Source organism: Capricornis sumatraensis, chromosome 3, assembly GCF_032405125.1.
Source record: "Capricornis sumatraensis isolate serow.1 chromosome 3, serow.2, whole genome shotgun sequence".
NCBI lineage: Eukaryota > Metazoa > Chordata > Mammalia > Artiodactyla > Bovidae > Capricornis > Capricornis sumatraensis.
Window position 1 is genome coordinate 42,164,893 of NC_091071.1, and position 136,829 is coordinate 42,301,721.

The following is a 136,829-nucleotide window of genomic DNA, read 5'->3' on the forward strand; positions in this document are numbered from 1 at the left end:
CTCCTTCTTTAGCCCATTGATTACTTTCCCATCCATCTGATGTGCCTGAAAAGATTTGAAAACAGTCTCAGGAGACTGTCCACCACAGTCACCTCCTGGGACCACAGGGTGGGGTGGGTGGAGTGCTTTTTTTACTTTTTAAAAGCAGCTGGTTTGTGAGATAGAATTCACATATGATACATTCCAACCATTCAAAGTGTGCAGTTTAGTGGGTTTTAGTATGTTCAGAGAGTCATGCAGCTACAATTTAGAACATTTTCATCACCCCAAAGGAACCCCCATCCCCTCAGCTCCCACCGGTGGTGTCTAAAGATTCCGATTTCACCATCTGCTCACTATATTTTTCAAGTATAGCCATCCTAGTGGGTGTGATACGGCGTCTCTTTGTAGTTTTGATTTGTTGCTGTTCAGTTGCCCAGTTGTGTCGGACTCTGGGACCCCACGGGCAGCAGCATGGCAGGCCTCCCTGTCCCTCACCAGTTTTGATTTGCATTTCTCTAACTAGTGATGTTTGAGCATCTTTTCACGTTTCCAGGTTCCTTGTCTATATTCTTCAGAAAACTATCTATTCACGTCTTTTGCCCGCTTTTTAGGGGGTCACTTGTGTTTTTCCTGTTGAGTTGTGTTTTTAAAAAATATATTCTGGATACAATTCCCTCATCAAATATATGACTTGCAAACATTTTCCCCCACTCCGTGGGTACTTTAGTAACTTTTACAACAAAGAAAGGCACATTTAGAGCCATCCCTCGAGCCAGAAGGCTAAGCCAGCCAGCTTCCTATTTGCACTACCACCGGCTCCCCTGGCCAGAAGCGTGCCGCTGCAGGCATGCGCGTAAGCCGAGCGCCCAGAGCCGGCGTTGAGCCTGCGCACACGGCAGGGGCGCCTGCGCAGAGGTCGCCGATCTCCGTACAGGGTGCTTCCGCAAGTTTGCCTCATACTGTCGCGAAGTCTCGCGAGCTTGTCGCGAAGTGTCGCGAGCCTCTCGCGAGTGTAGGGTGCGGGACGGGTCCGTGGGCTCGGTGGGTCTGGCTCCGCTCGATCCCCCCCGCCTCCAGCTGGTCCTCCCCAGGGCGCTGGGTCCCGGGTCCTCAGCTCCCCCCCGGGCCGCTCCTCCTCAGAGCCCCATCCGCCCCTCGCCCCCGACCCGTCCGCCTCACAGCTGCCTCCGCCCGGTCCACGGCCCGTCCTCTGGGCGCTGGGTCCCCGGTCTCGGCCCCTCCCCCGCCCGACATCCTCGGGGGCCCCCACCCAGGCCCCGGGCTGACCCCTCCCCGGGCTCCCGGCAGGATGGGGGACAACACCAGCCCCATCAGCGTGATTCTGGTGAGCTCGGGGAGCCGGGGCAATAAGCTGCTCTTCAGGTACCCTTTCCAGAGGAGCCAGGAGCATTCGGCGTCCCAGACGAGTAAGTGGGCGCCGGGCGCCGCCTCCCTCGCTGTGAGCGGGGAAGCGGGTTACCGTGTTGTGTCGGTACTGGCGGTGCCTTCTCATCACAGAGTGCTGGGGAAGTATAGAAAAGTAAAAACGAGCAAAAAGAATCCCTCATAGTTTAAACATGTCAAATCACTGTTGCTAACGTTTCATCGGTTTCTCTAGCCTTTTACCTGGGATAAAGGCACAATGTGAATGTATTCAGCTGGGATGGAGTTACGAAATGCAGGGACATCGGAGTTTTCTTTGGCCACTTCCCATCAGTTCTGCTGCTCCTCCCCCGTTAACCACTTACCATTTTGAAAAGCGTTCCTTTTGAACATAGACACCAAATATATATCCACAGAAAAATACTTTGGGTTTCTTCCCCCTCCCACACATGGGATGGCTGTTTTTTTCCATTGAACCGTCTGTCTTGAAGCCTTTTCCTGCCTAGCAGACAGATAATCTCCGTCTTGGTGCAGCGCACAGCTGCCTGATAGGAAGATACTCTTTCCCTGCGGATGGACATTTAGGTTACTTGCTGTTTTTCACTATTGTGGATGTTCAATTTATAATTAATCTAATTTAAAAAAATTATTTTTAAATTTGTTAACATGGAAAAAGTGTTAAAGGCCCAGAGGGGTTTAGATTATGAAAAGATTGTTCTTTCCTTTCATTGACCCCCAGCCACCCACATCCCTTGTAGGGTCGGATGCTGTTACCATTTTCCTGTGCATCTTTCTAGAATCTTACGTGTAAATGCAAGCATATATGTACATTATTTTCTAAGCACAAGTGAGTGCACTGTTCACACTCTTCTGCCCTGTGTTCATTTTCACTCTACACCTTTGACATAGATTCAAAACTATGGTCAGAATCATAGGAAGAACTTACTATGGTTTATTCATCCAGTCCTCTGTTGATGGACATTTAAGTTGTTTCCAGTCTTTTGCTGGCAGTGTGAATGTCTTTTATGTATGTTTTTTTATTCTGCAGAATATATGATCAATTCCTAGAAATGAAATGTTTGGATCCAAGGGTTAATAGTGAGTTTCTTATATTAAAATTTATGTATTTGGAGGAAAATTGCTTTACATGGTTGTGTTGAGCCATGTATTTTTAATAGATCAGATTTTTCTATGTTTGTTCATGAGATAGGTGAAAACTTTCATCTGATAGTAGTTTTAATGGGCTTTTGCCTTCTGACTGAGAGTGAGCATGTTTTCCTGTTTTTATAGTCATTTGGATTTCCTTTTTAGTTAAGAACTTACTCATAACCTTTGCTTAATTTCCTTTTGGATTGCTTATTTTTGTTGTTGTTGTTGGTTTGAAGAAGCTTTTAATATGTTTAGGAAAAAATAGGCCTTTGTGACAAAGCTGTACGTACTTAGCCAGTTTGCCATTTGAGTTTTGATTTTTATGGAGTCAAGTGTTCAGTCTTTTTTGTGGTTTCTGTGTTTTGTTCTGCATAGAAAGGCCTTCTGTTCTCCAAGATTATTAACAAAAGGAGTGTCTGTGTTTTCCTGTGGGACATTTATTGTCTTTTTAAAAGATATTCTGTATAATTGCTTTATAATGTTGTGTTAGTTTCTTCAGTAAAACAAAGTGGATCAGCTTTATGTGTAAATAATATCCCCTCTTTCTTGGACCTCCACCTCTCTACCAGCCCTCTCCCCCATCTAGGTCATCACAGAGCACTGAGCTGAGCTCCTTATGCTGTATAGCAGCTCCCACTAGCTAGCTATCAGTATATATTTGTCAATCCTACTCTCCCAATTTGAGAAAAGGCAGAGGAACCAGAGATAAAATTGCCAACATCTGCTTGATCATCGAAAAAGCAAGAGTTCCAGAAAAACATCTATTTCTGCTTTATTGACCATGCCAAAGCCTTTGAGTGTGTGGATCACAATAAACTGTGGAAAATTCTGAGAGAGATGGGCATACCAGACCACCTGACCTGCCTCTTGAGAAACCTGTATGCAGGTCAGGAAGCAACAGTTAGAACTGGACATGGAACAACAGACTGGCTCCAAATAAGAAAAGGAGTATGTCAAGGCTGTATATTGTCACCCTGCTTATTTAACTTATATGCAAAGTACATCATGAGAAACGCTGGACTGGAGGAAGCACAAGCTGGAATTAAGATTGCCGGGAGAAATATCAATCACCTCAGATATGCAGATGATATCACCCTTATGGCAGAAAGTGAAGAAGAACTAAAGAGCCTCTTGATGAAAGTGAAAGAGGAGAGTGAAAAAGTTGACTTAAAGCTCAACATTCAGAAAACGAAGATCATGGCATCCAGTCCCATCACTTCATGGCAAATAGATGGGGAAACAGTGGAAACAGTGGCTGACTTTATTTTTCTGGGCTCCAAAATGACTGCAGATGGTGACTGCAGCCATAAAATTAAAAGACACTTACTCCTTGGAAGGAAAGTTATGACCAACCTAGATAGCATATTCAAAAGCAGAGACATTACTTTGCCAACAAAGGTCCGTCTAATCAAGGCTATGGTTTTTCCAGTGGTCGTGTATGGATATGTGAGTTGGACTATAAAGAAAGCTGAGCGCCGAAGAATTGATACTTTTGAACTGTGGTGTTAGAGAAGACTCTTGAGAGTGCCTTGGACTGCAAGGAAATCCAAGCAGTCCATTCTAAAGGAGATCAGTCCTGGGTGTTCATTGGAAGGACTGATGTTGAAGCTGAAACTCTAATACCTTGGCCACCTGATGTGAAGAGGTGACTCATTTGAAAAGACCCTGATGCTGGGAAAGATTGAGGGCAGGAGGAGAAGGGGACGACAGAGGATGAGATGGTTGGATGCTATCACCGACTCAATGGACATGGGTTTGAGTGGACTCTGGGAGTTGGTGATGGACAGGGAGGCCTGGCGTGCTGTGGTTCATGGGTTTGCAAAGAGTCAGACATGACTGAGCAACTGAACTGAACTCTCCCAATTTGTCTCACCCTCCCCTTTCTCCACTATGACCACATGTCTGTTCTCTACATCTGTGTCTCTATTCCTGCCCTGCAGATAGGTTCATCTGTACCATTTTTCTTGTTTCCACATTATGTGTTAATATATGATATTTGTTTTTGTGTTTTGGGTTTTTGTCTTAATATATTTGTTTTCTGTGTCCATGAATTTGTTTCTGTTTTGTAAATAAATTTACTTATATTATTTCTTAGATTCTACATATAAGTGATAATCATATAATATTTTTCTCTCTCTGACTTACTTTACTTAGTGTGATAATCTCTAGGTCCATTCATGTTGCTGCAAAATGGCATTCCATTGTAGGACTTCCTGGTGGCTCAGTGGTAAAGAATCTTCCTGCTAATGTCGGAGACATGGGTTTGATTCCTGGTCCAGGAAGATCCCCTGGAAAAGAAAATGGCAACCCACTCCAGTATTCTTGCCTGGAGAACCCCGTGGATCCTGGTATGCTGTGGTCCATGGGGTCACAAAGAGTCAGACTTGACTTAGTGACTGAACAACAACAAAATTCCCATGTATATATGTACCATACTCTCTCTATCCGTTCATCAGTTGATGGGCACTTAGGTTGCTTCCGTTTCCTGGCTATTGTAAATAATGCTGCTGTGAACACTGCAGTGCATTTATCTTTTTGAATTAGAGGTTTTGTCTTTTCTGGGTATATGCCCAGGAGTGGGATTGCTGAATCAAATGGCAACTCTGTATTTAACTTTTTAAGGAACCTCCATGCTGTTCTCCATAGTGACCACACCAGTTTATATTCCTACCAACAATGTAGGAAGATTCTCTTTTCTCTGCACCCTCTCTAACAGTTATTCTTTGTAGACTTTTGGATGATGGTCATTCTGACTGGTATAGTTGTAGTTTTGATTTGGATTTCTCTAATAATTAGAGAAATGGGCTTCCGTGATGGCTCAGTTGGTAAAGAATCTGCCTGTAATGTAGGAGACCCAGGTTCGATCCCCGGGCTGGGAAGATCCCCTGGAGAAGGAAATGGCAATCCATTCCACTAATCTTACCTGGGAAATCCCAGGAACAGAGGAGCCTGGCGGGCTACCGTCCGTGGGTTTGCAAGAGTCGGACACAACTTAGTGACTGAACCACCAGTCTAATAATTAGAGATGTTGAACATCTTTTCATGTGCCTGTTGGTCATCTGTATGTCTTCTTTGGAGAAATGTGTGTTTAGGTCTTCTGCCCATTTTTGATTGTGTTACTGCTTTTTTTTGATATTGAGTTGTATGAGCTGTTTGTATACTTTGGAAACAGAGCCTTGTTGGTCACATCATTTGTATCACTAAATATTTTCTCCCAGTTTGTAGGTTGTCTTTTCATTTTGTCTGTGGTTTCCTTTGCTATGCAAAAGCTTAAGAGTTTGATTAGGTTCCATTTATTTTTACTTTTATTTCTTTGGGGAGCTCGACCTAAGAAGATATTGCTACAGTTTATGTCAGAAGGCTTTCCCTATCTTCTGGGAGTCTTATGGTGTTGTGTCTTATATTTAATTCCTTCAGCCGTTCTGGGTTTACTTTCATGTATGGTGTGAGGAAGTGTTCTAATTCATTTACACGTGGCTGTCCCGCTTTCGCAAGGTCACTTGCTGAGGAGCCCGCCTGCATCGTATGTTCGTGCCTTATTTGTTGAGCCTCAGTTGGCCGTAGGTGTGTGGGTTTGTCTCTGGGCTCTGCTCTGCTCCAGGGGTCCAGGCGGCTGTTTCTCTGCCAGTACCACACTGTTCTGATTACTGTAGCTTTCTGGTGCTTTCTGAAGTCTGGGAGGATTCTTCTTCCAGCTCTGTTCTTTCTTCTCAGGATTGGTTGGCAACTCTGAGTCTCGTGATTCCATATAAATTTTAGGATTGTTCTAGTTCTATGAAAAATGTCATGGGTAATTTGATAGGGACTGCATTAATCTGTATAGATTGCTTTGGGTAGTATGGCCATTTTAACAGTATTAATTCTTCTAATCCTAGAGCAGAAACCATCAATTTTAATGGTTCCACAACCTTCCCATATGTGGATGGGTCCTGTTTTCTTAGCTTTTCTCCCCTTTTGCCTTCACTCAGGTAAGCCTCGTAGCAGATACGCTGTCAACAGCGCCGGAGAGCATGCTGAAGACCAGGATGGGGACCCCAGGTATGGGCTCTGCAGCCGCTCTGTGGGCATTGGCCCCCTGTCAACCCAGACATTTTCTCCCCTCAAGAGCCCCGTTCCTCTTCTCCACTTGGTGGGTGTTTCAGGCAGACTGACATGGGATTGTGGTGCCTGTCTCTGGCTTTCTTTGTGATTCGGTTCCATGATCCTGCTTTGGGCTGTGTGGTTGGTGGGACAGGCTGGAGACTAGATGGGGCCATGTCCCTGCAGGATGTTTATCTCCCGTGAGAGGAGCACGGAGGAGGGGACCCTGGTGGTGTCTTTGGACCCTCGTCCTCAAGCTCGTGTCCAGAGGTTGAATGTGGGTGCTTGGATGCAGCGCAGCATCCGGGTGGTACGGCAGGCTGAGAGCCAGTGCTGCTGTGACTTGGGGTTAGGGCCCAGAGGAAAGCAGGTCCCGTTCCTTCTGGGCGTGCTCCCTCCTTCTCTCTGGGAAGTGCTCTCAGGGTGACAATCTTGAGAAATGGCCACTTCTGCCTTCTTACATTCATTTTAAAGCTTAAGAAATAGTGGTACAGCCCCAGATGAAGGAAACAAGATTGTGACCTGCCAGTCCTGCATGAGATTATGTCCGTGGGAAGGCATCTGCGGGCCCCAGCCCGCGCCCTGGCCATGTGAGGCGTTCGCACCATCTCCCTCGGTTCTCTGACGTGGCACCTGCCTTCACCTCGTGTGCTTTCTCTTCTTTTCTATGAGCATGTCGGGGCCTCTGGCATGACCGCCGACTGGCTCTGAAGGGGGTGGGTTTTGGAAGCAGGAGGAGGAGGCAGGGATGTGGGGGCTGCTGGGCATCGTGTGGGTCATTCTGCTTGACATCGAGGCCTGTGGATGTCTTGTCCTTTAAAGTGGCGCCTGGGAACAGACTCTTGTCTGTGAGGCGCATAGAAAGGCATATTGCACTGCACACCCACTGAGTGCATTTTGGCCCTGTCCTGTGTCACAGGTGGTCCCGAGCAGGGCTGGCCACCTGCCTGCCTTCCTCCAGGCTCTGCAGATGCGAGGCTCAGGCCACTGAAGACTCAGAAAGAGCTCTTGGAACAGTCTGGGAGAAGGGCCGGCAAGACCTATTGGCTGCAGCAACTTTTCAGAGGCTTAGAGTAAAATGACTGTGAGGATGTTTCCTGGGGAATGCATTCTGCATTTAGCATGATGAAGACAGGAGACCAGGGGACAGGAGTAAGACACTGTGGGTCAGTCAGGGTGCCAGACAGGCTTGCTCCCTAGGGAGAGCTGGTCTCTGCAGATGCTCATTGAACGTAAGAATGCCTTTGTTGGTGAATTTAGCACACTGTTAGCAGTAGCAGCAGCAGCACCTGCTGACCGCGCTCTGCGCCCCCACACCATCAGAGGTGCAAGTTAATGCCCCAGGGCCCGGCTGTATTTTGTCTTACGACCTGCCAAGCTCCTGCTCTGCCCCTGGCACCCAGGGGACCCCCACTCAGCTCAGATGTCTCTCCAGAGCAATGCAGTGATGTGCCTCACACTCACTCCCTGTTCTCCTTGGTTGTCATTCTCAGAGGGGTCTTTTCTTCTGGAGCTAGCAGTGTGTTCCTGCTTGTTGGTTTGCCAGATTGAAGCTGTGTTAACGGGCCTGATGGTCCCCTCTGAGTGTGGTGGTGGCTGGCCCCACAGGAGTGCGGGTGCAGAGCTGTGCTACCCAGGGTTGTCCTGACTGGCTAGCCATTTAAGTTGAGATGGACTAAAATCAAATAAAAGTAGAAACTGAGTTCCTCAGTTACATTGGCCACATTTCAGGTTCTCAGTGGCCACCTGTGATGACAAGTGGGGAGAGAAGAAGATGGATGTTGTCTGTTTTCTCTTAAGGCCTGAAGGTCAAGTTTATAAAAGATTCTGTCTTCCTGTTAGGGAGGTCAGCTGTGCAGCGGCCACAGGGTCTCAGGAATTGAGGCTGAGATACTTGGTGGCGTTGTGCGGTTCCCCTAGCCTTTCGCCTGTGGGGCCTTGTCTGAGCTCCTTGACATGTTTGGGCAGAAAGACTGAGCCCCGCGCAGGCATTCAGTGCAGGCATGCGCTGCTGCGCTCTGATCGGGCCCTCGGCCTTGTTCTTGCTCCTGGGAACTGACCCTCCTTGCCCAGCCTGAGTTCACTCATGAGGATTTGAGCGTTCCTGGGAGGACTGTGTGGTAAGTCTTCCATGTCGGGAGAGTCTGTTCTTCTGATCTTTCTTGGGTGGCAGGTGGTGTAGTCTTGACCTCAGTGGTTAGTGTAAGTGGTGGTACTTCTCCCAGACCTTAGCGCTGTGTTAATCGTGATCTTGTAGCTCTTGGTGAGTTTCAGAACCAGTGTGGTCTTGATGGCCCTGGTCCCATCGCAGTGAGCGAGTCCTTCAGCCGGCGGGTGACTGGCCTCAAGGTGGCCAAGGCTTCCCCACCCTCCTCTGTCTCAGTTCCCGCTGCCTTCTCCTTGCTTATTCTGGACTCCTGGTTTCCCTCGGTGCTGGGGGCGGACTGCCGGGTGCACAGACTCACTGCCTCACGAGTGCCCAGGCTTCCTGCAGCCCCTGCCCTTTCTGCGCCTGAACTTGTCTAGTGCTCTGAACCTGAGCACCCAGACAGGGTTGGCTGGCACCAGGGACCTCTGGGACTGAATGCTCTCAAATGCCCCCTCCTCCCAGCAGACGCTGTGCCCCTGGGAGGGTGATCGGCAAGTAGGGTTTCTTGTCTCCCCCACCTGCCCCTCCCAAGAGAGACCCTTGGTCATCACCCCTCCATCTCTCAGAGGGGTCTGTGAGGTCTTTGGCAAGGGCTGAGTGTCCCCTGTGGCACTTGGGCTTGGATGCTGCCCTGTGCCCCTCACACACTAAAATGTCCCTGTGGGCTTTATATGACACTTCTCTAAGAGGCAGGAGTGCAGGGGGCCCTCCTGCCCCTGACAGGGCACCCCCCGGGTTTGGAGGTACGCAGTGCACCTGGGCGCCCCAAGAATCAGGAGGGCAGAGTTGGACGCCCTTCCAAGCTGTCCCGCTATCTGTTTTTGGACTGGCCGGAGAATGTGCCCTGTTCCCAGGTGTCTCAGAGTGGACAGTCTTGGTTTGACTTCCAGCTGCACTGGTTCACCTTTCTAAATGTGTTTTCTTTTTTAATCTCTAAGTTATTGTAGAAATGTTAGTTTTTATAACAGTTATTTTAGTGTATTAAAATATATCATTATTTAGCACGCCTTTCATCATCAAAACAAGGGAAAAGGATTTTTGTAAATTTTGGAAACATCAAACAAATATTGAGAGAATTCCCTGATCGTCCAGTGGTAAGGACTTGGTGCTTTCATCGCTGGGGCCCAGGTTCAATCCTTGGTTGGGGAATTAAGATCCTGCAGGCCGCATGTCGTGGCCTGAAAAAAACCCCAAACAAATATTGACACTTTTTGTTTCAATTTGCTATTTATGACTGTTACCACCTGACCCCACATCTCATGACATAGCTGTCTTTGTGCATGTTACCTGGGCAGATGCTGTATAAAGCCTGCTGCTGCCACTGCTAAGTCGCTTCAGTCGTGTCTGACCCTGTGCGACCCCATAGACGGCAGCCCACCAGGCTCCCCCGTCACTGGGATTCTCCAGCAAGAACACTGGAGTGGGGTGCCATTTCCTTCTCCAAAGCATAAAAGTGAAAGTGAAGTCGCTTAGTCATGTCCGACTCTTAGGGACCCCATGGACTGCAGCCTACCAGGCTCCTCCGCCCATGGGATTTTCCAGGCAAAAGTACTGGAGTGGGGTGCCATTGCCTTCTCCTGTATAAAGCCATTCAGGTATTTTTCTCATTATAAACCTGTAGTGTTAAGCTCTGGTGAGTGGATTTCTGTGTGGGCCAGACTTGCCCACACAAGCAGAGCAGCCAGACAGCAGAGGGGTCTCCCCAAGTGCCTGCTGGGGGTTGGGGGTGGCTTTTACTTGAAGCAGCACCTGACTGTGGTTGGTCCCCTCTGCAGACCTTTGCTGTCTGGGCCCAGGTGGGGAGAGTGCTTTTCAGGCGGCCTTGGGGTCTGGAGGTTTATAGATATGAGACCACCGCTGCTTGCCTCTGAGTCTCAGGGCCCGTCCCATGGCCTGGTGGACTCAGGTTCCTGGACGGGAGGCTGAGGCCAGGGCTCAGGCCTGTCTGTGGCTCTTCGTGGCAGAGCAGAGGTTTTGGAGGAGATTTTTCATATCACAGTAAAAAGTGAAGTCTCTGGGCGGTGGGTGGTGTTCTCCTATCTGTCCTCGTGGTGCCCTGAGTCATGGGGTGGCAGAGTGGCGGTGGGTTTGCTGAGATAGGGCAGGAGGCGCTGGCGCTGGGCCAGCTGCTGGGGCAGCAGTGTCAGGGAGGCTTCACTGCACCGTGTCCTCTCTGGTCTCCAGGCCCCGGCACGGCTTTCCGGGCAGAGCGAGCCATCGAGAGGTTTTGAAGAAAGGCCCAGAGTCTCCTGTGTCTGGTTGACTCACCAGAGGGCCATGTTCCCGGGAACGAGGCCCCACAGTGGGAGCCGAGGCCAGGCTGCAGGCCCCGTATTTCCAGAACATCTCTGATGGTGTCCGTGTGGGAAGGGCCGACCGCAGCCCTGACTGCTAGAGGCATGGCGGCCCTCGCTGACAGACCCTCTGTATCTGGTTCGTTTGGGGACCCCAGGCGACTGAGCATGGCTAGAGGGCCACCTCAGTCCTGGAGGAAGACTGGACGCCAGTGTGACCCCGCCCTGGGCCTCAGCAGTTTCCGAGGGACTCCCATGGCTGCTGGTCTCGTTTATGCTCATCTGGTGTTGGGCGTGCACGGGCTACCGCGGGGCCCCTTCCTGGACCCTTGAGTCCCGTGGTGTCTGGTTGCTTTGTAGCCGAGTGGAAGCAGCAGAGCGCACAGTGTGCGGCCCTCCTTCCTCCGGGGGCGAGGGTTCTCGGGGCAGGTGCCCCCTAGAGCGGGGCCCCTGGGAGAGCCCCGGGGTGCTGCTGCCAGCCCCACTGCTCGGGAAGCCTGTGTCCTCAGTGGCCCCTGTGGAGCCCTCTCTGCACAGCCTATCCTCCCACCTGGATGCTGGAGAGGCTTTTCCCTGGTGGGGGGATGAGCACAGGACTTGCTGCCCTCTGGCTCCATGTTCGACATGGGGCGTCTGTGTCTGTAGAGTGGAGGCCCCAGGCCGGGGCTTGGAGACAAGGCTGCCCTGCACTCTCCTCCGTGTGGTGACGCCCCCACCCCAATGCCCCGGGCAGGAGGGAAGGGGCTGTGCTGCCGGGCCCACAGCCAGCTCACCAGCCCTTTTTCCTCCGTGGCCTCCACCTCTCTGTCCCTCCATCCTCGCAGTCAGTGGATCTGCGCATTCTGTGTGTCTGAAATGTTTTCCTGAATAAAAGCTGGGGGGTGACATGTTCAGGGTGCGGGAGGCCCGGGAGCTGCCCTGGGATGAGAGCGGTTCACAGGCTCCAGTATGTGCATCCCCTTGGGCCTCAGTCAGCACCAAGGGGCCGGCGTCTGGGGGCTTGGGGGGTGCCCCGCACCCCTGGGCCCGTTAAGGGAGCCCCCGCCCCCGGCCTCCGAGCCTTAACAAGGTTCCTCAGGGCCTTGCCAGTGCCTGCAGCCTTCCTGAGGGCAGACGCCTCTCTCCTCCTGCCTGGGCGGGGGCCAGGGTGGCAGCACATGCCCTGCGGGACCGCTCGGGCCTTCACCTTGTAGCTCTGCCCTGACCCTGGGGGTTGCTTTCGAAGCGCAGCTGTTGGGTGGAAGCTTCCCGTCCCGGTCGGCGGCGCCGCCCCCACCCAGGGCAGTGGGCCTGCTGCTGTGGCTCTCAGTTAACTCTTCTCACTCCACTGTCTTTTTAAATTTTAAGGTTTTCAGATGTCATTCTGGCAACAATTTTGGCAACCAAGTCTGAAATGTGTGGCCAGAAGTTTGAACTGAAGATCGACAACGTGCGGTTTGTTGGGCACCCGACGCTGCTGCAGCACACGCTGGGCCAGGTACAGGCTCCCGGGCAGGCGTGGGCCCCTGGCTCTGTGGCCTTTGGGGCTGTGGAGGGCACAGCCGTCAGGTGCTTGCCCACCTGCACCTCCTCGTAGGCCCTGAGTCCCTGCCCGGAGCTTTTGCTGTTTGCATCTGGAGTCTCTCTGGACCGTGGCCTTCCCCTTTGTGTACACCATGTCTGTTTTGGGGGATGCCAAGAGAGGGAGGTCAGCAGTGTGTCAGACCCTTGAGCTCTATATAAAGCAGTGCAAGCATTTCTTCTTGCTCATTCAGTGGCGTCCTAGCCAATAGTATTATCAGTTCAGCTCTCACTGTCGTGCTGAGCCCGCTCTGTGTGTACTCTGTGGAGACTGGATGCACTGTTACCCAAGGGGATCTGCACACTGGAGCTGCCAGTCAGTCCTCTGCATGGAGGCAGGCGTGACACCAGTGTCCCTGGGATTCTGAAGCGTTTTGATGTGATGCACACATGATCCAGAAATCCTGTGAGGGCCTGGGGTGTAGTCCTCAGGTGTTCTCGTCTGGAGGAGAGCTTCCGAGACAGCAGGAGCTGCCAGGGCAGGGGACACGGTGGGGACAGAGTCTCTGGGGAACCCGCCCTGCCCACACTGGCTCCACCCCACTGGTGGCCTGTGGGTGGGGTGGGAGCCTTTGGCAGCCCCTCGCCACCCTGCCCGCAGAACTGGAGGGACAGGGCTGGAGACTGGCCTGATGGGTGGCCCGGGGATCCCTTTGCCCCTGCTGGCGACGCTTGTTGGCAGCTGGTGCTTAGGCCCTGGGCAGGCTGGTGCCCCAGTGGCCCATGCCGCCTCCTCCGGGCAGCCAGCTCACTCGAGGTGACGGGACAGTCTTGTCTGTTTGGGTCACAGCAATTTTCTGCTCCTTTCTCCACCGTGACCGTCTGTCCGTGCAGCGTGCATTTGCCTGTGCAGACTCTGGGTGCCTCTCAGAGGCCTTGGGCTTGGTTCTCCTCTGGTTCCAAGTACTCTGGAGCATCATCCTGCCTGCGGTGGAATTGCTTCAAGTGCTTGTCCTGGCAGGTGGTGGCTCTCACTCATAGAACTGTGCCCCTTTCACAGGTCTCCAAAACTGACCCGTCCCCGAAGAGGGAGGCTCCCACCATGATTCTTTTCAATGTGGTGTTTGCACTGAGGGTGAGTCTAAATGACTGAAGAGCAGATCAGGGAGGAGGGGGCGTTGGGGGAAGGATGGGGGTCACGGGGGAGGGGTGGGGGGAGAAGGAGGTGCTGAGGAGGAGGGGTTGGGAGAGGGGCTCAGGGAGGGGTTGGAGGGGCAGTGACTCATTTCCGGTTACTGCGTCCTTCACTCAGCTCAGCCCACTCTGGGCACAGCACTGGCCCCTCCTGGGAGCTAGAAGAGCCTAACTTCATCCTTCCTCTCTTTTTAAAGTAAAGTGTGCATAAAGCATATCGTCGTAACCATTCTACAGGACATTTTGGTGGCATCTGGCAACAGTGTTGTGTAACCATCACTGCCTCCCTATTTTCATTGTCCCAGAAGGACAGCAGTTATTCCCAATGCGCTCTCCTCTCCCAGCCCTGGGAACTACCAGTCTGCTTTCTCTTTCTGTGGGTTTACCTGTTCTGTATGCTTCATGTGAAAGGGATCTTACAGTCTGTGAGCTTTGATGTCTAACTTCTGTCGCTTAATGTAATGGTTTTGAGATTCATCCAGTTTTTCATAATCTTTTTTTTTAAATTAAAGTGTGGTTGATAACATAACTTTCAGGTGTACAGCAAAGTGATTGCCATATCTGTGTATTTTTCAGGTTTTTTCCATTACAGATTATTATAAGATATGGAATATAGGTCCCTGTGCTCTACAGTAGGCCCTTGAGGGTTTTTAAAATAATCTTTTAATTGAATCATGCATGTTGTAATGTGTATCCCTTTCTATGGCTCAATCATATGCCACTGAATGGAGATCATACTTTATCTACTGGTGAACTTTTGGGTTGTTTCCACCATTTGGCTGTAAGAAAAATGCCGTTAAGGACATTTATGTACAAGTTTTGTGTGAACACATGTTTTCATTTCCCTTGGGCGCATACTAGAAATGGACTTGCTGGGTCATGTGGTGACTCAGTGTTTAACCTTTTGAGAAGCTGCCAGACTGTCTTCCACAGCAGCTGCACCATTTTACACCCCCACCAGCCATGTAGGAGAGTTCCAATTTCTCTACATTCTCAGCAACATTTGTTACGTTGGGTTGTTTTATAATTAAGCCTAATTACTTCTTAAGGCAGTTCCTAGCACTGTGTGAAGTTTTGTTTTCACTAGTTAGAGGAAATTTCTTCTTGGTAAAGCTGTCAAAGGGCTTTCCAGGTGGCTTAGTGGTAAAGAACCGCCTACCAGTGCAAGAGATGCAGGTTCGATCCCTGGTTCAGAAAGATCCCCTAGAGGAGGAAGTGGCAACCTACTCCGGTATTCTTGCCGGGAGAATCCTATAGGCAGAGGAGCCTGGTGGGCTACGGTCCATGGGGTCACAAAGAGTCGGACACAACTGAGCACGGCACGAAGCTGTCAGAATACAAGGGATCTCAATAAGCATGAGAAGCACGCGTGGGTAAGGACTGGCTGGTGTTGCGAAGGAACTTTGAAATCTAGGAGACGTGTGCTCAGTTAAATATGGCACTCCTCCACCAGCGGATTTCACTGGAGAGTCCAGTCGTTCTCTCTGGTTGCACACGTGAGCTGCAGGTGGCTTTCGTACAGAAGTGTCAGAGAGAGAATGATTGTGCCTTGGTGACAAGGAGCAGGCAGTGTGCTCTGTTCCCTGCGTGGTGGCGGGAGTGATTCCAGCAGGAGTGGGCCTGCCACCTCAGCTGCCTTCTGAGTCTCACAAGGCTTTTTTGATCTCACTGAAGAGTTTAGAATCAAAATAATGCTGGAGAAAAGCGTTCTTCATTCTGAAGGGAGCTGTCTTCTCAAAACTGCCCCCTTGCTGATCAGTGGAGAGCTGCCAGTTAGACACAGTGGTCTCTGCTGGTGACTGTGGGGCTGGAGGTGGCCAGAGGGGAAGCGTTGCTTTCTGCTTCGTGCACTTGGGTGGCGTGTGCGCGTTCAGTGTCTTTTTATTGTTTATGTCATTATGTACTGCAGACATCCACAGAAAGAACTCAGTACTGTTGAAGACAGGCCGAAACCATGACCAGTGCTGTCCACCCGTCAACTCTGATAGCCCCTGAGGGGCGGGGGTGTGAGGAGCCGCCGCAGCCCCGCCCTGGATGTTGCAGGCAGGCCCTCATCTCTGGGAGCAGCGGCGTGTGATAGCCGAGTGTGTGACTCCCCTGGGCGCGGCAGTCAGGCAAGAAGGCAGACTTTAAAGTGTATGCGGATTTTTATAATAAGCAAGCTGGAGATAATCCTGCTGTCCAGTGGCCGGAGAACAATTAGACAGGGTGGTAGTTTATACACTAGTGTGTTTTGTGGCCACCGCAGGTGAGAACGGGGGTGAGGCCAGACGCTGGAGTGAGCAGGTGGGTCCCTCCCAGGTTAAAGCCGCAGGAAACGGCAGCGTAGGACTTCAGAGCACAGAGGGAGTGATGTGAGCAATGGGAGGGATTGAATGCAAGGTAGAGAGTGGACGGGTTCATTTCCTCTTTTCTGTAGTCATATGAAAACGTACACTCTTTTTGCTTTGAAGTTTTCAGCACGCCCTGGGCTCGAGACAGTAGACTGATGACCCTTGTGCCCCTGTCTCAGGTCCCACGGCTGCTGCCTCTGCCCCTGGCTCCTCTGCCCGACCCCGTTGCCTGGCTGAGGATGACAGGTCTCAGAGCGCCTGTCTGCTCACCCCTACATACTTCAGGAACCGTCTCTGAGAGGGGACAGCTGTTGTACACCATACCTGACAGAACTAAATTAGGCAGGTAGCAGCTAGTGTCTGGTTCATGGAAACGTGTCCCAGACATCACAGCATTTTTTTCCCGTTGGCCTGTCTAAACTGGAGTGAAAACCAGAAACCAGCCCACAGAAGCGTGGGGGGTTGTGTGCCCAGGCCTCTAACGCGTCCCTCCTCTCCATCTAGAACTCTCTCCTCCTTTAGACCCTTCTCTGTGCAGACAGTCCCTTTGTCTCCTGCAAACTGGACGTCTGCTCTGAGGGCCTGACTGGTGGGAGTTTCACGGGAGACAGCCTCACTGGCGATGCCTTGCGCGTCATGCTGCTTCACAGCATGTCTGCAGGGGCGGCATGTTCCTCAGAGCTCCAGCGGGGCTGGCGCATCCTCGGTGGTCACCTTGGTGTACCCCACACAGCCTGGGCTCTCCAGGCACCTGGAGCCGCACCAAGCCTTGCAGCCAGTCGGGACACCTAGGCACACTCGTCCACGTGGGCCTCGCCCAGGAGTGTAAGTAAGCGGCCCTGGGCACCCGATTTGCGGCACCGTCCTGTCCCAGCCAGTAGACGTGTGCTGGGGGGTCAGGGAGTGACCATGTGCCCAGGTCACTCTCCTCCCTCTGCTTTGCTGGGAGGAGGATTTTTACACAGATTTTTCTAAAATCTAAGGCAGAACATTTTGATTTGAGGCACTTGTGTACACACTTAACCCAGACCCTCTATCCCGTGACCTTCCGGGGACCCTTGAGGGGCCCTCCTGGATGTGGGGAGGGCTGCGGTCTGCAGGGGGGCCCAGTGTGGGTCTAGCCCTCAGCCCCTCGCTGCACAGGTGTGCTTCCAGGGGTGAGTTCTGCTTGTGAGTGTGGACCTGCTAGGAGCTAGAGTGTCTCCAGCTCCAGGTGATGAAGGTGTTTACTTTGTCTAGGTCAAGGTTTGGCCCAGGAGCCTGGCTGTGGACCTGTGCCGAGGGCCGTGCCTGCAGATAAACAGGAGGGGAGGCCAAGCGGTGGCTCTAATCTGGCTCTAATCGGGGCCGCCACTCTCCCCTCCTCCCACCTCCACCCGGGATGACTCAGCCTCCCTGTCGGCTCCTGGGGTGCTGAGTCATGTGGGCGGTTATCAGCTCTGGGGGCATCTTCACAGACCTTACAGCTGCCTGCCCCACCCTTGGCCTGGGCGGGTGTGCAGGCCTGGCCTGGCTGTGGCCCCCGATAGGTGCCAGGGTTCGCAGAGGGGCATGCGGGGCCTGCTGGGCTGTCAGCCAGCTCTCGGGAAGAGCGCTTCCTCTGAGGACGGGTTTGTCACTGAGTAGTGGCCCATGCTTGTGTCTCACGCTGTGTCCCTGTTGTTGCCTGTGTGCTTGTGCGACTGAGCTCTCACCAGCTGCTCCCTGGAGACTGTAGACACCGCCGGGGCTCTGCTCCGTAGGCTTACTCTGAGCACTTGACCCGTGGGCTGATGGGAGAGGGAGGAGCCCTTGTTCTTCCTCAGACGGAAGCCTGTGACCTTGGGTCCCCCCGCACGTGGTGGCGGGGTCTGGGCCTTCCATTGTGTCACTGGCTGTTCCTACCAGGCCCGGAGTGCATTCCTGAACATGCCCCGCGTCCCTGGACGTGCTGGCTTGGGCCCCTGAGTACGGGATCCTCTCTCACTTGTTAGAAGTGCCTGCGTGCCTGTCCCTCCCCACTGGGGACCCCACAGGGCCGTCTGTGCCTCCGTGTGGGCAGCAGCTCCATGCCCACCAGGGAACGTGAGCAGATCGGCATTGCTGGGAGAGGCCCTCGAGGGGACCCAGGACGGGACACCCAGAGAGGGCTCTTCGCGGTCTGAGCGATGCTGCGTGTCCTCCCGGGGTGCCCTGCAGGCCCACGCAGACCCGTCGGTGATCAGCTGTCTGCACACCCTCTCCCGCCGCATTGCCACCGTGCTGCAGCACGAGGAGCGCCGCTGCCAATACCTCACGCGGGAGGCCAAGCTGATCCTGGCGCTGCAGGACGAGGTGTCTGCCACGGCCGACGGTGAGCGCGCCAGCGGCTTCTCCCGGATACGGAGGCGGGTGGGCTCTGTGCTGGACTGAGCATGCCCTGGGCACGCAACAAGACCCTCAGAGCTCCCAGTGAGACCCCGGGTCCCAAACTGATACTCTGGGAATGGCTCCCCAGCCCAAAATGTTCCCCTCCCCCAGACCCCACATGATGGCTCATCCTGCAGGTCAAGTACCACCCTGGTCCTGCTGGGCAGTCTCCCTGGGGTGGGGGGCATGCGGAAGGGCAGCGTCAAGCTGGAAGGAGGCCTCTTCTTTGCTTTCAGCAGAAGTGAAGGGGAGCCCAGTTGAGCGGCCAGCTGACCAGTTATTAAAAGTAGTATCTGCTGATAGGCCTGCTCGAGGCCCTGGTGCACTGTCAGCATTTCAGAGCTGAGAGACGCCCCCTCTGTCACAGGCCTTGCACCTCTGTCTTCTCAGGCCAGCACCTCCACAGCAGAAGAGAAACCCAGGGCTACATTTGCCAGTGAGCTTGGGCTAATTTTAGCTATAAGTAAAAGTACATGTGAATGTGCCACTTGGAAAAATTGGTTTTTGATGTTTGACAGTTGACAAAATGTGTAATACATTTATTTTCCCCAGTTATGTACTATTAATAATAACAATCCAGAAGTTTTATCTTTTAAAAATATTCTTAAGAGTTTGTGACTTTTTCACCAGAATTTTTAGAGTTCAATGTGAGTGCATCTATTTTTTGTTAGATGTTACGTGAAGCTTGTGCCTGCAGAGTCAGGTGAGGTCAGGGGAAATCCAGAAGACGGTGGCGCGGACCAGCAGGCAACGTCCTGATGTTTGGTGTACAGTCACTTAAAGTTCTTCTTAGCCTAAACTCGCCATCTGGCCTGTGTGAGCTCTGTGCTGTGCAGGCTCTGAGTCCCCTGTGTTACAACTCTTGCAGCAAATGACGGGCCTCAGTCCCCATTCCACCACATCCTGCCCAAGTGCAAGCTGGCCAGGGACCTCAAGGATGCTTATGACAGGTAAGACGAGCGGCCTTCTGTTCAGGGCCTCCACAAGGCGGGTGCCACTTCCCTGCTCTGCCTGAGATGGGAGGGAGGGTGGGAAGGCGCCTGGCCGGGACGGCACCCCAGACTTTGCTCTGACTAGAAAATGGACCTGAAGAAAGCTGTGTGTGGGGCCTAGAACGCAGGCTGACGCTGACTGAGCACAGCACCTACCGCGTTGCAGGCCCGCCTTCTTCAGGCGAGGTCACTGTGGCCACCGCACCCAAGATGGCTCAGGGTCTAGGGCTGGCCCTGTTCCCCCCACTAGCTCTAGTCTTGGGGGTTTGGGACACTGAGTGTGTGGGCAGCAGGCAGTGGAAACATGGCGGAACCCCAGCTCAGCACCAGCTCTTAGTGTGGACACGCAAGGCACTCCTCTCCTTTCTAAAGTGTGTCCACGGGGCTTTGACCACTGCTCCCTGGCCCTGGGTCTGCAGGACCCCAGTCCGGGTGAGTGCCGCTGGCTGGCAGCTTCTCCTGTTCTGCACCTGGCCAGTGGGCTCACCAGAGGCCTCTCGGGGCTGAGGGGACTGGTGTGTTGCTGGTCGGAGGGCATGAGGGGCACTGCCCCCTCACCTCCCCTTGCCGCCAGCTTCCCTGCCCCACGTCCTCCCTGCCCCGGCCTCCTCCATCCGGGAGACCGTGCTCCCTGCTGGAGGTGGGCTTGACCTGACAGCTGTGGCCAGAGCCCCCTCGGCGATGGTGGTTTGTCCACATCCTTTCCTTTTTCCATGTAAGTTTTCTTTTTCCCCATGAATTCTCAGTCTCTTTTTTTTTTTTGGCTGCACAGTGGGGCTTGTGATAGCTTAATTCCCCAACCAGGGATTGAATCCTGGCCTCCTGCAGTGGAAGAATGGAGTCCTAACCACTGGGCTGCCAGAGATTTCCCCTCTCCTTTTTAATATTAATGTTTTTTCTGATTTCATCAATATTATGTATTTATTATACATATAAGAAAGTATAAAGAAAATAAAACCATCTGTAATCCCATGCCCAGTAATAATCACTGTGATGTTTTGGTAATTGTCCTTTTGTTACTCAGTTTAAGCCTTTGAAGAGGTCCCCTGTCGGTCAGGTCTGAAAGTCAGAGCACTGGGCTTCTTTCCCCTTAGACCTCGCCAGGTCCCGTCCCGTCCCGGTGGCAGGATGTGTCAGGTGGCTGCATGCTGTGTGCCCCTCGGAGGGCACGAAGCACAGGAGGGTGAGCCCGCAGCATACTGTGTGTGCGGTTGCCCTGTACCTCCATGTGCAACTTAGATGTCTGCCTGTTGGTAAATAAGGACTGACTTCTCTGCTGCCCAGCTGCCTGCCGCCTCCCTGGGGCTTCATGGGCTCCGGCTTTTGCTGCTGAAGGACATCCTGCTTAGCCACACGTGTTTTTTTGTGGGTGCCCGTGCATCCCTGAGAGAAATTTCTAAGTGGAACTGCTGGCTGAGTAGTCAGGTATGTGTGTCACGGAGGTGCCACCCTCTGTGGCTGCGTCTGCCCACCTGTCAGCAGCACCTGACTTTGCCACAGAATCTCCTGAGCTTTCGGGTTCTGCCGACCACGGTGGGTGGTGGATGGTGTCTCAGGTCAGCCGATATGAACGCAGGTGTGCACGTCTTCACCTGGGCCCACCCCTGTTCCCTTCTCTCTGAACGCTCTGCTCTGGCCCCGTTTCCTCCTGGGGGGCGCAGGTGCCTTTAGGTGGGAGGGAGAGCTGTCCTCAGGGATGCACAGCATGGCTGCTGTTACTGTGTCTTTATTTCAGTGACCTCTGGGTGTCAGAGGACATCAGAGCAGCGTCCCTTGAAACTGCATGCTAGATCCAGGCCAGTGTGCGCTTACAGTAAAAAGCAGTCCAGAGCCAGACAGTATGTTTCTGAGCAGACAATGAGCTGTGAATTCTTAGGCTTGAGATGTGTTGAGATGCTGACCCTCGAGAGTTGACTGCTGCCTTTGTGGTCTGCTGGAGCGGCCGAGCCTGGAGCTGGGGCAGCCCAGAGCCCTCTAGTGGCAGCAGTTCCAAGGACAGGAGTCAGCACTCAGCAAGAGCAGCTCCCGGGTCCCCCATTCAGCCCTTTGCCTCCTTCCTGAACCCAGATGACCCCCTCCTTGTTTCCAGGCCCCACTCTTGTGCCCTGGGTCCCTCCCAGTGCTTCTCCTGTAGGAATCCCAGGCCATCCGTGTCCTCCCCTGTCCCCGCCTGCTGACAGCAGCAGCTCCGAACCAGCGGGAAGGCTGTGAGGGTCTGGCCTGACCCACCCTGCTCCTGCAGGGCGGGCTGCACCGAGGGGCAGGAAGGCAGGTGGTAGGGAGCACACAGCCCTTTCTCGGTGGAGGCTCGCCGGCAGGCCCTGGGAAGGGCTTTCTCAGAGCAGAAGCAAGAGGCCTGAAGCTGAGGTCTGGTTGAGGTTCGAGGCTGGGCCGGGACCTTGCACAGGGGCGTTCTGGACTGAGTGCTTTGACTGCAGTCCCGTGTGCAGTGTGGCTTGGAGGCCCTGTGCGCTGGGACCTCTGCGTCTGTGAGCTGCTGCTGCCGCGTGACTCCGTGGAGCCCACCGCTGCTTGCCCAGCACCTGTGTCTCCCCTTGTAGCTTGGTTACTTCAGCAACAGTATCCCCCGAGGTTGGGGATGTCGCCTGGCCATCTGTGTTCAGCATGTGGATCCCATGCTGGGGCTTGAAGAAGTGTTTGCCCAGCAGTTCCTGGCCTGTGGTGGTTCTGGGGACTCTGCCTTGCTCATGGCTGCCTGTCCAGAGCAGGGCCGGGCCCACAGACTCGCCCGCGAATATCCTGGGAGTTTCAGTCCTTTCCACAAAGTGCACCTGTGTTGGAAATTGCAGTGCTGGCTGTTAGGAGCCCACCTAGTCCTCTTGGATCATTGCAGTGTTGTGTGTTGTGTTTGGGACCAGAGGGTGCAGGGCTGGCTTCAGAGGTCTCTCTGGTCTGGGGCAGGGAGAAGGGTGACTGGTGTGAGCCCACAGGAGGACGTTAGGTTAGGGACTGAAATTTGGATGCTGAGATGTGAGGTGGGGGATGAGCTTGCATCCTGTGCCGTCTGGGATGTGAAAGATAAGAGCTTGTTGAAAGGCCAGTGTGATCGCCTTGGGCCTCGGGCTCTGGGGGCGCATCTATCTCGTGTCGCAGGCGGGGCGGGGTCTCAGAGCTGCAGTCCAGTGTGTGGTGTGGCCTTATCCGTGTGAGGGGCCGGATAAGCCTCACACGGGCACACTGTTTTCCTCAGTGTCCCCACCAAACCGTTAGCTGCGCTGAGGGTACAAGTGTGCGCTGCTCGGGACCCTCTTCGGGCCCAGCCTCTACTCTGCTGGCGCTTAGTTGCTCAGTCCTGCCCAGCTCTTCGCAACCCGATCAATTGGGACCCCATGGTGCTGCACAGGCCTTGACAGCTTGTCTGCCTGGTACCAGATTTGGCACCTCTGCTGATCCCCATGAGGCCCCAGGCTACACCTAGCGCTGCCTACTCCTCTGCGTCCCTTTTCTTACCACTTTCTCCAGCTTCTTGTGTTCACATAGTTTGCTTACAGTTCCGTGTGTCTTTCCTGGCACGGCTGAGTGGGAGCCCCCAAATGGAGGCTGTAGACTGTGCACCAAGAGCCTGAACCAGCGCCTGGGGCCTCCTCCTGGGCCTGGTGGCTCAGCAGCTTGCACATGGCATCGCTGGGCTCCTGGAGGAGCCCCCTTGGCTACATTTGAAAAGAGGAATCTCGGTGTTTACTATGACTCTGGCGTTCCAGCAGCTGCCTTGTGCCATGCCCTGGAGGGGAGTTCAGAAACAGGAAGACCTTGGCTCTGAGTCCACTGCCTTTCTGAGCAGGGGTGAAGTGAGCTACATATACGCCACAGCTTGTGGCCCCCTGCAGCTGGGGGCCTGAGAGCCTCTCTCATCTCTCAAGGGGGACGGCTGGAGACAGGGAAGCCCGGGGAGAGGGCCCGGCCCTCCAGGTGCCCTGGTGGCAGCACAGGAGAGGGAGTGACGCTGGGGCCGCAGGAGTCCTGGGGGCAGCTGAGGTCACTTCCCGTGGTTCCTCTACCTGGTGCCCATTCCCTGCTGGAGACAGTAAGGACTGATTTTTACATTTGAAACTGCTGCCTGTGGATTCCGCACAGCTCTTTGGACAGGGCTGTGGGGAGGGACTTGTAAGAACAGCCTGTGGATGCGGGGCGGGGGCCGCGGGCCGCCTCTAGCACCGAGATCCCTGAGTCTGTGCCCGAGAGCCCTGAGGCCTGAGTGCCAGCAGTGCGGGCTGGAGCGTGGCGGGAAGGGGGCCGCGCAGGGGGCACAGGCCCCACACCCTTCTCTGCACTAGCAGTCTCTCCTTCTGTGCCTGGCACCCGGGCCGGGTCAGGGCCTCAGCTTCGTTCCTGAGAGACGGCGGCCCAGAGGGTCTCATCTTCAGGCCTCCTCCTCCCTCCAGGCGGGAAGGGCTCTCAGTGTCCCTGCCTGTTGCTGGCCGTGCGGTGAGCACTGCACCGTGTGGATTCTGGTCAGGAAACAGCACTGACCGCGGGAGGGCCTGCTGCTGTCCACTGCACAGGACAGATGGTGGCTCAGAGCCACCCGCGGGCCCAGGGCCAGGCCTGGGGCTCACCCCACTGAGAAGGTGGGCCTCGAGCTGGGATCTGTAGGCAGGGAGGAGCCCTGGCGCTCCTGAGGGAGAGCGTGTGGCCAGGGCAAGCCCACGGGCGTGGAGAGTGGCAGGTGGCCTGTCTTGCCAGGGCAAGCCCACGGGCTTGGAGAGCGGCAGGTGGCCTGTCTCACTGGACTCTCTGGCGGGAGGACACAGGGTTGGCAAGAGTGGGCAGGTCCCACAGGGCTCTGGCACTTTGGGGTCTTGGCTGGGACTGTTGAGGTGGGACCCCTGGGGGTCTGCGTAGGGAGGGCGGATTGGGGAGGCCAGAGTGGAGCAGGTGTGCACTTTGTCCCGGCATGGAGCAGGCAGGATTGACAGGCGGTCTGAAGTGGGATGGGAGACACAGAGTCAGAGTCGCTGTGTTTGGCCTGAACAAGGTTGGGGAGATGAGGGGTGCCAAAAGCCCGAGCTGGGGCTGGCGTGGCTGCTGGCTGTGGAGCGCCTGCAGGGCAGCGCCATCGGCAGCAGCCTTGGGATGTCCGGGGGTCAGGCATCGCCACCCTTCCCTCCCGCTCCCCCTTCCTCTCCTGCTGCTCCCCCTTCCTCTCCCACTCATCCCTCCCTTTTGGTGATGGGCTTTGCCCTGCCCGCTGCCCATCGTGCAGAGGAAGCCCTGGGACGCCCGGGTGCATTGAACCTCCAGGGCGGAGATCGGAGAGGCTTCCCTGATCCCTTGCCTCTGGTTGGACTGCAGATTCCAAAACTGGCCAGAAAGGCAACTTTTGTGTGTGTTCTAATACATAATTTTCTTCTCTTAACCCTACTGAGATACGGGGTAGGATGGGAAGCCTTGTCTGGGAAGCCTCCCTGCAGTGTGCTTGTGGGCCAGGGAGAGGCGCCCTCAGGTGGGTGTGCAAGGTGTGGTTGAGTGTGCGAGGCTGAGGGCCCTTCTGTCTGCAGCTTGTGCACGTCTGGGGTGGTGCGGCTCCACGTCAACAGCTGGCTGGAGGTGAGCTTCTGCCTGCCCCACAAGATCCACTACGTGGCCAGCAGCCTCATCCCGCCAGAGGCCATCGAGCGCAGCCTGAAGGCCATCCGGTGAGTGCCAGCCCCACGCCCGCCGGCCCTTCTCTCCTGTGTCTGCCTGAGGTGTACCAAGCACTTGGGTCCTCTTCCTGCCACAGAAACTGGCAGGTAGGGCTCTGCTCTTTGTAAACACGTTTTTGTGTCCAGTTTTGTTCAGGAGTGACCACCACCCCCAGCTGACCCCCAGAGCCTCTTGGCACTGCCTAGCTGAGCAGGGCTTTGCGCTGCAGCCCCAGCCTGGGGCCTCGGTGGGGCTGCAGGCCGCGCCTCATGGCCAGCAGGGGGCCTGGCCCTCAGAGGGCTGTGTCTTCATGGTGTCACTTCCGGGGTCTCTGCTTGAACCAGAACTTGTGGGCTCTGTCCATTTCAGACTTCCTCCTGCAAGGAGAGCACAGAGCCCAGTCTCCTGCCTTCCCCTTCCCCACCGAGTTATCTGTCTCCTTAAATGTCTTTTAACCGGAAAAAGAGATCTGGGCACGGGACAGCAGATGTTCGATGACAGGAAGCAGAGCACCGTCTTCCGCCCTCAGCCTGGCCCCCGCGCTGTCCATGCCTGTCCTCCTGGGCTTCCTTCCAGCATGTGTCTGGGTGGCGCTGTTCATAGTCTGAGGTGGGGGTTTCGCTTTTCCTGTGTGTTGTATGCTGTGCTTATTTGCTCAGTTGTGCTCTCTGCGACCCCACGGACTGTCACCCGCCAGGCTCCCCTGTCCATGGGATCCTGCAGGCAAGAATCCTGGAGTGGGTAGCCATGCCCTTCTCCAGGGGATCTTCCCAGCCCAGGGATCGAACCCAGGTCTCCCGCGTTGCAGGTGGATTCTCTACCATCTGAGCCACCAGGGAAGCCCTGTTTGGGCCTGTTTCCTTGGGAAGGGTTGACTCATTTGTCGGCCAGCCAGTGTTTGTGGGCAGTCCTGGAGGTGGGATGGAGCCGGGTCATCAGGGCTCCCACAGTTCTTTCTGCTGCAGCAGTGATCCTTGCAGGCTTTTAAAAGCCTCAGGGCACAACCCTGTCTTCCAGTTCCTCCCGTGGCCTCTTCTCTCCAGGTGCCCACCCCGAGAGCCCGAAACTGCTTGTCCTGCTGACCGTGTCTCTGCCCCGCAGCCCGTACCATGCCCTGCTGCTGCTCAGCGATGAGAAGTCCCTGCTGGGCGAGCTCCCGCTTGACTGCTCCCCGGCCCTGGTGCGCGTGATCAAGACCACGTCCGCCGTGAAGAACCTGCAGCAGCTGGCCCAGGACGCAGACCTGGCCTTGCTGCAGGTACCTCTGGGGGCCTGGGGAGATACCCTCAGTGGGCAGGATGGGCAGTGTGGGGTGGGGCTGGACGTGTCATAGGAGGCACCTCAAGCTGCCTCCCTAGGGCCGTAGCCCAGCCGAGGGCTGCTGCACAGTGATGGATCTGGAGGCAGACCGGCCCGAGTTCTTCCTGAGTGTCTGTGTCGTGGCGGGGCCGTTGGGCTGTGGCAGAGAGGAGTGAGGCCTTCATGGTGCTGGGTGAGCGGACTTAGCCCCTGTGGAAGCCGTGTAGAGCCGGCCACACCCCGTGGCACGCCGGCCTGTGTTCTGTACGAGGTGCCATCTCCCTGCCGAGTCACATGCTTGGGGGCTGCCCTTTCTGATCAGATGGCGGCCCCTCCTCTTTGGCCGTAGATCTGGCGGAACAGTGGGCAGGGCTGAAGGTGCGGGAAAGCACAGGAAAAGGTTGGAGGCTGGGTCAGGGGGCCCTCAAGCGACAGCCTGAGGGGGACCCTGGGTCTGGAGCGGGGCAGCACGTGGCCACCAGGGGGCAGCGGAGCCCAGGCCAGGGGCCTCAGCTCCTCTGGAGGCCGGGATGGAACTCTCTCAGGGCTGCATGAGGCACCTCCAGAGGGCCCACGATCTTTGCTTCTCAGCATATTCTATGTTGTTCAGTCACTGAGTCATGACCAACTCTTTGTAACCCCGTGGATGGCAACACGCCTCTGTCCTCCACTGTCTCCTGGAGTTTGCTCAAATTTGTGGCCATCAAGTCAATGATGCCATCCAACCATCTCATTCTCTGTCGTCCCCTTCTCCTTTTGCCTTCAGTTTTTCCCAGCATCAGCGTCTTTTCCAATGAGTTGGCTTTTTGCATCAGTCCTTCCAATGAACATTCAGGGTTGGCTTCCTTTAGGATTGACTGGTTTGATCTCCTTGCTGTCCAAGGGACTCTCAAGAGTCTTCTCCAGCACCGCAGTTTGAAAGCATCAATTCATTGGTGCTCAGCTTTTATGGCCCAATTCTCACATCTGCATGTGACTGCTAGAAAAACCGTAACTTTGACTATATGGACCTTTGTTGGCAAAGTGATGCCTCTGTCTTTTAATACGCTGTCTGGGTTTGTCATAGTTTTCCTTTCAAGGAACAAACATCTTTTAATTTATGGCTGCAGTCATCGTCCAGAGTGATTTTCCAGCCTGGGAAAATAAAATCTGTACTTTCCCACATTTTCCCCATCTGTTTGCTATGAAGTGATAGGACTGGATGCCATGATCTTACTTTTTTTAATGTTGAGTTTTAAGCCAGCTTTTTCCACTTTGCTCTTTCACCCTCATCAAGAGGCTCTTTAGTTCCCCTTGGCTTTCTGCCATTAGGGTGGTATTATCTGCGTATCTCAGGTTATTGATTTTTCTCCCATAATCTTGATTCCAGCTTGTCCTTCATCCAGCCTGGCATTTTGCATGATGTACTCTAGACATAAATAAATAAGCAGGGTGACAATATACAGCCTTGACCTACTCTGTTCCCAGTTTTGAACCAGTTCCTTGTTCCATGTCTGACTCATAACTGTTGCTTCTTGACCTACAAACAGGTTTCTCAGGAGACAGATAAGGCGGTCTGGTATTCCCGTCTCTTAAGAATTTTCCATGGAGATGGGCTTGTGAGCACAGTAGGGGAGCTTGTTCACCAGGCCCTACTCTCAGGCCATTTTCCCCCAAAGCAGCCCTTTGGGGTTCTGTTGCCTAGATTCCTTCCCCATCTTTGCTCCATGACCTTTGTCCACCCCACGTGCGAGTGTTTATTGGCCTGTGCCTGGTGTCTCACGTGGGGTCCTGGACTGCTTTGCTAACACCCAGGAGACACAAGCCTCGCAGGCGCTGGCCGTCGTGTGCGCACCGGTGTGGCGTCCTGACCGGTGCTGCTGAGAGCAGATGCCTGTGTGTGTGCGGCTCTGAGGGGCCCTCTCTGCCCGTGCGGCTGCCCGACAGGGGCTGGTGTGGACATGCCTCCCCCTGGCTGCAGTTGCCCTGCACAGAGCTCTGATGATATCGCCTCTGTCTCTGCCTGGCCGTGGCCTTGCCATGGGGCCCCTTGCCGTCTGCTTCCTCGCCCCTCTACACTGAACCCGGTGCGGATCGGGGTTGGCCACTGGTGTGGTCACCCAGGGCCTGGTCCTGCGGGTGGCCCATGCCAGCCGCTGGCACTGCTGCTTCCTTCGGCAGGCAGCCCAGCGGAGGCCCTGCGGGGGAGGCTGGTGAGCCCAGCCGGAGCCCCTGCGCAGACATCAGGGAATGTTGGCTTCAGCTGTGAGTGTCATCAGGCGGTTCGAAGGTTTTTGTTTAATGAAACTAATAGATTCTTTCTTATAAAAGTTCAAATATCACACAAAGTATAGACACGGAGTAAGTGCCCACAGTCCCATATCGCAGCAGTAACCACAGTAGATTCCTCCAACTCTTTTATATAAATGTTAATACATAATCTTTGAATAACAAAATTGGGATTATACTTACATTACTTGCAATGAATGAACAAGGCCCTCGTAGACCTCTGTGTCCTAATGTGAGTGGGACCCTTATGTGGCACTTTGCAGATGGAATTAACACTCTTGATGCAGGGCGATAATCCTGGATGATCTGGGTGGGCCCTCATGAGAGGGAGGCAGGTGAAGAGGCTTTGACTACAGAAGAGGAGGCGGGAGGTGACCTGCAGAAGAGGTGACTGCGGAGGCCAAGGTGGGAGGCGTGGTTTCACCTCACCTCATGCCAGGAACAGCAGCTTGTATCTTGGAGACAAAGATCAGTGTCCCTCCCAACAGCCTGACTCTAGCCCAGTGCTCCCAATTTCAGCCTGGAGCGGGCGCTCTGGCTTGCAGGGAGAGGGGATGTGGACCTGCTGGGTGAGGTTCGTGGCAGAGACAGAGGGAAGTGAGCCTGTTTCCTTTACAGCCGTTGTCACTGGGACTTGGGGTGAGAGGGAGGGTCAGCAGTGGGACTGAAGCGTCCTTGTGTTTGAGTTGGGGCCATTGGAGGCCCTGTTTGCTGAGACGAGGTGGGGGTGTTCCGGTGCTGTGCCCGCAGGCACTTGGCTGTGGTGGTCGGGGTGAGCACTGCCCGGTGCCGTGGTCTCACCCTGGCCCTCCCTCCCGGCGCTGTGATCTGTCTGTGGGCCATCCTGATGTCTTGCGAGCCCAGGGCAGCAGGACAGAGGGAGGTTCTCCAGGGACGAGCGAGGGGTGGGGGTGTGTGCAGCGACCCCTCATCCACTGTCCTGGTGCTCGATGCCGGTGGGCTAGGGGCCGGCCTCTGCCAGGATGAGCAGCCAAGACCCTTGGGCAGCTGAGTCAACCTCGTCCTGGTTGCCCCAGGCGTCCGTGCCGGGGCCAGCCAGGACAGCTCAGGGACCGATGGCGGAAGGGTCAGCCTCCCAGCACTGTCCCTGCCCCCTGCCTGCAGGTTTTCCAGCTTGCGGCCCACCTGGTGTACTGGGGCAAGGCCATCATCATCTACCCGCTGTGTGAAAACAACGTCTACATGCTGTCTCCCAACGCCAGCGTGTGTCTGTGAGTCCCTCTGGCTGACAGGGCCCCAGGTGGTGCTCCCAGCTCTGCCAGGCCCGTGTCCCAGTTCTGGCCTGGTCCCACCCCTCCAGCGCCACCCAGGCCTGTGCTGCTCTGCACTTGCAGCCTCTGGGAAAGGCCTGTGCCTGCCCACACCTGCCAGCCAGTGGGCCCTGCACAAGGCGCCTGCTGGGTCAGAAGCCTTGATCCTGACGCGGAGGCTCATGGGCTGCTGCGTGGGGAAGGCCTCTGGGCTCTGTCCTTACTGCACCCTCCCGGCCCCCTCACTGTGCTGTGTCCCCTCCTGCCCAGCGCAGCCTGGAGGCGAGGACACAGATGCCTGACTGAGGGGAGACCTCTCAAGCTCAGGGACCCTCACCCCCATCCCCAGGTACTCCCCGCTCGCCGAGCAGTTCTCACGCCAGTTTCCATCTCACGACCTGCCGTCTGTCCTTGCCAAGTTCTCCTTGCCTGTCTCCTTGTCAGAATTCAGGAACCCCCTGGCCCCCCCTGTGCAGGAGGTGAGTCTTGGGAGCTGGGGGAGCCCAAGGGACCAGCCACCTGGCTTCGGTGCCCAGTTGGTCCCAGGCCCCCCGTGTTGCTGTGCCCAAAGCCTGGGTTGGGGGCAGTGCTTGCTGTGTAGGTGACACCTGCCCTGGCAGAGGCTGGCTACCTGGCTAGGCTGCCTGCCGATACCTGGGCAATGCCAGTACCTCCGCACACGGAGCCCTGTCTGCCCGTGGCAGGCAGTTCTCAGGGTTAGGGCAGAGCTAAGAGGTCAACTGGCAGATCGACAGAGCCACCTGGTGCCCCTTCTGGACCTGGGGGTCCTAGAATTGGGAACACAGAAGGTTTTGTGTTACTGAGCCTGGGCCCTGCCCTCCCAATCCCTCTCCTGCCTGCCAGGGTCCCGGTGGCCAAGGGGTCTGTGGGTATAAGTCTGAGCTCACAGACCCCTATACTTTTCACGTCTGGGGACTGCACAGGATGGGCCTGGGTCTGGGTCAGGGTCAGGGTGGCGAGGAGCTGGCAGGAGTGTGGGCGTCGTGTGGTGGCCACCAGGGAGGGGCGAGGCATGGGAACGAGCCGGTGAGTTGTGTGTTTACAGAAGGACTGAGTGCGACCTGGGTCCCAGAGCCAGGCCTCGCCCCGCCCCCACTCCAGCCTGAGCCGGGGCCCCGGGGGAGAGCCAGGTGGGATGGACATCGGAGATGGGCTGGTGTTCTCAAGGTTTGTCTTCAAAGTGAAGTGTTTGCAGTAACAAGTGCTGGGGCTGGTAGGCAAAGCCAGTCCTTAAAAGCAGCCCTTTCCTCCTCAAGTGGTGAACACAGAGAAGGGACCGTGTCAGTCACCATCTGGCCCTCCCAGGGGTGGGGTGTGGTCTGCTGCAACCCCAGGCTGGAGGTTGGTCTGTTGGTCCCTTCACTTAGATGCCAAGTGTGGCTGTTCTAAATGCCGTTGTTCGCGGCACCTTTGGTTTCCTGGAACAGTGCCAGGTTGTGCCAGCTGAATAGAAGACACGCTGTGTGTGCACCCTCCCCCTCCCCAGTGCAGACTTCCCAGTGGCCCGGACGGCTGGTGGAGTTTCTTGGCCTGAGGGGAGCTGGTTCTGATTCTGCTGGGTCCCGGGTGAGGCTGCCTGCCTCCCGAACTCCTGCTTTAGGGCCCAAATGTGTGCAGGTGCTGACGAGGTCTCCTGAAGTATTTTACAGTCCTCTTCCATTTTCCTTGCTGTGACTGGGTCACACATGCTCACGGTACACCCGTGTGTCCATGCCTGCCTGCCCCTCCCAGCAGGGAACCCCAGTGACAGGAAGGTGGCATGTGGGTCTGGGGACGTGGACGCCCCCACACAGGGGGTCCCTGTCCCCGGCAGGCTTTCTGGTCGACCCAGGGAAGGACTTGCTGCTCTCAGGGGTCCCCACAGAGCCCACAGGCTGGAAGAGGCAGCACAGCAGGGCCGCCATGTCACAGGTCCTGTCAGCTCTGGGCAGAAAGGTGTGTGGGCAGCTGGGCACGTGGCGGAGGGCCGCTGTGGCCCCGCCGGGTGCCCCCTCTGACCTCCGGTGCCCCCCGCCTGCAGACGCAGCTCATCCAGATGGTGGTGTGGATGCTGCAGCGCCGGCTCCTGGTGCAGCTGCACACCTACGTCTGCCTGATGGCCTCGCCCAGCGAGGACGAGCCCCGCGCCCGTGAGGATGACGCGCCCCTGGCCACCAGGGTGGGCGGCCGCAGCCTCAGCACGCCCAATGCCCTCAGCTTTGGCTCCCCAAGTAGGGCTTCCTGCCCCTGGGCATCTGTCTGGTGGGGGGGTGAGCACCTGGGTGCCCTTGGGAGAGGCAGGTGGCTGGGAGGTCCGACTTGGGCACCTGCGAGTGAGCAGGGCACCGTCACAGGGCCGCACTCGAGCCCCTGCTCACACTCGCCCCACTGGGCAGCTCTGTCTGGGGGACGGGAGGTCCTCCCCTGCTTCCCTGAGGACGGGGCTCTGCCTTGCTGAGTCGGAGCAGCCTGGCCCAGCCTGGGGTTGGAGCAGACCACACCACATCCCTGGAGGACCATTGAAACCGCAGCCCCAGGGCCTCTGTGGAGATGGTGACTGGTCCCTTCTCTGCAGAGCCATTTGGCCACAGTGTCCCCCTAAGGCAGCAGCCCTGAGCCCAGGTCCCCAGCTTGGGGACCCCAACCTGCCCAGCGCCCCGTTAGTGCGAGGGGCTGGATGACCTTGGGGTTTGGGGCAGCTCCCCAAGGGCGTGGTGGTGAGCTCCCAGGTGGGAGTGGGTGACCGCGGGGCTGGGGCCGCTGCTCCCTGACTGCTGCCGGTTCTCAGCCAGCAGCGACGACATGACCCTCACCAGCCCCAGCATGGACAACTCCAGCGCTGAGCTGCTCCCCAGCGGGGACTCGCCGCTGAACAGGAGGATGACGGAGAGCCTGCTGGCCAGCCTGTCTGAGCACGAGCGGGCCGCCATCCTCAGTGTGCCTGCGGCCCAGAACCCCGAGGACCTCCGCATGTTTGCCAGGTGCGGCGGGGCCCCATGTGGAGAGAGATGGGCAGCGGACCTCAGCACAGACCTCAGGACTGGCGCCTGCGTGTGGGGCGTCTCCTGGACCTCCTTCCGGTGCTGCTCGTCACGTCGTTCTCGTAGGGCTGGGCAGGGATCCGGGGTGGGGCCTGAGGTCTGTACATCATGGGTGACAGACTTGTCACCCCCAGCCCAGATCTGGGGGCACTGGGCACATGGTGTTCCGGGAGCATCAGGTCATCAGGGGCCAAGCCTCCAGGCCAGACCCCCCCGAGCTGCAGTGGCACGGAGGGCAGAAGCTACGGCTGCCCGGCTGCCCCCTCCTCCACTGAGGGGCTGTGGTGGGAGCGGGCCCGGCGGGCTGTCTGAGCCCCCCACCATAGCTGTCCTCGTGTCCTCCTGCCCCCACCCCCGCAGGCTCCTGCACTACTTCCGCGGCCGCCACCACCTGGAGGAGATCATGTACAACGAGAACACGCGGCGCTCCCAGCTGCTGGCACTCGTGGACAAGTTCCGCAGCGTCCTGGTGGTGACCACCCACGAGGACCCGGTCATCGCTGTCTTCCAAGCCCTGCTCACATGAGCTGGGCGGGGGCACTGCCTCTCACCCCTGGCTCCCTCCCACTGCGGGGCCTCGCTCTCCTCATCTTCATCTTCAGGACAGCCTCAGGGGCCCTGGGCTGCGAAGGTGAGGCTTGAGGTAGGGGTGCAACCAGCACGTGGGCCTCTTGAGGGCTGCATGCCCCCCACACGATTCTGCCTGTGTCCTTCGCTGCCTTGTCTGGCCCAGCACTGCCTGCCTGCGGGCACCTCCCCAGCACGCCCACCACCACCCTCCCGTGTTGGCCTCTGGAGGCTGTGGCCAAGCAGTCCCCTCTGTGGCCACCTGAGGCACCAGGACCTGGCTCAGGATGTCCTGTGGGGAGTTGCTCTGCTTCTCCTGGGGTGTGTCTGCCGTGGTGCCCCCCACCCCGGGGTGGCCTCAGGCCTGAGAGAAAGTGGGCACGGTGGCCCTGGGTCCTTCCGGAGCAGAGCTGGCTACCAGGGGGGCTCTGGCCAAGGTGCACAGGACACTCTTCTAGAAACACAGCATTTATTTCGTTTGTAAACAATTAAAAGTCCTTGTGGGAGCAGGCCCTGGCTCCAGCCTGTGTGTCCCGCTCTGCCGCCCTGTCCACCACGCTGACCCAGGGGCTGCCCTGTACGTAGAAGCGCAGGGGCTTCTGAGCCCACTCACCAGCCTGGCCTATGCCCACACGGGCTGCTGCCACCACGGCTGGCTCACTGGGCTCGGGGGGCCCCTGCTCCAGCCACACAGACTCGTCCCTGGCCAGGTCGCGCTGGTCGAAGCTCCTGTTGATGGCCAGGGCCTGGCACAGCTTGGAGGGGCCGTTGCAGAGCTCACGGTCTTTGAGGGCTCGTCCCGCAGTGCCTTTGCGGAGGGCGTGGCGAAGCTGTCGCATGGCCTCCAGGCCCCCCAGGGGCTCCAGCGCTCGGAGCAGGACACACGCCCCGTCCCCTGTGGGAGATGGAGCTTCCAGGCTGTGGTTCTCCTATCCAAGGCCCGACCAGAGCGGCTGGGGACACTCCTCACTCTGCCCAGACCCTCTGCCTGCCACCCGTCCTGCTCACCTGTGCCTCCTACGGGCACCTCTGGCCGCATACCCACCAGCTGGGGAGGCATGGAGCTCCCTGGCTTCCTCTGGTTTGCGTGACTGGCGCTAACTCTAAGGTCGGTAGGCAATGGAAGCCCCAGAGACGGGCCCCCATGGGCATCTGCCCGTGGGAGCGGCCCCCAGTGCACCCAGGGTGCAGGTGAGCCCCACCCCGTGACCCAGTGGGGAGAGGTGCCAACATGGTCCCCCACCTCGGGGCCTGCCCTCCGCCCCCCCAGTCCGGGCCACTGAGGGATGACCGACACCCAGGGCCTGGGATTCCGCAGAGAAGACACACTTGTCCAGAGCCCTTGATCCCCAGCTGAGCACAGGGGTTGCTCTGGGCCCGGGATCTGCCCCGCCCGCTGGGATCTGAGGGGCTCAGCCCGACGCGTGGCCAGCCCAGTCCCTCCTGGCCCTTAGCCACACAGGGCTTCCCAACAGCACCCAGGAGCTGGCCTCCTGCACAGCCCGCAAGCCTGAACCAGCCACTTTTCAAAGCACTTTGGGATGGCCTGAGGGCGCCCAAGCCTGGGCTCTAGTCCCTCCATGATTCCTGGGCACTCCCTCACGAGCTGCACAGCTCCCTCTGGTTCCACCACGCGCGCTGGGTGCCGCCTGCACACAGGTCAGGGGAGCAGCTCACCCCTCCTCCAAGGACGTGTGTGAGTGCAGCCCCAGCTCTTCCCACCGGGCCTCCTCATCCTCCCCCTACCCCCTGCCCGCAGCAGCTGCTCAGCCTCCGCCAGGCCTCCACCCCGCAGGCACAGACCAGCCCCGCTGCCCCTCCCTCCCTCCTGGATGACGCTTGGCCCCGGCTGTCTGCACCCTGCAGTTTTCTGCTCCCCTGACCTGGACGTTCCTGGGCATCCTGGTCACATGACCAGAAAGAAACACACCACCTCCCTCATCTGCTTGGTCGAACTTTCCCCGAAAACGCCTTCCCTTCCTCACCAACCACAGCCCCTTGTCCAAGTACCGTCTCCCCTCACTAGGGGTTGGTTCTAATGCCAAAGAAAAGCTTGGCCACTGGAAGGTTCTCTGGGAGATGACATGCCCCTGGGACGGTCACTGTCACTCAACTTCACATAACGGCTTTCTGCAGGGCAGGGTGCAGGGCCAGTCAGGGCTCCCCGCATCCTCCAGCCTGGGGCCAGCACTCAGCGTCTGCATCTGTCCACTCTGGGCGATCACAACTTGCACATCACTGGAATTCTCCAGTGTGACCGACACCCCTGACGTCCCCAAGTCTTCATCTTGGGACAGAGGCTCAGCAGATGGACGCTGGGACTGGCTGGCCAGACTGGGCTGGGGAGACCCACTGCCGGGCGCTTCCTTCTGAGCACAGATGCCCCAGAAAACAGAGGTGCCTACCCACGAAGGACCTGGTGGGCCCCCCAACGAGGGGGAGCTCTAGATCAGCCTCTCTCCATTTGGCTCCGCTGACCCTGGGGCCATGATTCTGTGGAGTCGGGCATCCTATGTGTCATGAACGGTGCACACCCTCCCTGACCTCTATGCACAGGAAGCCAGGAGCACCCCAGGGCTCTGATGGCCGAGAGCATCCAGGCAGTGCCTTGTGTTCTCCATGGTGGCAGGGTCAGCCCTGCTGAGACCTCGTGACTGCCCACTGGCGAGGCTCCTGCCTGAGCCCAGCGCACCCCAAATGGATCGCACCGTTTTCCCACAGTCGGCCCCTCTGAGTCCTCCCGGGCCAGCAGTGGCACCAGTGGCCACCTGCGGGCTCCTGCACCCGCCTGCTCTGGGTTCAGGTCGATCTCTGTTCCACGGGCCCCCAGCGCCTCTCTGCAGCCAGGGTGACGCGGCAGCCTCGCTCCCAAGGCGCCCCTGGCTCAGACACCTGCCCCCCGGTCCTCCTCACCTTGGCTGGAGACGTTCATGCAGAAGTACATGCCGTAGATGAGATACACGTAGAGGGTCCCAGGCTTCATGAACATGCCACGGTTGCGGGGGGTCTGCCGGCCGCCCCTTGAATGGGCAGCTTCATCCTCTGGCCCCAAGTATGCCTCAGTCTCCACGATGCGGCCGCGGAGCTCTGTGCCGTCATCCAGTCGTCGGACCAAGATCTGCTCCAGGGAGGAAGAAGGGGGCTCATTCCCTGCTGATGGCCCGCGTCCTGGACGCCCCTCCCCAGCTTGGGATGTCCCGGGACATCCGTATACAGCTGGGCCGGCCATGGTGACCCCCATCCCGCTGGGCCGCAGGCCATGGGCCCTGCTCAGCGAGTGTCCCGTCCACAGGGCGCAGCCAGCCTGGGCCAGCCAGGGCCGGGGTGCGCTCAGCACCAGCGAGTCCTTGCGCCTCCTCTCACGGGGGCCCTGTCCTCCCCGCCCAGTGCCCCCGGACCTGACGCTTAGCCTGGGGCTGAGCGGTGTGAAGGGCACAGGGCCCTGCCCGGGATTCCGGGGCCCGTGGAGCTCTCTACCCGGACCAACTGCAAAAGGTTGTGCTCAGCGCCCACCCAGCAAGCTCTGAAAGCAGCAGGACCAGCTGCCCCGCGGTGCCCTAGTCTGGTCCCCAGCCCCGGGGTGGCAAGCTCCTTGAACTGGGGGTCAGCACAGGCAGTGGGCCGGGGAGGCGGGCCTGACGCCTGGCTGCCTTGGACAACACCCTGGGGCAGGGACTGGGTGGGTCTGGGGTTGGGTCCAGTGGGGGACAGAGGCTGGCTGAGCACAGGGCAGGGGAGGCTGTCAGGGGCTGTCCCCTGGGGCCAGCAGAGCACCAAGGAGAGCAGGCCTCAGGGGAGCCAGGGCCCTGAAGAGCACTGGGCACACCAGAGCTGGGCCTGCCCGTCTGGAGCCCCTATGCCCGATGCCTGCACCACGCGGCACCGTGGCCCAGCCCTGGGAATGGCTGGCAGGCATGCCCAGTGTCTGCAGCCCCAGGTCTGACTCAACCAGGGTTCACGGTGGAGTATCAGGGACGGCCACCTCCCCAGCACCTGCCTTGTCCTTAGGCCAGAGCAACTGAGTGGATGGCCAGGCCACTGCCCCTTTACCCACGGAGCCCACTGTGTCTGGCCAGGGTCAGGAAACAACCTGACGGTTTCCACACCGCTGTGGGGTGGGCAGAGCCTCCCGCAGCCCTGTGCTCATGGTCTGCTCCTGCCCCGAATCTCACGACCTTCTCTCAGACAGCAGGTGTTGGCTGGCCCTCAGCCCCATCACAAACATCCCCTGCTTGCTGGTGGGGGTCCCGAGAGGACCCTTCTCAGCCCACGAGGGGACATAGAGTGGTCTGGGCTGTTGTGTCAACCCGTAGCTCCTTGCGCTGACCTGCCCGAGGATGAATGCACGACCCAAATCTGGTATGGGCTCTACAGAGGACATCCACTGGGAGTGTCTGAGAAAGGTTCTCCTCCTGAAGGAAAGGGGCACACGGGATAAGAACCTCCCTTCTCTGCTGGACACTGCCCCGTCCACCCTCAGACTCAAACGGGCATGCCGGGAGCCCAGGGGGAGCCTGTGAGGACCCGGGGTCCTCGACGGGACTCTGGACTCACCTGCCCCATGCCGCTTTGTGTCAGGTCATAACCTCTCCTGACTCCACGTGCTTCCAGGACCTCCTGGCCCCTGCAGCTCAGTGTCCTCAGGGGAACAGACTGCTCCCTTCTCGAGGAGTGTACACTTTAGGTCACGCTCCACTAGTTTACATTTTAGGATCTGTTCTTGGCACCAGTTTTCAAATAGCCACAGAAACTGACTCTCCTTGGCTATTTTAACCTCACGGTAGGCTCATTAGAGGACACGACATAGCCACAGAGCCTCCAGGACACCCAGAAAGCCAGGGCTCGGGTTTGGCACCAGGACTGTAGCCTGGTGGTGCCCCAGACAGACGTGGCACATGCTGTGTGTGCACCGCCTGGAGCAGGCTCCCCCATGGGCCCTGGGCATCCGGCACCCACCCCAGGGGCCCGGGCTGCAGGGGCTGCTGGGAAGCCAGCCAGTGGTGAGGCGGAGGCTGTCGCCAGACCGTGTGGATGCAGGACGGCCTATGTGCCATGGCCTCAGCTGCTGTGTGTCTAAGGCGCTACACACACAGACCAACTCCAGCAGGGCAGGGCAGTGGCTGTGCCAGGGGGCACGGCAGGTGACAGTGCCAGCATGGACCGCAGTCCTTGTGAGAAACCTGCCTGCCCTGCAGGCATCCCAGGCGGACCAGGGCCAGCGCTCCCACACCCCGCCTCCTCACTCTCATGCCCAGAGCAGGCAGGCAGCCCAGCAACCTCGGCGTTCTCGGCCAACCCTGCACCCAGCCCCTGCCCCAGGCGACTCAGGTGAAGCTCCTCAGGGCAAGTGTGTGGAAAGCGGCTGACTATGTGAGGACACGCAGGGCCAAGTCAGGGACGTGAGCCTAGTGGAAAGAGGGCTGTGCCCACAGACACTGCCCGGTGGTGACTCTTCATGCGGAGACCACGCTGCTACATTCCCATTACCTGTCCGAGAAATGCCCGGGCCAGGGACACTGCGGGCTGGTCGAAAAACGCTGATCCCAGGCGAGCAGGACGGCCCTCTGGGGTTGAGAAATAGATGCTGCGCGTGGGGCCCAGGGTCGCAGGCGGCCCCAGGTGCAGCTCCTTGGGCGAAGGCGTCTGGGTCCCGTCTGATGGGCTCTGATGCCGCTTGGCATCCAATGCTCGCTGCTTTTTTTGCCCCATTGTGCAGGAAAGCTGAAATGGGAAAGGACAAAATCATCTGGGGAGGACAGATGGTTGTTCAGTGAAGTCAGGAGCTCAAGGACTCATTCAACCGCCTGCCTGTCCACCTCCTCATCTGCAAAACGGGGGCAACCAGCTGCAGACAGTGCCACACCTGACGTGCTCCGCCCAGGCGGGGACCCGGAGACCTTGGGAAATGACCGCACGTAAAGGCAGTGACAAGGCAGCCACTCTGCCCTGTGAGCTGTCTGTACGCAGCACTTACACAGCTCAGTGGCAGAGGGCTTCAGGGCCTGGGGAGGGGACAGTGGCACCCAGGCCTGGGTCAGGGCTGGTCCCCGCTGACTGCCACTCATCACGTGGTCCCCAAGTGGACTTCTGAGCCCTTGGCACCCGACCCTGACCAGGAACTTTACGTCAGCTGTGACCCACTGGAGCCTTGGCCGAGGAACAGACTGGGGGGTCGAGTCATCCACACCCCTTCCCCACGCCAGCAGGACTCCTGCTGTGCCCGACCCCTCCTACAAGGGCCCAGAAGGCCTGACACCCCCATGGGTGAGCACCAGGTGTCCCATCTCCGTGGCTCAGGACACCCCTGACAAGTCCCCAGCTGTCCTGTGGCTCGTGACTCAGGATGTCAGAATAAGAAGTGAAGCAAAGGTGAGGTCCCAGGAGTGATGAGGCTCCGCCGAGACCAGCACACCGTCTGCCTCCCAGTTGCTGCCGCAGGGCTGGGAACTTGACCACACACCCTCAGTCGTTCTGGGACCAGCCAGTCTCCCAGGGAAGACCCAGATGAGCACTGGGGCCTGGACACCCTCCTCGGGTCGATTCCAGCGCCTCCCTGGCATGCGACAGACCCGTCATCTTTAACGTAAGTGCTGACACTGTATGTTGTCTGGAGCCACTGGTCAGCTGAGAATGGACACTGATGTGACCGCAACTGCAGCCTCGCCCGTCTTCCGACACCGAGCGTGGGCTTGTGCTGCGGGATGCTGCAGCCCCGCTCCTCAGCCCGGGTGTGGCTCCTGGCCTGCCTGAGGCTCCGGCTGACTCTGGGTCTCTGCCCTGACCCACCCTGGGCGGTGGGGGCTCATACAGCTGTCCCGGGAGTGAGGCTCAGAGAGGCCTCGGTTCAGATCCTCAGGCTGAGGAGGGGGGTGGGCCTGCTGTTGCACCCAAGAGTGACGGCTGCCCCAGAAAGTGACTTAATGTCTGTGTCTCTGTTTCACCTGCAGAAAGGGAACTAACATCGTCACACAGGGTGGTTCTGAGAATAAAACGAGAAGCTGGGGAAGTACTCAGCCAGCCTACAGCCAGCACTCACTAGTGTTAGGAAGAAACACCCTCACCAGAGCCCCTCTGGGCAAAACCTGGGGAGGAGGGTCTCTTGCCAGGCTGGGCCTCCCCAGGGGAGGGCAGGAAACAGCCGCCTGGAAGGAGGCGCCCAAGACACCTGCCAGCCCTCCGTCAAAACCTGGGGGAACAGGGTCAGTTACAGAGTGTTCATCCTTGGACACGCACTGGAGGGAGGGCTGTGCGGAAGTAGCCTCTCGGGCCAACCGGCCGGTCACGTCTGCGGCAGGTGGGCTCCGGGCAGGGGCCGTGTGAGCCGGGCCTTGTGCCCAGCATGTAACCAGGCAACCGGGCTCGGGCTCTCCTTCCTGGAGGCCTCGGGCCGGGCCTCGACTCTGCTGCTGGCAAATGGAGAGGCCGAGCGGGTCCGACCCCGCCGGCAGGGCCCATCTAGAGACTGCACACGCAGAGGGGCTGCCCGGGAGCACGTTACTGGCTCCCACTCAGGGCTCACCGCGGTGGGGCTGCGACTCCGGGGGGGGTGTCTCAGCCCAGAGCCTGTCCTTCAGCCGTGCGCCCTCGGAGGGACGCGCTCCCGGGCGCGCACTCACCTGGGCCAGGCGACCCGCAGGCTTCCGGCGCCTCTGCCGCGGCTCCGGACCCGCCGGCGCGGAGCCCACCCAGGAGCCCACCCGGAAGCACCGCCCGGTCCGGGGGTGGAGCCGGCGCCTGCGCGGAGGAGGGCGGAAGGCCGGCTGCGGGCGGGGGAGCGGAGCGGAGCGGGGCGGGCGCCGGCACTGGGCCGCCTCGGCGGGGCTGGGGGCCGGCCTGGGGACCCGCGTTTCCCGCTGGCGCCCCTGCCTGGCGCCCCACTTCCCATCTTGGACGAAGCCCGCGGCTGTTGGAAGGCTTGCATTGTGAGGGGGAGCAGGCAGCTGGGGTGAAGGGGAGCCCCGGGCTCCTCACCTCTCCCAGTGGCATGCCCCCTCCCCCCCGCCGCCCCACCCCCGCCACACTTGCACCCTCATCCACCCTCCCCCCCGCAGCCGCAGAATGCACTCCTCCACCAGCTGGTGGTCAGACCTCCAAGAGGCCTGGTCTCTTAGGAGCCTTGACTGGACCCCGGCTGGAAGTGTGGTGGTTTTGGGGTGCACGTGGAGTGCGCCTGAGGGAGGGGGCATGGGAGCCCTGGTCCTTGAAACACGCCTTCCTGGACTGTGGACGCGCATTACCTAGGGGGCATTTGGGTGGAGAGGATAGATTGGATGAGGGAGTGGGCCAGGAAGACTTTGTCCAGGAGGTGGGCCCAGGCCTTTCTGGAAGCGCCGCCACCCCAAACACTTTGTCCAGGAAGTGGGTCCCAGGACACTGTCTCAGCAGTGGGGCCCCCATCCCTCCCACCACCTAAGGGTGCTGAGGGGAGCCTGCACAGTCCTGGGGGTGAGCGGGCTGGAGTGGAGTGAGGCCAGCAGGAGGGCTGTGGAGACCCCTGACCACCCTTCCTGCAGGACAGCAGCTGGGGGCGCTGTGAGGTGCATCACTGCCCTTTGGGGCAGCATGGGGAACAGCCCTGCCCTCGAGCGTGTTCGGAGCTCTCTGACTGCGTCACCCTGGCCCTGTGAGGGGCACCCAACGGGCCTTGGGGAGCCGCTGGGCAGAGATTTGTGTGGGGGTGGGGGGAGGTACCAGGGCCTGTGACAGGCCAGAATGTGCTTGGCGCCTGGTCAGCAAGTCCAGCTGGGAGAGCCCTGGTCTCCAGCTCCTCCTCCTCCTCCTCAGACCAGCCCAGGGGCTCAGCTCCAGCGCAGGCCCAGGCCCCGGCCCAGCTGTGCACTCCCACCTCGCAGGGCCCCCATGGGGACTTCCTGTGGAGGGAGGGGCAGCCTTGCAGCGCCTGCTGGAAGCCGCCCAGCTGTGTGTGGCACTGAGGGCTGCTTCCTTCCGGGGGTGGGCAGTGTGTCGTCAGTGGGAACTTGTGAGGCAGGCCTGGATGTGACTCCCACCCTTCTTCCCTCCTCACCCGCTGCATCCTTTCTGCCCGGACAATGCCCCCCCTTTCCGGCCTTCCTGTGTGCCCAGCCTCCCTCCCCCTGCCCTGAGGCAAGCTGACGCCCCAGTTGGGCCCATCCCCCTGGGGGGGCCAGGGGCGCGGTGGCTGCTGTTTTGGATTCGTTTTCATTTCAATTTCACGAATGGTGCGTGGACCTTGTAGAAATCTCAGGAGTTCACACATTCCTTCAGGGTGTCTTATCCCCAACTTGAAGACTAAGAGAGGTTTGGAGGGCAGCCCAGAGGGAGGAGACGGGCTGGAGCCAGCAGCCCCTTCTCCAGATGTTCAGCCCAAGTGCAGGGCCTTGCACAACCTCTGCCCCCTCCCCCCTCCGCCGCCCCCCCCCCCCTTCCTGCTTTGTGGTCTGAGGCTCCACCGCAGACAGGAGGTGGTGAGGTGGTGGGCTGCGTGTTCCCACTGTGGCCTACGGGGCGGGTGGCGGGCTGGCCGGGGTGAGAAGTGGGTGCTCAGCGGGAGGATGGGACTAGGGCCTTCTCTGTCCCCAGTGTGCCTGCCTGCTGGGCTGGGAGAGGCTCCTTGGCGGAAGCCCTCAGTGCTCTGAAAGGGGTTGGTGCCCAGGGGAGCTGCCCTGTGCCCTGGAGGGAATGGCGGTCCCTGAGCCTTGAAAGGACAATGGCTCCACGAGCTGCCACCCAGCACACTGCTCGTGGGCCTTCTCTCTGTGCCTCTGTGCAGGGCAGCAAATGCTGCCAGAGGGGCCGCGCTGTCCCTGAGGCTGCAGCGGGGCCGCCTTGGGCGGGGGCCTCTGTGGCCGATGGGCCCGGGGCATTCGGGCAGCTCGGGCAGCCCTCAGCCGCGTTGCCCTTTCCTGGGGCTGTGCTGCCAGTGCTGCCCCCACCGGGGGCCGGGTGCTCAGGGCCCCCTTGCCCGGCCCTGAGACGTGGGGAGGGGCAGCTGCCTCAAATAGCCAGTGACTTCAACCCCCTGGCTGGCCTGGCCCACTGCTGCCTCTTCCCCAAATAGCCAGGGGCTGGTCCTGAGCTCATGCAGGCCCCCAAAGTTCAGGTGGGTGTGCTGAGCTAACCCCTAATGGCTGGTAGGGGTGCCTCTCAGTGGTTGGGCCCCCACCCCCTCAAGTCCTAGAGCCGTCTGCAGGCAGGGAGTGGTCCAGACACCGGCCTGGCCCGTCACCTGCACATATCCGAGGCGGCTGCAGTGGATTCCTCTTTCCAGGGCCTCAGAAAACATGAAAGAGGAACTGGGAGCTGGGCCTCCGTGTCAGGAGCGCCTCCGTCAGAGCACAGGGCAGTGAGGCTGGGCACATGTGTCCCTGTGGCCGGGGTCCGGGCCTCTGCTCACACTGTCCTTCTGACATCAGGGTCCTGCTCAGGAGGCCCAGTGGGCTGAGAACCTGTGGACTCTTGGGCTCGCCTGCCAAGGTGGACATGGCAGCCATACCTGTGAGGGGCAAGGGCCTGCAGCAGAGGCTGCTTGGGGTCTCACGGGCGTGGGGACAGAGAGGGTCCCGTGGAGGCAGCCCAGAGGAAGCAGGAGGGGGCCACCCTCTCTGGGAAGGCAGCTCGCACCCACTGAGGACGGCTTGAGGTGGTGCTGGCTGGGGTGGGAGTGCTGCGGCGGAACGGACTAGGGGGTGGGCCCAGGCCTGGCTGAGGGCCTGCTCGGGCCGAGCTCCTGGCCGCTGGGAGCGAGAGTCTGGGTCACGGAGGGGTTCTGGATGCCCTGCAGCACCCTCTGAAGGGAGACCTGTTGGACTGGACGCCCGGCCTTGACAAGCACTGGAGGTGAGCCCAGGTGCTGGGCTCCAGAGAGGACACCACCAGCTCCGGCCCTGGCAGCCAGGCTGGGCGTTCAGGTGGACAGGGCAGGCTTACTCCTGGCAGGGTGGGGAATGCCAGGCGTGGAGAGACTGTCCTGTCTCTGGCTGGGAGCCTTGTCCGGACGGAGAGGTGGTGCAGCCAAGGTTCTTGGGTCGCACCCCCCTCCCCCTGAAGGACCCTCCTGTAGCCCCTCCGAAGCTTTCGTTGTCTCCCTCAACCCGAGACTTGTGTTGATGTCCCCCAGTTCACAAAGGACCCAGAGTGTGCCGACACCGTGCACACTGCAGTGTGGACAGGCAGGCAGGCAGAGGGCTCAGTCCCTCGCCAGGCTCCAGTGACCAACCCCAGCTTGTCCACTTTATTTTCTGTGTGGCCAAGGACCAGGGCACTGTCTGAAGCCGTGCCCTGGGCTTAGCTTACTGACCTGACCGTGGCAGCTCCTCTGTTCAGAGAGAACCACTGCCTCCTGGTCCCAGGCCAGCAAAGGGCCCCTGAAGACACACGGGGCCTCTGAAGCTGCAGGGGCTGGGCCCCGTGTGCCTCAGGAATCTGCACCTAGTGGGAGGGTCTTTAGGACCCCTGGTTCCGGGTTTGCTTCCGAGGAAGCCTGTGCCCCTCCTCCACCCGTGGCTCCTGGTTAGCCGGGCCCATTCCGGGGTCTATCTCTGGTGGTTGTGTCAGGAGAGAGGGACACAGGCAGACTTCCTGCAGCAGCCTCAGCCAGCGGGCTACCTTGTGTCCAGCTCAGGGTGGCAGAGATGGGCCCTCGGCCAGCGGGTGAGCTCTAAGACAGGGAGAGCACGCAGCGGGTGCTGCCGCCTCTGCTGTGGGGCTCCAACCTGACCGGGGGCGCCGGCTGGGGGAGCCAGGCTCCAGCGGGCGGGGAGCACGGGGCCCCGGAGGAGGTCACTGCTCCTGTCCTGCCTTTGGTTTGAGTGCAACTGAGTGTAAGTAGGCATCAGTGGTTGTGTTCATGTATGTAAGTGTGCAAGTGGGCATGGAAGTGTTACAGTTGTGTATGCGTAGGTGTGGGTATGGGAGTCTGTGTAAACAGGCGTGGGTGAAGGAATCCGGGGGCAAACCCAAGTGTGAGCGGGTATGTCGTAGAAACTAGCGGTTGAGAAACCAAGCTACACTTGGAGGGTTGGAGAACTTGGGTTTATTCCGCGGCGGGCCCAGAGGAGTTTGCACACAAGCTCCGAGCCCCGACTGTTGGGTGTACAGTTCCTTTATTGGGTCCCAATTCCGGGTCTGCGTTCTGTAGTCTGTTGGATACTTTGGGCGCTCAGGATGGGGAGGGGGTGGGGGACTGCCTGCCGTTTACACAGACAAGCCTGGTTAAGGTTACAGGGGCTAGACAATTGCAAAAGCAGGGGCAAGAGTGAGTGAGATGTTTTAGTTCCTAGAATTGTTGTACGTTTCCATTTCCCCCAAAACTAGCTGATCTAGGTGATCCAGACTATGCAAGAGGCAAGCTGAGTTACAGAAGCAGAGCGTGTGTTTCAGTGCATGAAAGCAGGGGCATGTGTGTGCCAGTGAGGCTCCGAGGGACTTGGCAGCCCAGCCTTGGAGGAGGGCTGTCTCCCAGACTCTCCACTCTGCAAGCCCAAGTCAAAGCATCTGCTACGGTCAGGACTCACTCCGGGTCCGGGAGCGGGTGAGGTTGACCATCAGATTCGGTCCAGCTGGGCCACCAGATCCTCCTGCCCCGACCAAGGCGCTTTCGACCCCCAGCCAGAGGTGTCCCCGCCGCCCTCCCGGAGGAGGTGGCTCTGGCGGGGCGGGCCGCGCGCATTCCTGAGCCCTGAGTCACGCGGCCGCCCCCTTCAGCCGGGCCCGCCCCCGGCGCGCACGCCCCTCGCTCCATGGCATTCCCGGGCAGACGGGCGGGCCGGACGGGCGGGCGGGGACTCGGCGCGGGCGCCCTCGGGCCGACGGCTGCAGCCCCTCCCCGCAGCCCTCAGGACCCCCGGGACCCCCGGCGCTGGCGGCAGTGGTGAGTGAGCGAGCCGGGCGGGGCTGCACGCGAGGCGCGGGCCGGGTGGGTCCCGAGACGGCGCCCGCAGCGCCAGGGCCGGTCCCCAGCCCTCCGCCGCCGGAGCGGCTCAGAGCTGCGGGAGTCTGGCCGCGTCCCGGCTTCGACGAGTCTCCCCCCGAGACGGCCGGACTTTCCTTCCCGGAGTTTCCCGAGCCGCGCAAGGAGGAGGCGGCCCAGCCCCGGATTCCTAACTCGGCGGACCGCAAAATTAGCCCGTGGCCGGATTAGCGCGTCCGGGCGGCGGCCTGACCCGGCCGGACAGCTCGGCTCCAGCCCCCGCCCGACAGCTGAGGGTCCGGGCAGCGGGAGGGCTCGGGGTCCGGGTGTCCCCAGGCGCCTCTGAGCTGTACCCTCCCCCCCGCCCTTTACGCTCTCCTGCCCGGCCTCCACCAGTGGGTGGTGTCTCAAGTCGAAACTCCAGCTCGGAGGGTGGGACTTCTGGGTGGGACTTCTCCGGATCGTCGCTGTCCCAGCCGTCCTCCCTGGGGATGGGACTGACTTCCGCAATAGCAGTAGCTGTGAACCTGGGGTTTGGGGAGGGACTGGCCCACCTTCAGCTTCACAATCCTGCCTCTCAACGCGGGAAGCTGCCGGGCTTCTTCCTACCTTGTGCTCAGTGGCCAAGAGGACCAGGCCAGGGCCTGAGCCTGTGGCCACTACCCCGTGCTGGGAAGCAGGCCGTCTCCTGGCTGGGGAGATGGCTGGATCCCAGGTGCTCAGGACCCTGGGTTGGGGGGCCTGGCTGCTCGCCCTGCTGGGGGCCCACCTGTCTCTGACCAGTTTCTCCTCGCCGGTGCGCAGTTTGGGGGTGTGTATCTGCGTATCCGGGTGAGCAAGGTCTGGATCTGGAGGTCCTAGCCCTGTGTTGGGAAAGGTCCCCCAACCCCCACTGGGGACTTCCTGGCAGATGAGATTCAGGGATGAAACTGGCTTTTCAGGTTTGGCCCAGGTAGATGCTGGGTTCTCCCCACCCTGGTGGGGCCAGCCCCAGCCCCCTTAGCCCCCACCCAGAGGGTGGGACAACGCTGGATGACCTAGCAGGTGGCTGGGGCCCAAGGGTTCCCTGAGGCCGAGCCCCTGCCACCGGGTTATTTAGGGCAAGCTGTGTCCTTTTCCTTGAGAAAAGCAGGGGCTACCAGTAGGGCTTGTAGCAGGGTGACCCTGGATGAAAGGTGCCGGGGCCCCAGGCTCCCCCCAGAGTGCTGACCGAGGGCCCAGACCTGGAGCACTGCATTCGCGGGCTGGCCGGCAAACCATTGCCCTTGGCGGTGCATAGTCCAGGGGCCCCGTGGTTCAGAGGGATCACTCAGGTCGTGCCTGCCTTCCAGGCCCCTCTCAGGGTCTCTGGACTCAAGCTGTTGCTCAGGGCACCTCCTGTAGCTCGTCTCCCAAGATATGAGGGGCTCCCTCTGCCTGCCCACCCCTCCCTAGCTCCGGTTCCCCCACCTCAGTGTCTGTGACAGGATCTACTTTCAGCCCAAGGATCGGATTCCTTAGCGGCTGCCTGTTTTCTGGGTTGGGTATGTGAGGGTGGCTCCCTTCTCCCTGAGCTGAGATGCTCTGGGTGGAGGTCAGGTGGCATGGGGGTCTCAGAGGGGCTGTTGGCTCCCCTAGCCTGAGGATCCCAGATGGTCTGCCCCTCCCCGGGAGCCCATGGCCCCCTCCCCAGCTCCTGGGCAGACATGGCCCAAGGCTTTGAACTGCTTGGAGGCTGAGTGACCGCAGGTGGTGACCGGCCTCTCTGAGCCTCAGTTTCCTGATCTGTAAGGTGGATGCAGAGGACCTCTGCAGGGGTTGTGACAGGTCAGCGGGGCTAGCCAGAGTCGGGTTTGAGGCAGGTGTGCCAGGCTTCTGCTGGCTGAAGCCTTTCTTGCTCCAGGAGTAGAGTTCAGGGGCGAGGCGTCCCCCTCCCGTGGCCTCAAGGGTGCGATCCCGCAGCTGCCGTGTCCTGGGCAGGGCTGCGGAGCCCGGGGCTGTGTGGGCACAGGGAGCACACTGTGGGGCTGGCCAGGAGCACTTCTGGGGCCTCTGACTGGTGACAGGCTGATCGTCTGCCCTCTGTCCAGGCCTGTTGATGGGATTTGGGTCTTTCCATTCTACAGCTTGAGATGGGCTTGCAACCTGACTCCCGAGGTCCAGTTAGATCCCAGATTGTCATACTCAGAACCTGTTATAGCGAAGTCCCTGCCCTACCCTGGAGCTGGCTGTGTCACAGAAGGGTCCCCTGACCTTTCTGAACTTGGTGCTTCCCGATCCCAGGGTGCCTCCACCCTGTTAGCCCCAGCTGGGTCTTTAATTGGTGGCCAGTGACCCCCTGGGCCATCTCTGTCTGCCGAGCCTTTGGGCAGCACCCGGTCATAGGGCCGCACCCCTTTCCTGCATCACCCTCGCAGGGCAGTCCTTTCAGGGTGTTCTAAAGCAGGGAGTCTCCTGTGGTTCTGGCTGGCGCCCTGCAGGTTCATCTGGGGTGACAGCTGGTGTGGGTGCCTGGGGCTCAGGGATCCGTTTTCCTCCTAAGGATGGCATAGGGCACCAAGCAAGCCAGGGGCCAGGTCTCAGGTCTGCCTGCTCCCTTCTGAACCTCATATCTTCCACAGAAAAGTGGAAGGTCACTGGCGGGGGGTGAGGAGCATGAGGGCCTGCCCAGGGTCATTCCCAATAAGATGCTGGAAACAGACGAGGTCAAGACGCTCAGAGGAGCCAGCTCATTTCCGCTTTGCCAGAGCAGCACGTGGTGGAGGACCGGAGTCAAAACTCCCAAGGGAGACCTGGGGCTGGGTATCAGACTCTGGGTCAAACAGGAGACTGAGGGTCAAAGATCAGGGCTCACAGTGGGAGGTAGGAGGAGCTGGCCCCTCCTGGGACCACGCGCAGGTGAGCTGGGGTCACGTCAGGGCGGGTGTCCTGGGGTCACATCGGGGTGGGTATCCTGGGGTGGGGCCATTTGCTGCAGCTGACCTTGGTGGCCGGTGGTCCTCGGGGCAGAGTTGGCCCCAAGCTTGTGGTTCTGGCCCTGAGGCCGGGCCACCCACTTGGCCTCCAGATGCCCCTGGTCAGCGTTGTCCTCCAGGTGTGCGGGGCAGGCTCAGTGCAGAAGCAAAGGCTCCAGCTTTAACCCAGCTGTGACCTGTCCAGGCCTGGGTGGGCTGGAACCTCTCCCCCATCTCCTCTTGCTGCTTGGCTACACTTTCCCAAACCAAGCCCCTCTGAAGGGTGTTGCCTGGGTGGTCCCACGCCCCACGCTCTGATAGGCTCTGCTCTTGGGCCCTCCTCGGGGAGCTCCCCACAGCTGGCAGGCGTCACCAGCCTGCTCCTGTCTTTCTTTTTTAGTTGAAGTACAGATGGCTTAAGGGCTTCCCTGGTGGCTCAGAGGGTAAAGCGTCTGCTTGCAATGCGGGAGACCAGGGTTTGATCCCTGGGTTGGGAAGATCCCTTGGAGAAGGAAATGGGAACCCACTGCAGTAACTCTTGCCTGGAAAATCCCATGGATGGAGGAACTTGGGGGGTACAGTCCATGGGGTCGCAGAGAGTTGGACACGACTTCACTTTCATAGATGACTTACAATATTATATTCTTTTTAGGTCCAGCATGTTTTTAAAAAAATACTTTTTGTGTGTTTAATTTTGACTGTGTTGCCGCGTGGGCTCTTCACTATCGCGGCCAGTGGGGGCACTCTCCCGGTGACCTGGGCCGGCTTCTCACTGCCGTGCCTGCTCTTTTTGCGGACCATGGGCTTTTCAGAAGCTGCGGCACGTGGACTTAATTGCTCCACGGCATGTGTGGTCTTCCCGGATCAGGGATCGAACCGTGTCTCCTGCACTGGCAGGCAGAGCCGTTTCTGAATCAGCTGCTGCTTCTTGAGCACCTGTGTGTCCCAGGCTCTGCTGTGGTCTCCGGGGAGGGCTCAGGCTTGCTCAGGGTTACAGGTGGCAGAAGGGAGCTGGGTCAGGGCCCTGTCTCAGGCCAGGCTCCCGCTCTGTCTTCCACTTCCCGGGCCCTCCTGGGCGCCTGCCCAGGACCCCCGGGGGTCATCGCCAGATCAGCCGTGGCTGCTCCTTGGGGGGCCTGCCCCCTCCCGCTAGCCCTCTGCCTTGCTGTTTCCTGCTTGCAGCGGCCCTTGTGGTGGCCCCCAGCCCCCCCCAGCGTCGCCTCTAGCTCCTGAGCGCCGTCCCTCCCTGCGCTTCCCTGGGCCTGTCTGGGAGTCCCTGGTAGGTCTGGGCCCGAGGGGGCGGCCGCGGGTGTCGCTGGAGTGACTCAGATGCCGTGACCGTGGCAGGCAGGCCCTCCCTGGGCTGAGGTCTTGCCCTGTGCTGGGGGCAGTGGAAGGGGTTGCTGTAGGGAGACCCCCCCAGGGGCCGTCTAGGAACAAGAGCCCCCTGTGTGCCCGGGGAGACCCAGACACTGAGCCACTGTCTCCTCTGGGCGGGCGCTGTTCCCCCTTCTAGCCCAGACTCTTTGTCCGGCCTGGGCCTGTCCCTCCCCCACGTCCTTGGGGCCCACTGTGGAGCCACTCCCAACCCTGTCTGTGAACCCCACCCGCTTGAGGTCCAGAGTTTGGCATGGGTTGACGGGGGCGGTGGGGGGGGACTGGTCACACAGGGCGGGTCAGGCCGGGAACCTGCGGCTCTGGGGGCAAGGAGCCATGTGGCATCGGGAGCGCCGTCCAGCCTCAGCCCCAGATGCGGTGGGTGCTGGTGGGGGTGGGCACCCGGAGGTCTGTGTGTCCAGGAGGGAGCTGGAGCCTTCCTCGTAAGAGGCTCCTGTGTCCGGTGGCCCTGGCTGGTGGGGGCAGGGGCTGCCCGGCTCCTCTGTGTGCCCCCCGCCCCCTCCCACCTCCTCCCTGGTCATATGGTAGCTCCTCCCAGGCCCCAGTGAAGGGGCATCTTCAGGAATTTCCCATCACCCCACTTCATGGGGCCTGGCCCCTGTTAGCCCACACTCTGAGATGTCCAGTGGTCACTGAGCCATGGCTCTGGAGCAGGCCTGCTCTTGACATTGTGGGCCTGGTGTGGCGGGACTGGACAGCACACGTGTGGATGTGGTCCCAACCAAGCCAGGGGGATCCAGGCCCTGGCAGGGTGACCCCGTGGGCAGAATGTGTGTCCCGGGGGAGCCAGCTGTGAGGAGGGGCCTTGGAGGGTCGCAGGTGTGGGTGGTGTGCACCCATTGGCGGGCAGGGGTTTCTGGAGTGGAGGACCATCTTGTGGCATCTAGATGTTCTGGGTGTGTGTGCGGAAGCTTCTGCAGGGGTTGTCCTCAGCACCCCTCCTGCGGGTTCCTATCTGGACCTCGCAGTAGCTTCACCAGGAGCGTATGAGGCCATGTGAGCCATGGGGTTGGGTGGCAGGGCCAGGCTGACGGTACCGGGGCCTCCACCTGAAATGCTAAGGGGTCCCGTCCTTTCTGGCCCCTCTCCACAAGGCCCCAGGGGCGCAGCATCATCTGAGGGGTCTGACTGCTTGGGTCTCCAGCTGGCAGCCCCGGCCCAGTCATGGCTAAGGAGGTGACCCAGAGTGTTGTCCCAGCCCTGTAGCTTCTGAGCTCCTTCTGTCTTCCCAACATGCTCAGTACTGTCTGAGATTCCATTGCTGGTGCTCGAGACCAGGGTCCTGCACACAGGGCAGCTCACAGTCTCCCTGACCTGTGGAGGGGGCTGGCGGATGACGAGGATGCTGCCTCCCAGGGTGGGAGGCCTGCTTGGCCACAGCCGTGCAAGTCTGGGCTGGGTGGTGGTGTGAGTTGGATGCTGAGAGTTGGTCTCCTGGTTCAGACCCCAGAGGGACCCAGTTCTCAGTCAAGATGCCATCATGTCAGACCTGCCTTCAGGTCCATAGCGAGCTGGTGGAGCCTCCAAGCAGGGTCCCTTCCCTGGTCTGTGTAGAGCGAGCCAGTAGCAGCTGCCCTAGTTATGGTGCCACGAATATGTGACCTTGGGCAAGGCCTCCCTTCCTAGGCCTCAGTTTCGCTATGCATAAAGTCTTCTCTTTGCATCTCGACAGGCAGCTGAGAGGGAGGCTCGGAAGTAGAGGCTGTGTCTCGTGACCTCAGTGGGTGAGCCACAGGCCCTGCAGGTCGGAATCTGTCAGGGTCTGGGGTGCTTTGAGAGGCTGAGAAAGTGAGTCTCCACAACGCCCCTGCTCCCCTTGGCCTTGTTGTGCAAGGACCCTCTGTTTGTTGTTGTTGCTGAGTTGCTAAGTCATGACTCTTTGTGACCCCATGGACTGCAGCACGCCAGGCCTCCCCATCCTTCACTGTCTCCCGGGGTTTGCTCAAATTCATGTCTGTTGAGTCAGTGATGCCATCTAATCGTCTCATCCTCTGCCACTCACTTCTCCTCCCACCTTCAATCTTTCCCAGCATCAGGGTCTTTTCCAGTGAGTCGGCTCTTCCCATCAGGTGGCCAGAGTACTGGAGCTTCAGCTTCAGCATCTGTCCTTCCTGTGAATATTCAGGACTGATTTCCTTTGGGATGGACTGGTTGGATCTCTTTGTAGTTCAAGGGGCTCTCAAGAGTCTTCTCCAGCACCACAATTCAAAAGCATCAATTTTTTAGTGCTCAAGCTTCTTTATGGTCCAACTCTCACATCCATACATGACTACTGGAAAAACCATAGCTTTGACTAGACGGACCTTTGTCAGCAAAGTGATGTCTCTGCTTTTTAATATGCTGTCTAGGATGGTCATAGCTTTCCTTCCAATGAGCAAGCATCTTTTACTTTTGCAGCTGCAGTCACTGTCCACAGTGATTTTGGAGCTCAAGAAAATAAAATCTGTCACTGTTTCCACTTTTCCCCCTTCTGTTTGCCGTGAAGTGATGGGACTGGATGCCATGATCTTACTTTTTTGAATGTTGAATTTTAAGTCAGCTTTTTCACTCTTGTCTTTCACCTTCATCAAGAGGCTCTTTAGTTCCTCTTCACATTCTGCCATAAGGGTGATGTCATCTGCATATCTGAGGTTGTTCATATTTCTCCTGGCAATCTTGATTCCAGCTTGTGATTCATCCAGCCCAGCATTTCGCATGATATACTCTGCATATAAGTTAAATAAGCAGGGTGACAATATGCAACCTTAATGTTCTTCTTTCCCAATTTTGAATCGGACTGTTGTTCCATGCCCAGTTCTAACCGTTGCCACTTAACCTGCATACAGATTTCTCAGGAAGCAGGTAAGGTGGTCTGGTATTCCCATCTCTTAAGAATTTTCTGGTTTGTTGTGATCCACACAAAGGCTTTAGTGTAGTCAGTGAAACAGAAGTAGATGTTTTTCTGGAGTTCCCTTGCTTTCTCTATGATCCAATGGGTGTTGGCAATTTGATTTCTGGTTCCTCTGCCTTTTTAAAATCCATCTTGTACATCTGGAAGTTCCTGTACTGTTGAAACCTAGCTTGAAGGATTTTGCATATTACTTTGCTGTCCTGCAAAATGAGCCAATTGTATGGTAATTTGAACATTCTTCGGCATTGCCTTTCTTTGGGATTGGAATGAAAACTGACCTTTTCTGGTCCTGTGGCCACTGCTGAGTTTTCCAAATTTGCTGGCATATTGAGTGCAGCACTTTCACAGCATCATCTTAGAGGATTTTAAATAGCTCAGCTGGAATTCTATCACATCCACTAGCTTTGTTGGTAGTGATGCTCCCTTAAGCCCACTTACTTTACATTCTAAGATGTCTGGCTATATGTGAGTGACCACACCATCATGATTCTCTGGGTCACTAAGACCTTTTTTTGTATAGTTCTTTTGTGTATTCTCGCCACCTCTTCTTAATCTCGTCTTCTGTTATGTCCTTATCATGTCTCTCTTTTATTGTGCCTATCCTTGCACGAAATGTCCTCTTGATAGCTCTGATTTTCTTGAAGTGATCTCTAGTCTTTCCCATTCTATTGTTACCCTCTATTTTTTTTGCATTGCTTTCTTATCTCTTCTTGCTGTTCTTTGGAACTCTGCATTCAGGTGGGTATGTCTTTCCTTGTCTTGCTTGCCTTTCACTTCTCTTCTTTTCTCAGCCATTTTTTCTATATACTTTCCTCAGACAACCACTTTGCCTTCATGTATTTCTTTTTCTTTGGGATGGTTTTGATTACAGCCTTCTGTACAGTGTTACGAACCTCTGTCCATAGTTCTTCAGGCAGTATGTCTATCAGATATAATCCCTTGAATCTGTTTGTCACTTCCACTGTATAATCATAAGGGATTTGATTTATGTCATATTTGACTGGCCTAGTGGTTTTCCCTGCTTTCTTTAATTTCAGCCTGAATTTTGCAATAAAGAGCTCATGATCTGAGTCACAGTCAGCTCCAGGTCTTGTTTTTGCTGACTGTATAGAGCTTCTCTGTCTTCGGCTGCAAGGAACATAATCAGTCTGATTTCGATGTTTCCCACCTGGTGATGTCCATGTGTAGAGTGTTTCCAGGCCCTGTGGTTCTTCTCTGGGGCCAGGGAAGCAGACCTGCCCAAAAAGTGCTGTTTCGGGAATAGGGAAGTAAGTGCCAAGGAGCCCTGCTTATGTGGCTGCTGCCTCATGGTCCCATGGCTAGGCTGGGGTGGACCAAATCAAGCCTTCAGCTCTGGGTCCTGGGCCCTGCCCCTGTGCCCAAGGGATATGGGGCTTAGGGTCAGTTCAGTTCAGTCGCTCAGTCACGTCCGACTCTTTATGACCCCATGAACTGCAGCACGCCAGGCCTCCCTGTCCTTCACCAACTCCTGGAGCTTGCTCAAACTCATGTCCATTGAGTTGGTGATGCCATCCAACCATCTCATCCTCTGTCGTCTCCTTCTCCTCCCGCCTTCAATCTTTCCTAGCATCAGGGTCTTTTCTAATGAGTCAGCTCTTTCCATCAGGTGGTAAAAGTAATGGGGTTTCAGCTTCAGCATCAGTCCTTCCAATGAATATTCAGGACTGATTTCGTTTAGGATGGACTGGTTGGATCCCCCTGCAGTCCAAGGGGCTCTCAAGAGTCTTCTCCAGCACCACAGTCCAAAAGCATCAATTCTTTGGCACTCAGCTTTATGGTCCAACTCTCACATCCATACATGATACTGGAAAAACCATAGCCTTGACTAGATGGATCTTTGTCAGCAAGGTAATGCCTGCTTTTTAATATGCTGTCTAGGTTTGTCATAGCTTTTCTTCCAAGGAGCAAGCATCTTTTAATTTCATGGCTGCAGTCACCATCTGCAGTGATTTTGGAGAGCAAGAAAGTCTGTCACTCTTTCCATTGTTTTCCCCTTCTATTTGCCATGAAGTGATGGAACCAAATGCCATGATCTTTGTTTTTGGAATGTTGAGTTTTAAGCCAACTTTTTCACTCTCTTCTTTCACTTTCATCAAGAGGCTCTTTAGTTCTTCTTCACTTTCTCCCATAAGGGTGGTGTCATCTGCATGTCTGAGGTTATTGATATTTCTCCCGGCAGTTTTGATTCCAGCTTGTGCTTCATCCAGCTTGGCATTAAAGTTAAATAAGAAGGGTGACAATATACAGCCTTGACGTACTCCTTTTCCAATTTGGAACCAGTCCGTTGTTCCATGTCCAGTTCTAACTGTTGCTTCTTGACCTGCATACAGATTTCTCAGGAGGCAGGTAAGGTGGTCTGGTATTTCCATTGCTTGAAGAATACTACCCACTCCAGTGTTCTTGGACTTTCCTTGTGGCCCAGCTGGTAAAGCATCTGCCTGCAGTGCGGAAGACCTGGGTTGGATTCCCGGGTTGGGAAGATCTCCTGGAGAAGAGAAAGGCTACCCACTCCAGTATTCTGGCCTAGAGAATTCCATGGACTGTATAGTTCATGGGGTCACAAAGAGTTGGACACGACTGAGGGACTTTCACTTTGAACATTCTTTGGCATTGCCTTTCTTTGGGATTGGAATGAAAACTGACCTTTTCCAGTCCTTGGCCACTGCTGAGTTTTCCAAATGTGTTGGCGTATTGAGCGCAGCACTTTAGCGGCATCATTTTTCAGGGTTTGAAGTAGCTCAGCTGGAGTTCCGTCACCTCCACTAGTTTTGTAGTTCATAGGCGCTCAGGGTGCTGAGCAAAGTGCGAGTGCAAGGGTTAGCTGCTCAGTCGTGTCTGATCCTTTGCACCTCCATGGACTGTACCCTGCCAGGTTCCTCTATCCATAGAAAAATTCTCCAGGCAAGAAGACTGAAGTGGGTAGCATTTCCTTCTCCAGGGGATCTTCCCACCCAGGGTTCGAACCCTGGCCTCCTGCCTTGTGGCAGATTCTGTATGGTCTGAGCCCCCAGGGAGCATCTTTGCTGAAGTTTCTTGGTATGTGGCGCCCCCTGGTGGTGACAGCAGCGCTTCCACTAGGTGGTTTTCAGGAGGTCCCTTGGCTTCCCAGCTGGTGCTAGTGGTAAAGAGACGCTCTGCCAATGAAAGATTTAAGAGGCGTGGGTTCAGTCCCCGGGTTGGGAAGATTCCCAGGAGGAGGGCACAGCAACCGACTCCAGTATGCCTGGAGAATCCCATGGAAAGAGGAACCTGGCTCCTTACAGCCCATAGGCTCGCAAAGAGACACCAAAGCGGCTTGGCACGCAGGCAAGCACTTGGCTGTAGGAACCCTCGGCCTCTGGGAAACCAGGTGGTCCCGCCTCAGAGAGAGGGAGGGCCCCTGCACCCTGTCGTGGACGTAGTGGGCCCTCTGTCTCTGGAACAGCTGTTGTGGTGGCTGGGAGACTGAAGTCCACCCTTGGATTCGCCCCGTGTACAGACCAGGCTGGCTTCTCAGCCCTCGCGCTTCCTCGCGCTTCTGCCCTGGCCATCCCCTGTGTGGGGAGCAGCCTGACCGTGGCCGTGCTCTCTGGATCAGCTGAGAGTCTTCACTCTGACGTAAGGCTTCCTTTTATACCAGGTAAAAGGCTCTGTGTCACAGCCCTCACAGGCAGGCAGATGCCACATGCTGCTTTATCCCTGTCACATTTTGCAACCTTTGGCTCAGTGTATGTCCGTGCGGGCTTCCTGTCTGCCTGGACTCCAAGCCCTAGCAGTGCAGGAACTCCGTTTTGGATTCCTCTTTTCTCCACCAGTAAGTCCTGAGCACCTGTGAGTGGCTCATGGGGGGTCCTGAACTGTTGTCACCCGAATGTCTGTCATCTGGGGACCCAGTGTGTGCCCGGTGGTATCTTGAGACAGCGGAGACAGACAGTGAGCCCGTGGGTGCTGAGCTGTGCTGGGGCCGTCTCTTCTGATTATCACTGACTCTCCCTCCTCCCGGGCCTGGGCCTGGGCCTGGGGGCCCGCAGAGACCTGTCCGTGTTGTGTTTTGGCTGTGCCGCGTGGCTTTGGGATCCCTGTTCCCCGACCCGAGATTGAACCCAGGCCCATAGCAGTATTAAAGCGCTGTGTCCTAACTCCAGGCCCGCCTAGTCTGCCTGAACCATGGGCGAGGCCCGAAGGGACAGCAGCAGCAGCTTGCAGCACAAGAAGCCGCCGTGGCTGAAGCTGGACATCCCGGCCGTGGTGCCCCTGGCAGCAGAGGAGCCCAGCTTCCTGCAGGTAGGCCCTGGGCAGTGGGGGCTGTGGGTCCAGCCCGTCCAGTGCCCTCACCGGGACCCCGTTGCCCAGCCCTTGAGACGCCAGGCATTCCTGCGGAGCGTGAGCATGCCGGCCGAGCCCGCCCGCGTCCCTTCGCCCCACCAGGAGCCCCGGCGGCCGACGCTACAGCGCCAGATGTCCATCACACAGACTATCCGCAGGTACTGGGCTGTCCTGGCTGCTCGGGGCGGGCGGGGCCCTGGGGCAGAGGCAGCACACAGGGTCCCTTCAGGCCGCAGGGCTGGGAGCGGGGCGGGGGCCTTCTCGATCGTGCATCCCTGCTCCCCTGCTCTGGGGCTGGCTGCTGTTGCCTGCCCCTTTTTCTGCCCCCAGCACCTTCTCTCTCCTCTCTGTCTCCCCACTCAACGCTCTGGCCCCGGACAGCCGCCGGGTGTGCTCTGGGCACGTCCACACTCTGCCTCCGTCGGGACCCCCGCTGCCCGCAGGGCCCTCCCGCAGTGCCCGTCTCTCTCGGTCCCTGCTCAGGTACCAGGGCAGGCGTGTGCTGGCTTCCGCGAGCGTGAGCATGGCTTGTGCGCCCCCGGAGCTGCCAGCGTTGCTGGTGTCCCTGGGGCTCCTGACGGCAGGCGCAGCAGCGTTTCTGCTTGCATGTCTGAGGGCTGTGGGCAGCCTGCTCGGGGCTGCGGCACCCGCTTCCTGGGTTCTGCTGTGTGCCAGGCCCAGCTGCTGCTCGTGGCCATGTTCTGGCTGGCTGAACTCTGACCTCCGTCCAGCCTTGGTGTCTCTCCAGAAATCCTTGCCTCAAGGATGGCGAGAGGGCTTGTGTGAAACACTCACCTGTTTCACCCAGGCCTGCCGTCTCTGGTGGCAGTTTGGAGTTGGCTGACCGTGCAGGGGTGGCCAGAGCCAGAACCCTCTTCTCTCCTTGATCAGCCACAGTCCACCTGGGCCCCTGGAGGGTCTGGAGGCCTGCGGCAGGGATGCCGAGGGGGAACACCTCTGAGGCCCGGGCCGGGGGAGGGGACAGCCGGGCACCCTCGCTGAGCTCCTCCCCTGGCAGGGGCACGGCCGACTGGTTTGGAGTGAGCAAGGACAGTGACAGCACCCAGAAGTGGCAGCGCAAGAGCATCCGCCACTGCAGCCAGCGCTACGGGAAGCTGAAGCCCCAGGTCATCCGCGAGCTAGACCTGCCTAGCCAGGACAACGTGTCGCTGACCAGCACCGAGACACCGCCTCCTCTGTATGTGGGGCCGTGCCAGCTGGGCATGCAGAAGGTACGCCCTCCCTTGGGCCCCTCACTCAGCTCCTCTGGGCTGGGCCGCGGACACAGCCAGCCTGGGCAAAGTGGCCCCTGGGAGCTCCTGGATTCGGATGGTGGTTGGGTGCTGCTGTAAAGGCACCTAAGACGCTCTCTGGGATGAGGGGCTCCTGAGGGAAGACAGGGACCTGGGCCTGAGCCTTGGCCAGCGTCTGGACTGGGAGCATCGTGGGATGGACAGCGCTGTGACACAAACGCAGGCGCAGAGGGGGTCCTGGGTGCACTGGGCTGCGGCGGAACCCATTCAGCTGTCCAGGGGCCTGCTGGGTGGGGGGTTGAGCAGCAGCTGTGTTCTCCACAGTGGGGTCTGGGGTGGGGAAAGAGCCCCTTGGCCAGACCAGCCCCAACTCCGGCATCTCCTCCCTTCCTCCAGATCGTAGACCCCCTGGCCCGGGGCCGGGCCTTCCGCTTGGCGGATGATGCCGCCGACGGCCCGAGCGCCCCGCACACGCCCGTCACGCCGGGTGCCGCCTCCCTCTGCTCCTTCTCCAGCTCCCGCTCCGGTTTCAACCGGCTCCCGCGGCGGCGCAAGCGCGAGTCGGTGGCCAAGATGAGCTTCCGGGCAGCCGCTGCGCTGGTGAAGGTGGGTGCAGGGGCCCAGGTGGGGTTTGGGGGCGAGTCGGTTGCACGGAGCTGCGCGCTTACTCCCTCGCTGGCAGGGTCGCTCGGTTAGGGATGGCACGTTACGCCGCGCCCAGCGCCGAAGCTTCACTCCTGCCAGCTTCCTGGAGGAGGACACCGCTGACTTCCCTGACGAGCTGGACACGTCCTTCTTTGCCCGGGTAAGAGCCTGGCGCCATCACCCTGACCCCTCTGCCTAAGTAAGGTTCCCACGCTGACTGCGCGTGTTTGCTCAGGAAGGTGTCCTCCACGAGGAGCTGTCCACTTACCCAGACGAGGTATTTGAGTCCCCATCGGAGGCAGCGCTTAAAGACTGGGAGAGAGCCCCAGAGCAGGTGGACCTCACGGGCGGCGCCCTGGACCGCAGCGAGCTGGAGCGCAGCCACCTGATGCTGTGAGTGCCTCCCGGCGAGCTCCATGGGGGAAACACCCCCCGGCTGTCAGGAGCAGCTGCTCCAAGGCATGACGCCCAAGGGGACCCCCGGGGGGGAGGTCATCTCATGGACTGGGAACCCAGCTTGGCGACTAGGTTTGGGGGCCCCAGGACTGGGCACCATTCAAATTGGGCTGCTCATCCCTGGAGGAGGATGGCGGTCCCAGAGCCCACAGCCTGGAGAGGATCCAGCGGACGAGGAGGTGGCGTCGTTAATACTCACAGATGTAGGTCTGACCCCACCTGCCTGCCATCCCGGGAGTGGCTCGGGCGCTCTGCTTCTGCTCTGCGGGGCTGACTTCAGCCTGTCACACATGGGAGCAGAACAGATTTGGTGGGTCGTCCTGGCCCCGCCAGGGATGGACTGCAGCGTGTGGGAGCTCTGGGGCTGGTGGTGACAGTGCTCCCCTCCCCAGACCCCTGGAACGTGGCTGGCGCAAGCAGAAGGAGGGCGGCGCAGCGGCCCCGCAGCCCAAAGTGCGGCTGCGGCAGGAGGTGGTGAGCACGGCGGGGCAGCGGCGGGGCCAGCGCATCGCGATGCCGGTGCGCAAGTTGTTTGCCAGGGAGAAGCGGCCGTACGGGCTGGGCATGGTGGGCCGGCTAACCAACCGCACTTACCGCAAGCGAATCGACAGCTATGTCAAACGCCAGATTGAGGACATGGACGACCACAGGTAGGCCACGAGGGGAGGGGTTTAGGGCAGGCATGGCTCCGGGTGGGCGCGGGCGCTCCAGGTTGGGGATGGCGCCTCTGCTGACGCTTTGCCCCACAGGCCCTTCTTCACCTACTGGCTCACCTTCGTGCACTCGCTCGTCACCATTCTAGCCGTGTGCATCTATGGCGTGGCGCCCGTGGGATTCTCACAGCACGAGACCGTAGACTCGGTGAGCCCCGGCGCCCTCCGGGTGCCCTCCTGGCCCCGCGCTACGAAGTCTGGGCTCCCTCCCGGCCACTCTGACGGGAGGAGGCGCGACTGAGCTCTGTCTTATCTTTCTCTCCACCTCCCAGGTACTGCGCAACCGTGGGGTCTACGAGAATGTCAAGTACGTGCAGCAGGAGAACTTCTGGATCGGGCCCAGCTCGGTGAGGGCAGGGCGGGGCGGGGCCCGGTGAGGGCGGGGCGGGGCCCGGTGAGGGCGGGGCGGGGCGGGGCGGGGCGGGGCCGGCCCTGGGCTCCCAGAGGCCCAGCCGCAGCTGCGCATCGTCCTCCCCGCAGGAGGCCCTCATTCACCTGGGTGCCAAGTTCTCGCCGTGCATGCGCCAGGACCCGCAGGTGCATAGTTTCATCCATGCTGCGCGCGAGCGCGAGAAGCACTCGGCTTGCTGCGTGCGTAACGACCGGTCAGGCTGCGTGCAGACCTCGGAGGAGGAGTGCTCGGTGAGTGCCCCCCCGCAGCTCAGCTCTCACCCTTGTCTGCACCTTGGGACTCAGGCAGAGCTGGTTGAGTTGTCCTAAACCCCTGGTTCTCAGCACACGATGCAGTCCGTCTGTGCAAGGCCCCTCGCCTCAGTCTTTCCTTCTATCCCATCCCTCCGTCTCCGGCTGCTCCCCCTGCAGGCTGTGTGTGGTTAATTTTATTTTATTTTTTAATGGCCGAGCGGCAGGGCTTGGGGATCTTAGTTTCTGGACTGGGGATCCGACCCAGGCCCTGGCAGTGAAAGCACCAAGTCCTAACCACTGCACCACCACGGAATTCTGCATGTTCTTAATTTGGGTGTGGCCTTCCCACTTCCATCTTGTTTTTGGGCACCTGTCATAAGTTTTTGTAAGTGGTATTGCCTTACTTTTCTCACTCAATTTTAAACAATTTCATCCAAGTTTTTATCATCTTATGTGGAGCTCCCAGTTTGTACCAGTTGCCTAATTTTGGGCACGGGTGGTTTCTGTTTTCAACCTAATAGGAACTATGCTCTTGAACTCATAACAATCTCCCAACATGCGAGCAGTTTCCCGAGTGCAAATTCATGGAAGGGCTGCAGGGCACGCGGGTGTGTAGAGCCAGAGGGAGGAGCTCAGGGTCTCTGATCCCGGCCTTCTGGAGACAGTGGGATGGTGGGCTCTGACCAGGGCTGAGCCCATGTCCTCCCACAGTCCACACTGGCAGTGTGGGTGAAGTGGCCTCTGCATCCCAGTGCCCCAGACCTTGCTGGCCAAAAGAGGCGGTACGGCTCTGTCTGCCACCAGGATCCCAGGTCAGTCCTGCTGCCTGCCCCCGCTCCACCTCCGTTCGTCCATGTCTCCCCTGGGAGTGGGGGTGGAGGGAGGTATAATTGCTCTCCTTATTGTCCAGTAGGGTGGGAGGGTGCTAAGCCAAGGGCACAGAGTGAGGTCTGACCACACCCTGGGCTCGTGCAGGGTGTGTGATGAGCCTTCTTCTGAGGACCCCCATGAGTGGCCAGATGACATCACCAAGTGGCCGGTGAGCTGGTGTGGAGGGATTGTTCGGGAACCACCTTACTGTGTTGGGGAGAAATCCACACCTCACCCATCAGTGATGCCAGAGGTCTCCCCTGAGGGACCACCCTGTTTTCAGATGCTCTGCCCTGGCCTTCAGCCAGCCGGCCCATCCACTACAGCCTCCCTCTCTAAGTAGAACCAGGTGGAGCCTTAAGAGGTCAAATGACATCATGCCAGTTTGACAGATGCCCTGAGGCCCGGCGTTTGTGACCTGCTTGAGGCCAACGGGGCCTGTCTCCTACCCTAGGAGCCTGTCCATCTCTGCTCCAACCAAGCATGGTGTGGAGCCCAAGATTAGGGGTGACCTTGACCCAACTCATCCCCATTTGTGACCCAGATCTGCACCAAAAGCAGTGCTGGGAACCACACCAACCACCCTCACATGGACTGCGTCATCACGGGCCGGCCTTGCTGCATCGGCACCAAGGGCAGGTAGGGGTGCCCCGGTCCTGGACACAGCATCACCCTGGGGCTGAGGCCTGCTCCCATATCCAGTCCAAAACGACTCAGGATGCCGGGGGGCATGGGGTGAGGAAGGGGCCGGACCTATCCAGGCCAAGAAGGTGGGCGAGTGGGGTGGAAACCTGAGCCTGGGCGTCCTCCCAGCTCTGGCCTGGCCTTCCAGGTGTGAGATCACCTCCCGGGAGTACTGTGACTTCATGAGGGGCTACTTCCACGAGGAGGCCACACTCTGCTCCCAGGTAGGCCTCCGGGGGAGGGCCCTCCGTGTGCCACTGTGGCGGGCGCTCATGGCCACTCTGCACAGGTGCACTGCATGGACGACGTGTGCGGGCTCCTGCCCTTCCTCAACCCCGAGGTGCCTGACCAGTTCTACCGCCTGTGGCTGTCCCTCTTCTTGCATGCTGGGCAAGTGACACCACGTGGGCTGCGGGGGCTGGGGGAGGTGGACCCCAGGACTAGCTGGTCAGTGCTCCTTGCTGAGTGCCCCCTCCCCACAGGGTCCTGCACTGCCTGGTGTCCGTCTGCTTCCAGATGACAGTCCTGCGAGACCTGGAGAAGCTGGCGGGCTGGCACCGCATAGCCATCATCTACCTGCTCAGTGGCGTCACTGGTAACCTGGCTAGTGCCATTTTCCTGCCATACCGGGCAGAGGTAAGGCTGCCCCTGCCATGTGCTGCCCAGCATGAACTGGGTCCAGCAGACCCGAGTTCCTGCTGTGCCCTGTCCCGCCTGGGGCTCCTGTCCTGACCCACCCTGGGCCAAGGGAGGGGGGCGGGCGGGCTGCCTGCCCCGGCCACTGGCTCAGGGCCCCCTGTGCCCCCAGGTGGGCCCGGCTGGCTCGCAGTTCGGCATCCTGGCCTGCCTCTTCGTGGAGCTCTTCCAGAGCTGGCAGATCCTGGCGCGGCCCTGGCGCGCCTTCTTCAAGCTGCTGGCCGTGGTGCTCTTCCTCTTCACCTTCGGCTTGCTGCCCTGGATCGACAACTTCGCCCACATCTCGGGCTTCATCAGCGGCCTCTTCCTCTCCTTTGCCTTCCTGCCCTACATTAGCTTCGGCAAGTTCGACCTGTACCGCAAGCGCTGCCAGATCATCGTCTTTCAGCTGGTCTTCCTGGGCCTGCTGGCCGGCCTGGTGGTCCTCTTTTATTTCTACCCTGTCCGCTGCGAGTGGTGTGAGTTCCTCACCTGCATCCCCTTCACTGACAAGTTCTGTGAGAAGTACGAGCTGGATGCTCAGCTCCACTGAGCTGGCGGGTGCTGGGGCTGTGTGCCCGCGGCTGGAGCCAGGCCTGCAGCTCGGGACTCTGCCCAGGAGCCCTGCTTCCCACACACTTTGCCGTGTTCACTGCTGTTGAACCCCTCGTGCTTCCGGGCATTTATCACACTAGTTCCCGAGATTGCCTTCTAACTAGCCTTCTGACGACCACCTCACGTGGCCAATAAACAGACCGGGAGCGTTTTAGCTGCCACTAACTCAACCAGAGCTGCCGCCTCCTTTCTGGTTTCCGGCTGGGTACTGTGGAAGGACATCCTTCAGGCCCCAGGCCTCCCACCCACAAGTTCCCAGAACAGGGCATTCATGTCAGGTCCACCTCCCTGGAGGTCCTCGGCCAGGTGTGCACACTCTGTCCCCCTTCTGCAGAGTGACTGGCAGGTGACAAACGGACAAGGACCCAGGAATATCACACTTCCCCACGCACACCTGGAAGTGCCCCACGGCAGCCAGGCCACGTCCCTTTCTAGGAGCCAGGCACCCATGGGCTGAAGCTGGAGGCCCTGACCAGTCTGGGCTCAGACGCCCTTGTTCCTCACAAGTAGAAACAGAGCCGGCACTCTGCTTTTACTTCCTCCTCGCTGCAGAAATGACAGGTGTGTGTGGCTTGGGGAGCGGGGTGGTGGCCAAGGGCTCAGGTACAGCATCCCGATGGTGTGACCGCTGGCAGGGTCCCTGCCTGTGCCCCTCTATGGGGACATGACTTTCCAAACCTCAAAGCAAACAGGGTTTATTCTGTACACGGGGCCAGGCCCACAGCCCTGGGATCAGGGTTCACTTGAGAGTCCAGGCGAGTCCAGCTGGGGTCAGGCTCTCTCCCACCCATCTGGGGAAAGGGCACAGTGGCCCAAGGCTTCCTTCTGCCAGGGAAGAGCTCAGCCGCCTGCACACAGAGCTGTCCAAGTCTAGAGATTCATTTCTGTCTCAGCTTTTTGATGAAGGACACCTCATCCCGATTCCGGATACCGTAACTGAAAGAGAAGGAAAGACAGAGTCCAGCCTACACAAGGGCCCAGCTGTGACTCCTCCGAGGCTTGTGTGGGATGAGAGAGGCCAGGCAGGAAGAGCACAGTGCTGGGGAGGTGAGGAGGGGGCAGGGCCATGCTCCCCCGCCATGCACACTCATAACCCTCTCTCCTGGCTCTGCAGCCTCAATGGCCACATTTCCTCTGCCTCCTGTCCTCTGGGCAGGGAGGCCTCCAGGGAGTTCCTTGCAGGACAGCCTCAGTCCAGTCAGGGACTCTCCTGGTCTCACACACTCCTCAGGATGGATTTAAGACCCCTCCTTTCTTAAGGGCCTCTGGAGGAAACCCCGGCCCTATGGCAGGGCCTGGGGAACAAAAGGGCCACAGATGGGATAGCTCCCTGTGGCTCAAGACGGAGCCTGAACTTACTCTCGGAGTTTCTTCCGGTCTTCTGTGAGTTTCTCTCCCGCAGAGGTCAAGTGGTATGTCCTCCACACGTAGGACCTACAGATGGGAATTCAGTAAACCACAAGCAGGGTGATTTAGGAGGCTGAGAGCACCCAGGCGAGGGGCTGGTAGCGTCTCCTCTAACCAGGGAAGCCACATCCAGACACATGGCACGCCCTAAGGTGTCCCCACGTGCAGCTACCCAGCTGCCCGCGTGGTAATGGAGAAGAGGAGCAGCTAGGGCAGGGCCCGCAGGCACAGGAACACCTGCCCTTTTAAAGGCTCGGGACAGGGAGCTCGACGCTCTAGGCCGCATCCTGAGCAGAGCCCAGGAGATGACAAGGCTCGTTTGTGTCCAGCACATCCTCCCCGTCTCCCAGGAAGGGCTGAGGGAGGAGCCGAGGCTCCACTCACCAGCTGATGTGCTGAATGCCTCCCTCGCGCTCCTGCCTGAGCTGCACGTATCTCTGGATGGCCTTCTTCAGGTCGAGGACCGTGGCGTTCTGGACTACAACCACAGCTGCACAAGCAGGAGAAGATCCCCAGCGTCAGGTGGCAAGAGGAGAGCCCAGAAGCTCTGTTACTTCCCAAAGCTCAAGTCTGGGCAGGAGTGGATGTGCCCAACAGGCCTGGGCACAGCCGGGAGTTTCCACCCACCAGCCCTGCTAACATCCTCTCCTGTGAAGGTTCAGACTGCTCTGCCTGAGCGGGAGGGCAGCACTTACGCATAACTTCTCCATCCATCTTGCACACTCGCACTGTCATTGCTTGGCCGTATTCTAATGCTATTTGGGAATTAACTTCTTCTAAAGTAACCTGGAAAAGACCAAGGATGGAGGTGGGAGCTCTCTTCACCACCCAGAACAACAAAGGCAGACAAGCTGACAGCGTTTATAAAGTTAGGCAGAACCTTCCTGAAGTCTGAGGAGAACGGAAAACGGAAACATCGATCTTTTACTTTTTACTTGAAAATTACATTATTTCTGCTTACCCCAGGCTTCTGCACACCAATTTCTGGTTGTTTTTAAAACACTGCTGACATGTCAAATGTCCTGACCAGTCGGTTTTTCGGCGCCCCTTTAAATTTCGCACCCGAGGCCAAAGCCTCGCTCGCCTTCAGGCCCGGCAGGAGCCTTCTGCCTAGACGCTCCGCTACGCTCGGAAACGCCTTCCCCAGGCCGAGGCCGCAGCCCCCGGCGGTCCTAGGGTCCGTCCGCGCCCCGACCCCCGCCCGGGGGAACGACGCGGCCCTCGCGCACCTGGATCGGAAGGTCGCAGAGCAGCGGGTCTTGCACAACCATGGCCAGGCCCTCCTGGAACACGTCCACCGCCTCGGAGTGCGGCAGCGCCTCCTCCTCGTCCTCCTCGTCGTCCTGCGGCTCCGGCCGCGCCGCGACCTGCGGCTCCTCCAGGGCGCCGGGCTTCCCGCCGGCCCCGCCCGCACAGCTGGTCCGCGCGACAGAGGTTGTCGCGCACGCGCCGGGACGGCTACTATATCCCCACCTTCGGGGCGTCGGGGGCGGGGCCACTCGAGGACCAATGAGAGATGAGCTACTGGGAGCCGGCCAGCCACTGCTCTCCCTGGGGGCGGGGAGGCGGCGTGATTATTGGTGGGCTGGCAGGGGGCGGGGCGGGGACCAACGGGCGCTGGGAACGCCGGCGCCGTGCTGCCGCGGGCGCTGCCGGGAGCGCCGAGCCTGTAGCCGCCATGCTGCTCTTCTGCCCGGGCTGCGGGAACGGGCTGATCGTCGAGGAGGGCCCGCGCTGCCACCGCTTCGCATGCAACACCTGCCCTTACGTGCACAACGTCACGCGCAAGGTGGGCGCCCGCGGCGCGGAGGCCGACGCTCTCGCGAGGCGCCCGCGCGGCCCGGGCCTTCCCCGCCTCCTTCCCCGCCTGGATCGGCGCCCTTTGGGCCCTGCCGGCCGCCCCGTGGCGCTCCGCCTGCCACGCGCTGCTCCCGGGGCCTGTGTAGGGCTTTTGCGCCCTGGTCGCTCTTCCCCTCTGTACCCATGTCACTCGTCGCTCGTGGTTTTACCCGAAGGATTATTTAAAATTGCAGCCTCTTTCTCCACCTCGCCCTTCTCCTAATCTTATTTTTTAATAGGACTCGTTTGCCTTCCATTGCGGTTTATAATTTACTTGTGCGCCTTGTTTGTTAACACTAGGGTATACATTTTTCAGTTTTTGTTCCCTCTTATGTTCTAGTCTGAACATCTGGAATATATTGGGTATTCAGTACGGAATGATACATACTGTGTTATAACTCGTTGCTTTCCATCGATAATGCGTCTTTCCTTTTTAGAACACCTGTAATAATTTTTAGAAGTAGAGCACGCTGGTGTTGCTGCTGCTAAGTCACTTCAGTCGTGTCCGACTCTGTGTGACCCCATAGACGGCAGCCCACCAGGCTCCCCCGTCCCTGGGATTCTCCAGGCAAGAACACTGGAGTGGGTTGCCATTTCCTTCTTGAATGCATGAAAGTGAAAAGTGAAAGGGAAGTCACTCAGTCGTGTCCGACTCTTCCCGACCCCATGGGCCGCAGCCTACCAGGCTCCTCTGTCCTTGGGATTTTCCAGGCAAGAGTACTGGAGTGGGGTGCCATCGCCTTTTCCGGTGTTACCTCATTCTTAATGTTTATATACTGCTCCACCATGTAGCTGTGCTGTGGGAGTTTAGAGTTTGAAATTATGAAGGGTGACATTTCAAGGACGGCTGGTAAAACCTGGAAAATAGTTAGAAAAAGCTGTGTCTGGGAAGAGTGGCTGGGCCACCCTGCCAAGTGCTCCACTTTGGCCTTAGTCGTCTTCGGATGTCTTATTTCAGTGACCAAGTATTGTAGAGGTGGGAGAACAAGAGGGTCACACCAGAGCCGTTTCCTTTCCTGCTTTGTTGCTTCATGCAGTCCTCACAGTTTCTTTATGGGGACATCCCAATTGTGGATCCTCCTGATGCTCATGGCGATTCCTGCTCGGTGACAGCAGGAATTGTGCTTTCCTTTAGTATTCCTCCCTTCATGTTGAAGGCAGGAAGCAGAGTCTGGGGTGATACTTGAAGGCATGGTTTGGTGACCTGGCTTTGTACTGGTCACTTCCTGGGAGAGTCTGAAGACCTGCTGTTTGTTGTTTGTTAGGTAACAAATCGGAAGTATCCAAAGCTGAAAGAAGTGGATGATGTGCTTGGTGGAGCAGCTGCCTGGGAGAATGTTGACTCTACTGCAGGTGAGAGAGAAAACCTGTCCTGTTTCAGAGCTTTGGGTAAGGATGCAGCCAGGAGCTGTAGGTAAGGATGAGTCCGCTGGCTGTGCCACTGCAGAGCAGAGTCTGTGATGTATCAGGTGGGCTTCTGAGACTAGAAACTGTGTTCTTCTTTAATGTATTTGTTATGCAGACAGTATTGGCACAAGCTTTGGAGTAATTCAGCCCTGAGTTAGTCTCAGGGTGATCTCATATTGATGCTGATGGGAGTAATTAAAAAATCAGTGTAAGGATTCTGTTCTAATATAGTTTTTTTTAAAGTCAAAGGTAAAGAGTATTAAAATGCCCTAAATATTCTGTGAAGTAAGTATTTGAGTCTTGATTCATCTCTGATAGTGACAGATGTGACCAAGGAAGGAAAGAGAGCCCTCGACACGACCAGGCCAGAGAGGAGGAGGAGCTCAGGGCGATTAGTACTGTCTTTTTACCCCAGAGGGGACCGTCCAGATTTGCTCTGTTAAAAATCTCTCATGGGCAGAATTTGTCACTGGGAGGTGAATTACACACCAAATAGCGTCTGAGTGTTTGAAGGAGTTTTCATCAAGAGCAAGGTTCTTGAATTGAAATCTCGGTGAAAGTAAAATTAAAAAAGAAAAAAGTACAATCAAGATCACAGGTCTCCTTCCCTCAGTTGTGAGAGCACCGTGGGAATGACACTCCCTTGCAGGAAAACCTTGCAGGGCACCTCAGGCAAGGGATACTAGTCGAGCTGGGGAGTGTCTGCTGCTGTGTTTCATGAAATGTCCACTTTTAACAAGCATGTTGATCATGAGGATCGTTTCTTTTTTTTAGTAAACGTGGGTCACTGTTTGTTCTTGTTGCCAGAGCCGTGTCCCAAGTGTGAACATCCTCGAGCCTATTTCATGCAGCTTCAGACCCGCTCTGCAGATGAGCCCATGACCACCTTCTACAAGTGCTGCAATGCTCAGTGTGGACACCGCTGGCGGGACTAAGGGCAGGATGGCCCAGCTGCATCAGCGTCTGCGTGCTTTACTGTCCAGGGTGTATTCCCAGCTGCGAGTGTGAACTGTGTGTCCTGAGGGTCTTGGCTGGTGTGGTGGAAAGCTGACCCTTTAAGGGTGGCTGCCTGGGGAGTCAGGAAGTACAGCCCGCCTCCCAGTCAGCAGATTAACTCCTTGATGTTCAGAATGTCCAAATTCTGCCCATGCTGTGTGTGGACAGGAGTATCCGTCACTGAGTGCATCCTGCTAAGGTCCTGCTCTTCCCCTTTCATGTTTATTGGGCAGTTGATGTTCTCCTACCATCAGCCAACACTCTAATATTTACATTGTTTCATAACTAATAAAGTAAAACTTATAAGTTTAGTACATTAGATGCCCCTCAGTATTTAACTGTTAATTGCAAACTTATTTAATTAAAATTTATCCTGAATATTTAATTAAAATTAACAGTCTTGTTATCACCTTGTCAGTGTTTTAAATGCCTTAAGAAGTAGACATCAAACCATAAATCCCAAAACCGACTGCCATGTTTAGGGCCAAACTGGTTACGGAATTGCTAATAACATGGATTTCTATTTAATTATTATTTGTATTTTTGTTTCCTGGAATTGCAGTACATTTATTAGATTGTATGTTTTTTAATACTTTCTACATCCATCTTTCTACTCTAAAGAGAAAAAGGACACTCTAGGCTCACAGGGGCAGGATTTTGGTTATTGATAGATTTGTTTCTTGCTCAGGGCCTCAAATTTAATTGCTTCCAAATCTCTCTCTTTATTTTGTTGAATTATAGTTTACTTCCCTTGTGGCTCAGCTGGTAAAGAATCTGCCTGCAATGCGGGAGACCTGGGTTCAATTCCTGGGCTGGGAAGATCCCCTGGAGAAGGGAATAGCTACCCACTTCAGTATCTGGCTTAGAGAATTCTATGGACTGTATGGTCCATGGGCTCGCAGTGAGTCAGACACGACTGAGCAACTTTCACTTTATAGTTGACTCACAATGTGATAGTAGTGTTTGGTGTACAGTGTAGTGATTCAGTTATACGCACATATATAGACACACATACACATGAGTGTATATGTATTCATGACATGTGTACATATTCTTTTTTGTATGTTTTTCCATGATGATTTATTACAGGATTTTGAATATGGTTCCCTGTGCCAAATCGCCTAATAATGAAGTTTCACTTACGAAATAATGGGACTTAAATTTAAGACTTTTATACAGATTCTTGCTTTTTTCCAACTTTTTATTACTGTTTTGTCCTGCTCTGTAGCATGCAGAATCTTAGTTCCCCAGCCAGGGACTGCACCTGTCCCCCTACATTGAGAGCGTGGAGTCTTAAGCACTGGGCCACCAGGAAAATCCCAGAGTTTTACTTTTTTGAAAATTGTTGTCTTATAGAGCTTGTATAGTTTGTATAATTCAGGAAATTTTGAATTTTATTGATTTGTTTTGTCTGCATGCAGGCTTCTCGTTGCGGAGCACGGGCTCTAGGGCGCATGGCTGGTGGGCGGTGGAGCCCGGCCTCAGCAGCGCTGGCACACAGCCTCAGTTGTCCCAGGCACGTGGGGTCTTCCTGGACCAGAGATCAAACTCACATCCCCTTCATTGGCAGGCAGATTGTTAACCCCTGGACCACCAGGGAAGTCTGCTTTTCGAGAAATTATGAATCTTTTTTTTTGAAATGATTATGGATCACATTTGTATTTTCCTGTTAGAACACGTTGACCAGATCCTGAGCCCCTTGTCTCCAGTTGTTTCTGTTTCAGAACAGTTTGCACTGTTTTTGCAAACGTGTGTTTGTCCTGTGGGTGTCGCTTTAGTGTCTTCTTATGGATGGCTGGATGGCATCACCGGCTCGCTGGACATAAGTTTGAGTAAACTCCGGGAGTTGGTGATGGACAGGGGGGCCTGGTGTGCTGCGATTCGTGGGGTCGCAAAGAGTCACACACGACTGAGCGACTGAACTGAAATGAACTGATGCCATCAGTTATGTTTCTTCAGGGGTCTGTTCTTGTTTTCGGTTGTTATTGGGGGCAGCCTGGTCAGCGGTGAAGGTCATGCCCTCTGAAGTTAGCCTGCCTGCCTGTCAGTTGCTGAACCTCTTTCATTTTCTCCTGTGTAAAACGAAGATAGTAATAGTCTATTTCGGGGGTTCACAACTTTTTCTGTCAAGAGTCAGTATTTTGGGTTTTGTGGGTCAAGAGTCACAATCAAGAAAGACACAAGGAAGCGAGGTCTTACAGAGTAGCTCAGTATGTAACCCTGCAGTGTTTGTTATACGAGCCCCTTGATGAAAGGAATGCACACCATTTTGTGTAACCGAATTAGTGTTTCTTGTTAAGTTGCACGTGTGCGTCTCCTCACCCTGGTTCAGGGCGGGGGGCAGATGCGGGTCACTGTGACCTTGCCGATGGGTCAGTAGCTGCTGGTGGTGAGAGACACAGGTATTGTCCTCAGCGTGTTTGCGGGTAAGCAGTGCAGTGACGAGTTACAGGCTGTGGACATGTCCTCCACAAGGCTGCCAACTAACCTCGCGCTGCACCTGTGTTCACCCGTCAGCCATGAGGCTCGGCAGCAGCTTCCAGGTGCCGTTCTCTGGCGTTCACGTTTTCTCGGCTTTGCGAGTGCTCCCACATGAGTTGCTAGTTGTTTCCTTGGTCTGTGCCCAGAAGCTCATTCTTCAGTCCTTTCCCTGCTTGGCTTCAAGGCATCGACTCCTTGCGGAAGCGGCAGAGGGCCAGGTCCGGTGATGTTTGGAGCCACTGAGAACCGAGGAAAGGCTCTTCAGATTATCTGCCTCATTTTTTAATTGATGTGACGTTGCTCCCAGTGTCCTTAGCTTTCAGAACAGCTGTTCTTGACCAAAAACAGATGGTCTTAAATGCATCTTCTCTGGACACACTTCCCTCAACTTCTGCAATCAGACACCTCTAAGTCACCCTCAGCGGCTTTCCTTCCTGGGTTGATGATGGGTCCCTGGAAGATTTAATTCCATTGCCTCATTTTTATTTCTTGTGAAGGAATTCTGTTTTGTGTTGAGACTCGCGCCAGAGGAGTGCTTAGCCAGGTGATGTCGAACACTGCAGTGTTGTCGCACGACACTCTCCTCTGCCACCCAGCTCGCTGACACAGTGGCTCACACTGCCCTGTGCCTTAAAGACAGGGCATTCGGAGCCCTGTCTTCTTACTGTGACATGACGGGTGTGCAGTGTAAGCAAGCGAGCAGAAGCATTGTGAAACACTGTGGCCTTGAAACTGGTAAGATCGCTGCTGAGCCGTGAGCGCACGAGGGTAGCTGCAGACAGCGCGCACAGGCCGTGTTCCAGAAGGTGGACCCTGACGTTTGAATTTCATAGTCGTTCCACGTGGCATGTAATTCTTTATTTTTTCCCCAGCCATTTGCAAATATACAAACTTATTCTTTGTTTATTTAATTTATCTATGGCCTTCAGGCGCAGCACGTGAGATCTCTGTTCCCGGACTAGAGGGCGAACCTGGGCGCAGGGCAGTGAAAGCGCAGAGTCCTAACCACAGGCCGCCTGCGCACTTTCTGTTGTAACTGGTGTTCGATCACAAGTTCTCTAATGGGGCGGGCTTGCCCCCGGGCTGGTCCTCCTCGTCAGGTATGAAGACGTATGCAGCTCCGCGTGTCCCGTCCTTAGGGCACGTCTGACCAGTGGCGCTTGTTATTCTTTGTGCCTGTCTTTCGAGGGGCTGAGTTTCGGGAGATACTTAGTGGCCCTGGTTGTATTGTCTTTGTGTCTGAGGTTTCCCCTGCATCTGCAGATTTTGCTTTTCTGTTTATCTCTGTGTATTATGACCAACCTAGACAGCATATTAAAAAGCAGAGACATTACTTTGCCAGCAAACGTCTGTCCAGTTAAAGCTGTGGTTTTCTCAGTAGTCGTGTATGGACGTGAGAGTTGGACTGTAAAGAAAGCTGAGCACCAAAAAAGTGATGCTTTTGAGCTGTGGTGTTGGAAAAGACTCTTGGGAGTCCCTTGGACTTCAAGGAGACCCAGTCAGTCCATCCTAAAGGAGATCAGTCCATATTCATTGGAAGGACTGATGCTGAAGCTGAAACTCCAATACTTTGGCCACCTGATGCGAAGAACTGACTCATTTGAAAAGCTGGGAAAGATTGAGGGCAGGAGGAGAAGGGGACGACAGAGGATGAGATGGTTGGATGGCATCACCGACTCAATGGACATGAGTTTGAGTAAGCTTCGGGAGATGGTGATGGACAGGGAGGCCTGCCATGCTGCAGTCCATGGGGTCACAAAGGGTTGGACACGATTGAGCGACTGAACTGAACTGCGTGTTACAGGAGGTGGTGGGGTGCCAGGCTGTGGCATTGGAAAATTTTCTGGGCAGAGGCAGTGGCCTTCATGCATCTCAGTGTCTGTGACATGCTCTCCCGTCTCTAGCCTGCATGCTGTCCTGTGGGTCGTGTGCGGCTGGTGTGCGGTCTGTTGGTCTCAGGGAGTGAGTTCTAGCCTGAGAGAGAAGGAAGCTCTCTTGATAAGGGTACTAGGGCAGGGATGGCACCAGTGAGTATGAAAGGGTGTAAGGGGCCAAGATGATCAACATTTAAATGTTGGAAGTGTGATCGTGTTCCTGGTCATTCCTAAGGTGTGTCATGGATTTGAGCCTCTGATGCCATCTTGCCGTGGGTCCTGGTTTCTCCAACTCCAGAGAGCTGCAGCTCTGGTGTCTCCAGATCTCCCCTCAGCTGGGTTAATGCACAGAACAGACACACGCAAACACACTTATACGTAAACTCAGGCACAGGGGCACGCTAAAGTACAGCCTTATTTGGCACCCCTAAGAACATACAGGGAGGCCTGGCGTGCTGTGATTCATGGGGTCGCAGAGTCGGACACGACTGAGCGACTGAACTGAACTGAACTGAAGAACGTACAGTCAATAAGTTTATGACAAGATGCTTATCTTTACTGATAACCAAGGAAGTGCAAGTTAAGACAACATTGAAACGTCTTTGCCTATCAGATTGGCAAAGATTTAAAAGACTGCTGTCAAATGCATTTGGTGAGGACTGCAGGCATCCTTACATATCTGATGGGAGCATAAGTCCGTGTATTTCTAGAGGACTGGTTGGCAGCATCTGTTTTGAGGTCTTAGGCCCGACAGGTTGCCCCAGCACTTTTTTTTTTTTTGTACGGCACTCATCCTGGTGATTAGAGATCCAGGCCTGGAATTACTCTTTTAAAATGGCATGTTTACACCAGAAACGAGTGCAGTGTTGTATGTCCATTATATATACACATATATGTCCATTAAATTGAAATAGCGGATGTAGGCAACAGTGAAATTGTCCATGGTTTAAACCATGGTCTCTACCACCAGTAAAGGCATGAGGTAGCTTTTTATGTGCTTCTCTGAAAAGAATTTGAAAAGAGCCAGAGCAACGAGGTGGCTGTTAAACGAGTGTTTTTTGGAGTGTAGACGTGGTCTGGAGGGACTTGTGCCCGACTTCCCACGGGGCCATCTGTCTGGGGGCGGGGGCGCGGACTCCCATCTTTTCTTTCCTTCCTTGAGCGAGCCTGCAGTACTGTTGGGTTTGACCCCCTCTCTACCCAACCCGGTGCTCAGGGATTGCCTGAGCGGCAGCCTGGGAGACAGGCGCTGCTCTGAGCCTGGCCTGTGTCTTCGCTTCCTGGCGCCAGTTTAGTGAGCAGCCCCATTCACCTGCCAGTTGATGGATGGTCCCCAGGCCCACGTGTGGCAGCTTGCCGTCCCTGGGGGTGGAAGGTGGGGTTCATGGTGGGTGCTGGTCCCCTCTCGCCCCTCTTAGGCCAGCTGCCGTGCTCTCGTTCTCGTGGTTTCAGATGTGGGCGGCCTGTGTCAGCCTCCCACGCGAGGCTCACGTCACTGGTCGGTGCAGTTATCTCCTGAATCAGGCAGAGGGACTTTGCTGCAAGTGCAGGGGCGGCTGGGTGGCAAGCCACCTGCAGGTCTCAGGGGAGCATCATGCCCGCCATGGGCACTGGCAGGTGCATCTGGAGAGGTGAGTGTCGCCTGGGGTTCTCCCCCACTCAGGTCAGCGTGGACTTTGGGGGACGGGGCAGGTGGCCCGCAAGCCCCAAGCTCAGGAGGAGCCTGGGGGCCACGCTTGGAAGGGCGGCAGGGCGTTGGGAGGCCACCCTGGTTCATCAACTCTGTCCTGCCTTGGGCTTCTCCTGGCGACAGACATGTGCTATAGGAATGGTGGGCCGTCCTGGCCTGGCCTGTGAGCATCGTGGGTGCCACTGGGCAGAGGGACGGGCACTGAGCTCATTAGGTGGAGTTGGGGGTAGGCTTAGGGGCAGGGTAGTTCCTGACCTCTTGGGGGCAGTGCATGGGCATTCTGGGGTCAGGTGGTCTCAGCTCGGACGACTGTGAGTGGAGACGGGGTTCAGTCCTGGGGCTGGTAAAGCCTCTGCTCTCGCCCATGCCTTTGAGGGGCTTTAGGTCTGAAGAGGAGTCTGTGGACCCTCCCTGGGACCTGTGGGCAGGGCAGCAGGAGAGGGCAGGCTTCCAGGAGGGCTATGCAGCCACGAAGACGGAGACGAAGAGGGCTCGTGCTCGAATGTTCCAGAGCCCCCTCCCAGGGGCCCAAGGCGTTAACATCATCTTCTCCAGGCAAGGGCAGGCCTGGGGGAGGGTCGGGATGTCTCTTCAGTTAGGAGCAGGTGGGAGGGTGCAGCATGAATCAGACACCCTGGGGGAGCCTGATGCTGGGGCTGCGGACGGCCAGTGCGGGCTGCTGGCAGGGCTTGGTGGGCACGAGTGGAGCAGAGCGCCCCCCTCGTTGAACCCCAGGCCATTGTCTGCATCCTTCCAGCCATGCCGTGCACGGCGCCTCGGGCGGAAGGCAGCAACGGTGGGGGGTGGGTGCAGTGAGCAGCTCGTCCCGAGGCATTTCCAGCCTCAGCCCCCTCCTCCCTCTGTCCTGGGTCCTGCTCTCTGGGCCTCCACCCAAGGCCCCTGGATCCCGCCTGCGCCTCTCCCTGACTCTGGCCTGGCCTCTCCGTGTCCCGGGATGTCCACTGCCCTGAGGCAGGTGACTGTCCAGCTCGGCCGTCCCAGGACAGGTGGCCTCCCTGCCCTGGCCGCCCTGCTCCTTGCCCTTGCCCAGCAGGGTCCTTGGCCCTTTGCCCCGTGGTGCCGGGTTGCCGTGGGCGCTGGGTCCTGCTCCCATTTCCTGCCTCGTCCTGTGTCTCAGGTCCGCCTCCCCTAGGTCCAAGCTGCCCCGGGAGCCAGCCTCTGGACTCCTTCCTCCTCTCCCAGCAGTGAGGGCAGTGGTGGACCAGTGCCATTTCAACCGCAGCCTCCATCCCACCCCCTGGGATGGGCAGGGAGAGTAACGGGGTACCCCTCTGTCCCCATTAAAAGTACAGACTGTGTGAAAGGGGACAGGAAGTGGGTGAGGCCAATCCGGAGGGTGTGGTGCGATGCATAAACCCCACCCTGCGGGCATCTCACCTGGTGAGCCCGGGGAGCCGACCCTGTGAGGTCCCGGCAGGGGTCCAGCTGCATGGCAGCCCATGACTTCATGGCGGGCCAGGAAGCCGGGAGGCAGGCTGTGGGCTGGTGGTCATCTGGCTAGACCTTGACCCCGAGGCCAGGGAGGAAACGGGGTTGGGGAAAGGGGCCAGAGTGCTGTGTGCTGAAGGCCGTGTCCACGGCCCAGTGGGAAGGCACGAGCTGGGTGGGGATGTCAGCCCAGCCCCCGCAGGACGGGCATGTGGGGCCACTCTCCCGTGGGGGCCCATCCTGCGTCGCGGCCGCCCCACGGCCTGTCTCCTCTGGGTGTGATTGGGCCTCCCTGGGGCCATCCTGGCGCTTCTTCCTGTCCCACATCCTAAATGTCCCCTGCCCCCCACATCCTAAGTGCGCCCTGCCCCCCCACATCCTGGTGCCCGCTTCCCGCCCCCGGCATCCTGGTGCCCCCTCTGACCCCATCTCGGGCTCCCTGAGAGCCAGCTCCCTCCACCTGTGACTGCTGGGCGGTTTGTGGCAGGTGATGCTTCAGTCCAGGGGCAGGTGGGGTCTTCCTACCTGCTGACCCGACAGGGGTCTGTCCTGTGGGTCCATGAGGAGGCTGCGGCGGGTGGGGGAGGGCGTCTGCTGCTGGGAGAGTGGGTGTGGGCTCTGAGCGCTTCCGTGCTGCGGTCTGTGCTTGTCTCCTGCTTTTCTGAGAGTCCTTATCACCCATCAGGCTTGCATAACCAGGCTGGCCCTGCTTCCTGTGAAGGAGCTATCAGTGTACCATCTGGGGCTGCAAAAATGGGGTGACAGGGCGTCAGCAGGTGCTTCCTCGCACCCAGCCCCCTGCACTCGGAGCCCCACCCCGGGGTGCTGTCCCTGCAGGGCTCCTCAGGACAGGCCTGTGGCAACAGTGTGGGAGGTGCTGGCGGGCGTGTGGACACCCGCTGCCTTTCCTCTGCTGTCCTGGGGGAGAGCCCTGAGGTCAGCTCCGCGCCCCTCGTGGCTCTGGTGGGAACTCAGCATGGATGATACACCTTGCACAGTTGGCCCAGGTGTGACACCAGGGGCTCCAGCAGATCCGCCCTTCGGTTGTTGTCCACAACTGTGTTCCCCCAACCCTGCCTCCCCTGTAGGAGGGACCTGGGGCCCAGGCTCAGAGCATTGCCTGCTGGACAGACCTGGACACGTGGCTGATTCAGACCCGGGAGGCCTGAGCTTGAGCTCCGGGGGGTGCCGCTCCCCTGCGGTGCTCGGCCTCCTTCACGGGATGGGATGAGGGAGTGGGTGGTGGCTTGCTTGAAGCGCCCTCCCCACAGTGCCACCTCGGGGGGCCGGTGCTCTCAGCACAGCCCCTCAGCCCAGCCTCTTCCAGGTTGGGCCTTGCAGAGCGAAGTTCTGATGCGAGAGGCAGGCACCTGCTTCCTGCTCTGCGCCTGTATCTGCACCTGGCTCGGCCTGGGGGTCCCTGTCCTGGGGGACAGAGGAGGTGAGGGCTGGCTCAGGGCGTGCGGGGGGTGTAGGTGCAGAGTGGGGCAGGGTCTGGGCTGCGGGTGCCTGTCTTCCGCAGACCAGTCGGGTCTTCAGCCCCACCCAGGGCACACGGTCAGAGCCCGTCCCCTTGTGATGCCCAGCCCCGCCGTGGTCATGTCGGGGCTCCTTCTCTTGGGCCTGCCCTGTCAGAGAGGGTCAGCGCCAGGCCCTCCCCACCCCGGCCCTGCCCCGAGGCAGCCACGGTGGACTTGCCACGGTTACTGTTCCCAGGGCCGGGGCCTGGGGCTTTCACCTGCCACAATAACAACGTCCTCAGGATTGAGTGCCGCTGGCCTGGCCCAGCGCCGGGCCAGGGGGTCGGCTCCTGGCTGCTCTTCACCAGGTGAGGCCGGAGGGCGGGGGCAGAGGGCAGGGAGCTGGGGGGGCCATGGTCCCTTGGTGCCCACATGCATCCTTTCCAGCAACGTTGTGCCGGGCAGCAAGCACAAGTGTGTCTTCTGGGCTGACGTGTGCACCGTGGAGCTGCCGCCTGAGGAGGTCCTCGTGCCTGCTGACAACTTCACCATCACCTTCCACCGCCACGTCTCCGGGAAGGAGCAGGTCAGCCTGGTGGACCCACAGTATCTGCCCCGGAGACACGGTGAGACCTGGGTTGGGTGTGTTGGCTGGGAACCCCCTGGCCACAGAGCCCACCGCCCATAACCCCCGCCACCCAGTCAGTGCGCCCAGTCCCTGCAGACAGATCCAGGGGCTGCAGCAGGTGGGGACCGGGGGGCGAGGGGTGGGCCCACTGGTTGCTGGAGGGCTCAGGTCCAGAGGAGGATGAAGGAGCAGGGCTTTGAGTTGGGGCTGAAGCTGCAGCGTGAGTCCCTTGAAATGCACTTCAGGCACATCAGCTTAGATTCGAGACGCACCTTGGCTGCCTCGGGCTGGCTCGTCCCACCTGTGCCCTCTCTGGACCAGTCTCCCAGGGAGGCCTTTCTTTCGAGAGGGCCTTGGTCACACCCTCATCTTTCCCGGGAATCTTTCTGATCCCCAGTCTTGGGCGTGCTGACCCACACACCCTCACGTGGCTTTGCTCTGTTTCAGTGAAGCTGGACCCCCCCTCGGACTTGCAGAGCAACGTCAGCTCTGAGCACTGTGTCCTGACCTGGAGCGTCAATCCTGCTCTGGAGCCACTAGCCATGCTCCTAAGCTATGAGCTGGCCTTCAAGAGGCAGGAGGAAGCCTGGGAGGTGAAGCTGGGCTGCCCACCCTGGGGCCCGTCTGTCCTGGAAGCAGCAGGAGATGCTGTTCTTCCCACCCAGGGTGCTTTCACCTTGGAATTACGAGGCAGGCACTGGCCAGAGCCAAGGGTGTGTGAGTGCAGAGTGGTGAGTGTGCCTCTGTGTGTGTGTGCGCATGTCCACAGGGCCTGCCTGTGGGGATGAGTGTGCACGCAAGTGAATGCATGTAAGCTTGTGGACATGGGCAGCGTCCCCGCATGCATGTCCTCTAGGGCTGACGGCCCAGTCTCCCCACCAGCATCTCCCGACTGTCCTCATCCCCAGTGGGCTCGGCACAAGGATCACATCGTTGGGGTGACCTGGCTCAAACTTGAAGCCGCCGAGCTGGATTCCGGTTCTGCCTATGAGGCCCGGCTGCGCGTCCAGATAGCTGCCCTGGAGGGCGAGGTGGCGGAGGAAGAGCGATACGAGGGCGTGTGGAGTGACTGGAGCCAGCCTGCCTGCTTTGCCGCCCCCCTCAGACGAGGTGGGCGCTGCTGTGGCCGCTGCCCCTGGGGTCTGGGTGGGGCCCCTGCCTGCCTCCGAGTGTCCCACCTTTCCCCCTCCTACTCCCTCTCTCTGAGGTGGTCAACGGGGTCAGCTTGGGGGTCTCCCGGGAGCTACTGTGGCCCCAGGCTGCACACCAGGCCCGCTGCTGCCTGCGGAGCCGGGCGTGGCCTCGTCTGCTTAGAGCAGCCGGGCTGACCCCGTGGACGGAGGTCCTGAAGGATCGCAGACCCTGTTGACTCTGTGGATGGAAAAGGCGAGGCCCAGGGGCGTGTGCCTCACCAAGGTGCTCTTGCAGGCGTGAAGAGGGCCTGTCCGGTACTTTCCCTGTGGCCCAGGCGTCGGCTGGATGCCTTGCCAGGCGAGTCAGAGGGACACAGCCCTGGTCCTTCTCGCCGCAGGTCGCCTGGTCCCTGCTCTGGGGCAATCCAATAGCACCCTGGTCGCCGTGTCCCTCTTCCTCCTGCTGAGCAGCCTGACCTACTTACTGTTCAAACTGTCGCCCAGGTGGGTGGCCAGTGATGTTTGTGAGAGCATGTGCTGATGTGCGTGTGATTGTGTGTGGGAGTGTGTGTGTATGTTTGGGCATGGGGTCAACGGTGCATTGAAGGTCCAAACCTGTGGCCCTTCCCCGCATGCTCCTGGATGGGGAGGGGTTTCAGGTCTCTGCCCTGGACCAGTGGGGAGTTCCCAAGTTGCCATGTGCGTAGGGGTGGTAGGCAGTGTGTCCCCAAGAGCCCTGGAGACCAGGCTGTGGTCTGAGCCCTGTCTCCTGCCTCTGGAGGGGCCAGCCCGTTGCCTGTTTCGGTGGGCACAGGGCTGGGCGTCTGGCTTCGACGGGCCCCTGTCCCCGGCCCTGGGGTATGCTGCTGAGATCCAGATGACCACAAAGGCCCTCCTGAAACAAGCCATCACATTGTCAGGTGACAGGGTGCAGGGCCAGCCCCGCAGGAGACTGGCTGGGCGTGGACGGGGAGCAGAGAGGGTGAGAGACGGATGGACAGAGAGCCTGGGTGAGGGAGGGGTCAGGTTTTTCCTTGGGTCAAAGGAAAGCCCTTGAAGCCTGGCCACATGTGATGTGACCTGGCTGATGTTTTGAGAGAGGAAGTTCGTGGTACAAGTGAGGAGGAGGCCTGCGGGGCAACCAGCAGCAGTGTCCAGATGGAGGCAAGTGTGGGAGCTGGTGGGAGAAGCAGAGATGGAGCCAAAGGGAGGGACGTGCCAGGGTCTCAGGAATAGAAACTGACGGGACGTGCGGGTGGATGCGATGTGAGCTGTGCCCCCTGAGGCCAGCCCTGGTGTGGGGAATTGGGCTAGGCCCCCGGGGAGGCTGCTGAGGTTGACCTGGACCTGCTGGATTGGAGCCCAGTGTGCTGTCCTCACGGGAGGACCACTGGGTCCACCATCTACCCTAGGTGGATAGATGCTTAGGGAGAAATCACGCGGGCTTTCTGGAGGTGCTGTCTCCCTCTCAGACTGAGGACAAAGCCGGACACCTCCACTGCATGGCTTGGTATAACTCAGTTCTGTGGGGTCACCTGCACAGGGGCCATAGGTACCTGGTGTCAGACCTGGACCCATTGAGGGGAGAGCGCACACGGGGCAGGGATGGGCCTGCTACTAGAAGGAGCCAAGGTCCCTGCAGTGACCGCTGGAGCAGGGCCACAAGGAGCCCCTGGCTCAGGTCTCTGCAGCCTCTGACTGCCGTCTCCTGGCTGCAGGATGAAAACAGCCTTGTACCAGGATGTGCCATCCCCAGGCCCATTCTTCCAGCCTCTGTACAGCGTGCATAACGGGGACTTCCAGGTTTGTGACCCTGTGGGCCAGGTTGGGGTGGGGCCGGGGTGCCCAGATGTCTGGCCTCCCCAGGATGTGGGCTTGGGTGACGTTTGGGGGCCTCTGTCGGTGCTTAGAGCTTTTTTAGTGTATACAATGGCCTGTAGAGTATATATAGAGATATATACACACTGTGACTCAAATGGGCAAGAAGAAAAATTAGCTTTGTCATGTTGCGGAGCTCTTCTTCCTCTTGTGTCTCTGATTTCATTGCTGATGGAAAAATGTGAAGATTCTTGTGACATTGCCTCTTCGGTTTGCAGCAGCCCTTTGAGGTGCCAGTGCCAGGGGCTGCGTCTGCTGCTGCCCCGGGGCGGTCCCTGGTCCCTGAGCTACTCTGGTGGCCACTGTGGAGGGCCTGGCCCCTCCAGGCCCGCTGGCTGGTGTGATGAGTTGGCCTGCCACCCCCGTCATGGTGCCCTCGTCGGCCCTCACAGGCCACCCTGAGGACAGCTTGGCGGCCCTGTGGTCCCCGCTGCTGGCCAGGCGCTCCTGCTCCACAGGCAGAAGGAGCGGCAGGAGGGCCCCATGCGTGGCCTCTGGTCTCACTGTCTTGGGCCCCTTGCTTTGTCAGAGGACGGGGCTTCCGGGGGTCTGCTGGCTGGCTCTGCCCAGGTTCTCCCTGCTGGCTCTGCAAGGCTGGGTTCCTCCTGGCCCTTTTCTCTCTTAACAGAAGGTATGGTTTCTAAGATTGTCATCGAGAGAGAGGATTTGGAGCTTAAAGCTGAGGCCTTGGTCAGGGCTGTGGGGTAAATGTTACCCTGAACTCCCCTTCTGGGCTGTAGGCGCCCAGCCCCTTCCCTGTAGAACCACGGCAGCTGTTGGGGGTTAGTTAGAGCCCCCAGGACATGGTCTGGAGCCTTGGACTGGCTCTCTGATGGAGGGTGTGTGCGCTGCCCTCGATGGAGATCCCTGGCCCCATGGAGGAAGCAGCTTCTTGAAAAATTCTTTTCCATGATGGTTTGTCACAGGGTATTGGCTCTACAGGAGGACCTTGCTGTTTATGCTTCGTGTATGGAAGAGTTTGCGTCTGCTAGCCCCCAGCTCCCGGAATACCCCTCCCCCACCCTTTGGTGATCACGCGTCTTCTATGTCCAGGAGCCTGTTTCTGTTTGGTGGACACGGTCACTTGGGTCGTATAAGTGATCTCACATGGTATCTGTCGTTGTCTGACTTATTTCACTTAGTATGATAACCTCTGATTGCAAGCGTGTTGCTTGCAGATGGTATTATTTCATTCTTTCTGTGGCCGAGTTATATTCCATTGTGCGCACGCGCGCGCACACACACACACACACACACTTCTTCATCCATTCACATATTGATAGACGTTTAGATTGCTTCTATGTCTTGGCTATTGTGCACAATGCTTCAGTGAACATTGAGGTACATATATCTTTTAAAAAATTGTGTATTTTTAATTGGAGGGTTGTTGGTTTACAATATTGTTGACTTGTAATATATATATTATATATATATGCATGTCCCTTCCTCTTGAACTCCCTCCCATCTCCCACCCCTCTAGGTTGTCACAGAGCATCAGATTTGAGCTCCCTGCCTCATATAGCAAAGTTCTACCAGCTGTCTAATTTTACACATTGTAATGCATGTATCTTTTTGAATTAGAATTTTGTCTGGATATATGCCCAAGAGTGGGATTGCTGGGTCATATGGTAGCTCTATTTTTTTTTTATTTTAAGGAGCATCCATACAGTTTTCTGCAGTGGATGACCCGTTTATTCCTACTAACAGTGTAGGAGGGTTCCCGTTTCTCTACACCCTCTCCAGCGTCTATTGTTCGTAGCTTTTTTTGCTTAGTTATGGGTTTTTGTTTGTGCTGGGTCTTCGTTGCTGTGTGTGTGCGCTTTCTAGGGTTGTGCGTGGGCTTCTCGTTGCAGTGCCTTCTCCTGTTGGGGAGCACAAGCTCTAGGCACGCGGGCTTCAGTGCTCACAGCACGCGGGCTCAGTAGCTGTGACGCACAGGCTTAGTTGCTCCGTGGCACGTGCCATCTTCCTGGACCAGGGATCGAACCCACGTCCTGCGCATTGGAAGGTGGATTCTTACCCACTGTTCCGCCAGGGAAGTCCTCTTTGCAGCTTTTAATGACGGCCTTTCTGACCAGTGTAAGATGGTACCTCACCGTAGTTTCCATTTCCATTTCTCTAATAGTTACTGATGGCGAGCATTGCTCCATGTACCTCTTGGGCGTTTGTGTTTCTTCTTTGGAGAAACGTCTTTTTCATTCTTCCGCCCATTTTTTGATTTTTTGTTGTTGTTGATGTTGTTAGTGAGTTGTATGAGCTGTCTGTATATTTTAAAAATTAATCGCTTGTTGGTCACATTGTTTGCAAATATTTTCTCCTAGTCTGCATGTTGTCTTTTCATTTTATGGTTTCCTTTGTTGTGGAAAAGCTTGTTAGCTTGATTAGGTTGCATTTGCTTATTTTTATTTCTGTTGCCTTCGGAGACTGACCTGTGACAACCTTAGTATGGTTTATGTTAGGGGATGTTCTGCCTATGTTCTCTTCTAGGAGTTTTATGGTGACGTGTCTTATGTTTAGACCTTTGTCATTTTGAGTTTTTGCGTGTGTGCGTGGTGAAAGGGAGTGTTCTAACTTCATTGATTTATATACAGAAACAGATTCCTTTTGGAGGTGGGGGGCCTCCTGTGGTCCCACAGAGGGGTCCAGGTCTGCTGACCTTGGCCCGGAGGTGCGAGGCCCAACAGCACCACGTGTGTGCGTGTGTGCGTATGTGTGGGTCGTGGGGTTGGGGTGAGGGGCAGGGCTGTCTTTGGCCCGTATCTACACCCTGGCTTAGGCCTCTGTGAGCCCCGGGCCCCGTGCAGGGGGGCGTGGGGAGGGAGGGGGCCCGGTGCCGAGGCTGGACTGGCCCATGGTGGGTGGACAGGGTGCTCTGGGCCTCTGGGTGTGGCCGTCTGGAGAGCTTCGTGGAGAAGGGGCAGCTGCTCCCATGCTGAGTCCTGAACACGCCTCCTGAGGCCTGCCCTCCTCCCGCTGCTCTGTTCTAGACCTGGATAGGGGCCCACGGAGCCAGCCCCCAGGCAGGCCGGGACCGTGCCGGCCCCGCACGAGGAGCCCTCCTGGAAGCCCGTGTCCGGGAGGCCATCGCTTTGCTGCGCTGTGACCCAGCAGACGCCTGGCTGCCGGCGGGCCTGGAAGAGGAGGGCGGCCCTGGGCCTGGCCTCCCGGCAGGTGTGCTGCCAGCAGGACGCGTGGAGTGGGGGGAGCCGTCACCCGCCTACCTGCCGCAGGAGGACTGGGCCCCTGTGGGCTGCCCCCAACCGGTGCCCCCCCAGTGCGAGGGCAGCAGCGGTGACTACTGCGCCCTGGACTGCTCTGCGGGGAGCTGACCTCCGCCTTCCCGGGAAGCGCGTGGAGCTCTGAGCCGCCCCCCTCCCCACCGGTGGCATTTTCTGTGACTGGTCAAGCCTGGATTCCCAGACGGAAGGTGCTGTGTGGACATGCCCGTGGTGCTGCGGCTTGTGGACCAACGGCCCGGGAGCTGACCTTTGACTGGCACTGGACCTCCTGCGCAGGGCCACCCATGCGGTGGTCAGGTGTCGGGTCTGGGTGGAGGCAGGCGGGCTCTTTCCCGCACCCCACACCTGCGGGCCTGGGCCTCTGCCCTCAGCGTCCTGCCATCCTGGCCCCCATCCACCACTTCCCTCCCTGCTTCCGGGCTTAACCCCAGGCACCTCGGAGAAGCGAGGTGTTGGCCCCACAGCCTGTTCTGTCCTCCACCCCTTAAGAGGCCAGTCTGGGCCCCGTGGACACAGCTGAGACACAGCGATGAGGCTGAGGGTCTGCTTTCTGTGCCCCCGTGGGCTTCCTCCCCTACTGAGATTAAAAGGGATGGATGGCCATTTCAAATTGCTGATGGCTGGGGGGGTGGGTCCAGAGGACATAGACAGGAGCTGGGCTCTGCTGCCTGGGGTTTCTGGGGGTGCTCAGTGACCAGCTCAGGAAGGCCCCCCCTGCTCCTCCTCGTCCTCATCCTCCCAGGGGCCTCAGGAAGCTGCGAGCTGTGGCCAGAGCCCCGAGGGTCAGGGCCAGAAGGGACCGTCTGCCATGGCCTAGGTCTGTGAAGGGCCCTGCCTGTCGCCTCCCCCATGGTCTGGCGAGCAGGGGGCAGGGCAGAGGAGGCCTGTCTGTGTCCGGTGCTGTTGCAGCAGCGTACCGTAAGCTGGATGGCTTAGAACAGCAGAAGTTGGTGGTCCTGTAGTTCCGGGGGCTGGAAGTGTGGAATCACGGTGTTGGCGGGGCCGCAGGGATGCCAGCGAGGGCCTGACTCAGGCTGTGCCTGGCTTGGGTGATTCCTGGCTTGAGGCTGCACAGCTCCAGCCTCACAAAGGCCCTGCCTTGTATCCAGAGCCCCTCTCTATACCAGTGTCGTCACAGTGGATCAGGGCTGACCTGAAAGACTTGCTCTATTTTGGCTGAATTATGGGCTGAGACCCTGTTTCTATAAAAGGTCACGTTAGCAGGTGCTGGGGTAGGACTTCCCTTTTCTGGGCAGTGTCCCTGCCTCTGCCAGACGTCTCCGGATTCCTGCTGGCCCACGGGCCCCGGGGTGCCTCCAGGGCCTCCCTAGCGCTCTCCCTGGGCTTCACACACAGACCCTGTCCCTCCCGGCTGCGGGACTTGGGTCTGGCACTGGGGTCCCCTGTTTAGTGAGGGCTGGGCTGGACCTGCCCTGAGGTTGGAGGTGCTGACGTATTGCAGGTGGGTAGATGGAGGCCTGTCTCCTGGGTGCTGGGCTGGAGAGGCACCTCCCTGTGGTCTGAGCGTAGAGAAGCAAAGCCTCCCCAGGTCCTGAAGGCACAGGTCCCTGGCTCAGACAGGCCCCCCACCACACCCCACTGCATGCTGTGGAGCCCTGAGGTTTGTGGAGAGCCACAGGCGGGACCAGGCAGGACCCCGAGTGTATCTTTAGTTTCCAGAGAGTGGAGGTGTGTGGACGGAAGTGAGGCGCAGGCACACTGCTCTAACCAAGGATAAAAATACCAGCGTGAATCCACTTCCTGGAGCCGGCCCTGGGGAGCCCCAGGCCAGCGTATTTATAACAGCATCTGTGTGGCTCCTGCAGACCTGAGCCCCGCAGGACTGGATGGCTGGGCACGGTGTTCATTTGACTCACACACTTGGTCCTGCATTTGCCTGAGTGAGCAGCCGCTTTTAGAGGCTGGTGGTTGTAGATGGGCCACGCCTGCATCTCAGGATGACCTGAGCCAGCTGCTTATACACAGCAAGGCTCAGGAAACACTCATTTCCACCTATTCTGGGGAGACGACCCTTGGCAACTGCACACTGAGACCCCGTGAGCCTCGGTGCAGGGTCGCGGATCCCCATGCGCCTGTGAAGGAGGCAGGGAAGGTGGCCTGGGACTCGACGAGGGAGCTGCTGGAGGGAGGAGCTGAGTGACAGTGTGGCCGGGGCGTGAGCATCCGAAGGGTGGCTGGCCGGGCCCCGCAGCAGCCGGGCCGCGGACAGCCCCGGGGGCTCGGCCGAGGCGGGGGCTGCCCGGGGGCTCAGGGCGCTCTCTTTGGCTGTTACTGCGGTAGAGTTTACATAGGATGAAGCTCACTGCTCAGTGTGTGCTGCAGCGGCATTCAGTGTGTCTTGTGTGCAGCTGGCCCCTCTGTCTACTTGCACTCTGAAGGGAAACGCCCTAAGCGCCCACTCCCCTCTCCAGCCTCCTGTGACCCCTGGCCGCCACGAGTCCACCTTCTGTCTTATGATTTACCTGCTGAGGATGTTTCCTACAAATGGCGTCTAGAACACGGCCTTCAGTGTCCTTTTTTTCCCTCCTACAGCAGTGGTTCTGACGTCTGTCCACATTGTAGTGGACAGTCTTTGGACAGACTGCGTGCTCGTCCTTAGACAGATGTTTGGGTTATTTCCACCTTTGCACTCTTGGGAACTGTGCTGCTATGAAAGTTACTGTATAAGATTTTGTTTGAATACCTGTTTTCAATTCTTTGTGTATATTCCTAGGTTTAGACTTGCTAGATTATGTGTTAACTCTGTGTTCATCTTTTTGAAGAACTGCCCAACTGTTCTCCTCAGTGGCTGCAACATCACATTCTCATTGGCAGTGGACTATGGCTCCATGTTCTGCATATTTTTTCCAACTCTTGATAGTGTCCTTCCTTTTTCATTTCTCTCTTTTCCTTTTCTGAATTAAGTTGTTTTGATACCAGCCATTCTAATGGATGTGAAGTGGTACCACATGGTAGTTTTTATTTGTGTATCCTTGACGGCTAATGATGCTGAACAGCTTCTCATGCTGTTTGTGTATCTTATTTGGAGAAAAGTCTGCTTGAGTCCTTTGCCCATTTTAAATTTGGGTTGTTTATCCCTTTGTAGCTGAGTTGTAAGAGCTCTCTGTATATTCTGGATATAAGATGCTTATCAGACTTGTGATTAGCAAATATTTTTTTCTATTCTGTAGGTTGTTTTTTTACTTTCTTGAGAGTATCCTTTGAAGCACAGAAGCTTCAAGTATCTGTGAAGTGCAGTTTATTTATGTTTTATCTTACTGCCTGTGTTTTTGCTGTCATACCCAAGAAGTCGTTGCTAAACCTGGTGCCAGTAAACACGTGAAAAGATGTTCAGCATCACTAGCCATCAAGGAAGTGGAAAAACCACAGGGAGAGAGAATTCCCTGGTGGGCTTATGGCTCGGACATTGTGCTTTCACTGCTGAAGGCCCAGGTTCAATCCCTGGTTGGGGAACTAAGATCCCGCAAGCCTCACGGCTCAACCCACACAAACAAAAACAGAAATAACCCACAGCAAGATACCACTTTGCATCTATCAGAAAGGCTACTATAAGAAGAAAAGCAAGAGGAAGCTACTGTTGGCAAGGATGTGCAGAAAGTGGAACCCTGAAGGACCACCGTGCAGCATGTGGGGTCTCCCTGGCGCAGGGATGGGATCTGTGTGGCCTGCGTTGGGAGGCGGATTCCCCACCACAGACCGCCAGGGAAGCCCCTGTGATTTGTCTTTTCATTCTCTTAACAGGGTCTTTCATGAGGTAGACATTTCAAATTTTAATAGACAGCATCACAGTTTTTTTCTTTCATGGACTAGTGTTTGGTGTTTTACTTAAAAACATACCAAACCCAAGATTACATAGATTTTATTCTATAATGGTTCTGATTTTGCATTTGAAAAATTAATGTTTACGGACCATTCTGAGTGAATTTTTTTTGTGTGCGAGTTAGAGTATTTGTATCTACATTCATTTTCCCACGTTTCCAGTTGCTTCCTGGCCATTTGTGGCCACACTTCCTTCCTCTCTCACACACTTCCTTCCTCTGTCGCACGCGTCCTTCCCCTGTCACACGTGTCCTTCCCCTGTCACACGCGTCCTTCCCGTCACACGCGTCCTTCCCCTGTCACACGCGTCCTTCCCCTGTCACACGCATCCTTCCCCTGTCACACACGCGTCCTTCCTCTGTCACACGCGTCCTTCCCCTGTCACACGCGTCCTTCCTCTGTCACACACGCTTCCTTCCCCTGTCACACGCGTCCTTCCCCTGTCACACGCGTCCCTCCCCTGTCACACGCGTCCCTCTTCTGTCACACACGCTTCCTTCCCCTGTCACATGCGTCCTTCCCCTGTCACACGTGTCCTTCCCCTGTCACACGCGTCCTTCCCCTGTCACACGCGTCCTTCCCCTGTCACACGCGTCCTTCCCCTGTCACACGCGTCCTTCCCCTGTCACACGCGTCCCTCCTCTGTCACATGCATCCTTCCCCTGTCACACATGCGTCCTTCCCCTGTCACACGCGTCCTTCCCGTCGCACGCGTCCTTCCCCTGTCACACGTGTCCCTCCTCTGTCACACGTGTCCCTCCTCTGTCACACACGCGCTCCTCCCGTCACACGCGTCCCTCCCCTGTCACACGCGTCCCTCCCCTGTCACATGCGTCCCTCCCCTGTCACACGCGTCCTTCCCCTGTCACACGCATCCTTCCCCGTCACACACGCGTCCTTCCCGTCACACGCATCCTTCCCCTGTCACACGCGTCCTTCCCCTGTCACACGCGTCCTTTCCCTGTCACACGCGTCCTTCCCCTGTCACACACGCATCCTTCCTCTGTCACACGCGTCCTTCCCCTGTCACACGCGTCCTTCCCCTGTCACACGCGTCCTTCCCCTGTCACACGTGTCCTTCCCCTGTCACACGCGTCCTTCCCCTGTCACACGCGTCCTTCCCCTGTCACACACGCGTCCTTCCTCTGTCACACGCGTCCCTCCTCTGTCACACGCGTCCCTCCTCTGTCACACACGCGTCCCTCCCCTGTCACACGCATCCTTCCCCTGTCACACATGCGTCCTTCCCCTGTCACACGCGTCCTTCCCCTGTCACACGCGTCCTTCCCCTGTCACACGCGTCCTTCCTCTGTCACACGCGTCCCTCCTCTGTCACACGCGTCCCTCCTCTGTCACACGCGTCCTTCCTCTGTCACACATGCGTCCTTCCCCTGTCACACGCGTCCTTCCCCTGTCGCACGCGTCCTTCCCCTGTCACACGTGTCCCTCCTCTGTCACACGTGTCCCTCCTCTGTCACACACGCGCCCCTCCCGTCACACGCGTCCCTCCCCTGTCACACGCGTCCTTCCCCTGTCACACGCGTCCCTCCCCTGTCACACGCGTCCTTCCCCTGTCACACGCGTCCTTCCCCTGTCACACGCGTCCTTCCCCGTCACACACGCGTCCTTCCCGTCACACGCGTCCTTCCCCTGTCACACGCGTCCTTCCCCTGTCACACGCGTCCTTCCCCTGTCACACACGCGTCCCTCCTCTGTCACACGCGTCCCTCCTCTGTCACACGCGTCCCTCCTCTGTCACATGCGTCCCTCCTCTGTCACACACGCGTCCCTCCCCTGTCACACGCGTCCTTCCCCTGTCACACATGCGTCCTTCCCCTGTCACACGCGTCCTTCCTCTGTCACACGCGTCCTTCCCCTGTCACACGCGTCCTTCCCGTCACACGCGTCCTTCCCCTGTCACACGCGTCCTTCCTCTGTCACACGCGTCCCTCCTCTGTCACACGCGTCCCTCCTCTGTCACACGCGTCCTTCCTCTGTCACACATGCGTCCTTCCCGTCACACGCGTCCTTCCCCTGTCGCACGCGTCCTTCCCCTGTCACACGTGTCCCTCGTCTGTCACACACGCGCCCCTCCCGTCACACGCATCCCTCCCCTGTCACACGCGTCCTTCCCCTGTCACACGCGTCCCTCCCCTGTCACACGCGTCCTTCCCCTGTCACACGCGTCCTTCCCTGTCACACACGCGTCCTTCCCGTCACACGCGTCCTTCCCCTGTCACATGCGTCCTTCCCCTGTCACACGCGTCCTTCCTCTGTCACACGCGTCCCTCCTCTGTCACACGTGTCCCTCCTCTGTCACACGCGTCCCTCCTCTGTCACACACGCGTCCCTCCCCTGTCACATGCGTCCCTCCCCTGTCACACGCGTCCTTCCCCTGTCACACGCGTTCTTCCCCTGTCACACGCGTCCCTCCTCTGTTACACGCGTCCTTCCTCTGTCACACTGTCCCTTTGACTGGTCACTTGACTCGATTCACATGGGTCTATTTTTGTGCTTTCTCTTCTGCTCTGTGTCTCTCCTCTCCAGCATCACGCTCTTCATCTCTGTCACTTCACCGTGAGTCTTGGGCTCTGACTGAGGGGTTTCTGTAACTGTGTTGTTTAGCATTGTGTCATCTCCTCTAGGTTTTGAAACAATTTGTCAAATATGTTCGGGAGGAATTTGACTGAAAGAATGGTCCTCTTAACGACACTGAGTGCATTGCTCGTGGGCAGGAAGAGCTCTGCATTTTATAATTTGTCTGTGCTCACCTGAGTTTCACTGTTTTCTGCACGTGTGCATATATATATGTATATTGTAAGCTTTATACTCCAGGGTTTTGATTTTTGTGGTGCTGTTGGAACTTTTTTAGATTCCGGATTCCAGGCTGTCCCGTGCATTGCTGCTGATGTTGCCGCAGTCCCTCTGGGCTGCGGTCGCAAATCCGCAGACGGCGGCCCATCCCACCAACAGTAGAAATTTATGTCTCGTTGCTCTGGAGGCTGACAGTCTGGGTTGGGGCACCAGCCTGGCAGGGTGAGGGCTCTCTTTTGGTGGCAGACTTCTTGTGTTTCACTCGGAGGAGAGGGGCTGGGGTCTGTCTCCTTCATAAGGGTATGAGCCCCACTCACGACCTGTCGCCTGCCGAGGGCGGCCCTGCCCACTGCCCTTAGAATCCCCGCGTGTGGATCTGGGGGCTCGCAAGCATTCAGACACAGCACTCTTGAAACAAGGAGTGAGTTGACTCAGGTTGACCTTTACTTTGCTTTTTGCTCTCCATTTTCCGATCGAGGCACAGGACTGGTGGGCTCCACTTCAGTTGGGATTTCTAAGTTATGACATTGAATAATCACAACACTGAATTTCAGAGCTTCACCACGACTGTCTGAGGGGGTGAACTGGACACTGCTGAACTGTGAGTGGGCGTGTTGGGCGCTGTGTCCTGGAGGACAGCAGGGTCCGCTGGGCTCTGTCCTGGGAGGGGTGCGTGGCATTATTTTTAAACTTACCCAAACCAGAATTTATTAACAATTTACTATCTGGTTTTTAACGGAAGTGTACTCAGCATGAAATATTTTTTGAAGCAAGTCAAAATTTGATTGGCAGCAGGGAGTCCTGGCATGCTGCCATCCGTGAGGTTACAGAGTCGGACATGACAGAACAGCAGCAAGGTGTAATAGTACGTGAAACACTGTCTTTTTATTAGACATTGAAATCCTACATCAGATGAAATGTTGGGTCGGCCAGAAAGTTTGTTTTTTTCCATGCAGTGATCCTAGTAGCGCTTAGTTGTGTTTAACTTCATTCAAAAGAAGCAATTTTATTAGATTGAAATGTGACAGCTGTCATACCAGCATGCCTTTAAAAATAGCTTACCAAAATCGGTAGATTTTTGGTGCAGCTGTTTTAGTAATGAAAATGGAAGGACAAAAGCAACATTTTCAGCATAATATGCTTTATTATTTTAAGAAAAGTAAAAGTGCAACAGAAATGCAAAAAAGATTGGTGCAGTGTATGGAGAAGGTGCTGTGACATATTGAATGTGTCGGAAGGGGTTTGTGAAGTTTTGTGCTGGAGATTTCTTGCTGGATGATGCCCCACTGTCGGGTAGACCAGTTGAGGTTGATAGTGATCAAGTCGAGACTTTTTTGAGGATGATCCATGTTACACTGCAAGGGAGACAGTGGGCATACTCAAAATATCCAAATCAGTTGTTAAACATCATTTATACCAGCTCAGTTATGTTAATCACTTTAATGTTTGGGTTGCAAATAAGTTAAGAAAACCTTGATCTTATTTTCACATGTGATTCTCTACTTAAACATAAGGAGAACGTTCTATTTTTAAAGCAAATTATGACAGGTGATGAAAAGTGGATACAGTGCAATAATGTGGAACGGAAGAGGTTGTGGGGCAAGCAAGATGAACCACCACCAGCCACACCCAGGCTGGTCTTCATCTAGAGAAGGTGATGTCGTGTATGTGGTGGGAGAGGAAGGGAGTCTTTTTATGAGCTCCTTCCAGAAAACCAAATGATTAATTCAATAATGTTCCCAATGCTCTTCAGTTAGACCAACTGAAGGCAGCACTCAACAAAAGGTGTCTGGAATTAGTCAACAGAAAATGAATAATCTTCCGTCAGGATACTGCAAGACCATATGTTTCTTTGATGACCAGGCAAAAACTGTTACAGCTTGACTGGGAAGTTCTGATTCATCCGCTGTGTTCACCAGACATTCCACCTTCATATGTCCATGTATTTCAGTCTTTACAAAATTCTCTTAATGGAGAAAATATCAATACCCTGGCTGAGGGCACCTGGAACAGTTCTTTACTCAAAAAGATAAAAAGTTTTGGGATGGTGGAATTCTGAGTTGTAAGTTGCCTGTAAATTGGCAGAAGGTAGTAGAACAAAATGAATATGTTGTTCAATAAAGTTCTTGGTAAAAATGAAAAATGTGTCTTATCTTTACCTAACATCCAAAGGAACCCTTTGGCTAACCCAATATATAAGTGTTCAGTTCAGTTCAGTTGCTCAGTCGTGTCCGACTCTTTGCGACCCCATGAATCGCAGCATGCCAGGCCTCCCTGTCCATCACCATCTCCTGGAGTTCACTCAGACTCACGTCCATCGAGTCCGTGATGCCATCTAGCCATCTCATCCTCGGTTGTCCCCTTCTCCTCCTACCCCCAATCTCTCCCAGCATCAGAGTCTTTTCCAATGAGTCAGCTCTTCACATGAGGTGGCCAAAGTACTGGAGCTTCAGCTTTAGCATCATTCCCTCCAAAGAAATCCCAGGGTTGATCTCCTTTAGAATGGACTGGTTGGATCTCCTTGCAGTCCAAGGGACCCTCAAGAGTCTTCTCCAACACCACAGTTCAAAAGCATCAATTCTTCAGTGCTCAGCCTTCTTCACAGTCCAACTCTCACATCCATACATGACCACAGGAAAAACCATAGCCTTGACTAGGCGGACCTTAGTCGGCAAAGTAATGTCTCTGCTTTTGAATATACTATCTAGGTTGGTCATAACTTTTCTTCCAAGGAGTAAGCGTCTTTTAATTTCATGGCTGCAGTCACCATCTGCAGTGATTTTGGAGCCCCAAAAAATAAAGTCTGACACTGTTTCCACTGTTTCCCCATCTATTTCCCATGAAGTGATGGGACCGGATGCCATGATCTTCGTTTTCTGAATGTTGAGCTTTAAGACAGCTTTTTCACTCTCCTCTTTCATTTTCATATATAAGAGTAGCTTGATATTAAAATCAGAGTGTGTTAATGAACATTCAGTTGTTAACGGTAAGCCAGCATTTCTTTTTGCAGTTTTGAATTGGTATTGAGCTGGTGTGAGGTGATACCTCTTTAGACTTTTGATTTGCATTTCTCTGATAATTAGTGATGGTGAGCGTTTTTCTTGTGCGTAATGGCAGACACTAAGTCTTCCTCAGAAACACCCTCTTAATCTCCGGCCCATGTCTTCTGGGACTGTCGGTGTTTTTATGTTGAGCTGCAGGAGCTGTTTGTTCTGGAGATGAATCCTTGGGGTTATCTATGTTTGCAAATATTCCGCCTGTTCTTAGGGTTGTCTTTGTCTTTCCTTTAGGCTTTCCTTTCCTGTGCAAACTTTTAAAGGGATAGTTCCTGTTTTCTTATTTCATGTTTATTTTTCATTATTCTAAGAGGTGGATTGAAAAAGAACTTGATGTAATTTGTGGAAAAGTGTGCCTTTTCTATATTTTTCTCAAGAATTTCGTGGCATCTGAGTTTCCAGTAAGATCTTTGTACTTTGCGGAGTGTATTTTTGTGTGTGGTGTTAGGGAGTCTTGTGGTCTCATTCTCATTTTCATTAAGTAACCTCCACACTATCCTACATCGTGGTTGTTACCAATTTACACCCCGGGGCGTTGGTGCAGGAGGCTTCCCTTTTCTCCACATCCTGGGCAGCACTTGGTGTTTGTATAGTTTTTGATGATGGCCATTCTGACTGGTGTGAGGTGATTAGTCCATGTACTTTTGATTTGCATTAATAACCTCAGATATGCAGATGACACCACCCTTATGGCAGAAAGTGAAGAGGAACTAGAAAGCCTCTTGATGAAAGTGAAAGAGGAGAGTGAAAAAGTTGGCTTAAAGCTCAACATTCAGAAAATGAAGATCATGGCATCCGGTCCCATCGCTTCATGGGAAATAGTTGGGGAAACAATGGAAACAGTGTCAGACTTTATTTTTGGGGGCTCCAAAATCACTACAGATGGTGACTGCAGCCATGAAATTAAAAGACGCTTACTCCTTGGAAGGAAAGTTATGACCAACCTAGATGGCATATGCAAAAGCAGAGACATTACTTTGCCAACAAAGGTCTGTCTAGTCAAGGCTATGGTTTTTCCAGTGGTCATGTATGGATGTGAGAGTTGGACTGTGAAGAAGGCTGAGCACTGAAGAACTGATGCTTTTGAACTGTGGTGTTGGAGAAGACTCTTGAGAGTCCCTTGGAGTGCAAGGAGATCCAACAAGTCCATTCTAAAGGAGGTCAGTCCTGGGTGTTCTTTGGAAGGAATGATGCTGAAGCTGAAGCTCCAGTACTTTGGCCACCTCATGTGAAGAGTTGACTCATTGGAAAAGACTCTGATGCTGGGAGGGATTGGGGGCAGGAGGAGAAGGGGATGACAGAGGATGAGAAAGCTGGATGGCATCACCCACTCAATGGACATGAGTTTGGGTGAACTCCGGGAGTTGGTGATGGACGGGGAGGCCTGGCGTGCTGTGATTCATGGGTTGCAAAGAGTCGGACACGACTGAGCAACTGAACTGAACTGAACTGAACTGAATAGTGAGTGGAGTAGCTTTTCCTATGCTTTTTGATCTTTTACAGGGTATAATTTACCACTTGAAATTTGCTTCTTGAAAGTGTGCCCTATTTTGAATTCTTTTCCAGTGATTTACCTGGGGAGGTTACTTGATGGCAGGTGTCATTTACAGCCCCCACAGGCCTTGTGAATGTCCATCTGCCCAACTGGGTTTAAAGTTGTTGTTATGGGAAACGGCCAAAAGGTGGCAGCATTTCTTCATGCCTGTCTCTGGTCTCTAGGGCATGCAGAGCCTTAGAGAAACTCCTGTTCAGCCAGGTTTCTTGAGCTCAGGTAAACCTTGCCCTGAAGCCCTCTTGGTCAATTACCGAGCTGATTACATCTTAATAAAATTAAATAACTTTGTGGCTGTGTGAGAAGTTGATCTGTATATTTAGTTCTTGCTTTTCCAGTGTTTGGCCACTGGACAAAGCCTTTGGTGTGTTGGTCTCAGCTTTTGTTTCCTTATTCATTATTTGCCTACTTGAACCAAAACGGAAAAAAAGCAGCATTCCCCACTGATGCAGAGAACCTTAGCTAGGCTCAGGCCAGAGCCGGGTCTGTGCAGCTGCTGAGAGGTCTGTGCCTGTGGGGCGGGTGGGGGCTGCGCCCATGGCGGCAGCACTGGTTCCCTGCGCAGCACGATGTCTCGTGGGCCTGGACCGTGTGCTCTTGTCCCCGACACCTGCACCGCCTCGCCGTCGTGACTTGGTAGCCCTGCTACTGTCGGGAGGGACCCAGCAGCAGCACCTGAAGCCAGATCAGATGTGCCTTTTCACAGGCCGTGGGTGTACTGGATATTAGGACTTTGCTTTGTGTCTAGAAAACAAACAGAGCCTCTGTTTGAACCCACCTGCGGGGCAATAGCTCCTACTGGACCCTGTCTTGCAAGCTTCTGCACAGGTGATGACCACACCAGTGCTTCCTGCCCAACTCCTCCAAGCCTCAAAGGTGGGCACAGCTGGACCCATACTTCACGGGCTTCACGTCTCCCTGGAGACGAGAGCGGTTACTCTTAGCAACCACCAAGACCGAGCCCATCCCAGGCTCTGCTACAAGTCTGCTCGCCTTTGCTCTCCGGATCCTGAAGACAGACCTGCAGGAAACAGCGGCTGTGAGTCCCGTCTTGATGGTCTGTGGAATTTCCATGAGGCCCTTTTCTGAGCAAATTACTGGTCAGTCCGTACTACCATCAGCCCACAAGCAGGCTGAGAGGCTGAGGCTCTGAGCAGCCAAGTAACCCACCCAGAGGACAGGCTGGGGCCATGGGGTGGGGTCTGTGCCCACCCCCCGCCCGGGGTGATGCCCCGCTCACAGCAGGTGCTCGCCTGCCCTTCCCCCTCTCCCAGGACAGCTCACAGAGCCTCCTCCTGGGGTCTGCGCCCACCCCCCGCCCGGGGTGACGCCCGCTCACAGCAGGTGCTCGCCTGCCCTTCCCCCTCTCCCAGGACAGCTCACGGAGCCTCCTGGGGTCTGTGCCCACCCCCTGCCCAGGGTGACCCCCCCCCCCCTGCTCACAGCAGGTGCTCGCCTGCCCTTCCCCCTCTCCCAGCACAGCTCACGGAGCCGCCTGGGGGGACTCACTCACCTCCTTTTACCAGGACTCTTGCGTCACATCCTGTCTCGGGTCATCTGGAAGGCTTGTCCCTCTGGAGCGAATTCAGCCTCCTGTCACCAGGGCCGCTTTCCTGGGTCACACTCACACCTGCTCGTCCACGCCCCGCTCAGACCAGAAAGGCCCCCTCGGGCCCTGAGCCCCCTGGCTCTGTCTGGGCGCTCACTCCCCTCCGGCCTGGCTCGTCTCTCTCATGGCCCCTGCAGGGTCACCAGGAGCTCCCACTGCCCGGGACAGGCTGCCTGCCCTGTCCTGGGGAGGCCTCCGTGGTGTCAGGTTTAAGAAACAGCAGGTTCCTGTGGGGCCTCCCACACACAGCGCAGCGGCCAGCACCCGCCTACCGACCTCTTTTCTGTGGATGGGCCTGGGGGGCCCACGGGGGAGTCACTAAGCTATTCTGTGCCTGCTTCACAGAGAGGGTGCTCGTTCGCACATCCCTCCCAGGAGCACAGGGTTCTGGTGGGCAGGCTCCTCCCAGGATATGGGGCTCAGGTACCCCACAGAGCTCAGCACCCAGGAATTGTGTACAGAGCGCTTGTGGCAGCACCCCTGGTCCACCTGTTGGTCAGACCTGACCCTGAGCCCCTCAGAGCAGGACCTGAATTAACAAGCAGCTGCTCCTGGACAGGTCAGTGACCCTGGGCTTCACTGTGCACCCTCCTTCCACCGAGTCTTCCAGAGACTTCTGCTGCACCCAGGCACTGGGGCCATGTGCCAGCCCTCTTCTCCCTGACTCCTGGGTTCCTCTCATTAGGAGAGGGTCTTTTTGAAATTACCTCCCACTTGTGGGTCAGATAAAATGATTAGAAAACAAGCCAGAGCTCTAGCCCCATGTCCATCCTGACCCTTAGGACTCTCACCTGTTCCTTGCACCTGGCGGGCACAGCAAGGCCCATTTTTCTGCAACTGTGAGCCCTGATGGGGGAGGTTGGCTGACCTGACCCGGCCAGCCAGCCCTTCCAGGTGAGCCTGGGCTGAGGTCTCTGTAAGCAGGTGTAAGAGTGCCTGCCGCTGGACTCTATGCCATGCTCTGCGGGGGGTGTGGAGCTGGGCTGGCGAGACGGCCTTGCGGTTGCTGTTTGTGATCAGGTCTTTTCTTGACCAGGTGAGGAAGTGGTGTGTCACCAGTTGCTGCTGTTGGACGCCTCCCCGGGCGGGGGGCAGGGGTGAGGAAGCACGAGAAAAGGCAGTGGGGACGGGACTGGAGAGGGAACTCAGACAGGGAGCAGAAAGCTTCCAGAAGGGCCCCCTGGGTCAGGACCATCCCGCCTGGCCTGCATGAGCCAACTCAAACGTGCTTTCGCTGGGGTGGCTCCAGGTCCTTTCCTCCAGCCTGTGAGTTCTTTGCTCGTACTCAGGTGTCTTACCTGGGAGGGGTGGATGAGGTTCAGGAGCAGCTAGCCTGGGGCTCAGCCAAGGTTTATTTAGAGATGGCTCTGTGTGGTCCCCCAACTTCCCACTGAGGGTGCCCTTGATGAGGGGTTGGAGGAGGGGGGTGAGGGGATGGAGACGGTGGAAGGGCTGCTGGCTGCATGTAAGTCCCCACCCCTGACCATCATCAGGATTGATCATCAGTGTAGCAAGTATCTTAACTGGGTTTTCGTCTGTGTAACTGATGGGTTCTTAATTGACAGCGTGAATAGTGACATTAAATGTTCTCAGTCAGGACTGAGATACTACACCACATGTACAGGTGTAAGAACCTGGGGAGGTTGTGCAAGCCAGTACCCTAGGGATGGGCTTCAGACTTGACATTCTGGGGTCCAGCCACTGCTTTAGCATTTCGGAGGGCCCACTGCTGACTCTAAGGTTCTGTAATCCACCCTCCATCTGCCTTTAGTGATATCCACCCTTCTAGGATCCTACAGAGCAGGATCTGTGTGGCTGTTCTGCGGCTTCTGTAACAAATGATCACAAGCTGGGTGGGTTAAAACAACTGGAGTTCATCCTCCCCCAGTCCTGGAGACCAGACGCCTGAGATCAAGGTGGTGTGGTCCTCCAGGGCTCCAGGATGGGGGTCCTCCCTGCCTTTTCCAGTTTCTGGGCCTCCAGGGGTCTCTGGGCTTGTGGCCCTCTCCCTTCTGTCTCTGCCTTTGTCTTCACGCAGCTTGTCCTCTGTGTTTGTCTCCCTTCTTTTGACTCTTACAAGGAACCTGCTAACTGGATTGAGGGCCACCCACACCCATGATGACCTCACCTCAATATCTTTAAATGCATCTACAAAGACCCTTTTCCGAGACATGGTCTTGTTCACATGTTCTGGGGGGACACATCTTTTGGGGCCAACGTTCAACCCATTGAAAGTGAAAATTGCTCAGTCGTGCCTGTCTCTTTGTGACCCCATGGGCTATAACCTGCCAGGCTCCTCTGTCCATGGAATTCTCCAGGCCAGAATACTGGAGTGGGTAGCCCTTCTCTTCTCCAGGGGATCTTCCCAACCCAGGATCTTCCCAAACCCAGGTCTCCCGCATTGCAGGTGGGTCATTTACCATCTGAGCCACCAGGGAAGCCTGTTATCTGTGTATAAAATCTGTGTATAAAATCGCACTCATTTTAGGAGAGCACCAAGATCCCATATACATCGGCACAGACAGCAGACACGTGGGTGGGGTTCTGGGGAGAATGAGGACCATGGAATCACCTGGAAAGGATCAAGGCCTGGCTTCATCAGAAGGTGAGCTCTTCCACCGTGGGGCCCATGAGAACAGTCACTGCTTCCTACCCACGGAAAGGGGCCTGGTGTCAAGTCCAGAAGTGTCTACCTTCCACAGCTGGCTCTTCTGGATGTCTTCATCAATACCATGATATAACCAGTAACTACCAGATTAGGGGTCGAGGAGAATTAGTGTGGGGACCGGCCCGGGGCTCTGGAGGAGGTGTTGACAGTCACTGGGACACAAGGACATGGGAGCCTGGGAGGCCCCCATGTTGCTGAACCAAACTTGGGTCCACACGCCTGAGTTCAGTAAAGCCAGTTTACTGACACCAGGTTGGCTTTTGCTCTAAACCCCAAACTCCCTGAAGGGTTTCAGCAAAGCAGTTGTAAGGGCCACACGAGGGAGGGGGACACAGAATTTGTGATCCGCTGGTGCTCTTTTTTCTGGTTGGTGAGGTAACAGGTGGCCACTACTGCTGCTAAGTCACTTCAGTCATGTCTGACTCTGTGTGACCCCATAGACGGCAGCCCACCAGGCTCCCCCGTCTCTGGGATTCTCCAGGCAAGAACACTGGAGTGGGTTGCCATTTCCTTCTCCAATGTATGAAAGTGAAAAGTGAAAGGGAAGTCGCTCAGTCGTGTCCGACTCTTCGTGAACCCATGGACCGCAGCCTACCAGGCTCCTCTGTCCATGGGATTTTCCAGGCAAGAGTGGGGTGCCATCGCCTTCTCCGAAGGCGGCTAACCTCACAAATTCTCAGACACTGGAAGCTCTAGGGGTTACGTGTTCATGCTCATCAAGTAGTTAACTTCTTCCATTTGGTGGGGGTTTTAGTATCTGTAAAACAACTCAGGGCGTGTGCATCAGATAACTCTCCACACTTCAGAGAGGAGCTCCACAGAAGATCTGGGACGGGGTCTGTCCTGGGCAGCCCATAGACTCCTGCTCGTTCACACCAGGTCTGGGCTCAGGAGCCAGGGAAGGTGGGGCTGCCTCCTGGGCGTGGGGAGCCCCAGGATCACACTCCTCCAAGGGGCCTGTTTGCCCCCAGGGTGAGATGGGGAGGCAGTGCATGGACAGACGCATCTGGCCTGGGAGAGGGGTGCAGGCTGGAGATGTCACTGGAATTGCCACCGAGGGGAAGAGGAAAGGCCAGAAGGGGGCAGGTGGGTCCCAGCCGACCCCATGCAGGTGATGGTGGTCTTTTGGAAGCAACTCAGAGCCAGAAGGACTGGCCCTCAGGAGCTCAGCTTCATCCTCTTGTTCGTTTGTAAAACATGGTGCCAGAGTTTGAGACCTCGTCAGGACTTCTGAGCCCAGTGCTGCTGCGGCCTCATCAAAGGGGCTCAGCCCCTGCCCACGTCCCCACTGGGGATGAAGCCCATTAGGGGACTGGGGTCCACAGACTTCAGGGAACCCTCTGCCCTCAGGCCTGATCTCCCTTCTTCCAACCAGCTCCTGGTCAGAGGCCCACATTCTCCTATCCTGATTCCACCCCCAGAGCCTGAGGAGTCGTCCAGTGTATAGACGGATCACTCAGTCTTCACGTTCCTGTCGCTGGACATTTTGGTGGACTCTCTGTCTTGGCTATTGTAAATAGTGCCTCTCTGAAAACAGGGGTGCATGTGTCATTTCAAATTGTGATGTTCTCCAGATCTGAGCCCGGAAGTGGGGTTGCTGGATCCTGTGGCTCCTCTGTTCACTTTTTCCAGGAACCTCCACGCTGTTTTCCATCGTGGCTGCATGCCCGTGCATCCCCACTCCGAGTGTAGGAGGATTCCATTTTCCCTGCGTCCTCTGCAGCGTTTATTCTTTGGAGATCTTTCTGATGATGGCCGTTCTGACCAGTGGGAGGGGATTCCTCAGTGTAGATTTGATCGGCATTGATGTAATAACAAGTGGGTCTTCCCTGGTGTGGCTCAGCAGTAAAGAACCTGCCTGCAATGCAGGAGAAGTGAGAGATGCAGGTTCGACCCCTGAGTGAGGAAGATCCCCTGGAGAAAGAAATGGCAACTCACTCCAGTAGTCTTTCCTGGAAAATTTCGGGGACAGAGGATACTAGAAGGCTACAGCCCATGGGTTGCAGAGCATCGGACATGACTGAACAACTGAGCACTGTAATGAGTGAGGGGGGAATGTCTCTCCAGGTGCTTGATTCATGTATAGTTAGACATATGTATGTTCTTTTTCAGGTTCTCTTCCCACATACGTTATTATGGAGTGTTGAGAAGGGTTCCTTGTGTTATGTGGTGGGTCCTTGCAGATGATTTTATAAAGAATAGTGTGTGTATGTTAATCTGAACCAGCTGATTTCTCCCTGCCCTCCTCTTTTCCTCCTTGGGGACCGTAAGTTTCTTCCTGGGAACCATGTCTGTGAGGCTGTTTCTCTTTGGTAAAGAAGTTCATCTGTCTCCATTTTTAGTTCCCACCTAGAAGTGACACCCTATGATTCTTGTCTTGCCCCGTCTCCCCTGCTTCACTTAGAATGATCACTTCCACTTTCTTGCCTGTGGCTGGAAATGTCATTACTTGAGCCTTTTAAATGACTGAATAATATTGTATTATGTCTAGGGACCCCTCTTCTTTATCCGTTCATCTGCATTCCGCACTTAGGTTGCTGCCGTGTCTTGTTTATGGTCCTAGAGCAGCTGTGATCATAGGGCTGCCGGCATCTTTTCAAATTTTGGGTTTCTCCGTATCTACACCCAGGTGTGGGATTGCTGTATCCTATGGTGCTGCTAAGTTTAGTTTTTTAAAAGAAACTTCATAGTCTTTGCCTAATGGGTGTACTAATTTACATTCCCACTCTTGTGCAGGGGCGTTCCCTTCTCTCCGCATCCTCTGCAACGTGTATTGTTGGAGATTCTCTGAGATGGCCATTCTGACTGATGTGAGGGGACAGCTCGTTGGGCTTTTGATTTGCCTTCCTCTGACCATTGGTGATCCTGAGCATCTTTTCAAGTTTTTAATGGCCACGTGTATGCCTTCTTCATGAAATGTCCATTGAGATCTTTGGCCCATTTCCCTATTGGGTATTTTTACTTTATTTTTGATATTGTGAAGAAGGAAAGGGGCAGGTTGCCCTGACTGGAGAGACTGCATTTTAGAAGAAAGGAAACTGCATCCTACACTCCTGGCAAACTCTGGACTATGTATCTGGGGGGCCATAGACAGAAAATACCAGCAACCAGCAGGCTTCACGGGTGTCTGGAAACCAGACAAGGCTGACTCCGTACCTAGACCTTCCAGAGCCAAAAAGAATACCATGACCACTGTGTAATCAATCAGTATCTGTAATCTTAATAATACCCATTGATGTAAGTTAGACTACATGACCAGACATGTAAATTTATGAGTGTAACCTGATTGTATCTCGTACTAACATTGTCCAGAGTGGGCTTTAGAGAATTTGGGGGATGTGGGTTTGGGCACGTACGCTTTGGGTATAAAATGTTGTCACAAAAATCGGTAGGGGTCCTTGGCTAAAAAGGAAACTCTGCCTCAGACCCACTGGTGTGATACACTGCATCACACTATCCACACTGTGCTTCTGACTGAGTGTGCTTCCTGGGGCGTTGGGCTATAACAGTTGGGCTGCTCGAGGTGTCTGTATGTTTTGGAGATGAATTCTTAGTGGGGATCTTTGTTTTGAAATTTTTTTTTCCTATTCTGAAGGTTCTCTTTCTTTCATTTAGAGTTTCCTTTGCTGTGAAAATGCTGCTAAGGTTAATGACATCCCTTTGGCCTATTTTAATTTTTTTTACTCTAAGATATGGATCCAAAAAGAACTTGCTGTGATTTACAACAAAGCGTTTTCTGCCTTTATTTTCCTCAAGGGTTTTAGGGTGTCTGTCCTCACATTGAGATCTGTAAATTAATTAGAGTTTATTTTTGTGTATGGTGTTAGGGAGTGAGAACGGGACTATTTCCTGCAGGATCAGTTAACAAGGATGTCAGAGTCATCAGCAATTGCAGCCCTCCCGTGTGAGCCGGTGGGCTCTCAGGGAACTCAGGAAGGAGAATATGCTCTCTAGCAGCCTTCAGACTGCAGACACTGCCTAAGGTGAGCCCTGAGGAAAGGAAGCTCAGGATGAGAAAGCAGAATGCTGGCCCCAGACAGGTGAGGTGCATATGAAAGGAATGATTTCAGTGAGCCCAGACTCTCGCATCTTCCCACACACAGAAAAGCGCTGAATTCCTTGACTCAGGATATCTGCTTTTCTTTACCAACAGTGTTTTGATATTCAGACTACCTGCCCTTTGTTACAGAGTTCTGTGTAGCCTGGTTCCTGCCTTCACCTCCTGGCAGCAGTTCTCTCAGGGTTACTTGAGATGGTGTCTCCTGGGCTTGAAGTCCTTTAAGTTCCCACTGAATAGGTTGTGACTATTTTTTAAGTTGACAGGAATATTGTAATTTTGTTCCCATTTCCATTGTTTAAGGAACCTCCACACTGTCTCCATGGACTGCTAGAGGTAGAGAACCCACCTGCCAATGCAGGAAACAGGAGATCCAGGTTCGATCCCTGGGTGGGGAAGATCCCCTGGAGGAGGGCATGGCAGCCCACTCCAGTGTTCTTGCCTGGAGAATCCCATGGACAGAGGAGCCTGGAAGGTTACAGTCCACAGGGCGAAGAGTTGGATATGACTGAAGTGACTTAGCATGCACTCACACTGCCTACGTAGTGGCTGTGCCCGACTGACATTCCAGCACTGACGGAGGAGGGTTCTCATTTCTCCACACTCTCCAGCCTTGGTTCTTTGTAGAGTCTTTGACAATGGCCATTCTGATTGGTGTGAGGTGATGCCTCATTGCAGTTTTGATTTGGATTTCTCTAATATTTACGGTTTTCATTCCAATCCCAAAGAAAGGCAATGCCAAAGAATGTTCAAATTACCACACAATTGCACTCATTTCACATGCTAGCAAAGTAATGCTCAAAATTCTCAAGCCAGGCCTCAACAGTATGTGAACCGTGAACTTCCAGATGTTCAAGCTGGATTTAGAAAAGGCAGAGGAACCGGAGATCAAATTGCCAACATCCACTGGATCATCAAAAAAGCAAGAGAGTTCCAGAGAAACATCTACTTCAGCTTTATTGACTATGCCAAAGCCTTTGACTGTGTGGATCACAACAGACTGTGGAAATTTCTTCAGGAGAAGGGAATACCAGACCACCTGACCTGCCTCCTGAGAAATCTGTATGCAGGTTAGGAAACAACAGTTAGAACTGGACATGGAGCTACAGACTGGTTCCAAATCAGGAAAAGAGTACGTCAAGGCTGTATATTGTCACCCTGCTTATTTAACTTATAAGCAGAATACATCATGTGAAATGCCAGGCTGGATGAAGCGTAAGCTGGAATCAAAATTGCTGGGAAGAAATATCAATAACCTCAGATACACAGACGACAGCACCCTTATGGCAGAAAGTGAAGAACTAAAGAGCCTCTTGATGAAAGTGAAAGAGGAGAGTGAAAAAGTTGGCTTAAAACTCAACATTTAGAAAACTAAGATCACGGCATCTGGTCCCATCACTTCATGGCAAATACATGGGGAAACAATGGAAATGGTGACAGACTTTATTTTATTGGGCTCCAAAATCACTGCAGATGGTGACTGCAGCCATGAAATTAAAAGACGCTTGCTCCTTTTGAAGAGGAAAAGTGAAAATTTTACATAACCCCCTGCTCCTTCTGCTTCTGTAACTCAGCTTGCTCCTTGCAGTCTGGATCACTTACATCATGTAATCTCAGAAAGTGGAGACTCACAATACTAAGAACTGGAGCTTATCTCACTCACCCTTGTCCTGCTCATTACAATCACCCAGCCCCTGCAAACCCGCTTTATCATGCCTGTCCATGTATAAAAACTCTGTAACCCCTTTGGGGCTCAGAGCTTGGAGTGTTAACTTCTCTGGGCCCGCTAGTGTAATAAACCCGAGTTCTCCAACTCTCCGAGTGTGGTGCTTGGTTTCTTGAGTACTGGTTTCTGCAACATTTCTGGAGGCTCCAGCGAGATTCCAACCATGCCGGCCTCTTGAGCTGCCGGACTGGTGGTTTGGCCTGGCTGGAGTGAAGGAGTCCCGAGACAAAGAAGGAGGTGTGCCACCTGATGGTACTCCGAGTTCTCTTTCAGACTGGTGTTCTGATTCTCTGGACAGCTGAGCCCCGATCGGACTCATTGGAGACACAGACCAACTTACCAGGAGTGGCTGCTGTATCGGGTAAGGCCTGGGACCAGTCCCCAGTCAGGTCCTACCCCAATGAGTAGAAGAGGAGGCTGATCACCTCCTTGGAGCTCCCAGGAAGGGAGCATCAGATAGGGAGACCTGGGGACTCAGGAGAAGGGAGGCATTGTGATAGCCTCTGTGTGATTGTGAGTGCATGATTGCTGATTGAATGCAGTGAGAGATTTTTCTTTTTGGAAATTGTAAAACCAATTCTTTTTGCATATACAAGTAAAACAACTAACTTGTTAAAAGGCCTGCCTAGAAAAAAGCTTGACGTTAACCCTTTTCATATCCTTGAAATACACAGCCAACTTTGCCTGAGACCTCAGCCTTGGGCAAATTAGAACATCAAGCAAAGAAAAAAAAGGGGTCAAAGAGATATTTTAAATCTCAAACAGAAAACTATAAGATCTCTGTCAGTCTGTCTGTCTGGATTTATATATGTCTCAGTGTATTTTTTTTTGTTGTTGTTGATAATATTATTGAAGTTGTAAATGAGTCTAATTTAATTGGCCGAAAGAAAAGTAAGTACTTACAAATCAAACAATTCTAAATACAAGAAAAATTAACCTAAATAAATTTCAGATTCACATAACCTGGGAAATATTCAATATTAAATAGTATTAATGTTTGTTTGCTAGTCTAATAAGGAAGTAGGATGTATGTTTTTAATAAAAAAAGTATAAAAATAAAATTATATTTTATAAAGGGAAAAGAAAGTAGGTCTGACTTACAGGTGGCTGTTACAGAAAGTGATTAAATAGTTTGTGGAAAGTGGACCCTTGAAAAAAAGTTTTGTGTATGGTTAGAACAGCAGCAGCAGCAGGACTGACTGACTAAGTTTAAAATGAATTTAATTAAGTTTACCTGAATGAGTTTAAAGTAAGCTGGTGCAAAACTTGAATTTGGCCTTTCTCTCTGTTGAGAGGACATACTTTCTTCAGATGTTGAATTGCTTTTAATAATAGACTTAAGTTTCTTTACCTCTTATTTGATCTGTTCTATATTTACCTTTGAAATATTTTGTTAACTTCGGCTAAGTAAATAACTATTATTTTACAGTAATTTATATGCTCTTACCTGACTGAGTGTTATAAACCCTTTTGATATTTATTGACAAAACTTCCTAAATAACTTGACTTCTAACTAACTTTGGGATGCTTCAGAGGGCCCCTGAGACATCCCAAAGAGCTATTAAGCTACCGGGATCCACTGGACATGTTAAATTACATGGGAAGTACTGTTAAGGGGTGATAAATCTTTTCAGGTTATACTGTATGGTTGATGTTACTAATATAAATATCCTAAAATTGTGTGAAATTTATATAGATCTGATATGCCCTGATAAAATATGGTCAGTTATAATTCTACTTATATTAAAGTGTTACATATCACAACAATGATCAGATTTCCTTGTCAATTGCAGTAGAATCAGATTTTAAACATGCCTTCTATAGTTTGACTCTCGTGCCTTTAGAAAAATACTGCTAGTTCTTCAAGATTTATGGAAAAGACTTTCTAAGATTAAACAGATAAACAAATTTTGTTATTAACAGTAAGCTGGTACCAGACTAGAATTTGGTTTTCTCTGTTTAGAGAACAAAGTTTTCTTAGAATGCAACTTTTGATAACAGATTATACATTTCTTTGCCTTTAAGTGATTTATATTTATTTTAAAAATAAATAAACATTATTTAAGATTATGGATTATTTAAGCCTAACTCAGTGATCAATGCAAAGCAAAAACAACACCCAGTTGTGGATGTGACTAGTGATGGAAGTAAAGTCTGATGCTGTAAAGAGCAATATTGCACAGGAACCTGGAATGTCAGGTCCATGAATTAAGGCAAATTGAAAGTGGTCAAACAGGAGATGGCAAGAGTGAACATCGATATTCTAGGAATCAGTGAACTAAAATGGACTGGGATGGGTGAATTTAACTCAGATGACCATTATATCTGCTACTGTGTTCAAGAGTCCCTTAGGAGAAATGGAGTAGCCATCATAGTCAACAAGAGTCCAAAATGTGGTACTTGGATGAGATCTCAAAAACGACAGAATGATCTCTGTTCGTTTCCAAGGCAAACCATATAATAACACAGTAATCCAAGTCTATGCCCTGATCAGTATTGCTGAAGAAGCTGAAGTTGAATGGTTCTATGAAGACCTACAAGACCTTCTAGAACTAATACCCAAAGAAGATGTCCTTTTCATTATAGAGGACTGGAATGCAAAAGTAGGAAATCAAGAAATACCTGAAGTTACAGGCAAATTTGGTCTTGGAGTACAAAATGAAGCAGGGCAAAGGCAAAAACTCTGCAAAGGCAGAGTTTTGCCAAGAGAACGCACTGGTCATAGCAAACACCCTCTTCCAACAACGCAAGAGAAGACTCTACACATGGACATCACCAGATGGTCAACACCAAAATCAGACTGATATTCTTTGCAGCCAAAGATGGAGAGGCTCTATAGCAAAAACAAGACTGGGAGCTGACTGTGGCTCAGATCATGAACTCTTTATAGCCAAATTCACACTTAAATTGAAGAAAGTAGGGAAAACCTCTAGACCATTCAGGTATGACCTAAATCAAATCCCTTATGATTATACAGTGGAAGTGACTTAGATTCAAGGGATTAGATCTGATAGACAGAGTACCTGAAGAACTATGGATGGAGGTTCATGACATTGTACAGGAGGCAGTGATCAAGACCAGCCTCAAGAAAAAGAAATGCAAAAAGGCAAGATGGTTGTCTGAGGAAGCCTTACAAATAGCGGTGAAAAGAAGAGAAACAAAAGGCAAAGGAGAAAAGGAAAGATACACCCATTTAAATGAAGAGTTCCAAAGAATAGCAAGGAGAGATAAGAAAGCCTTCCTCAGTGATCAATGCAAAGAAATAGAGGAAAACAATAGAATGGGAAAGACTAGAGATCTCTTCAAGAAAATTAGAGATACCAAGGAAGCATTTCATGCAAAGATGGGCACAATAAAAGGCAGAAATGGTATGGACCTAACAGAAGCAGAAGATATTAAGAAGAGGTGGCAAGACTACACAGAAGAACTATACAAAAAAGATCTTCATGACCCAGATAACCACAATGGTGTGATCACTCACCTAGAGCCAGACATCCTGGAATGTGAAGTCAAATGGGCCTTAGGAAGCATCACTATGAACTAAGCTAGCGGAGGTGATGGAATTCCAGTTGAGCTATTTCAAATCCTAAAAGATGATGCTATGAAAGTGCTGCACTCAATATGCCAGCAAATTTGGAAAACTAAGTAGTGGCCACAGGACTGGAAAAGGTCAGTTTTCATTCCAATTCCAAAGAAAGGCAATGCCAAAGAATGCTCAAACTACCGCACAATTGCACTCATCTCACACGCTAGCAAAGTAATGCTCAAAATTCTCCAAGCCAGGCTTCAACAGTATATGAACCATGAACTTCCAGATGTTGAAGTGGGATTTAGAAAAGCCAGAGGAACCAGAGCTTAAGTTGCCAACATCTGTTGGATCTTCGAAAAGTGAGAGAGTTCCAGAAAAACATCTGCTTCTGCTTTATTGACAATGCCAAAACCTTTGACTGTGTGGATCACAATAAACTATGGAAAATTCTTAAAGAGAAGGGAATACCAGACCACCTGACCTGCCTCCTGAGAAATCTGTATGCAGGTCAAGAAGCAACAGTTAGAACTGGACATGGAACAACAGACTGGTTCCAAATCGGGAAAGGAGTACGTCAAGGCTGTATATTGTCACCTTGCTTATGTAACTTCTATGCAGAGTACATCATGAGAAACACTGGACTGGATGAAGCACAAGCTGGAATCAAGATTGATGGGAGAAATATCAACAACTTCAGATATGCAGATAACACCCTTATGGCAGTAAGTGAAGAAGAACTAAAGAGCCTCTTGATGAAAAGAGAGTGAAAAAGTTGGCTTAAAGCTCAACATTCAGAAAACTAAGATCATGACATATAGTCCTATCACTTCATGGCAAATACATGGGAAACAGTGGAAACAGTGACAGACTTTATTTTCTTGGGCTCCAAAATCACTGCAGATGGTGACTGCAGCCATGAAATTAAAAGATGCTTGCTCCTTGGAAGAAAAGTTATGACCAAATTAGTCAGCATATTAAAAAACAGAGAGCATTATTTTCCTAACAAAGGTCCATCTAGTCAAGGCTATGGTTTTCCCAGTAGTCATGTATGGATGTGAGAGTTGGACTATAAAGAAAGCTGAGCACCAAAGAATTGACGCTTTTGAATTGTGGTGTCGGAGAAGACTCTTGAGAGTTCCTTGGACTTAAGACTGCAAGAAGATCCAACCAGTCCATCCTAAAGGACATCAGTCCTGAATATTCGTTGGCAGGACTGATGCTGAAGCTGAAACTGCAATACTCTGGCCACCCGATGCGAAGAACTGACTCATTTGAAAAGACTCTGATGCTGGGAAAGATTGAAGGCAGGAGGAGAAGGACAAGAGGATGAGATGGTTGGATGGCATCACCGACTCAATGGACACGAGTTTTAGTAAATTCTGGGAGTTGGTGATGGACAGGGAAGCCTGGGGTGCTGCAGTCCATGTTGCAAAGAGTCGGACATGACTGAGAGACTGAACTGAACTGAGACAAAGCTCATTCTGCTTCTATAAAAAATAACTCCTCACGGTAAGACTTTTGCTATCCTGATGTCCTTAAAACATGGTCTGCTCCAAAATCAGGAAATTAAAAATGGATAAACAACAGCTGAAAATCAAAGAGCCAGGGCTATGGGAAATCCAAGACAGCCGCTTGGCTTTTCCTGGCTCCCTGACAGACCTCATTTTTATTCGATGGGTTAAAAACCTTCCCTGGCTACAGTGTCAATGTCCTCACAATGAGTTCTCAAAAAAAAAAATTGTGTTTCACTGAATATTAAATTCTAGTTTTGTTAATTAAGGTCTGTGCTTACTAAGACTCACTTCTGAGATAGTTCCTTGCTGTGTTATATTGCCAAAAGTTTTAATTAAGTTATTAAAAAGGACATGCTAAAATTGTTTCTAAAGCTTATCTCAGTAACCAATTTATGGATAAAGGTCAGATGCTCCATGATGTACAACCAGGAGATTAACTCGGCTATAATCATTTAACTGAGTCAGATGACCTGGGGTATACCGGGCTATACCCAATGTGAGTTCGTGACTTAAATTCTTGCTTGTGACCTTACTAATAACTGCTGGCTATATTATTTTCTATGTAGCTTGTTTCAGAAGATTATTTTTTATATTACCAAATGTGTGACTAAGCTTGTCATAAAATGCTGAAATGCAGTTCTATATGAGATCAGTAATTTATGGTTACCAAAGGTAAAAGGTAGGGAGGGATAAATTAGGAATTTGGGATCCTTAACAGATACATAGTACTATATATGAAAGAAACCACCAGGACCTACTGTAGAGTATAGGAAACTATATTAATATCTTGTGATAATGTATAATTGAACAGAATCTCAAAAGGAATATATGAAAAAGACTTGAAAGTTACTGGATGCTTGGGGCTGGTGCACTGGGACGATCCAGAGGGATGGTAGGGGGAGGGAGGAGGGAGGGGGGTTCAGGATGGGGAACATGTGCATATCTGTGGCAGATTCATGTTGATGTATGGCAAAACCAATACAATATTATAAAGTAATTAACCTCCAATTAAAATAAATAAATTTATATTTAAAAAAAGGAAAAAAAAAGAAATGATAATCGTTGTGCCAGCACTAATAGTTATCATAACGCTACTCAACATGTACTAAAATGTTCACATCAGTAAGTATATTGTCACTGATCAATTATATATGGTTCCTTATTCTCCACAACTGCCCCAGCATTTATTTGTAGACTTTTTAATGATGGCCATTCTGACAGCTGGGAGGTGGTATCTCTTTAAAATTCATTTTTTGTTTTCTTCCAAGTAAATGTCAAAACTATGGGCTGTCTGTCTCTATGAGCATCACACACCTAAGTACTTGATTAGTATATTTAAAACGCTAAGAGAACAAGATGGCAGAGGACAGGTGGACGTGGGGTACATCTCTCTCCAAGGATACATCAGGAATACACCTTCAGAGACAGAAGTGCACGCAGAACACCAGCTGGGAGTGGACAGGAGTACCTGACCAGTGGGAAAGAATATAGAGAACCACGCAAAACTCAGCAGGACAACGGAACTAGGGGGAAAAACTGGAGTGTTAGTAGGACCGGACCTGTCCTGTGTGGGTGAGGGAACTGAAGCAGGGGTCCGATCCCCACGTTGGGGCAAATGTCTGAGTCAGAGGAAAAGTATTTAAGGCTCAGAGTGAAAAGGAAAAGTTAAAATTTTACCTCCTTCTTCTGCCTCTGTAACTCAGCTTGCTCCTTGCAAAGTCTAGATCACACAGGTCTCAGAAAGTGGGGACTCAGGATACTAGGAACTGGAGCTTATCTCACTCACCCTTGTCCTGCTCTTTGCAATCACCCTAGCCCCTGCAAACCTGCAAATCCGGTGAATCATGCCTGTCCATGTATAAGAGCCCTGTAACCCCTTTGTTTGGGTCTCAGAGCTTGGAGTGTTAACTCCTCTGGGCCCGCTGGCATAATAAACCTGAGTTCTCCAACTCTCCGAGTGTGGGGCTTTTTTTCTTGAGTACTGGTTTCTGCAACATTTCTGGAAGCCTCAGCGAGATTCCAACCACGCCCGCCCCTTGAGCCGGACTGGTGGCTTGGCTGGCTTGGAGCAGAGCAGCCCTGAGACTAACCAACGGGGAGGTGCGCCACCTGATGGTATTCCGGGTTCTCTTTCAGACCGCCATTCCGACTCTCTGGATGGCCAAGCTCCGACCGGATTCATTGGAAGGATGGACCAACTCACCAGGAACGGCCGCAGGATAAGGTAAGGCCCCGGGGCCAGTCCCCAGTCAGGAACTCCTACCCCAATAGGTAGAAGAGGAGGCTGATCACCTCCTTGGAGCTCCCAGGAAGGGAGCATCAGATAGGGAGACCTGGGGACTTGGGAAAAGGGAGGTGCTGTGATGACCTCTGGGTGACTGTGTATGCATGATTGCTGATTGCAGGAAGTAAAAGTGAGCTCCACAGTCCTTGGACTATGGAGCCTGAGAGGGTCCGAAACCTGTGGTTCTGTGACGACCTCGTAAGGCTGAAAGGTGGTGCCAGTCTCTGGGGTATTTGATCCCTCCCTGCAAGGCTGGTCTGGGTCAGGGGTTTATACCGACCTGCCAATGCTAAGAGGTGTCTTAAATCTCCCTCTGGAGAGTAGCCAGGCGGACAAAAAATGAATGTGAATGAGTGTACGGCCTGATTCGCTTGTACTTCAGGCTCGATTGTGTGGCTTCACGGCCTTTGTGGCTACCGAATCTGAGTGGGCCCTACCTTGTGGTTCCGTGGTGACCTCATATGGCTCAAGGCAGTGTCTGCCTCTGGGGGACCCAGTCCCTCCCTGCAAGACAGATCCGGATCAGGGGTTTATACTGATCTGCCAATGCTAAGAGGCACCTAAATTCCTCCTGGGGACACAGACAAGCGGGCATCTGATTGGTCTCCTCTTTTGAGGGGGCACCCACCCTTGTTTGTTTTTGTGCCATCGACTCAGGGTGGGATACACAGGGAGGGAGAAATTATTGGTTACCAGTTTTTTTTTTTTTGTCGACTGACTTCCTGAGCCAAGATCTAAGAGATTAGGTTTTCCTCAGAATCCTGCAAGGTAGATTACACTTGTCAACAGGAGGGGAAGGTCCTCTAAGAAAACAGTTTTAGATTGCATGCTAAAGAACTTTAAGAAGGGCTTTGTGGGAGACTACGGAATCAAGGAAGCTTCCTAAATTATGTGAGCTCGATTGACCAGCCTTTGACGTTGGATGGCCGCTTGTCTAAGCAGCACACCAGGTAGTCACTGGGGTTCCAGGACATGCAAATCAGTTTCTACGGTAGACTCCTGGCTTCTAATAGCACAGACCCTGCCCCCATGGGCAAGATTTTTGCATGAATGGACAGAGACAGAGTAGGGTATTTGTGGCCCAACCACTCAGAAAAAAAATGAAACAGAAAGCAGCCCTGCTAGCAGTAGTGTTGAGGAGCTCGGATCCAGTGAAACCCTGTTCCCTTGTGGAAGGGGACACTGAGAGGAGCCACTACGCTATGACCAGCGTGCCCATTGCAAATGACCGCACACGGGAGGAATGAGTGCACCCCCCGCAGAGGGATATCTAAAGGTCGAAGAAGTTCAGTCACCCCAGCAAAGAAAGGCATCAGCCTCAGCTGGTTGCCCAAAACCTTATCGGTCTGGCAGGAGCAGAGTCAGATTAGGGAAGACTGGGCTCCCTGATCCTGGGCCCCTGGGGGCCCACGGGCACAGTGAAAGTAGGGGCCAATGAATGACTTTTATGGGGGACACCAGAGCTGAACACTCTGTGCTAACCACACTTGTGGCCCCCCCTCACAGGCCGAACAGCAACTGTTGTTGGGGCACAGGGGACATGGCAGCCCGCTTATCTTGCAAGGCTCGTTCATGTCAGCTAGGGGGCCATCTGGTGACTCATGCATTTCTGTATTTCCTGGAATGCCCCATTCCCTTGCTGCGTAGAGACTTACTGGCAAAAATGGGGGCACAAATCACCTTTGGCCCCAGAAAGCCTGTGAGCCTCACCTTGGGGAGCCAGTTGGCTTTGATGATGGCTGAGCCCATGCCCAGGGAAGATGAATGACATCTCTGTTCCTCATGGAGGAAACAAATAAATCCCCCCAGACTGCTAAAAGAATTCCCTGATGTCTGGGCAGAGAAGGGGCCTCCAGGTTTGGCCAAAACCCACACCCCCATTGTAGTGGACCTGAGGCCAGAAGCCACTCCTGTTAGACAAAAGCAATATCCAGTACCCCAGGAGGCACACCTGGGAATTTGGGACCACATCCAGCACCTACGAGATGCTGAGATCCTGATCAAATGTCAGTCTCCCTGGAACACTCCGCTCTTATCAGTCAAAAAGTCTGGAGGGAGTGACTATCGCCCTGTCCAGGACCTCTGCACCGTCAGCAGTGCACATTGATCACCATCCATCCAGTGGCCCCAAATCCCTACACTCTCCTGAGTCTCCTACCTGCTCAGGCAAGCTGGTTCATCTGCCTCGATCTCAAGGACGCATTCTTCTCCCTCTGACTGTCTCCAGCCAGCCCTTGTTTGCCTCTGAATGAGAAGACCCACACACCGGGAGAAAGACACAGCTGACTTGGACTTGACTGCCACAAGGCTTCAAGAACTCACCTACCCTGTTTAGTGAAGCCCTGGCTGCGGACCTTGCTGCCTTGCCGGAGAAACTTTAAACTGCACCCTACTCCAGTACGTGGATGACCTGTAGCTAGTCAGTCCCACCCAAGGGGACTGCTGGAGAGGCACCAAGGCCCTGTTGGCTCTACTTTCCACCACAGGGTACAAAGTGTCATGCAAAAAGGCTCAGATCTGCAGATAGGAGGTCAAATACCCGGGGTTTGTCATCTCAAAAGGGACATCAGGTGCTCGGACATGAGAGGAAGCAAGCCATCTGTTCAATACCTTGGCTGAACACCAAAAAAGAAGTCTGTGAGTTCCTCGGGGTTGCTGGATTCTGCTGGATCTGGATACTGGCTTTCTCTGAAATTGCCAAGCCTTTGTTTAAAGCCACAGCAGGGTCTGATAAGGACCCCCTAGAGGGCAGACCTGAATAGGAAAAGGCCTTCGAGGAGACAAAGAGACTCTTGACCAGCGCTCCAGCATTAGGGCTGCCAGATGTGACAAGCGACCTTAACCCCTTTGTACATGAGAAAACTCACACTGCACAGAGGGTCCTCACACAAGCGCTTGGGCCATGGCGGCGCCCCATCGCATACCTGTCCAAACGGCTGGATCCAGTGGTCGCGGAATTGCCACCTGCCTCCAGGCATCAGCTGCCACCGTGGTTTTGGTCAGAGAAGCAGATAAGCTTACACTAGGACAAAATATAAATGTACAGGTTCCCGATGCTATTACTGCTGTGATGAACAGCCAGGGGCATAAGAGGCTGACCAACTCCAGGATGACTCACTATCAAGGACTGCTTTGCGAAAACCCACGGGTCCAACTTGAGACTGTGCAGACCCTGAACCCAGCCACCTTTTTACCTACGGAAGCGGAAAACCCTGATCATAACTCAGAGGAGGTCATAGATGGAATTTACTCGAGCAGGCCAGACCTGATGGACATTCCCCTCTAGTACCCAGAACTGGAGCTGTTCACTGATGGAAGCAGCAAGACGGCCAGCGCAAAGCAGGCTCTGCCTTAACAACAACTGACAAGACAGTGAAAGCTGAGGCCTTGCCACAGGGGTGGTCAGCACAGTGGGCTGAGCTGTGGGCACTCGCCCAGGCGCTAAGGCACGCCGAAGGGAAACGGGTCAACATCTATACTGATTCAAGGCATGCCTTTGCATGTATGTGAAGCCGTTTATAAAGAAAGGGAACTATTGACAGTTGCGGGGGGCGGGGAAGAAGATTAAAAACAAAAAAGAATAAGATCAGTGGGCTCAAAATGAGGGAGGAGTAAAAGAAAAGGAGGGCTGGTGGGAGCCCCCAGACCAAAGACACTCGGCCCCCAGCGATATAGCAATCCAGCTGGTAAAACATCATGAGACATCTCATTTAGGAAAAGCCGTGCTGGAGAGTTTACTGAGCCACTGCTATTTCACTCCTAAGCTCCCAACCCTGTGTGCCCAGATCAGTGCTAGACGTGTGACGTGTGCACAAAACAATACCAGCCAGGGACCAAGACCCAACCCAGGGGTGCAGACAGCTGGGACACTGCCCTTTGAAGATCTAGAAGTGTACTTTACTGAAGTCAAGCCCTATAGGGGCTGTAAGTATTTACTTGTGGTAGTCTGCACCTACTCGGGATGGGCTGAAGCCTACCCCCACCGCCTCCACACACACTGAACAGGCACGAGGAGTGGCCAAGGCCTTGCTAAGAGACATCATCCTGAGATATGGGCTGCCTCTCTCCATAGGGTCTGACAGTGGCCAGCTTTTGTGTCTGAGATAATCCAAACTTTATCCAGGACGCTGGGAATCAAATGGAAGCTTCACACTGCTTACAGGCCACAGAGCTCAGGGAAAGTTACTACATTAGCTAAACTCTGCCGGGAGACCCAGTTATCTTGGGTCAATATGTTACCCCTAGCCTTACTCCAAGCCTGATGCACCCTGAGATCCTCAGGCTATATTCTTCCTTTGAGATCTTATATGGGAGAAGGCACCTGGTGATAGGAAAACTCAAGGGAAACCCCCAACAACTAGCTGAACTGAGATGTCCCAACACCTCCAGGCCCTGGGAAGAGGCTTCCACCATATTGTCTGAGAAACCTTAGAAAAGACATCCATTCCTGGGCAATTGGCTTCATCCCTATCAGCCAGGAGATGAGGTATGGGTTAAAGATGGGAGAAAAGAACCACTCCAGCCAGTTTGGACAGGCCCTCACACGGTCGTCCTGGCAACCCCTACCACTGTTAAAGTTATAGGCATCATCCCTTGGATCCACCACACCAGAGTCAAGAAGGCAGCGGCATGGACTGATCAGCTTCTGGAGTGACTAGAGCAGGGCTCAGCGTCTTTCACGGGAGAGGGCCATTGTTTTTGGAACCAGACCTTGACGGGATTTTTGGGGTCCCGAACTGTTTTCCAGGTGTCCTTATTACAGGAACCCGCTGCTTCTTGCTTCAGTCACACCCCAGGACTGGGATTTGGGTCAGAAGCTGCGGTTAGCTGTCTGTTATCTCATCAGAGTGGGAAGCCTCATTCTTATTAGATGTCTTTTATGAGCAATTCTCCCTACTAACTAAATTGCTCACAGTATAGCTGACCCCTCTTCACAATAGGCTCAGTTGCTATAGCCATAACAACCCAAAGATGGGGGAAAACCTTTTGCTAGTGTTCAGTTATCTGTTATGGGCAGGCTGCTTTGCAGCCCTTCGGTGTTCCTTGCTGTGACATGGTGCCGCTCCTTATCCATCATGAACCTGTCAACATTACAGTCAACCCTTGGAAAATCGCTTACTTAACTAACAGCTAGAACAATGTATAGATAGCCAATCCTATAGGCCGATCACCCGCTGCCTCCATGACCATGTGCTGTATGTCCAGGGGCCTGGGCACCGAAAATGTTTCCAGTCACGCCCCCCGCTGCCACTGCCGCTGCCTTTCCCCCACCAGAGGATCCAAACCCCGGGCAGCATCCCAACACCATGGCATCACCACCATGCCCCTGCGCCACCATCTACCCCCAAATGCCACGCAGATGTTACAACCCAGAACAGGTGTCTGTCTGCCAAATGGAAGAACCTCCTGGACAGGGACAATAATGCAGACAAACAAAATCACGGACCAACTTTGCCCTAAAAAATCAGGCTCTGCTGCTGGCAGTGTGACCAGGTCACAGAGTTCACCCCCCAGACTCCCATCTGTACCGGGTTCTCAACGCAACTCATCGCGTTGTTAACGACACCAGCCCCAGCTGGTCGGGGGCTGCTGCTGGCTTTGCTTATCCTTAGGTGCTCCACGGTACTTAGCCACACCAGTACCACTGAATAATGCAACACCCGCGGGGACTCCCGTAGACCCACCCTTATAAGGGCCAGTCTTGAGGGCAATTGCATTAACTCAAAAGACTCCAGAATGCTCTACAAACGATGGAGGAACTGAACCTGTAGGCCATTTAGCCAGGGACCAATGCAATCAAACTTTATTTATTTATTTTTTAATTAATTAATTAATTTTACTTGGAGGCTAATTACTTTACAATATTGTAATGCTTATTGCCATACATCGACATGAATCAACCACAGGCGCACATGTGTTCCCCATCCAGAACCCCCCTCCCACCTCCCTCCCCATCCCATCCCCAGTGCACCAGCCCTGAGCACCCTGTATCATGCATCAAACCTGGTCTGGCGATCTGCTTCACATATGATAACATACACTTTTCAACGCTACCCTCTCAAATCATCCCACCCTTGCCTTCTCCCACAGAGTCCAAAAGACTGTTCTATATATCTGTGTCTCTTATGCGTCATATATAGGGTCATCATTACCATCTTTCTAAATTCCATATATATGTGTTAATATTGGCATTTTTCTTTTTTAAATAAAATTAATTTATTGTAATTGGAGGCTAATTACTTTACAATATTGTGGTGGTTTTGCCACACATTGACATGAATCAGCCATGGGTGTACATGAGGGTCGTCCACTGGGGTTTGCTCCTGCGGCTGCCCTGGAGGGCTTGGGTTTGCCCCTGTGAGGGCCAAGTGTGGAGGTGGTGCAGCTGCTTGGGTCACAGGGGTTCTGGCAGCACCAGGTACTCAGGGGAGTTGGCTGCTAGGGCAGCAGGAAATGCAGTGCTCTAGAAGGGTATGGCAACCAGTATTGGGCGGTACGCTCCAGTGTTGTTGCCTGGAGAACCCCCTCCTCCCTGACAGAGATGCCTGGCAGGCCACAGATAACAGGGCGGCAAAAAGCTGCACATGACTGAAGCGACCCTGTGGGCAGAGAGGCACAAGACTTTTTTGCTTATGGCAGCTCTGCCCCAGTGAGAGTTGAGCATGAAGTTGGTGCAGCTGCTTGGCTTTCGGGGACGCTGGCAGCGCCAAGTGTGCAAGGACACAGACTGCCTCCGCTGCAGGAGTTATGTCCCTATCAGAGTCTTTTTTCGAGCCTCTTGTAGCTGGTGATCAGAAGGCCTGTCTGTAGCTCCACCTGTTCAGGCACTTAGAGGGCTACCTTGCCTGGGGTCCTTCTCTGTTGTTGGGTGTGTCAGGCACATAGAGGGGCCCTCCTGGCTGGGATCCTAGTCTGTAGGTTGGCGCCCCTGGCACTTAAAGTGGCACCCTGGGTGGGGTCCTGCTCTGTAGTGCCGTGTGTCAGGCGTTTGATGGGCCAGCCTCTCTCTATTGTTCAGCTGCCGATGCTGGCGTGTGGGGAGAGAGAGGCTATGGTGATGGCTCCATCCCCTACCCATGACTCAGCAGTATCACCTGGCTTCCGTGGCTGCCTGGCTTTCCTCCCTCATATCCCCTAAGTCCGTCTCTTCTCCCTCACATCCCCTCAGTCCATCTCTCCGCAGTCAACAGCAGCCCTCGCCCTGGGACTGCCCCACAATCCCTAAACTCCAGCTCCCGGCTGCTGCACCTTCCAGGGGACCAGTGTCCCTGTCCGGGGTGTGTATGGCTGCGGCAAGGACTGTCTGAGTCTCATTCCATTTAGGCTGCCACAGATCGGCTGTTTCACTCTCAGCCTTAAGTGTTTCTCCTCTGACTGAGACAGTTGGCCCATGCGGGGATTGGACTCCTGCCTCAGTTCCCCCACCCGCCGAGGGCAGGTCCAGTCCTTCTGACACTCCTGTTTTTCCCGTAGTTCCTTCGTCATACCGAGCTTTGCGTGGTTCTCTATCTTCTTTTCCACTGGTCAGGTCCTCTTGCCCCCTGTTAGCTGGTGTTCTGCATGCACTTCTGTCTCTGAGGGTGTATTCCTGATGTGTCCTTGGACAGAGATGTACCCCACGTCCACCGATTCCTCCACCATGTTGTTCTAGGGAAGATTTTTACCTCTTATTTTTAAGAAAGTTCTATTTGAGTCTAGGGTAAATTGAGGACTATCTTATAATTAAACGTTAAAAAAAAACTTTTAGCTACTATTCTACTGGAGCTTTTTATTTATGTATGCTTACTTTATATATACTTATTTATAGTTTGAAATCTTCCCGTAAACTGTGTGTTCTAAATAAATAGCATTAATTACACTATTTATTCATGGCTATGCCTGTTTTAATAAAGAGTAATATTTTTGAAGCCAAAACAAAATTAAGTATACATTTTTCGTTTTTTTGCCAACTGTGGAATATCTCATTGTATGACCCACAAGCAAGATATTTGCATGATTTCTTCGACATATCGTAATGTTCTCCAAGGACATAAGCATAAATAAGCCACAACTGCTAAATGTGGAAATGCAAATCATTAGGTTCCCAATGAGTAAATGATTCCTGTCTTGTGTTTTTAGGTTCCCAGATTGTGGTGAGCCATCTCCTCGGCTGGTGGCCCTGAATTTAGCTGGCGATCCTACTGACGGAGCCTCAGTGGCAGTGCAGAGGGACTGTGGCTTTTGGTGTCCCCGAGAGTTGAAAATCGATCCTGATCTTGGCTGTTCCTTTTTGCACGTGCGTGATCGTTCACCTCCTTGTCCAAAGATGTACTTTAGGAGAGGAGAGCTTTCATTTGCTCGGTATTTCATAGGATTGATTTCAGGCATTTGCCTCTCTGCCACGTTGTTTACTTTTTTCACTTTTTTGATTGATGTGATAAGATTCCGTTATCCTGAAAGACCCATTATAATGTATGCCGTCTGCTATGTGATGGCGTCATTAATTTTCTTTATTGGGTTTTTGCTTGAGGACCGAGTCGCCTGCAGTGCATCCAGCCCTGCACAGTATAAGGCTTCCACAGTGACCCAAGGATCTCAGAACAAAGCCGGTATCATGCTTTCCATGATACTCTATTTTTTTCACTATGGCTGGCAGCGTTTGGTGGGTGATTCTTACCATCACGTGGTTCTTGGCAGCTGTGCCAAAGTGGGGTAGTGAAGCTATTGAGAAGAAAGCCTGCTGTTTCATACCGGTGTGTGGGGCTGGAACGCTGACCATCATCCTTTCAGCGATGAATAAAATTGAAGGGGACGGTATCAGTGGCGTGTGTTTTGTTGGCCTCTACGATGTTGATGCCTTGAGGTATTTTGTTCTTGCACTGCTCTGCCTGTATGTGGTAGTTGGGGTTTCACTCCTTTTAGCTGGCATTATATCCCTAAATGGAGTGCGAGTTGAGATTCCATTAGAAAAAGAGAACCAGGATAAACTGGTGAAGTTTCTGATCCGGATTGGTGTTTTCAGCACTCTGTATCTCAAACCACTCATGGTTGTAATTGGATGCTACTTTTATGAGCAAGCTTACCGCGCCATCTGGGAAACAACGTGGATACAGGAACTCTGCAGAGAATATCACATTCCATGTCCGTATCAGGTAAGGGAAACCTTGTTCTAAATTTCAAAACATTTAACAGTGGAAAGAGCTAATCTCAGCTTTTTTTTTTTTTAACTCTTCATGAAAAACCTGAACATTATAATTTTGAATTGAAGTTAATGAACAAATTTATTGTAGTAAGAATGTCATACACACGTTTCTGTTAACATCTTCCTTCTAAAAGATCACTTTCATGAGTCCAAGCCATGGGCTTTTAAGCACTTTACTTCTGTTATCACAAAATAGTTGCTTGTTGATTACTTAGAAGTCTGCAGGTTTGAGGGGAAGATGTTGATTAAAAGACAGTGTCTGTGGAAATTTTACTGATACTTAGAATGGGAGTTTTAACAGTTTTGAAAAAACATTTGAATGCATTTGTACAAACAATTTCATCTTTTAGTTGGTCTTAGTTTTTCTTTTTTGCATACTGAATATTTTGTGATTTACCTTTTAATTTAAAGAGATCAGATAATCATAGAATTTTAGATCTAGAGAGGACCTTAGAAATGGTTTATTCCAGTTCCCTCTGTAATTTAGAGTTCTTAATCATCTGTCTCATTTGAGGCTTAGAAATGTTAAGTGACTTGCTCACTTTATTGAAGTATTTATGCATTATAGATAACTTCTGTTTACTTGTCTCTTTCCCCTAATAGACAGTGAACTCTTTAAACGCAAGAACATCTTTTTCATATTTTTTCAAAACATGTTATATAGGTTAGTAGATGATGGCATTGAGAATGGGAATACGTAGATTGAGAAGAAAAGACATTTTTAAGAAATGTTCCAGTTTTACTGGAAACAAGGAGTGTGTGATTAGCACATAGTCAATTCTGGTAAATACTTGATGACTGAAAATGCCATTTCCTTTTTTATTTTATGGTATAAATAATTCTACACAGAATTACATTTTAATTATTATATCATTATACTTTATATTATATATATTATAATATTATAAATATTAGCTGCTCGCTTTTAAAAGACCAACCTATAATTGAGAGATCAGAAAAAGTGAATAATTGAAATTTCATTACATTTCTTGGTAGAATTGCTTATTAAGAACTCTTAATACGAGTTTTCAGTCCTGAAGCTAAGTAATCAAATTTTGCGTCTGATGAGAGAGAAAGAGATGATTGAATTACATCATGTGCTTCTCCATGCAAAGTTTCTAGGATTCCAAATATATATTATCTTAGGACTATAAAAGAGATAATGTTTGGCTCTGAAAGAATGATCTGAAAAATACCAGACCTCAAACATGTAAATCAGTAAATTGGAGTAGTTGGGACACCACTATTTTCCTGAGACTCTTTGAGCATCTTTAGCATTCCTAAGAATCTTTTAGCATCTTTAGAACCAGTTTGAGCTATATAAAAATCTGTGTGTGTATTCATTTGTTTACAGTCATAGGTTCTATAAGTGTTTTTAATTTCCAACTTACAGAAATAATGTTGGATTTCCAACATCCTAAAAAGAAGAGAAAATGGTATAATAACTAACGGAGTTATTAAGGTATAAAGTCTGGGTCAGGAATCGTGGCTTCATATCTCACTCTTATTATTTACTAGTTTTATAGTTTTTGATCAGCTTCACCTCTTTCCACTTCAATTCCTCATCTGTAGAATGAGTAATGGAATCTCATAGTAATAAAAGAGTAATCGTGTTAGATAGAAATAGTAGTAGAATCTGTCTCCTAGGACTGTTTTTAGGCCTCTCCATGCAGTTAGAAGAGTGCCTTCTGTATAAGAAGTGCTCGACTGTTAGTTCTGTTACTCATTTTTTCATTTATTGTTGCTGCTGTTACTGTTATTTACACACACACGTGCGTACATAAACTGTTTTTTAAACCATTCACTACCAAACTTTAGCAAATGCCATGTTTAAGTTATTGAGAATATACATGACAGTGTGTGTACCACTAACTTGTTCATTGTAACTGCAGTAGAGAGATTTAATGGACAAATGTACTTTAATGCCTTTACTCATTATTTTGCTGAGGGACATAGAGTTCCAAGTGTTTCACTGTTGTGATACCTATGTTCCTTGTACATCACCAAGAATGTTCATGGGGTGTATACCTAAAAGTGTAGTCGTGGCATTTTAACATACAGGCATCTTCAGCTCAAGTGGTTCTTTTAATTTCCACTGGCAGTATAGAGTTGGAATTCCCCATTGCGCCCCATCTTGGTGTTCTCAGGCTTTTGAGTTTTTGTCAACCTTTGAGACAGTATCTCAAGCCTGTCTTGAGTTTTGTTTTTAGTTCCCTTGTGCCTCGGTGTTTGCATATGTTTATTGGCTGTTTGGGGTTTCTCTTCTGTGATTTGCCTATTTGTTGCCTTTGTCCTCTGCTCTGTCAGGTTATTTGCCTTTTGTTGTTATTCTTGTTTTAATTCTTCTTCAGTTACTTGCATTGCACATATCTTCTCCTGCTCTCTAGCTTGTCTTTTCACTTTGTGTTTTCTTTGCCTTTTGCGTTTTAAGAAATCTCTGAAAAATCATCAAAATGGTCTGTCGTTTTTTTCCAGCAGTTTTTAAAATTTGATCTTTTAATTCACGACTCTAATCTCTTGAAATTCATTTTTATCTGTGTTATGAGTAACAATTTTAGTTTTTCATATAAATGGTGCTTTTTGCACCATTTATCAAGTAGCCCATGTAAATAGTAATGCATTACTGTAATATACAAGTTCCATTTTTAGGCTCCCTTATTTACTGCTCTGTTTGAACAACCTTGTTTCAATCCCACATTTCCTCTACCTTATGCATCTTCAAAATTATTTTAACTGTTCCTGGCACTCTTCTGTTTGAATTTTAGAATAATTTTTTCATGAGAATCAGGTTGTATTTTGTTGAAATTGTTTTAGGTTTTAACTGAATGCAGGGGAAATTTCTGTCTTTGTGATACTGAGTTTTAGTATCTTTTTGTTTCTTTATGTGTGTATTCATTAATTTGTTCCTAGGTACCTTACAGTGTTTGTTTCAATTGTGAATGAGATCTTCTCTAATTGGTTATTGCTGGTCTCCAAGAATGCCACTGAGTTTTATATATTGACCTTATCTTGAGCATCCCTGCTGAACTCTTCTGCTAGCTCTAATTGTGTGTAAATTCTCATATGTATTCTTTGTAGAAATCCTGTTGGTGCAAGCAAGGCCAAGTTCATATCTCACATTCCAGTTCTTATGTTCCATTTAAGATTTTTGTGCCTATACTCATGAGAGATATAGACTGCGATAGTACTAGTTTTTCTTTTCTTGCCACATATTTTTCCTTTCTGGTGTCAAGGATGTAACAGCTTCATAAATTGAGGTCTTTTCCGCCTGTTCTTTGAAACAGTTTTTACAATGAATAGGGACTGTCTGCTCTTTGAAAGAGTCGGTATTTCATCCTGTAAAAATCCTCTGTCATGGTATCTTTGAAGTAAAGAGAGAGAAATTTCATCTTTCCAAACCGAAATTCTGCGATTCTCCATCCCTCCCTGTCTCCTGGCCTTTGGCAACCATTGTTCTACTTTATTTCTCTATGAATGTGACTGCTCTGGGTAACTCATGTGAATGAAACTCAAACAGTAGAATTATAGTGTTAGTTTTCCTTCAGGATTTTACTTGAGAGGAATGTTAGACAGACTTGTAAACTGAGCACGAGAGCTATTGAATTCCTATTTGAAGTAATATCCATACATAATTGAATACGATTTACTGTTACTGAGCATGCCTCAAAGAATGCTTGTCAAGTTTTGATGATAATTCCTAATGAGAGGCTTTTAAAATGTATTAAGCAATGATGTTATCCTTGAAGTAGCCTCCTCAGGTGTCTTGGAGCACGTAATATTTGAATATATGTTCACGTGAATATCGGCGCGGTCTTTTTGTAGTCATTCTTCATAATAATGAAACTTTCTAACATTTGAAAATTGTTTGCGGTAGTAGATCACATTGTTTCAAAATACCCAGTTGGGTTTCAAGTAAGTTGCATGTATTTAAGTCCCTGATTTGAAGAAAAGTGGGCTTGTGTAAAGTATTTTAAAATATTTAAAATGAATGTCCTTGCTGAAAACAGGAATTACTGTTAGATTTTAAAATGCTTTACACCAACTGTTTTCTTCAAGAACACTTTTAAAAAAATGTGTGTTAAATAATTCTTGAGAAGGTAATATTTAATGTCTGAAAAGAGTTGGTCATGACCTGTAGCTTGAGTTTAAAATCAGTGAAGTTTATTCCTAGAATATGTGTCATCTTATGTATTATTTAAGCAACAGTAATTTTCCAGGTACTTAGTTGTTGTTTTTTGTTTTTTTTTTCCTTTTAAAGTATTTCCTTCTATTTGTTTAGGGGCTACCTAGAGGCTCAAAGCACTTTATGAAAGAGTTAAACATTTCAAAGTTTGAAGATATCTCTAGAAAGCCATTCATATGTAACATATTTATTAAAAACATGGGATTTAAAGTCCCGTCTGTAACATTTTGAGTCTCCGTTTCCTCATGTAAATATAGGGAATAATATGTTAAATACAGTAATATCTACCTCATAGGTGGCTGTGAAGATTAAATGAGAAAATAAAGTTCAGCCTCTTACTAGAATGCCATGCACAAAGAAAAATTTCATTATTCTGTTGTTGCAAGTACATAATTCCTGAGGTTTAAAAAGAATTGTTTTTATATTCTGTATTAGAATCATCATTTTGTCTTTTAAACATTGATTTTCAAAAGAACATGTTTCCTTTCCTAAAGTTTCCCCCTTTGTTTTTTTCTCTTTCATCCATCTAATCCAATTATCTATGTCCCGAAGAATTTTGATACTAGAACCTGAGTTTCAATAATAGAAATGTGTTACGGTAATAGAAGCAGCTTAGCCAAGACTGTCAAGTTCACAGTAGAGGCGTTTGTAGAATTTAAAAAAAATTCTTTGTGTGGAAAACAAACAAAAAACCCATTATTTCTATTTTCAGCCACAGAAGGCAGCCCATCTGTTGTTTATCTAATCTTGATTCAGAAACATACTAAAATAGAATAATAGCATTCTATCTAACTTATGATTTTAGCTTCATTTTCTGATAACAGTGTTTCCCCTTCACCGGACACTTTTGGATAAATACTTTAAAATATACAAGTCATTTTGGCCTCTGCTAAACAGACTAAATAGCTTAAGCCATGAGTTCCGTTTTAGTCTTAACTCAGATAAACTGGTGGTGGTGGTGGTGGTGGTCATTCATCAAGTCGTGTCGGACTCTTTGTGACCTGTGAACTGCAGCACGCCAGGCTTCCCTGACCTTCACTATCGAAGAGCCCCGTCTTCGTCTCTTTTGGGCAACTGTTACAACTCCCGTAGACTAGCTGATAAACAACAGAAAGTTGTTTCTTGTAGGCCTGGAAGCTGGGGAGTCCCAAGATCACCAGCAGGTGCCATGTCTGGTGAGGCCTGTTTCCTGGTTCCTAGACTGCCTGCTGCTTCTCCCTGTCCTCGCAGCACGGGAGCCCATTCCCTCTTGGCCTGACCCCTCCCAGAGTGCCTGCCTCCTAGGATCATCACCACGTGCGGGGTGAAGTTTGAGGGCCCATAAACCATCAGCCAATTGCAATCCCTAGGTATACCTTGCATTGTTTCAGTCCTTTGAAATAATTCGAGCTTTCCTAAGGGCCCAATATATATTCTTTTTGTCATATGTTCCTTGGGCTCTTGAAAATAACATGTATCCGTGGGAACGCAATGTTCCGTGTGTATCAGTTACATCAGGTTTGTCACTCATGTAATTCAGACTCTGGTAGCCACGTTGAGTAAAAGCAGAAGTAGGTGAAATCACCTGTAATATATTTTATTTTAACACACCCCAAATATTATCATTTCAGTGTGTAATCAACATGATAAAACCTAATGAAATAGTTCACGTTCTTTTTTTCACGCCAAGTCTTTAATATCCAGTGTGTGTTTCAGGCTTGCAGCACATCTCATTGTAGAGCCAGCCGCATTTCAGGTACTTCATGGCTGCAGGTGACTACGTATCAGGGGGCCCGGTTCCACGAGAGATGTGTCTTTAACGTCTCCCACTGGGGTTATGAACTCGGCTGTTACTCCTTTTCTATTTCTGTCAGTTTTTATGTATTGATATTTTGAGGTCATGTTATCAGGTACACTCAAATTTAGAATCCTCATCTTCTTGCTAGACTGGACTTGTATCAGTATGAGATGCTCCTTTTTATCGCTAGAGATGCTTCTTTCTTTAGACACTATTTGACAGTGATGTTGCCACGTCAGTTTTCTGTCCTGGTTGCCCTGGGTATCTTTTACTTTCACCTGTCTAAAAGACCTTCCATCTTAACATGGGCCTCTGTGAAGAGCATATAGTTTTCATTGGAATCAGTTTGCCACTTTATGTTTTAATGAGAGTATTTGCTCTGTTTATAATGTTGATATTCAGTGTGTAGACACCTAGTTGCTGTGTGTTTTCTGTTTGTCCCATCTAGTCTGTGTTCTTTGCTCTTGCCTTCTTTGAGAAGTATGAGGTGTTTCTCTAGTTCTGGGCTCCTCTGCCAGGTTGTTGGGTTCACATTCGCAGACACAGCGTGTGTTTTACATTCAAATCTAACTTAGTACTCTTACTGCCTCCCTGACATGGCTGTTTCCTCCTTGTCTCTGTTCTCCTTTAAACTGTTAGATATATTTTTGGCGTTAACATCACTGTTTTGTAGAGTTAACATTTACCCTCACAGTTAACTCATTGTAGGGCCTTTAGTTGTTTTTTATATTTCCGTCAGAGACTACTTTTCTTTTTCCCAAAGCACTGCCTTAATATTTTCTTTAGTTCATGTGTGTGGGTGATGAGTTGTCTCATTTCCATTTGCCCTAAAAGTCTTTATTTTGCTTTCACGTTCGAAGAGTGTTTTTGTTGGGTATAGAATTCCAGGTTGGGGGTTATTTGTTTTTCAGCATTTTACAGATGCCAGTCCATGATCTTCTGACTTCCTTGTTCTGGGAAAGTCAGCTCTCAGTGTTGTTGTGTCATTAAAAGCCACACCATTTTTCCTCTGAGCACTTGAACATTTTTTTTTTTGCCTTAGGCACCCGCAGAGCTGCTGAAACTAATGTGTGGTTTTCATTTTTGAGTCACTGGTCTGATCCTTGAACCAACTCCCTGTCAGTCAGTTCAGCCACTCAGTGTCTGACCCCTTGCATCCCCACGGACTGCAGCATGCCAGGCTTCCCTGTCCATCACCAACTCCCGGAGCTTGCTCAAGCTCATGTCCATCGAGTCGGTGATGCCATCCAACCAGCTCATCCTCTGTTGTCTCCTTCTCCTCCTGCCTTCAGCCTTCCCCATCATCAGGTTCTTTTCCAATGAGTCAGTCCTTCGCATCAGGTGGCGAAAGTATTGGAGCTTCAGCATCAGTCTTTCCAATGAATAGTCAGGACTGATTTGCATTAGGATTGACTGATTGGATCTCCTAGCAGTCCATGGGGCTCTCAAGAGTCTTCTCCAACTCCCCAGTTCAGAAGCATTGACTCTTTGGCGTTCAGCCTTCTTCATGGGGCAACTCTCACATCCATACATGACTACTGGAAAAACCATAGCTCTGACTAAATGAATCTGTGTTGGCAAAGTTATGTCTCTGCTTTTTAATATGCTTTCTAGGTTTGTCATAGCTTTCCTTCCAAGGAGCAAGAATCTTTTAATTTCACCATCTGCAGTAGTTTTGGAGCCCAAGAAAATAAAGTTTGTCACTGTTTCCATTGTTTCCCCATTTATTTGCCACGAAGTGATGGGGCCAGATGCCATGATCTTCATTTTTTGAATGTTGAGTTTTATGCCAGCATTTTCACTCTCCCCTTTCACTTTCATTAAGAGGCTTTTTCGTTTCAACCCCTGGAGGCATTTCTTATTCCCCTTTCTGTCTTTTCTCCACCATGAGGGTCCCCATTGATAGTTTTTAGCAACATAGTGTAACGACAGGCTCCTTCAATATATTGTATACTTTTTCCCTCTTATATATATATATTTTAACCAATCCGTCCTTCAGTTCACTGATCCTCTCCTCAGCTACGTCCAATCTGATGTTAAGCCCAGAGACTGAGTTCTTAAATTCAGTCACTGTTATTGTAAAATTCTAGAGTTGGTTTTGATTCTCAGAAATGTTTCCTTTCGTCCAGTATATTTTTGAACTGGTGAGGTTTCCATCTGATACCTCTAGCATTCTCTGATATGCTGATACACATCTGATGCCTCTGGATCTGGTTCAGTTCCTTTTCTCTTGGTCCTGTTTGTTGTTACACCCTCTTTTGCTTTTTTGGTTGCATGTTGGACATTATGTTTGGAAAACCCTAGAGGTTCTGAGTGATGCTGCCTTCACCAGGGTTTCCTCTGATGCAGACCTCCAGTGGGGACAGAGCTGTCTGTTCACTCAGGGCCTGAGGGACTTGAGACTGGGGGTCCTTGTAAGCTCAGTCTCAGCAGCCATCACCCACCTTCTCCCCTGACCCCAGGGAGGAGCTTTCCAGCGTCTGGGTCTGGAAGCCAGGGGTGCCTCCCTTCTCGGCAGGTCCTAAAGCCCACCGTCTGTCTCCTGAACACCACGAGGTGACTGATACTCAGCGCTCAGCCAGTTTGGGCAGAGTGTTGGGTACGTTTTCTGACATCCGGACTGACTCATCAGGCCTGCGCTGGAATTTTTGTCTCCCCAGCCCAAGGAACCGTCCAGAGCTGTGTTAGCCAGCCCCCTCTGCTTGACTTTTCCCCTGCCTTTTCTTCGCAGAGTGGGATTTGTTCAGATGCCCGAGGGAAGGAGCGGCCCTCTGTCTCCAGCTCCCTCACTGGGCTTCCCTTTTGTTTGAAATCTTGGATTGTGGCTGCCTAAGGACCTCTTTTAAACCGTATTTCGCTTTTCTAGCTCTTGGTAGGCGGACCTACAAGCTGTTTGCGTCTGTCACTGGAAGTGGGGACACCCTGGGGGTCTTCTGTCATCTGAAGCCACATGTAACAGTCACAGTAATTGTATTGATCAAGGTTATTTGATACCAAGGAAAACAAGAACCAGGGGTCCTTACTTGGTACCCACGGTTGTGTTTCTGATCAGAACCCCCAGCTTGCCGAGGCTGTTTCAGTGCCACATGAACTTGGGAAGGAGGTGGAGCAAGCGGCCCACGCGGCCTGGAGACAGAGGAGCCGGTCTGCCCTCTTCCCTTGCCCCTGCCGGCCCAGGGCAGGCCTTGTGATGACGGGCTGCTGGTGGTGGAGGAGAAGGCTGAGGAGGGAGGGGTGATGTGACCTGTGTTCTGGGACATGGTCACATGTGGGTTTTCTTTTTCAGTTTGAAAAAATGACTGCTTTTAGTCTTCCCTCCAGTTTCACTTTAAGGTTGAAACTGAAGATTTTATTCTTAAAGTTGAGCACAGTGACTTTATGGTCTTTTTAAAAGCAACAGTTGAGGTTTTAAAAAGACATCTCAGAGAACTCCAATAGATAAAGCAAACAACAGAGAACGTGTTCAGGGTGAACTGTGGGCAGGACCCCAAACTGAGCTCTGTCTCTCCCAGAGTGTGTAATCGCTGAGATGGGTGGATATAGGACCCCAAGCACCCTGGGGACCGACGCCCTCAAGTGACAGCAGAGGTCCGGGCTGAGCCAGGAGTAGTGGGGCCTGTGCCCTGGTGAGTGGAGAGCCGCGAGGGTGGGAGTGGGGCCAGGAGAGGGGTGGGAGACTCGGGGGCGGAGGGTGGGGCAGCACCTGGCGGGGTCTGGGAGGTGCTGGCTGTCATGGCTCAAGGCAGGGACACCCCTGAACCTCCACCGTGCAGCCCCCACGGGGCAGAGTTGTCTGGCAGCCCAGGATGGAAGTTTAGAGAACGAGTTTTCAGCAGGTTGAATGAACCCCTGTACCCACTGTGGGTTCATTTTAAGGGCCTGGAGTGAGGTTGGTCAAGCCCTTGCTGAGCTCGAGTGAGGGAGTCTGACAGGGAGGACCGAGCTCAGGGTGAGAGTGAGGGGCAGCTAGCGTGGTGAGTCCTCCTCAGCCGGGTGGGATCTGGGGACACCCTTGACTTCAGGGGTGCCTTTCAGTAGCCTCCCTGGAGGGTTGTTTGGGGGTTAGAGGGGGCAGAAGCCCGCTTAGAAGACGTGCTCATTCCCAGGGGTGTTGGTTTCTGAAGCAGTTTATACTGGTCGGTTCGACTGTGACCCAGTACCTTGCAGGGTCATGTTTTACAGGGGGTCTGAGCCGTGGGCTCGGCCTTCCTTCTCCCGCACCCCACACTCCCCTGTCGTCTTTCTGGCGGCCCCTCCCCCTCCCTGCACCCTTGATGGTTACCCTGAGCCCAGCCCCCCTGTTACCACAGATCCCCTTGTGACTGAGCGGGTTCCGGTTCCGGGCTCCTGGGAGACGTGCTGGAGGCAGAGCCTTGGTGCCATTTCTCCTTGAGACAGCGGTGCGGGTGGTCCTAGTGTGAGAGCAGTGGTCCTAGTGTGAGAGCGGTGTGTGAGAGAGTGGTGTGTGAGAGCGGTGTGTGTGAGAGCGGTGGTCGTAGTGTGAATAGTGGTGGTCGTAGTGAGAGATCGGTGGTGCTAGCTCGGGAGCTGAGGTATCCTACCGTGAAACAACGGTTGCCCCCGAGTAGGGGGCTGCCCCCATCCGCGAGGATGGGTCGCCGAAGGGCCCGCCTGTGGGCGTTATTCCAGTGCTGCAACCCCAAGGCAGAGGCCAAGACAAGAAAGAACTTGGCCTCCGCCCAAGTCCTGGAAGGAGAGTGGCCTGAGGTGAGAGCAGCCCGCAGCTGGGCCCGTCGGATTGGTCCTCACCGGGCAAAGTTTCGGGGTTGTGTTTCATTTCATTAGCATGGCTGTGGGTCCTGCCGGCCAGGGCGCTTTGGCCTTAGTGTGCAGCATTGACCCCAGCAGTTTACCTTGTAAGAGGCTGTGCAGGTGCTGCGTGGAGGGTGGGCGGGGGCCCCACAAGAAGGGAAACACTGGCTGGAGGAGTCTCTGGGGCACGTGGACTGAGCTATCGAGTCAGTCCTTGACACAGAAACGCTAAGCCCCTTAACGATTCCCTTCTTCCAAAGGAAGGATACACTGGCTGGAGGAGACTCTGGGGCATGAGGATCGAGCTAGAGAGTCAGTCCTTGACGCAGAAACGCTAAGCCCCTTAACATCTCCCATCTTCCAAAGCACAGAGCAGTGTGTCCAGTATTTTAATTACGGGTACCTACTGCTTCTGTGTATGACATACACCCTCATAGCTACACATGTCTACTACATGCCTCTTAAAAGTGCTGGGCACTGTTCTGGGTGCTGAACACTCAGTATGTAGTAGGGGATACGTAGCCCAGGATTTTTTAATTTCTGCAAAGAAAAATAGAAGAATGTGTGGTTCAGTTTGAGCAAGTTCACCACGTGGACGTCCCTGCGTGCACGCAAATTGTGGCAAAATACATATAACATCAGTTTTACATTTTAACCCGTTGATTTAATGACTGGGTGGCTTCCGTGGAGTCAGGCTAACAGATGGCCTTGGGGTGCCATCTGCCTTTTTCCCAGAGGAACACTCCAAAGCCTGGTGGCTTCCCTTTTTCTTCACTCTCCCCAGTGGCTCTAGGTCACTGGTCTGTGTGTCATTTAAGAATCTCTTTATCCACTTTGTTGTTAGGTTTATCTTTTGGAAAGCTTCTCAGACGTCCCTGGGCCTTGAGAAGGCAGGCTTGGATTCTGGGTTCTCCCCTGCCGTGTGCCTGCCAGGTCGAGGGGGAGGCTGAAGGCCAGTCTGAGTTGTAGTGGTCTGTGTGGTCTTGGGGTCAGTGGAGCCCCTCTTCTCTGGAGGGGCTAGGAGAGCCTTTGTGTGGACCCTGGAGAGACTTGACAGGGCCAGGCTTCACAGTCTTGCTGTCTTTTTAATTTATGTTTGCATTTAGTTTCTCATTTCTTTGTTTTTTAGGAGAAGAAGAATATACAACTACTTAGAGAGCAACTTCGGAGACGAGAAGAAATATCTGTGCTCAAGGCCGAAATCTACAACACCAGGGTCAGAATGGGGATTCTCACGTGTTGACATTTGCCCCGCGTGGGTCACCGCTAGCCTCCGTGTTTCTGTCCTTAAGCTTTGTCTGATTTTCAAGTCATTTTTTACATCTTCCCATTGAGCAGACCAGGGTGGATCAGTTCGGGGTTCTCATACCTTGTTTCAAATTTATGATGAGAGCTAATGTAATTTTAGTACATTTGAGGGGGGAGTTCTCTTAACTTAGATTTTTGTCCACACTACACTTCGTGTGGGATCTTAGTTCCCCGACCAGGGATTAAAACCCATGACCCCTGCAGAAGTGTGGAGTCTTAACTGCTGGGCCCCTGGGGAAGTCCACTCTAAATTTCGACCAAACTGGTGGGATTCCGACGTGCCTTAGCATGTTTCTGGCTATAGCATGAGGCTGTGAGGAGTTATTGGGCCTGAATTCGAGCATGAGGTTGAAGGTGCTCCTTTGGCCCTGCCCTGCAGCTGCTGCTGGACCACCTGGAGTTCCTGGTTTCCTGGTACCATCCGTCTCTGTGGATGATGGCGGGCAAGCGGCTGGCACAGTCCCCAGCCGGCATGACCAGCGAGGTGGAGGTGCTCAGGGCGCTGAAACTGCTCTTTGAGCACCACAAGGCCCTGGATGAGAAGGTACCAGCCCCCCGGCCGTCCTGGATTTGTACACTTGCTGCCTTGTTCAGTGGGTGATGCACTTATTTATGTAACTCGTTGACTTTTGAGCTTCTTGAATTCTTGTATATACATTTTTTTTCTGTAAGAAGTCAGAGTTTTATATGGTTAAAAAGCGTTGCCTGCGTACATGCTCAGTCATGTCTGAATCTTTCCAACCCTGTGGACTGTAGTCCACCATGCTCCTCTGTTCATGGGGCTTCCCAGGCATGAATCCTGGAGTGGGTGTTTGTCTCCACTGCGTCCATAGTCAACCCAGGTGCGTCACTTCCCTGCTCTGTTCGTTGTTTTCTGATTTTAAGAAATGCTTATTTTAACTTGAATTTGAGATTGATCCCTTTCAGTTCCATGTGGATAATTTCTAGC

At 54.0% G+C, this 136,829-nt stretch overlaps 6 protein-coding genes and 1 pseudogene across 12 annotated transcripts; 5 read left to right on the top strand and 2 right to left on the bottom strand.

Moving 5' to 3' along the window:
• Positions 1 to 1,024: 1,024 nt before the first annotated feature.
• NPRL3 (NPR3 like, GATOR1 complex subunit) lies at positions 1,025 to 34,023 on the top strand. 6 transcript variants are annotated; one of them, XR_011144642.1, is made up of 14 exons: positions 1,025 to 1,409; positions 6,483 to 6,552; positions 12,385 to 12,514; positions 13,598 to 13,672; positions 18,243 to 18,396; positions 19,321 to 19,402; positions 24,964 to 25,101; positions 25,556 to 25,699; positions 26,192 to 26,348; positions 29,783 to 29,889; positions 30,278 to 30,407; positions 31,763 to 31,884; positions 31,970 to 32,159; positions 32,717 to 32,844. XR_011144642.1 is itself a non-coding variant. In XM_068967062.1 (14 exons), exons 1-14 carry the CDS (start codon positions 1,292 to 1,294, stop codon positions 33,493 to 33,495), a joined length of 1,854 nt encoding a protein of 617 aa, XP_068823163.1. In that variant the 5' UTR covers positions 1,025 to 1,291; the 3' UTR covers positions 33,496 to 34,023. The 6 variants fall into 6 exon arrangements, 5 of the variants coding, with proteins under 5 accessions (XP_068823163.1, XP_068823164.1, XP_068823165.1 ...); XM_068967062.1 differs by lacking the exon at positions 31,763 to 31,884 and adding an exon at positions 33,330 to 34,023 and having other exon boundaries at positions 32,717 to 32,909; XM_068967063.1 differs by lacking the exons at positions 25,556 to 25,699; positions 31,763 to 31,884 and adding an exon at positions 33,330 to 34,022 and having other exon boundaries at positions 26,108 to 26,348; positions 32,717 to 32,909.
• On the bottom strand, positions 34,007 to 41,257 carry MPG (N-methylpurine DNA glycosylase). Its single transcript, XM_068967067.1, has 4 exons — positions 41,153 to 41,257; positions 39,024 to 39,257; positions 36,450 to 36,654; positions 34,007 to 34,431 (listed from the first exon to the last, which is right to left on the bottom strand). The coding sequence occupies exons 2-4, from the start codon at positions 39,243 to 39,245 to the stop codon at positions 34,025 to 34,027; spliced, it is 834 nt and encodes a 277-aa protein (XP_068823168.1). The 5' UTR covers positions 39,246 to 39,257; positions 41,153 to 41,257; the 3' UTR covers positions 34,007 to 34,024.
• A 5,046-nt stretch (positions 41,258 to 46,303) lies between these two features.
• RHBDF1 (rhomboid 5 homolog 1) lies at positions 46,304 to 64,662 on the top strand. 2 transcript variants are annotated; one of them, XM_068967290.1, is made up of 18 exons: positions 46,304 to 46,386; positions 57,792 to 57,930; positions 58,000 to 58,130; positions 58,991 to 59,204; positions 59,622 to 59,831; positions 59,908 to 60,030; positions 60,106 to 60,263; positions 60,719 to 60,976; positions 61,076 to 61,187; positions 61,312 to 61,386; positions 61,520 to 61,681; positions 62,396 to 62,496; positions 62,660 to 62,723; positions 63,099 to 63,193; positions 63,387 to 63,462; positions 63,528 to 63,628; positions 63,721 to 63,874; positions 64,047 to 64,662. In XM_068967290.1, exons 2-18 carry the CDS (start codon positions 57,814 to 57,816, stop codon positions 64,464 to 64,466), a joined length of 2,571 nt encoding a protein of 856 aa, XP_068823391.1. In that variant the 5' UTR covers positions 46,304 to 46,386; positions 57,792 to 57,813; the 3' UTR covers positions 64,467 to 64,662. The 2 variants fall into 2 exon arrangements, with proteins under 2 accessions (XP_068823391.1, XP_068823388.1); XM_068967287.1 differs by having other exon boundaries at positions 57,792 to 58,130.
• A 586-nt stretch (positions 64,663 to 65,248) lies between these two features.
• On the bottom strand, positions 65,249 to 67,331 carry SNRNP25 (small nuclear ribonucleoprotein U11/U12 subunit 25). The gene is made up of 5 exons (XM_068968944.1): positions 67,165 to 67,331; positions 66,631 to 66,721; positions 66,320 to 66,425; positions 65,888 to 65,962; positions 65,249 to 65,464 (listed from the first exon to the last, which is right to left on the bottom strand). Exons 1-5 carry the CDS (start codon positions 67,204 to 67,206, stop codon positions 65,407 to 65,409), a joined length of 372 nt encoding a protein of 123 aa, XP_068825045.1. The 5' UTR covers positions 67,207 to 67,331; the 3' UTR covers positions 65,249 to 65,406.
• Positions 67,332 to 67,601: 270 nt separating this feature from the next.
• POLR3K (RNA polymerase III subunit K) lies at positions 67,602 to 70,541 on the top strand. The gene is made up of 3 exons (XM_068969074.1): positions 67,602 to 67,724; positions 69,040 to 69,127; positions 69,989 to 70,541. The coding sequence occupies exons 1-3, from the start codon at positions 67,614 to 67,616 to the stop codon at positions 70,114 to 70,116; spliced, it is 327 nt and encodes a 108-aa protein (XP_068825175.1). The 5' UTR covers positions 67,602 to 67,613; the 3' UTR covers positions 70,117 to 70,541.
• A 5,594-nt stretch (positions 70,542 to 76,135) lies between these two features.
• IL9R (interleukin 9 receptor) lies at positions 76,136 to 86,099 on the top strand. The gene is made up of 9 exons (XM_068968436.1): positions 76,136 to 76,163; positions 78,999 to 79,112; positions 79,388 to 79,499; positions 79,579 to 79,757; positions 80,207 to 80,352; positions 80,668 to 80,869; positions 81,291 to 81,396; positions 82,611 to 82,695; positions 85,758 to 86,099. The coding sequence occupies exons 1-9, from the start codon at positions 76,136 to 76,138 to the stop codon at positions 86,097 to 86,099; spliced, it is 1,314 nt and encodes a 437-aa protein (XP_068824537.1).
• Positions 86,100 to 122,963: 36,864 nt separating this feature from the next.
• LOC138076223 (frizzled-3-like) lies at positions 122,964 to 133,042 on the top strand (annotated as a pseudogene).
• The last annotated feature ends 3,787 nt before the right edge of the window (positions 133,043 to 136,829 follow it).

What these genes read in the sequence shown, in the direction of transcription:
- NPRL3 (XM_068967062.1), top strand. Translation starts at nt 1,292, where the DNA reads ATGGGGGACAACACCAGCCCCATCAGCGTGATTCTGGTGAGCTCGGGG. An exon ending in GCATTCGGCGTCCCAGACGA is followed by an intron (nt 1,410 to 6,482) that starts GTAAGTGGGCGC and finishes GCCTTCACTCAG; the next exon opens with GTAAGCCTCGTAGCAGATAC. An exon ending in TGCAGCACACGCTGGGCCAG is followed by an intron (nt 12,515 to 13,597) that starts GTACAGGCTCCC and finishes CCCCTTTCACAG; the next exon opens with GTCTCCAAAACTGACCCGTC.
- MPG (XM_068967067.1), bottom strand. Translation starts at nt 39,245, where the DNA reads ATGGGGCAAAAAAAGCAGCGAGCATTGGATGCCAAGCGGCATCAGAGC. An exon ending in CCCGGGCATTTCTCGGACAG is followed by an intron (nt 36,655 to 39,023) that starts GTAATGGGAATG and finishes TCCCTGGAGCAG; the next exon opens with ATCTTGGTCCGACGACTGGA. An exon ending in CATGAACGTCTCCAGCCAAG is followed by an intron (nt 34,432 to 36,449) that starts GTGAGGAGGACC and finishes CATCTCCCACAG; the next exon opens with GGGACGGGGCGTGTGTCCTG.
- RHBDF1 (XM_068967287.1), top strand. Translation starts at nt 57,814, where the DNA reads ATGGGCGAGGCCCGAAGGGACAGCAGCAGCAGCTTGCAGCACAAGAAG. An exon ending in AGCACGAGACCGTAGACTCG is followed by an intron (nt 61,188 to 61,311) that starts GTGAGCCCCGGC and finishes TCCACCTCCCAG; the next exon opens with GTACTGCGCAACCGTGGGGT. An exon ending in CCTCGGAGGAGGAGTGCTCG is followed by an intron (nt 61,682 to 62,395) that starts GTGAGTGCCCCC and finishes GTCCTCCCACAG; the next exon opens with TCCACACTGGCAGTGTGGGT.
- SNRNP25 (XM_068968944.1), bottom strand. Translation starts at nt 67,206, where the DNA reads ATGGTTGTGCAAGACCCGCTGCTCTGCGACCTTCCGATCCAG. An exon ending in TCTGCGACCTTCCGATCCAG is followed by an intron (nt 66,722 to 67,164) that starts GTGCGCGAGGGC and finishes GGTCTTTTCCAG; the next exon opens with GTTACTTTAGAAGAAGTTAA. An exon ending in GATGGATGGAGAAGTTATGC is followed by an intron (nt 66,426 to 66,630) that starts GTAAGTGCTGCC and finishes CTGCTTGTGCAG; the next exon opens with CTGTGGTTGTAGTCCAGAAC.
- POLR3K (XM_068969074.1), top strand. Translation starts at nt 67,614, where the DNA reads ATGCTGCTCTTCTGCCCGGGCTGCGGGAACGGGCTGATCGTCGAGGAG. An exon ending in TGCACAACGTCACGCGCAAG is followed by an intron (nt 67,725 to 69,039) that starts GTGGGCGCCCGC and finishes GTTGTTTGTTAG; the next exon opens with GTAACAAATCGGAAGTATCC. An exon ending in GAATGTTGACTCTACTGCAG is followed by an intron (nt 69,128 to 69,988) that starts GTGAGAGAGAAA and finishes TCTTGTTGCCAG; the next exon opens with AGCCGTGTCCCAAGTGTGAA.
- IL9R (XM_068968436.1), top strand. Translation starts at nt 76,136, where the DNA reads ATGGGCACTGGCAGGTGCATCTGGAGAG. An exon ending in TGCCGCCCCCCTCAGACGAG is followed by an intron (nt 80,870 to 81,290) that starts GTGGGCGCTGCT and finishes TTCTCGCCGCAG; the next exon opens with GTCGCCTGGTCCCTGCTCTG. An exon ending in CTGTTCAAACTGTCGCCCAG is followed by an intron (nt 81,397 to 82,610) that starts GTGGGTGGCCAG and finishes TCCTGGCTGCAG; the next exon opens with GATGAAAACAGCCTTGTACC.